The sequence below is a fragment of the Sprattus sprattus genome (assembly GCF_963457725.1).
Source record: "Sprattus sprattus genome assembly, chromosome: 2".
NCBI classification, from domain to species: Eukaryota; Metazoa; Chordata; class Actinopteri; order Clupeiformes; family Clupeidae; genus Sprattus; species Sprattus sprattus.
This window is the reverse complement of record NC_137921.1, coordinates 35,781,812-35,914,824: the sequence shown is the minus strand read 5'-3', so window position 1 is coordinate 35,914,824 and position 133,013 is coordinate 35,781,812. Positions and strand designations below refer to the sequence as shown.

Sequence of the window (133,013 nt, the reverse complement as noted above, 5' to 3'; positions counted from 1 at the left end):
TAACTAAAGCTGGTCCCTGATACAGCTACCCAGATCACTTCTTATTTCAAATTCTGATATGGCAACATAGCAGCATCGCCTGTCTCCGTACACTGGTACATGCTGCACGCGTGTCCCACTCCCAAAACAAAGGATTGCTCAAGGAAAGCAACAGTCTCCCACCAAACCTGCAAACCGCTACTGCTATATGGGATGGATTAAAGATTAAGGACTGAAACAACTGAGAGAGGATGACAGCGATTGCAAACGTAAATAATCTAGAGATATACATTGGAAATTAGTACATAGTTGATAGTTGAAACATGTCATCTTACCAGAAGATTGTGATGCACTTCCTAAATTCCACAGATGTCAGTGAAGGAAGTTATTGCGCACGAGCGTCAATCTTGTCTCTGAGCACATCACATTTGTGAGGGAGAGCGCGCTGTGTGGACGTGTAGCCCTCTTCAGTGCAGCTCGTTCACTCTCTCTCCCTCTCACTGTTTCCAGATTTAAAACGCCAGATGCCGTAGATAGGCGGTGCTGTTTTATTTCCCTCTCTTCCCACCGAAGTCCCTCGCCAGCGAGTCCACTGACGTAGGTAGGGAGCCTGAGCCCTTGCGCTTTCACCGCCCCCGGGTCCGTTGTCTTTCACTGAAGAAAATGTCTCCAGTTGATTGCCAAGGTTACTTCGTGTGCGACAGGCACGTTGATTCCAATTATGGATTATCATTGTTCGGCCCGCAACTGAAACACCTCATCTGGCAATATGACTGACGCACTTCATTCCTAGTTGCCATGACAGTGTCATCCAAATACATTGGCTTTGGTTGGTTGCCTATTTTTATGGACAATTAAGTTTCTGAATTGAATGCAGCTAACAAAACACAGACACTTTTTCATCACATGCTAGACCACCCATGGCATAACATGTAAATCATAAGAAACCTGATCATATAGGTGTCCAAAAGTCTAGACGCTTTTATTGGTGTCGAGAAATGTCTATATCATTGGCAACAACCCCCCATGGGGTAGTATTACCCTAACTGTTGCCCAAAGTAGGGTAGATTCATCTCTCAGTGTATGTGTCCCTCTAGCGGCTGCATGAGTCACTGCACTGTAAGACAACACCCTTGATTCAAGAGCGTGTTCATTGTTGTGTAGGCTAGGCCCACTGTTACCACGTACGTTTACGCCTACCTGCAATAGGTTGTAATTATTTACACATATTTGAGAAAACTATGGGAGAAGGCAAAAATAGACAGTGTTCTGTGTACGTATTCAATCGTTTTGTGTTGGCCTACGTGTAAAATATAACTATTCTGTGCATAATGGACCTATTCTCCCCCTCCGTGACAAACGGCTCATTATGATTGATCTTGCCATGCTGGCGCGTCAGAGCATTAATAAGACAATAATATGCGCGCCAGATTTGCCCTGCATCTAACTGCACTTTTCTTCTGATTATTGAAGTAGCATGTATTGATAGACCTGTTGGCCAATGGGCCAACGGGCAGTGGCATAATTATAATCTAAATTATACAGTTCGACGACCAGTCTATGTTATAGTGTTTTCTGTTTGCACTTTTCAATTTCAATAGGCCTACAATGAAACAATTGCAGTGGTTTCATAATTAGATCATCCTAAGTGATGACACGTGCCGGTGAGGCTCTAATGACTGATTATACGGCTTACAGTTGACATATATTGGTGGCAAACATAAACACAACTTTATTTTAGATAACAAATAAGTGTATTTCTTAAGATTCTGCCTATTATCGCATTTAGGCTACGTGTTGCACGGCCGACGTCAAGGTGATGCGAGGAAGACAGAGAGAGGGAAAGAGAAAGACGGAGAGGGAGGGAGGAAGAGAGAGAGAGACTACACCACAGCTCCAGAGTCACACATCACAGCGCTCAGCTAGGTCCGCCATCCCCATAGCGATAGCCCTGGATCCACGCCCTTATAAAACGACACAGCTTCTACAATGAGGTAAGTTTCCGTTTGCTAACTCTATTACATGGAGATTTCTTCTGCCATCGGTGCTATTCTGCAGGTATGGATAGCTCCACGTCGGTTAAAAGTGAGCTTTGTTTTGCGTTCTGTCATGGAGACGGTAGCGATCGCTGGGAATCTCGAGAGTGGTGCTGATGCGAATACTAATAGGATGAATGGGAGAACACTCGAGGTGGTGGAATATGACGAGCCTCTGCTGCTGTGGCCCTAAATCGGATTATTCCAATTATCTGTTTAATATTTCTATTGATGGTATGAAGGGAAACGTATGTGAAAATAAAATAGCAGGGACAAAAACACGATCTTGACACAGGCAAATGGGCAAGGTCGACAGCCAAACCGTGGGTGGTTATCGGGAGATGATATAATTAGCTTATCGATAGCTTATAATACCTTGGTTCTTCTCTGTGTCATATATGTTATTGTGTTATCGTAACCCTCTCATGTCAATGAAGCCATTAACTCAAACGCACAGAAAAATAGAGACGGTCTCCATTGCTGCCGTGATGCAGTCTCGGTCCCTTAGCATCATCTCGAAGCAGACACAGGCTACATCAAATGGTTTTCGTATTGGTATTCGAGAGCACCAAAATGCGTTGTTCTGTGGTATAAACCACACAGTAAATCATTATTGTTATTACTGTTTGGCGTTATTTTTACTTAGTATTTTTACCAATTGGTTAAGGTGCATCCTTTAAGATGCCTTATGGTTGCCTTACTGCATTTGCAATAAAAGTACCCTTGTATGATTGAATTCCTTAGCACAAATGTACTGTCGATTGTTACAAAATGGTGGCTGTTTGACCCTCTCAAAAACAGCACGAAAATGACTAATTCATTGGAATTGTTCATCTCATTCACACATGTGGCGGTGGCATCGTGGCATAATGCATTTTAAAGAGGTAAATCACTAATTTAAAAATCCATATTTTGCCAAAGAGCCTGCATGTGAAGGAGGCACTCTTAACAAAGCAGAAAATAGGGTCAGTCTTGGCCATCTTAATGCACTTCCTCTGATGCAGTTAACACACACATACACACACACACTCTCGCTCTCTCTTTTCCCTTACAATGATTATTGCATTGTGACATTGAAGAACTTGACATTGAAGTTTACTGTAGCTGTTTTGCCCGATATATTTCCCTGTCAGTGGCTATAGCAAGTCACGCTGCTGCTATACCTGTTTGCCATATTCCCTTATTTTACTGTCACAACATTCAAACTGTGAGGATACCAGGTAGTTCTTTTTCTTCCTGTGATGGTCATAGCATTCGGACATCCCCCCCCCCCCCGTAATAGTTCCATAGCATTCAGGCTGTTACTAAACCAGCTCTTTGTGTTTTTGCCTGTAATGGTCAGGGTTCAAACTGGGGCTATACTAGGCTGTTCTATTTCTGCCTGGAATGGCCATAGCGTTCAGGCTGTGAGTGTGTTGGTCTCAGCATGCAGGTGGTGTAATGTGTTATGTGTAATGTGTTTCTGTAAGTGTTCAGGCTCTGGCTGCAAGGTGTTGGGGTCAACGTTCAGGCTGTCTAGGTTATATCTTGGAAATAGCATTTAAACTTTGTTCAGACTCTGAGACTTTGACTGCATCTGAGTTGGTTCAGGTCGTGTCTGTATTGTGTTGGTGAGAGAGCAGCGGGGTGAATCAGCCAGGTCCCCCCCACCCCCCGAGCAGGGTGAATCAGCCAGCCAGGTCTCCGCATCACCAATCCCCCAAAAGGCCCACAGACGGAGGGGCCTCTTACATAAGCTTATATAATTTGTTTTGAAGGGAGACAAGGGCAACTACAAGTTATTCATTCCTCAGTGTTTTGTGTAGAGAAATATTAGATTAATATTATGAGTTGTAAGGTTGGGGAAATGTGGATATTGTCATTCTCAGAGTGAGAGCTCTTTGAATGAGGGCAGAGGAAGACAGAGAATTAGATTCATAGCAGAAGTCCATTTTCTGGAATCCTTTCAAGATTATCTTGTGTTGGACAGGCACCCAGTCAGCTACTCACAGTGTTGTGGTATGAGGTGGGGGGGGGGGGGGGTTCTAATCCTCTAAGCACTCTCGAATGCTTGGGGAAATAAAACAACACAGTCACATCCTGATTGTTTGATTGACAGTGGCCATCTGTGGTGTTGGTTAAAGATTTAATGCTGATCTCATATTGGAAGCTGATACACAGAAGATTGACTTTATTTGGCAATCAAATCAAATTAGGCTAATGCAATTAAGAGCACAGATTGTTACTGCTCAATGGCACAGATTGGTACTCTTCAATAGAGTTCTGCCCCATAAAACATTCTGACAGTTGTTTGAAAAAATTATTTCTGATATTGTGTTCCCCAAACGTGACGGGGCACAGTAACCAAACATTTTAGATTTTCAAATAAGATTAGCATTGATAGTGATCTGATCATTGTAGTCGCTTTAACTTGCATACAGTAGAATGTATTTATTTTTTTTTATATAAAAATCTGCGTCAGTGTTGTATTAAACATCAATTAAATTACAGCCACCTGATCCTAGAGTCACTTTGGACTAAACTGAACTTCTTTGTTGCTGTTCAAACGAAAATAACAGTGTGTCGCACTGACAAGGTATCGACTCAGGGTATGGACTGTTATTGACCCCAGCCCAGTCCATCAGTCAGTCCCAAGCACAGCGCTGGGCCAGAGAGCTCTTTCCACAGCCCAGTCCAGGCTCTCAGCAGCAGCAATGAGAGGGTGGTGTCCCCTGATGTGTCCCCTGATGTCCTCTGATGTGTCCCTTGATGGTGTCCCCTAATGGTGTCCCTGTCCATGCCATCTCTGTTTAATGAGAGGAGATGTAATGTTGCAGTGCCTTTCTGAATTGATGCGTCCCGCGAGGACCGTTCCCAGGCGGAGGTCATTTGAGAACTTGCATGCCATCAAGCCAACCCCCCCCCTCCCCCAAGACCCGTGGCACCCACCCCTGCTGAGGGTGGATAAGTTGGGTGTTTTTTTCTCCAGTGAATTCCAGCCCAGCCCTGATCATAATACTGTATTGATCTCCCCTTAATGACCTCAGAGAGAAGTGAGTCCGTCCGTTGTCCTCACTGAACCACCCCACCCCTTCCCCCCTCCACGCTCCCCGCCAGACACCCACCCCACCCACATCACACGCTTGGACACACGAGAGGCAGTGGGTCTGTCCAATCACACGCTTGGACACATGAGAGGCAATGGGTGCGTCCAATCACACTCTGGGACACATGAGGCAGTGGGCGTGTGCCCTGGAGGTGAACCCAGAACTCTGATGTCCACCTGATGAGCAACGGAACGGCTCCTTAGGCTACAGGCCCCCGTGTGCCTTGCCCCATATTGACCAATGGGATCAATACGCAGTCATGTGTTTATATTTGGTGGACTGATGTTGGGGGGAGGAGGCTCTCTCCAAAACCTCTCATTTTAGGGAGAGGTTATCTAAAACATCACAGTGAACCTGAACAAGTCCCATTTTAGGCATGGCAACGGAATTCAATGTTAGAGAAGCTACTGTAGATGTGTGAAAAAAGACTGAAAACTCAAATCTATTTTGCATTGTGCTGAGGGAGGCCCTCTGCTACCCTTCAGAAGAGATATGAGGCCATGCAATTTTGATGTCCTTCTGAGACAGCAGCTCAGGGGAAGGGTGTCCGCGCTTCAGGCTGAATAATTGAGCAGCGTCAGAAGGCACCTCTGATCCTGATGGCTCCTCTACGTCTAGGACGCTGTAGTGTGTGCCATTCTCAGGCCCCTCTGGCTCTAACCTCACCACAGCGCTTTTACAGAAGAAAAAGATGAACGAGTTACTGGACATTATGAGAGAGAAGATGTGCAGCCTCAGCATAGATCTCGTGCCTCTTGACTTCTCTTTCAAAAAGCACCAGACCCCCTGTAGCAGGCTGGCCAAGAGCGCACCAGACACACCACCAGACACATTGAAATGAAACCATGCCGTTCAATTACCATCAAACTAGTGGAATAATTGCATTGGAGAAATAGTAATCAACAGCCTGGTAAATGCAATTAATGCAGGCTTCTGTTTCTGATTGCCTTTAGTGATTGTCTGCCATACCCTGTGGGGAGGTCTTTACCATGACCTACATACACTGCAGACGGTCTCCACAGTCAGCCATGCCTGTTTTATCTTAAACAAAGAACCCATAGAACAATAAAGATATGTACTGCTCTCACAGATGATAACTTATTCCATGGTTTTGCATAGTCTTTGGAACATTTACATCCTCTTTTGTTCTTCAGGAGTAAACATCCATGTCTCAATTACAGTGTTCACCCCTAACACTCACTTTGAAATTATAACCATGGTGATTGGGAAACACCAATGGGGCTCTAATTGTGACCTCAATCAGGACCACGACTAGAAACATAAACATAAACATAAACAATAACAGACCGACACTGAACATCATGGCCGCGCCTCGGAGGAAAACCAGAATGCTATGCCGCTTAATGGCAGGTGGCGTTGCCGTGGCAACCAGATGGTCTCGGAGTGCATGGCAGAATGTATGTGTGTGAGGATGTGTGTGTGTGTGTGTGAGTGTGTGTGTGTGTGTGTGTGTGAGAGAGAGAGAGAGAGAGAGAGAGAGAGAGAGGGGAAATCCACTGGCTCTTTGTTCCTCTCTGTCTCCTCGTAGCAGCCGCGTGCTGTAGCACGAACATGCACAGGATGGAGCGCCGCTCTTCAAATAGAAGATAAAGCTGTCCCACAAATATCACTGTTTTTCTTATCATTTACAATTTTGTGTGTACTCTTCAGATTGCAGGTGATACATTCAGTTCAGTCGTAACACTGAACATGTTTCTGCCGGATGTTGTCTGTAAATATGTAACTTTAAAAATCCAGTCAAATTAAAATGCCTGACTTCTATGACAAAATGGCTGACTCTCCTCCCCCTCATAATTTTCTTGTTCTTTTATTCTAAGTCTCCCATGTCCCGCTACAGTGAAGCCTCATCCTGGGCTTCCTGATCTTGATTAGCTTCTTTGAGCGGCTGGGCTGGGCGCAGGCTCAGGCTCATTTCACTCAGCCGATGCGTCCCTGCCCTTCAGGCTCTGCACTGCACACATGAGTGGACATGGAGCTTCATGGGGGGCATGGGGTTATATCACAGCGGGGATCATCCACTAGCCACAGTGCCCAAGCGCCTCTCAATGGGCACAAAGTGGCATCGAGCACGTCTGCCCCACCGGGCACCTGCCACCGTCATGGTTCTGTGTCTGTTGTTTTGTTTAGGTGTTGTGACCTAATAGTGTTCTGTAATTCTATGAGGTGTTCCGCTCTAGAGCACGCGTGTGTGTGTGCCTGTGTTGATCAGGCTCAAATGGCGCCTTGGACCACACTGTAGTAGTAATCAAATAACCAGCAGGGGTGGGGGAAGAGCTGGCGTTGGTGAGAGCCTGCAGGAGACGCAGTGTGGTGTGTGTGTGTTTGTGTGTGTGTGTGTGTGTGTGTGTGTGGGGGGGGGGGGGGGGGATGTATGTTATGCTGCAGAGGAGACGAAGACACACTCGCTACTTGATATGAAAGATGGCGGACAGTTTAAGAGCTTAATTTTTTCTACTTAGACTGATGCATCATATTGACAGGAGACACAGGGTCACTAGGTCAAAAAGGCACAACGGAGACTCAAACACACACACACACACACACACACACACACACACACACACACACACACACACACACACACACATACACACACACATACACACACATACAATTATATAGACACATACAAATACATACACACACACATACACACACAAATAAATACACACATGCAAATACATGCACACACAAAGAGTCTACAGCTCAGGGGTGTGACATTTACTGTAAACTGTCGAACACAGAGAAAGAAATACTGTGTGTATGTGTGTGGAAGTTGGGGGGTGGGGATCATTTTTATTTCAGCACATCAGTGGCTCCCCCCATCCTGTCTGCGGGCTCAGCTGCAGCGTTTTAGCACCTTTTTTTCTGTGAGCGCTGGGAGAGACGGGATTGGCTGTTTCCATAGCGACTGCTGTAGAACCGTGCCCCTTTCATTGGCAGAGCGCTCACACTCTCCTGGCTGCCTTCTCTCATGTACCCCCCTCGGGAGAAGATCTCAGCACAGATTACCCAGCTAGCCCTGCGGTATCTCTGACAGCGCACACATAAATATACAAACACACACACAGACAGTAACACAAATACACACACACATACACAGTAACACACACACACAGTAACACACACACATCACTGACACACAGACTGGCTAGCAGTGAGAGAGAAATGGGAAAGGACAAAAGAGGATTCACTATTACTTCTCCTGACACAAATGAGGTGTCAGCATCAGTAAAATGAAGATTTAGGGACACGCATGGCCACAGTCTAGTTACCCCACCGCCACCCTCACCCTCACAGACGCAAACACACACACACACACACACACACACACACACACCCTCACACACACACACACACAGACACACCCTCACACACACACACACACAAACACCCTCACACACACACACACAGAGACACACCCTCACACACACACACACACCCTCACACACACACACACACACACACACACACACACACACACACACACACACACACACACACACACACACACACACACACACACACACACACACACACACACACACACTCACACACACAGACACACCCTTACACACCCTTACACACACACAGACACGCATGGCCACAGTCCAGTTACCCCACCGCCACTTCACCCTTGCAGACATGCACAAATGTATTCCTTTTGATCAGAGAAGAAACAACAAAACCAGGAGAAATGCAACCACGTGAACTCCCTGTGGAATTGTGCACATGGCATGATAAATCTGCAGAGCGTCCGTGTTCTGCCATGCCTCCTGCCATGTGCATGAGCTCCAGGACCTCCTCCCTCATGTCACAGGGGGATTGGTCCTGAGCATGCCACAGCATCACAGCTATGGAGCTTTATGTAGGGCGCCTATAGACGCATATATGAACACAGCATCACAGCTATGGGGCTTTATGTAGGGGGCTTATAGACGTATATACGATACACATTCATATCTGGACTTATATATGAATATGCATTCTTAATATATGGGATGTACATTTATGTAGGGGGCATCACAACTATGGGGCTTTATGTAGGGGGCCTATAGATGTATATACGAATACTTATGTTATATACATTTATATAGACTTATATATGAATACGCATTCTTAATATATGGGATGTACATTTATGTAGGGGGCCTATAGGTGTATATATGAACACAGCATCACAGCTATGGGGCTTTATGTATGGGGCCTATAGACGTATATATGAATAAGCATTCTTAAATATATGGGTTAACATTTATATGTCTGTATTTCATTGAAGAGACCTTGAGTGCAGAGTTGCTTTCCTCCTTTATGTTTCCATAAGGTACACACAGAGTTGTTGCTATATAACCCAGCAGAGTTAGCTTTGTGCGCTGGGGATCACACAGGATGGAAAATACTCTCAAATGAAGCATGAATGTTCCTCTCTTCCTCTGTCTACTGGCCATTAGTTGAGTCTGTGCATTGATTGTGTTTTGATTGATTAGCCTGGACGCTGGATGGTTTTACATAACCAGCTGACCTCAGATGTGGGGTGTGTTTCGCAGTAGCCAGCTGTCTGTGTGGTTATTGTGTTTTCATCTGGAGGGAGACCACCATTTGTGTGTGTATATGATTCTGGCTGTCAGGCAGCTATCAGACAAATTATGTGTCTGAACGTTCACAGGGATGTTACGGTGTTGATTTAGGACATCCAGTAAACCTGAATGTGAGTACTTACAATTTATTGGAATTTAAATCTTCAATCATATGAATACTGCATGGAAAATAGTCTTAATAGTCCTTAAAAAATAGGCAAAGGAGATTTTTGAGTTTTAGTTTTCTGTTCAAGGATATCTAAGGTTTATATTGTATGTTGCCCAGGTCCTTGTCATTGGATGCCCTTTAAAAAACCTTATGATTGCGTTGGGAGACATCTTTGATGTATGGTAGCTGTAGGAATTCTGCTGAAAGGATATTGCCAAGGTCGGCAGAAACAGCTATAAAGTCCTAGAGCCACCTCCCCCATCGAGATACTCACCTCTGAAGAACAAAGCCTTCAGACACTCACACTCACACACATACACACACACACACACACACACACACACACACACACACACACACACACACACACACACACACACACACACACAAACTCACACACACACACTCACACTCACACTTACACTCACACTCACACTCTCACTCACACTCACACTCACACTCACACTCACACTCACACTCACACTCACACTCACACTCACACTCACACACACTCACACAGGCCTTAACAATGAAGACTAGTGAAATATCATATGTGGGGGTGTGTGTTAATAACGTTAATCAGTCTATTTTATTCTCAGCTTTGACTCTTTTCCACCCGTATATATCAATATGAATCTGAATGTGTCACTGAGTTAGTGTGTGTACAGTGAACACCTTATTTACATCCGTATGACGTTGTTTATTTACTTCCGTATGATGTTGTTTATTTACATCCGTATGACATTGTTTATTTACTTCCGTATAACGTTGTTTATTTACTTCCGTATGACGTGCTTTTGCGGGCAACGGAGAGAAGGTTTGCATGTGTTTTCATGCTGTCAACAGCCACGAGGCGATAGGAGTGTGAATCTGTCCCATTGTGTGTGAGGAGTAGCAGCTCTGACTCCACTGACACACACACACACATGCACACACACACACACACACACACACTAACAGACACACACACACACACACACACACACACACACACACACACACACACACACACACACACACACACACTCACACACACACACACACACACACACACACACACACACACACACACACACACACACACAAACACACTAACAGCCAGACACACACACACACACGCTTACAGACACACACACACACACACACATACACACACTGACACACACACACACACACACACACACTCACACACACACACACACACACACACACACACACACACACACACACACACACACACACACACACACACACACACAAACACACTAACAGCCAGACACACACACACACACGCTTACAGACACACACACACACACACACATACACACACTGACACACACACACACACACACACACACACACACACACACACACACACACACACACACACACACACACACACACACACACACACACACACAAACACACTAACAGACAGACACACACACACACACGCTTACAGACACACACACACACACACACTGACACACCGATGGACTGGCCTTATTATGCAGGAAAAAAGAGTGCTAAGGTTTGAAGCGTGGGAAGGCTGCGCCTGCTTTTATCTGACCAGTTAGGGGGACAATCATTCCCAGGCGACCCAGAAGTAGGTGAACGTGGCTGCCTACCTCGCTCCAGGGTCAGCACCACAACCTGATTAGACAACAACACTGTTTCGTTTCGTTGCAAGTTTGGAGGATTCGAGTCTGATTGACCAATCAGTGACATTCTGAACTGAAAAAGGCTCTCCTGAAAATCACACTTCAATCTGGGGTTTAGATTAGCATTAGGAATTCAACACAAATATTTATATCTAACTTTTTTTTTTTTAAACTGAAATATGTTGCTCCATCAAAATACAGACTATTGACAAATGGAATGGCTGTTTTGTGTTAGTAAAAATGTAAAATGCAGTGATATTATTGTGATATATTGTGTCTTCGTCCCTGTGTGAGGCCATAAGTGTGTATAACACTGCCTTGTTTGCGATGCTTGCAGACTGTGTTTCTTCAGTCGCATAGATAGACTACAGAGAGCGCCAGTCCAGGTCTAGCCAAGCGTAAACATTCATCACAACAGAGATAAAGTGTATTTGACAGACCATTGAGCGGCCTCTATACACCCAGCTCCGGGAGATGGATGAAACCCAGGCATCTTAGTGAACACAAGAACACGATGAACACTCTTCATCAATTATATTTTACAATGAGCACTCTTAATCGCTCTTCATCACTGATATTTTGAGGGATACCTTCTCTGTTATTGAATCTTTCTCATCCCCTACAACAGTGATGTCATAGATTATTTATAGATTAGATTGCTGATAGGACTGCTGATTAGCTGGGCCTGTTCATGAGCCTCTCCATCAATCCACCTGCCTGCTGCCTGTTTCAAGGCTGTTTAGAAACCTAAGTCAGTCATTGTGAGAGAACAATGTCCCGCTGAGAAGTTTTAGACTGTTACACATCATACAGTGTTTGTTATTGAGATTTTTTTTGATGGTGAAATTCTCCCACATCTTTCTGATCTCACCTCATCCAGCCAGTTGACCTCTGTATGTGTGTATGTGATTCAGGGACCCAGTGGTGTGAAGATGGCGAACGCGTCGTACGACCAGCTGGTGAGGCAGGTGGAGGACCTCCGGAAGGAGAACACTCACCTGCGCCGGGAGCTCAAGGACAACTCCCACCACCTGTCCAAACTGGAGAACGAGACCTCCGACATGAAGGTACGGCAGCTCACTAGGGTCAAAAGACACCACTGACACATTAACACCTCTGGGCTCATGTCTGTTGTGAGATACATTTTCTACATGGATGTTTATTTTCATATCAGGTATTAGATGCTTATTGATTATGATTGTTGGTGGAATCTGCAGTAAATATTGGCAAATGAAATCATATAACAAGACTGTCTTGCTACTTTGCAGATGCTTGACCAGGGCATTCCCACCTGGGCCTGCCTTAGGCAGATGCCCCCCCCTTTCTGAGTTAGGTTATGCTCAAGGGTTCTCCCTTGTTCAAAGGGAATTTTTCATGACACACCTGGAGACCGTGCTCTGTTAATGGCCATGCATGATTAATAAAAGGGAAACATTCAGTTGGATATTTTCAATTCCTTGATTTTTCTACACATAGTTTTATCTACGCTAAAGTCTTGGCCTTTGGTTTTATCTATGCTAATGTCTGAGCCTTTGTTCATGGACCGTTCTGTGAGCCTTGGCATGGCAGAGATGGCAGAGAAGGCAGACATGCTTGAGCAAGCGTAGGAAATGTCCTGGGCTCCTTTGCCATCTAACATGGCAGCGTCCCCATCTCTGCCTCTGCGGTGACCCAGATTCCACTAAATGGCCATAGAGATGGTAATGGTTTGTGTCCGCACTGCCCAGAGTGAGTGATGCTTCTGCTCATGTGGCCTCCGTGACTGCTCTATCCTCTTCCTCCTGTTCCTCTTCCTCCTCTCCCTCTTACTCCCTATCTCTCTCTCTCAGCCACGGCTCTGTTCTTTCTCTCACTTCATCTCTCTTTCACTGTCTCTCTCTCTCTCTTTCCCTCTCAGCCATTGCTCTCTGTTCTTTCTCTCTCAGACGTCCCAGTCCCCATGGCTCTCTTACCCTGACCATTCAGGCCCTCGTTAGGGGGAACCATCCCAATGGTCCTCTAAAGATGTCATTGTTATTGATCGATTGTTATTGATTGATTGTTATTGATCTATCACACTGGACTGCAGTGTGTCAGGGGGGGATCAGTTATTACACCATCGCCACGTCACTGAAGAAGAAGTATTCCGCTTTTATCCTCCGTTTCTAAAAACACAAAAATGGTCACTGTATATTTGACAGACAGCCAAGAAATGTGGTATAATTATCAGGGATTCTTTGGCGCTGCTTGCCTGTTCCCTGTGATATGTGCAGAGGCTTTACGTAAAGTGGGAACTGCTGTCTTCCCCGCATTAATCACCCCTCTTCTGCTGATGTGGGTGATTCTCCTCAAAGCCACCTCCTCCTGGGCATTAAACGCAGCTCACAAAACCTGACAGCCCCCTGTGGAGTTAAAACCATCAGAATAAGAAATTAGTCCAGCGGTGCCTTTTCTCTGAGCTGCAGAGTGTTTCAGATACACTATTTATGGAGCCCTCCTTTAATATTTACTCTTTTAGGGAGCCCTCCTTTAATATTACCCTTGGCAGCACTGGTGGAAAAGGCACATTTGTTGGATTGAGACATTTAGATTTTTTTGGTCAGGACATTCCCCTTTCAGTCACACAAGCATGGCCCAGAGAGGAGACTGGATTACTTGAAGATTTAGGATGTATTGTGAAGAGGGTTTTGTTGCTTTTGTGCACAGCTTAGTGTCAGCTTGCGCTGGTTATCTAAATATGGCTCCTCGCCTTCCTTCACTGACTCTAGCTGGCGAATGGTGAAAAAGGCAGAAATAACCATCACCCAATCATACAGCGGCCAAAAGGAAGCTTACAAACACACTTCGTAGGTGAGACCTAGTCATTGATTAATCACCATCACAATGTGATTTCATTCAGAGCAAACAAACAAGGGTACAAAAACACCATCAACAGAAAGGGTCTCCATCTCTTTCCTCGAGCTTTATTAATAATCTCAGGTGTGTGTGTGTGTGTGTGTGTGTGTGTGTGTGTGTGTGTGGGTGTGTGTGAACGTGTCCCATCGTTTATGACACAGTGTGTGACCTTTAAGCTGAGCTGGATTGGTGTTGAGTGTGTGTGTGTGTGTGTGTGTGTGTGTGTGTGTGTGTGTGTGTGTGTGTGTGTGTGTGTTTGTGCACGCTGTCAATCCCAGCATGCCAGCGGGCCACACGTGCTCAGCAGCTGGGAGCACAGCTGGATAATCCCTCGGCTAAAGCCCCTGTTCCCGGGTCAGTCTCCTCCTCTGTTCCCAGGTCAGTCTCCTCCTCTGGTGGCCAGAGCGCTGGAGGGCTGGAGAGGAGGTTATCTGCAGCACACACACAGCGCAGCGTCATTTTGTGTTCCGTCCTTTGGGAGAGTTTGCGTTTGATTCTGATGAATAACACCCTTTTCTCTACATGGAGCCTGCTGAAAAGGCTGGTGTTAAGGATTTTATTCTCATTTAATTCTGCCCAGTAGCAGTAGCCATCTAGAAGCACAGTGACAGCCAGATGTGTGACAGCCAGATGTGTGCTTCTACGTGTGAGCAGCGATAGAGGCTGTGGTTGTTATTGTTGTCTCAGCGAGGGTGTGACTGTTGTCTTTTCAGCAGCAAGGATGTTTGTTATGGTTTGTCTGCGAGGTTGTGCGTTTTTTTGTCATGTCATTCCTGATGTGTCCTGGAGCAGCCTCATTGTAACTGGGAGGTAAGGGGAGGGGAGGGGAGGAGAGGAGGAGGGGGGAGGAGGAGAAGAGAGAAGAGGAGAGGAGAGGAGGGGAGGGGGATTTGGGTACCAGTGATGCTGACTGATCCCTGCTTGTTCCAGGATGTCCTGAGGCAGCTGCAGAGGAAGTTGGAGCAGGAGGCTTGCACACTGGCCTCATCAGGGAGAACCGACGTACTCGACCAGCTCAAAGGTACACACACACAAACACACACACACACACACACATACACACACACACACACACACACACACTCACACACACACACACACACACACACACACACACACACACACACACACACACACACACACACATACACACAGCAAACAGAGCATGCTCTTCCCTGCTTTTCATGCTTTAGGGGTACTTTTCTGTGTCATTTTTACCCATACTACTACAAAGTGACTGCTTTATTCTTGATTTTCTGAGCATAAATACATACATAGTAAACAAACCAGTACATACCAGACACACTAATTCTGAGATTTGAGAGGTACGTGAAATATACTGCTCTAAAAACAGTACACAACAGAAAAGCCTTCATCACAGGACTGCTCAGAGCACAAACTCAGAAATATGACAAACCACGAAACGACCACGACAACAGTAAATGCCTCAGAACGACAGCAGTGAATCCTACATCAGCCATTCTGGCCATTTGTCCTGTTTACTGGATTCTCAAGTTGTTTATTGGAATGTTTGCGTTTATGATGCCTCTCAGTCAAGCGTGTCAGTCTGTCACGGCCTCGTTTATATCCTGAATGAGTTTTTTCTCGTCCAGCCCGAGCTGCGCATTGCCAAATAATCAAAACAGAAACAGACCGATGCGCAGCTCATCATCTCACTAATCCAGTTTCCGTGACGACCTTGAGAGAAACTGAGTGTCGATGCTGAGTTCAGGAACACTGACATCATTTAATGGCGTCTGAAGACAAAGAAGTCTATTTCAGTGGTTTATTTTACAGAGCTACAGAGGCACAGTTCAAGGTCACCTGTGTGAGTTTATTATAAAATCTAAATTCGTCTTCACAATTGAACACAGATTTAACCAGTCACTACAAGACAAAAAGAAACATTTCGAATCATTTTCAGAACTGCACATAGTTTTAACTAACCATTGCAACCCAAACAATCCCTTTGTCTCATTTTTAGAATTGCACATGGATTTGACCAACTACTATGAACTGAAGTACCAGCCTCACAACCTCCACATGCTTCCCGAATCTCTGGGCGGCGCGGCTGGGGACGGGGAAGACTGCCTGGCCATGCACCCCTCCAGCCAGGGCCGAGCCAGGAGCCCCCACCGCCCCTCGTCCCGCCAGAGCCTCTCCGTGGCTGGGGAGGGCACGGCCATACACCCCCACCTCATGGACAGCTCCATCTCCAAAGCAGGCCTGATGGGGGAGGGCCGTGTCACCGCTCAGCACCTGGAGGACCTCTGCAAGGAGAGGTGAGACTGAGAGAGAGAGAGAGGAGAGAGAGCGAGAGAGAGAAGAGAGAGGAGAGAGATGAGACTGAGAGAGAGAGAGGAGAGAGAGAGGAGAGAGCAGACCCAGAGGAGAGGTAAGAGAGAGGAGAAAGGATAGGTGAGAGAGAGGAGAGGTGTGAGAGAGGAGAGGTGAGAGAGATAGAGAGGAGAGAGGAGAGAGAGAGAGAGGAGAGAGGAGAGCCAGAGGCAGAGCCTCAGCCTGATTCCTGAGGGGATTATCTGACTGAAATGTATTGAGGCTTAACAGCCACAGATTGATTTTAGCCACAGAGTTGCGTATTGTATCGTCCTGGAACCAGACCTTATTTGATTTCATTTCCAGGTACTTTGGTTGTGTAAGATGCTAAGAGTGTGATTGGGAATCTGATCGGAGAGAAAATGTTATGATTTATCAGAAGCCCTGAGATGCTTCATCGCCAGCAGAACAGTAATGTGTCAGTGTTTCAGTGTGTGACAGTGTTTCAGTGTTGAACTGGTGATGTGTAGTTTGTTTGTTTGTTTGGTTTGACGGTTGCTGTTGTTTTAATGTGCATTTAGTGTTTGGGTTGGGCAGGGTACCAGTGTTTAGTCCTAACATTGGTAGAACTTTAGTGTTTATGTGTGGTTGTGATGTTGTGGGTTTGATTGGGCTTGGTTTGTGTGTGGTTCTGATGTTCTGGGTTTGAATGGGCTGTGTTTATGTGTGGTTCTGATGCTTGTGCTTGTGTTTCAGAGCCTTGCTTCATAGTGAGATTGAGAAAGAGGAAAGAGAGCGACACTGGTATTACTCTCAGTTGCAAGGCCTCTCTCAGAAGCTGGCAGAGCTGCCCCGCATCGAAACGGTAAGAGCAACCACACACACACTCACAGACACACACACACACACACACACACACACACACACACACACACACACACACACACACACACACACACACACACACACACACACACAGACACTGAGTATACTGTGGGATCAGATTGCTTGTGACTGTATCTGGATAACCTCGGCTCGATTCTTTGACATTAGTTCGAAACATTATCTGCCAGGCAAGATAACAGCAGTGGGCGCTTCTCCAGAGACTGTTCACACTAACAAAGCTGCTTCCCAAGTCCAATCAGCCTGCCCTCTCTTCAAGACAGATAACCACAGCTCACAACAGCCTAGGATTAGATTGGGATGTTGTATGTTGAGCAACCCTCAGGCTGATATATTGATTCTATTGTCTGCACATTGGGATACGTATATGTTGCCAGCAGGTTTTTATATCGGTAGGTGTATTGAATATTATGTTGTATTGGCTCCAGTTTGTGATGGAGGTTGTGTACGTTGCTGGTTGTAATATATAATATATAAGTTATAGGATGTGATGTCTGTAATATATGCTTTACGGGTGTGATGTAGGTTGTGTAGGTTGCTGGTTGTATTATATGTTGTGCAGGCTGCAGATTGTGACATACTCTGTGTTGTGTCTGCAGATTGTGACATACTCTGTGTTGTGTCTGCAGATTGTGACGTACTCTGTGTTGTGTCTGTAGTTCTCCATCCAGATGGATATGATTCGCCAGCAGCTGGAGTTCGAGGCCCAGCAGGTGCGGTCCGTTATGGAGGAGCGATTTGGTACCAGTGATGAGATGGTGCAGAGGACACAGGTGAGGGGTTGGACATACTATTATAGAAGGCTAATGGTATAAATACCATAGGGTTTGGCCATATTATAGAAGGCCAATGGTATAAATATCATAGGGTTTGGCCATATTATAGAAGGCCAATGGTATAACTATCATAGGGTTTGGACATATTATAGAAGGCCAATGGTATAACTATCATAGGGTTTGGACATATTATAGAAGGCCAATGGTATAAATATCATAGGGTTTGGACATATTATAGAAGGCCAATGGTATAAATATCATAGGGTTTGGCACTATTATAGAAGGCCAATGGTATATATTAGGGTTTGGCCATATTATAGAAGGGCAATGGTACAGGGTTTCTTCTGATCAATATCATAATAGAATAATAATAAAGCACGCTAAAGTTGAAGAATGGACAGGAGGCAGAGTCGGTTTCAGTTGGCTTGTATTGCAGCATGGAGACCCCTCTCGCTGTTGGTTCAAGAACGGTCTAACCTGATGCAGTATGCTATCAGGTTTTATACAAAGAGAAGGGGGGGTGGGATACATTTGAGAGGGTCACCTATGGGGGGATGGGGATGCCAGGACACAAGGCCTCTAGCAGGAAGAGGGGGGGGGAGGGTCACATGTCATTTGCATTGGATCTCAGTGAGAGACAGACGTAGTATACGTTCAGAGTGAGTTGTAGATACAGAGAAGTACATCTTTACCTATAATAATAACAATAATTCCAGTTCCATCAGTCCCCCAATTGAGCATATATATGCTCACACAATAATAACCAGGCAACAGCCAATCAGGGCAGGACACATCGAAATATGTTACAGATAGGGATGATACAAATTAACAGTGGTTAACAGTGGAATATCTATTTGCAGTTCCATCAGTAGTTATCTTGTGACCACACAGAGCCCACATGCAGAGTCCTTCTGCCATGTTCTCTGGGTGGATAGTCTCTACCATGGCAAGACGTGCTGAATCAGGTGCTGAAACACCAAGCACGTGGATGGCCAGTTGATGAGTTCAGGTTTCCTTTGTGTCCACAGGGTTGTCAAGAGTCCTTTTGTTTAGGCTGAGTGTGTATCTCTGAGGAGAGCTGGACAGTCCATGACCTCAGCCGGAGCCAAAAACACCCGGGACACAGGGAGGTGTTAGATAGGGTGTGTTGATGGCTGCAGATGGGCAGGGGAGGGGTAGTCTTCTCCTAAAGTGTTGTGTGTGATCTCAGGGTCCGCATGAGAAACCACAACAGTATGAGGGGTTTTAGAGCCATTCAAACATTTGCATTTGACTGTGATATGGGGGAGGGGGAGGGGTGCTTGGTAAAAGGATTCTGCAAGATTACTTAAGGGGTCAAGGCACATGGCTTGGAGTAAATAAAAATAAAGGTTGAAACAAACAAAGACAAATAGCACATGACTTTGACCAAATAAAAATAAAAAGGAATACAGTTGTGACAAACAAAAGACAACATAAAATAGTGCAGATAAGTCACAACAAGCCTTCAAATCCCCTATATGATAGCTTGGAAGCTATCACCTTTGAAAAGTAAATACAAGTTAAAGCAAGGCATTGTCAGACTTAAATCATACCAGACAATAAACAAAAACAGTCAAAAGTCATATACCAGACAATAAACAAAGCAGTCAAAAGCAGTCAAAAGTGGTCAAAAGTATGTCAGTCTATATTCTCACTCAGTCAGTGAGTGGCATTGAAGTCATTCATTGGCTAGGAGTCGTGTAAGTACATTCATTCATCGGCTGGCCAGCCCACACACACACACACACACACACACACACACGCGCGCGCTCTTGCGCAGTTGTTCGCTCAGAACACGCGTTGTCTGACTCGCGGGGAAACACAGACAAGAGAGCGCTTGCGCAGTTGTTCGCTCAGAACACGCGTTGTCTGACTCGTGGGGAAACAAAGACAAGAGAAGTTAATAATCTGGTTACAACATGTAGGCAACACAGAACACAGAGAGTTAGCAGAAGTCTGCCTCCTCAACATTCACTGGCTTTGTGTGACTACCAGACAGATCACTTGAACAGTGAGCTCATTTGATTTTACTTAAAAGGGGCATTCCAACATATTGTGGGCCCCGCTAATGTGTCTATACATTTACGTATGTTTTTCCGTAAAGGCATCTTATTTCCATGTATCTTAAACATATACACCCAGGATGAAGGCTTTGTTAAAAGTCTTCACTCCTCTCCTTCTAACTGGCTAAGTTAGATCAATTTAGACAATGGGATAGATGGTGCTGTTTGAATCACTGATAGTCAAGCCTGGCCACTTTAAGAACAAAGACAACACAGATGGACGCACACAGGCTTACACAACGAACATGAAACACGGAACAGACAAACATATCACGCTGAAACAAACCAACCGAAACCGACCCGTCCTGGTCCTTATAATGAATAGTAAAAGTCAATTATAGCGAACGGGACTTTTTCTTTTATGTGCAAAGGTTTCTTTTGTTTGATGTGAGATCTCCCTACTTCTTCCGATTAAGGTTCTTCAGGGTTAGCACCCGGTTGGAGAGGCTTTACGATAGAGGACGTCTCTGTATGTACAGCGTTACACACAGAGTCCACCGGTACTCTCGGACTCACTGTTGTCCAGACACGTGGCCACAAGTACTACAAATCCGACGCCCGCGTCTGAGACTTTGTTTGAATATATATTGGGATTTAAACCTGAATACGATGCCTTTCACTGTGCTGCAGTGTCGGGTAAATATATATAAACTACTTTACTCAATGTGTGGAAAAGCAAGCGCTTTCCACAACTTTATCTCACTCACTCCAAACAAAAAAAACAATTTTGCACATAGAATGAAGCGTAAGTCGCTTACCGTTCCCGTTCAAAGTTTTTGAAGCGTTGGCTCATATTCTTTTGCTGTTTCAGATAGATGTATATCTACCGGCATCGAAGGACCATCTAATAGAATAATAATAAAGCACGCTAAAGTTGAAGAATGGACAGGAGGCAGAGTCGGTTTCAGTTGGCTTGTATTGCAGCATGGAGACCCCTCTCGCTGTTGGTTCAAGAACGGTCTAACCTGATGCAGTATGCTATCAGGTTTTATACAAAGAGAAGGGGGGGTGGGATACATTTGAGAGGGTCACCTATGGGGGGATGGGGATGCCAGGACACAAGGCCTCTAGCAGGAAGAGGGGGGGGGAGGGTCACATGTCATTTGCATTGGATCTCAGTGAGAGACAGACGTAGTATACGTTCAGAGTGAGTTGTAGATACAGAGAAGTACATCTTTACCTATAATAATAACAATAATTCCAGTTCCATCAATCAGTATCAGTAATCAGTCGTAGTTTTGGGTATTGAGTGTTGAGTATATAACAACAAAATCTAGAATCTTATCTCAATCATCGTCATCCTCATCTTCGTCTCCAATACTGCAGATCCGTGTAGCTCGTCTGGACCAGTTGGAGAAGGAGCTTCAGGAGGCTCATGAGTCTCGTGCCCCTATGGAGAAAACGCCCACTTCAGAGAGTCAGGTACGTTACCATGGATACCGCTCTAACCCCCACCTCAGAGAGTCAGGTACATTACCATGGATACCACTCTAACCCTTACCCCCACCTCAGAAAGTCAGGTACATTACCATGGATACCACTCTAACCCTAACCCCCACCTCAGAGAGTCAGGTACGTTAGCATGGGCTAATGCTGCAACACAGCCCTCCCCGTATTGGGATCAGGTAAGCTAGCACATGGTGACATTTCAACAAAGCAGACCCATAACAGAGATTCAGGTAGCATGGGGTAGGCTAGCATCTCAACAGCACCCAACAGCAGAGTTAAATAGGCTAGTGGAGGCTGCCATGGCATCTGAAAACAAACCCCTAAAAAATGTTTTTTGATTTGAAACAACCCAGCCAAGTAAGAAGGCTAGAAGATACCCATTTGGAAAAAAGTTCTGATATTACTGTAGATATTGTTTACTGTTTATTGTTTACCATAATTTTTTCCTGGTTTCATAGCTGCTTTTACGCTTGTGTCTTCCTCTTTTTATGTGCTGCCAGGAATGTTTTATAAGAGCTCTGAAATATTAGGCTTCATTTGGGGACGTACGTAGGCACAAAGAAACACTCTCTTTTTTCGCTCGATGGTCCAAAAAATTGGATTAGGGGTGTTGCAGGTTTTATCTGTGTAGCGTGTCAGTTCCACTATATCTCTTTGTAATGTCTGGAACAACGCTGGATCCTTCCTGGAACTCTTAATGCGTTCTGCTTTAAGCTGTTGAAAAAAATATGACATCATAAATAACCACATCCCTTGGACATTCAGACATAAATCTTAGAGCCATGAGAGAGGTACATCAGCTGTAATTGGAGAATATCCGATCTATATAAATCTGCTTTAGAGCCAATACATGCAAGCCTCAATAAATAATGAGCTCCATTTCATAAATTAATCATTGTGAGCATTAAGGACATTTCAGGAAGTCACATGTGAATCACTGCGCGTGTGAAGAAAGGGCATAACACTCTAGCTGTCTTGAATGAAACGGTTGTATTTCCTCAAGCTCGACATTTTAAAAACTGAAGCTATCCTGCAGGCCATTCACCTTGAGCTGATTGAGACAAACAGTCCCTTCTGCTGCAGTGCGTAGCCTGCAGACACACGCACACACACACACACACACACACACACACACACACACACACACACACACACACACACACACACACACACACACACACAGGCACAGGCACACACACACACACACACACACACACACACACACACACACACACACACACACACCCACATCACCTTGCTGTCCGATCGTCCAGAGTCACAGACTACCTCCGTGTGTTGCTAAGCAGAAAAGGGGACATGGCCCACTGTAGCTGCGTTGTGATTGGATGCCTCCACAGCAGGTTCAGTGTTTCCCTGGCACATTGAAGCTGGTTCCTGGAGATTTAGAGCGGCCCGGCTCAGCCCGGCCAGCCGCAGCACCAGCCCTCTGGTGTTTCTGACTGAGCACATACTCAGAATAGTAATAAGCCGGAGACGCCGCCACTGCTCTCTGTGGGAACAATAGGAGGGCTACAAAAGCAGAAGGAATGACTTCAGAGACGCTTCACTACTGACAGAAGAAGGAATGATTACTTCTGACTTTGCTGCATTCCATGTTTGTATTAGCCCAGCCAACAGATAAAAGGAGATCTGAGCACATTTTTAAATCACTGCAATCCATCAAGCAAACCATTAGCCAGATGGCAGCCGAAACACTGATCTTTATTCTAATAGATTCATGTTAAATGTGACATGTGACAGCACCTTTGTCCCTTCTTGCCCCCTCATCCCTTCTTGCCCCCTCATCACATTAATCACAATCAGTGAGGGGCAAACGCAGTCTGCTGTTGTTGTTATTAAGTGCGTAGCGCTCGCTTGGCTACATAAAGATATGCGGGGTAGCATATGTTTGCCCCGCCCACTGTCTCAAACCCTGCGTCAGATCTCAGCGAAGGCAGCGGCAGCATCAAAGGTTGCCATAGCGATGGACCACGGGATGGGAGGAGGGGTTAATGACTCTAGGCCTCAGGGGAACGAAGAGACCGAGGTGATTGGTGTGTCAGATGCAAATGTGACATGGCAGGGAGCAAGGATGCCTGATGAAAGGAAAATACTAAAAATTAATAAATAATACATTTTTAATAATAACATTTGCGGAACTCAGTTTGAAAATCTGCAGACAAGAGGCAAGCACCTCCATTGTCAAATGCTGATAAAAAAGGGGAATATTGAAATGTTTTTGTTCTCAGTGATTCAGTGTCATACATACACAATTTGTAACAAATGTTGAGATAACAAATGTTGAAATAACTGCACCTCATCCCTAATGATGCTATTTGACCTATAACCCACCCTATTTGCTCACTGCAAAGCTGACAGGAAATTTCTTTTTTTCTTCCTTTCTAATGACTCAGACCCTCAGCTGCTCATCCAAGCCCCCCATGTCTGAGATGGAGCATGCATCAAGCACCTCAGGACTGGACGGGCCAGGGGAGGGGGGCAGCAAGGTAAGATTACAGCACATACCTCACACACACACACACACACACACACACCTTTTCAAGTTATAAACACACGCACACACACACACAAAGCAGCGGCCAAACAACTAATATCCCCTCACACACCACTATTGAAAGTAAGTGTACACATGCACACATTTTCCAGTCTACACCATTCCTCACATACAGACACACCCTTCATGAAAGGCACTTCCCCTGACAGACCCTGAGTTTGTCAAGTGAAAGCTAGAGCATCAGCACTCTCTTGTATAATCACTCTAAAGCAAATATGCTCTCACACACACACACACACACACACACACACACACCTCACTCCTTTACCAGTTATAAACACACACAAACACACACACCTTTACCAGTTATTAACACAAACACACACACACAGACACACAGACACACAGACAAACACACACACACATACATCCATGGCAGTCAGCATCAATGTCAGTGCGCAGGAAAAAAACTGCAAACCTTTGAGCTTTTTATTCTAATTCCCACGTTCCCCTTGCCTAGTCATCCTGCACGGATCAGGCCAGAGGAGAGATATCTGCTAACCTCTGAGATTTTTCTCCTCCTCATATCTGTACCTGCTTGCGTCGGCTCTTTAGGTGGAGATGGTGTTCTGGCTCCTGTCCATGCTGGCCACGCGGGACCGCGAGGAGATGTCGCGCACGCTGCTCGCCATGTCCAGCTCCCAGGACAGCTGCGTCGCCATGCGCCGGTCCGGCTGCGTGCCGCTGCTGGTGCAGATCCTGCACGACGGCCCTGAGGGGGGGGCCTCGGCAGCGGGGGAGAGCGGCGGGAGCGCCGGTTGCAGCCGGGAGGCTCGGTCGCGGGCGTGCGCTGCGCTGCACAACATCATCTACTCGCAGCCGGACGAGGGGCAGGCACGGCGCGAGATGAGGGTGCTGCACGTGCTCGAGCAGATCCGCTCACACAGCGAGAGCGGCTGGGACTGGATGGAGAACCACGTCGGCACGCCGTCGCCAGGGGGAACCACAACCACAGGTCAGGACTACATGCATGACGGTGTTGGGTCAGACAGCCCCTACGTGAGACATACTGGACATTCTATGGTCAGCCGGCAACACGCCAATGTGAGGTCAGGCAGCTGCCACAGGATTAACTGTCTAATTGTCCCTGCATTGCCTAACTTGAGTATGTGAAAAACAAACTCATGGTTAACTCAATCATTTCACAGGATTTGTGGTTACAGTATAGTAGATACTCATCACAGTGTCATCACTGACTATTTGCGACCTAAAGCACTATTGTTTATCTGACAAAGACATGTTCTTCAATACAGACAGCTTGATAAAACACAGTCCTTATAAGTGACTGTCTAAGTTTCATTTTGAACTCCCTAAGTAGTAAAAAGGACTTTTGCTCACCTCCCTGTTTGACCCACACAGACATCCCTGAGCCTGTGGACCCTCAGATCTGCCAGGCGGTGTGTGCAGTGATGAAGCTGTCCTTCGATGAGGAGTACAGGCGGGCCATGAACGAGCTGGGTGAGTAAACCAGTGCAGCCTCACGCTCTCAAGACCCACACATCGCCCTTCTCTAATCATGCAAAGGAAAGGGTTGTTTCCACATGTCAAGAGACTGGAGACAAAGACAGTTTCTATTTGCTATCTGCTCACATAAGCACAAGACACCCTCGCACGCCAGGTTTTAATGAGTTGGCTGAAGTGGAGTATAAATATATCACTGTGCCACTTCAGCTATTTATATTACCATCCACATCACAGCTTTGAGGAATACAATGCGGATCATCCTGACATGCTGTGAGCACAGTATCAGAAATGTATCAGTACCAGAAATGCTGGCCCATCTTCAGTACAGTGACGTAACACAACATTTAGAGATTAACTGTGGGATTGTGTTTGCTCCAGAAGGGCAAACATGGTACAATGTGATTTGAATGTAATTAAATTACCGTAGGTTAGATGAGATTTTAATTAAAATTTTCATGAAATTCTTTAATTGTCTGTGACTTAACGTCTTTTATTTCTTTTAGCACCCTGAGAAATGTCTGCCTTTGTAAAAAAAAGATCTTCAGATGGTCACTGAAGTCATATGACGATACATCGTTCCTATATAGTCTGAGGATGATATACTCATTCCTATAATCTGATCTATATACTGAGGATGATATATTAATTCCAATATTTCTGATCTATATTCTGCCTAAATTTCACTCAGGATTAATAAAGTATCCATCTATCTATCTATCTATCTATCTATAGACTGATGATGATATATTCATTCTTCCATCTTTATGTCCATAGGGGGTCTTCAGGTGGTGGCAGAACTGATGCACCTGGACCAGGAGCTGTACGGTATGCAGAACGACCCCATCAACATGGCTCTGAGACGCTACGCAGGAATGGCCCTCACCAACCTCACCTTTGGAGACGTGGTCAACAAGGCAAGTCATGGCACAGGCAGACTCAACAGTCGACTTGAAAACTAACTCCTACCGTTACTATTGCTATGCTCTGGTTGTGCTGCTGTGTTCAAAAATCTCTGTGAGAAATGTACAATTATTGCGTGTCCCGTACAACATGGCTGTTAATGTATTCAAGCAGGGATATTTTTAGAAGCGCAGATGAAGTCTCACTGTGTGTTTTGTGGTGTTTCTAGGCCACGCTTTGTACTAAGAAGAGTTGTCTTCGGGCCATTGTGTCTCAGCTTGCATCAGACAGCGAGGAATTACATCAGGTGAAAATTTAAAATAAATAACTTGCATCAGCACTTTATGAGTACACTGCTACAGAGTGTTATTCTAAAATTAGAATGCATTTTTTATGAATGCTAAGAAATCAGTTCTCCCTGCCTTCAGGTTGTGTCGAGCATCCTGAGGAACCTGTCGTGGCGTGCCGACATCAACAGCAAGAGGGCTCTGAGAGACGTGGGCAGTGTGCCAGCGTTGGTCACCTGTGCACTCCAGGCCACAAAGGTAAACAATAACACCAACACGGCCTATTATTCAACACATCAACTATTCACTCTGTGTCTGAAACGCTCTATAACACACAAGAAAAGAAAAGCACAATAGGTCCTCTTTAACACGTCCCATGGTTCTGCTCCGTCCTGCAGGAGTCCACCCTGAAGAGCATCCTCAGCGCACTGTGGAACCTCTCCGCTCACAGTCAGGAGAATAAGGTTGCCATCTGCTCCGTCGACGGGGCTCTGGGGTTCCTGGTCAGCACCCTCACCTACAGATGCCAGACCAACTCTCTGGCCATCATTGAGAGTGGCGGAGGAATCCTGCGCAATGTGTCCAGTCTTATCGCAACCCGAGATGATTACAGGTAATACTTTACTAAAAAGTACTAAAATCCGTGGTACAATGTCACCATTTACTTTTATATCAATGCCTTTAGCCAAGCAATGCTCCACTGCCTTGACATCCTATACTATATACTGAAACACTCTACTGCCTAATATTGATAGGTTTGAGGTTTTCATTCTTTTTTAATTCAGACAGGTATAATACATTTGACATATACAGTATATTGGTGTATTTTGCTGAATGGCACCATTTGCTTTATCAATGGTTTGCGCTAGTATTACTTTGCCTCACTACTCTATACTATAAATACTATTCTATAATATACTATACCAGATTACACCTTTATCAGACATGCCAGAGGTTCATATTTTCTACTCTCCTGCTACAGGCAAATCCTCAGGGACCACAACTGTCTGCAGACCCTTCTCCAGCACCTACGCTCCCACAGCCTGACCATAGTGAGCAACGCCTGCGGAACCCTCTGGAACCTCTCCGCCCGGAGCCCCAAGGACCAGGAGCTGCTGTGGGACCTGGGCGCAGTTAGCATGCTCAGAAATCTCATCCACTCCAAGCACAAGATGATCGCCATGGGAAGCGCGGCGGCGCTGAGGAACCTCCTGGCCAACCGGCCACTGAAGTTCAAGGACACGGCTGTGATATCTCCCGGGTCCTGCATGCCATCCCTCTACATGAGGAAGCAGAAAGCGCTGGAGGCTGAGCTGGATGCCAAACACCTGGCAGAGACGTTTGACTCCATTGAAAAGCAAAGTCCCAAACACCCAAGTATCAACAAACCACTGAGGCACATTGAGAGCCTGGCGAAGGACTATGCCTCGGACTCCGGCTGCTTTGATGATGATGAGGCCCCGAATGTGTCGAGCAGCCTTGACACGGGGACGTTCTCAATGCTATCCATGTTCCTGAATAATTCCAACTTCCTCCAGGGTCCGCCTCGTAAGAAGGACGGTGAGCCTGAGCGCGATATTGGGCTGCCGCTGACGGACGATAACAAGCACCATCCCCCTGACAACGAGGTGTCCTTGGCGGCGGAAAAGCTGGCAAAAAAGATCACCAACACAGTGGCTAAGATCGACAAGCTAGTGGAAGACATCACCATGCACACATCCTCAGAGGACAGCTTCAGTCTCAGCTCAGAGGACCACTGTGTGGACTGGCAGTATGGGTCTGACGAGCTCCACGAGGCCAGAGCGAAGTCCTGCTCCCCCTGCCAACTCTCGGACACCAGCAGCCTCGCACACAGAGAGCGACTGAATAGAGCTCATGCTCTGCTACGCCTCAAAACCAACAACAGCAGCCTGTCCAATGACAGCCTCAACAGTGGCAGCACCAGTGATGGCTACTGCGGCAGCAAGGACCAGGTCCGCACTGCGGCAAAACCACAAATGCAAAGGAGGCCAGACAAGCTTGAACTCAAGGTGGCCCACCAGGACGTCCTCATTCACGGACTGCATGGCACAACAGGGATGAATAAAAATGAAATACCCGTGCGAGATTCTGAAGGGAACAAAGATCATCAGACAGCGGGGCCAAGCAGCACGGAGACAGAGAAAGCCGAAGATCCTTATCTGTCAACGCCAGCGACAACATCAACTAAGGTATCATCTGACGCTAGCATGTCTACGATTAAGCTGTCCCCCTCTTATCAACACGTCCCATTCATACAAAGTGTTGCAAAGTTTGGGGTTGCCAAAAACACCATCAACGTTCAGGCTGCCCAGGCGATGAGAAGGCAAGCCTGGGTGCCGACGGTGATGACTGGTGGCAGTATAACCAAGTTCTCTCCAATAGTAGCAGCCAGAAGCCCAACACTGGGGCAAATGGAAACGGTGCAGAAATACTCAGTGGAGAACACACCCATTTGTTTCTCACGGTGCAGCTCTCTTTCCTCGCTGTCCTCGGGCGACGGCGCCCTGGACGGGCAGAGTCAGAGCGAAAATGAGCTTGAAAGCGACTCATCCCTGGAGATCATTGAAGTGGAGGACGACGAAGAACTGGGGAGGAGAGAGGAAGAGGATGAGACCCTACAGGACCTGAGTGATAGCCAGCTGCTTGTCACTGACCAGAAGACCAGCACAAGTATCAGCAGCCTGATCTCAGACCCCATTGAAATCCCAAAGCATCGTGAAAAGATCTTTCCCAGAGGGATCTCCCCCATGATTCCCGAAGACCAAACTCCGTCAAGTTCCTCCGATAACTACATCCACGAGACACCTCTCGTCATGAGTCGCTGTAGCTCGGTCAGCTCCCTGGGTAGCTTTGAATCTCACTCCATCGTTAGCTCCATCCTGAGTGATCCTTGCAGTGAGATGATCAGTGGGACTGTGAGCCCAAGTGACCTTCCGGACAGTCCTGGGCAGACCATGCCTCCCAGTCGCAGCAAAACCCCATGCTGTGCTGAGACAGGCATCCCAGAGGCTCAGAACCAGATGGGGAACCAGTGGGAGAGCAGCCTGAGGAAGTTCATGGAGATTGCTGACTTCAAAGAAAGGTTCAACCTACCTCCAGACTTGGACATGGATATGATCTACTTTACCGTGGAGAAACCGACTGAGAACTTCTCCTGTGCCTCCAGCCTTAGTGCACTACCTTTTCATGAACATTACATACAGAAAGACGTGGAGCTCAAACTTACACCCCTGCTTCAGCAACAAGACAACAACCCCAATGCCCATCATGGGCATAGACATGAAATCGATGACCAAGGTTGTCTCGACCAAGCCGAGCGGTACAGTGAGGGGAACTCGGACGATGATATAGAGATTCTCAAAGAGTGCATCAATTCCGCAATGCCCTCCAGGTTTAGGAAAGTGAGACCACTGATGTCTACCCTGTCCAACCAGATGCCTAATCCTCAAGCTCGAAGATCTATTCAGCTACCCGTCTATATGGTGTTGCCCAACAGTAATCAAATGTGTGCTATGCGAAAGCATGGAATGACTGAAAGAGACATCTATCATGACGATTCATCCTTCACAGATTCAGCAGAGGGTACAGCAATTAACTTCTCAAGCACCACGTCTATGAGTGATGAGACGCTTCAATACCCCACGAAGGCCAGGGCGGCAAAGGACTGGCGTGCCAGAAACATGGAGAAAAGGGAGCTGATCGATCAAGAGGCAAAGCGAATCGAGGAGCTGCGGATATTTTCACGCTTCCACAAGCCCACTAGGATGCCCAATCAAGCAGATGTGATGGACAATCACAATCAGATGAACCGAATGAGACATGCCATCCCCACCCAGAGGCTCCTCCTTCAGAGCAAGGAAGTAGCAGCTAAACTGACCCAGCCGAGATCCAACAGAGAGCAGTCACCATCACCCAACGCTCACAGCCAAAGGCAGGCGCAGAACCTGTCCAGGAGCATGCCGCAGTTGGATCTGCCCATCAGAATGCAAGGGGCAGAGCTGTATCGAAGCCAGAAGTCTCTCTACGGGGAGAATGCTCAGGAAAACATGGCATTTCAGTCTATGCGACACCCAACGCCAACTGAGGAAGCTATCTACTGTTTCTATGACGATCAACTGGACAAAGAGGAAGCAAGGATGACACGAATGGGACAGAAACAAACAAACGACACAAACAACAGGAACACCATGACTCGTGGGGGGTTAAAAGTCAAACGTGAGGACAGTCCCCAGACACGGCTGAAGGGCTTCCAAAAGATCAAGCAGAATCTGATCATGAATGAGACCCCGCCATGTTACTCTCTCAGTTCATCCCTGAGTTCCTTGAGCGATGCAGACTTCGAAGAGCACAAAGGAAAGAAGCAGCAGGTCTGGATGAAAAACAGGCACAGCATGGCATCTGCTCCAGTCCATTGTAACAATAAGCTTCCCCACATTCAGAGTCAGTATGAGGACAACAGTTCACCCAGCTCTGTCAGTATGGACTCTGAAGACGACCTCCTGCTGAAGTGCATAACGTCCGCCATGCCCAAGCAAAGAAAGAAACAGTCTGGGAGGAAGAGGAAGTCAGACAAGAAGCAGAAACAGAAAAATGGGCAGCAAAAGGCTTCAGTTGAACAGAGAGCTGAGAAAGAGCTGGAGAGCGATGACATGTTGTCTGACAAAGATTCCGACCTCAACAGCATTGAGTGGAGGGCAATACAAGAGGGTGCTAACTCTATCGTCACAAAGCTGCAAGCCTCAAAGTCTCAAGAGCATTCATCCGAGTCTGAGTCTGTGCTGTCATTCATGTCTGGTGTGTCTGTGGGATCGAGCTTTACTACAAAGGCTGACATTAGGAATAACACAGACAACAAGAATGCCAAGAAACTGTCAGAGGGTAGAAACCAAGGCACCCCACTTGATTTCACCCAACGCAAGCCTGTCTCAAACTTGCCAGTTGTTTTTAGAGGCCGAACGGTCATCTATACACCTAAGAAGGAGACAAACCTTTCACAGCGTCCAACTCCCAGGAGGGTGTCACCCAAAACCGACAAACCAGTGAAGAATCCCAACTTTGCCCAGCAGAGGTCTCGCAGTCTGCACAGACTTGGCTGGCCCAATGACTCCACGGAGTTCTCTTTGCCCAAGAGAAGCTCAACCCCGCCTGCGAGGATACCAAAGAGCTCATCGTCTGGATCCTCACAGAGCTCTACCCCATCGAGGCAGACCCAGAGGAGGCTTCCTCCTCCAACACAAACCATTAAGCGCACTCCAAAGAAGGACATAACACCAGCTTCTAGTCCACCAGGCAAGAAGGGAAACACATGCCTTGCAAATCAGCCTGTGAAATCCCCCATCAACAGCAAAACTCAGAAGTCTCCAGTCCGCATACCATTCATGCAGAACCAGTCAAAGACAACTAGGACAATCTCACCACTGGTGACCAATCATCCCAATTCACTTAGCAGGCAGAACAGCCAAATGTCAGCAAAGAGAGAATCGGCAGCGAACCGCTTTGAGTTGGTGCGCATGACTTCGTCCCACTCCAGTGGTTGCGAGACGGACCGCAATGGCTTTCTGCGGCAGCTGACCTTTATCAAGGAGTCACCCAATGTGTCAAGACGGGATGGACCCTGCTCACGCTCCGTACCCACTTCCCAGCATGCATCACCCCACAGAGCTTGTCCTAAAGCTGTTTTCCTTTGCTCATCTCGGTGCCAGGAACTAAAGTCAGCAACACAGGGGCCGAGAAGAGGGCTGAGCCGAGGCCCAGCGCAGAGACCCATACCTGAGCAGGGCCTTCTGAGGCAGAGCAGCGCACTGACCAGGACCACCTCCACCGACAGGGACTTCGAAGTGAAGCGCCCGGCCAGAAGGACCTGCTCGGAGAGCCCTTGCAGGATCCCCAGAAGAAACGTCCCTGCGCCGAAGCCCAGGGAGCGGGAGACCTCCAAACGTGACCGTGACACGTACAAGCGCGACCGTGAGACGTTCAAGCGCCACGCCTCCTCTCCAAGCATCAATGTCCTTAGCCGTGTCACCAGCCGCACCTCGCTGCGCTCCTCTTCCTCTGACTCCAGCGCACGCGCCAAGAGCGACGAGGACACCAGGAAGAAGCCACAGAGGACTGGGACACGTGGCGGAGATAAGACAACCTGGAGGAGGATCCGTGACGAAGACGTGCCACAGATCCTAAAGAACACCCTACCGGCTACTGCGCTGCCTCTGTTGCCTTCACCCGATGGGCAAAGGCCTATGCCGCCTCCACTGCCAAGCAAACTGCCAACCATCGTTCTGAAGTCAAGGAAGACCAGCGACGCAATCGTTCAGACTGAAGACTTGTCCACCAGCAAGACAAACTCGAGCACCTCCCCAACAATCGAAAATGGCCCAGCCATCGCCGAGGACGCCGCTAAGATCATCCTGTTTAGGAAGATCAGCATCGGCCCTGGAAACAACCTGCAGGACGGAGATTCTGATGGATCTGTGAAGAGCACAGTGTCATCTCTGAACTTCCCTGAAGGACACAGCGGTGGTGTCGGCCACTTCCGCCAGAGCTCCCCCAGCAAGGCTGTCCGAGTCACCCCCTTTAACTATACCCCCAGTCCCATGGCCTGCTCACATCAGGACATGCAATGCCAAGCCTCAACACTCAGCGAGAAGCCAACTGAAAAAGTTGAAGCTTGATAGCTGCGGCACATCCATGTTTTGAGAATCAAGTCCATGCTGTGTTTCCGGAGGCTGCAACTCAGGTGGATTCATCATTTAAAACATCAGTATTTTTTACCTCAGATGGTATTTAACTTCTTCTGTTTTGCCTCCCAGCATCAAAGACCATCCATCTGAAAACATCCACCTGCAAGGACACTGGCGCCGGTATCAAAAACTCCTATGCGTGTGTTCACAGTAGCTTCAAAGGACATTCCTTATAGTTATATGCATAAACCCTGAAGAGTTGACCCATGCTGGTACATTTTTCTACTTTTTTTTGTACATGTACATATGCCACCCGTTTTGCTTCGCAAGTCGTATAAACACACACACACATACAATGCTCTGTGGCAGACAGACCGGATGGGTGGGTTGGGAGGTTAGGCTTTCAGCACTCAAACAATATGCAAATTAAGCAAGTTGAATCTCTGAAATGAGACTTGTTTGGAACTCTTCTGGGGCTCCTGTCTTTGACCCTTTGCAACGGAAGAAGACTGTTGAACTTCAACATGAGATAGAAACCGTTGATGTCTGTGTTAATGAACATTATTTCCTTTGTACCCACAAATATTTAATCTTTTGTCACATTACTGACACCTGAGAACCGCCATAATCAGCCTTCACTTTGTAAACACAGCAGGAAAGCCTTTAGCAAGTAGCTCATGTCAAACAATCAGCACAGCTAGAAATGTGTGCCTGCGTCCTACAGCGTCTCTGTGATATAAAGATACCTGCAAACTATTCCATATGCTTCCCAGTAATCTCAGCATCGAAATTGGCAGTCTGCTGTCAATCAACCACAAGGACTCACCTGTTTAACCTGGTCCGTTTAAAAACAGAACTCTCCCTTCCCCCAGTGGAGTTATTCACATAAAAATCATTCTTAAAGGAGAAGTCCAAGGAAGGTTTGATAGGAAAAACGAAATACTTCCTCCAGGCACACATTTTTGGACTAAAGACACGTTTCTCCATCATTGCTGAACAGGCTCGGTAACTTCATGTTCCAGATAAGTAGCTGTGTATATATATATATCTGCTTACTGAATGCTTTGTTTGATAATATAATTGTGTTTGCCTTTAGAGTCAGGTATGCGTAAGTACTTTACCTAAGAGCAAAAAAACATGTGTATTTGACACTGGGAGAAGAGAGCACCACTGAACACTCTGGGGCCCCCACTGAACCCTCTGGGGCCCCCACTGAACCCTCTGGGGCCTCCACTGAACCCTCTGGGGCCCCCACTGAACCCTCTGGGGCCTCCACTGAACCCTCTGGGGCCTCCACTGAAGGTGAGACTCAACCGCCACGGTCCTGAGGAGGGTTGCAAGGCCAGAAAGAAGCTGTACCATATAATTGTGTTTGCTGTAGAAGTGACATGATTAGTCCAAATGCATTTTTTTTAATGATCTTCAGGTACATCTACAATGTTGTCGTTTGATGAAAAGTCCATTCTGAGGGTTATTTATACATACAATGTCTACTGTGTTTTTTTCCTGATACATGTCTTGCATTCTAAGCCTTAGGTTCATTTGTCTTGAGATACCCAATTTGCTCTCTGTCAGTTTCACTCCACAGGTGATGTAAATAACCCTCATGCCTACTTTTATGACTTTGAGATCAGGGGACGTGTTTGGTAAAGATGATTGAAAGAAAGATGACTGCCATGATTATTGAACGTTTGAAGTGTGTGGAAGGGGCTATTGGATGCACTTCTGTGACCATGGAAGAGTCTAGGCAGGATGTCAACATGGATTGTTGTGAGGGGGAGTGGGAGTGGTGTTTCCCTGTGTTGGCCAAGGAGCCTTCGTAATAAATGTTCTCATGTAATAACCAGTGCTGACGTATTCTTTCAATGACCTGAGGTGCGTTCAAATTCTGCAAACACAAAACTGTTTAAAAAAAAAAAAACGTTCGAGAACATTTGCCTTTGTTTGCCAATTTAAAGCAGCAATAATTAGTTCTGCTCCAAAACTAGCAAGCTAAGTACCTAAAAGGCATGCAAAAACCTTGCAAACACCACCAGCAGTCCAGTTGACACTGAATAAGCTTACCACACTAACAGGGTTTTGGCAATATAGCTTGCAATGTCATGCTGTGAAGGCTTTTTTTCCATTTTTGCTGGGTATTCCAACCCGGTACACAGAACTAAATAGGGCATATCCTGAATGGTAAGTGGGAAAGACACAGGTGTATATCGGTCCTTTACATGGCCATATGCTATCAAAATGAATATGAGGATGGTACCAAAACTAGTTGCCTATAAAACCATACCTTAAAAAATTGTTGCAGTGTTACTTAAACCTCTGATTTAAGTGATGACAGATGAGACTGACACTTTCTGATTGCAATTTTTGAGGTTCCCAGTGTAGGTATATGCCAAGAGCCTTTTGTTTCACCGTCATGGTTCATCACTGAAATATATTATTTCCTTTAGGCGCTGTATGGTTCATCAGAACAATTATCAAAAATGTTATTTCAAGGATTTAGCAGATCGGTTGTTTTCGTAACAGCAAAATGCATAAATAAGAGAGCTTACTGCAAATCCACTTCACAAAATTATGGAGTTGGAAAGAACAAATTGATTTCACCATATCTGCACACACACACTGGACCCTTGTGATGGATAGACCCTATTCACACCATCAACATCAGTACTCCTCGACAGCTAAAGTCCTCCAGTGGAACGTGCAAATAGTCCTGAATGAAAACGCAACACAAGTAGTGGAGCACAGCATCAGTGTTCAGAAAATTAGATGATTAAAGTTGGCCTGCTTTACAAACACACGCAGGCACGCATTAAAGTTGGCCTGCTTTACACACACACACACGGATTAAAGTTGGCCTGCTTTAGAAAAAAATTATAATAATCTTCTCAAATGGAAGGTTACATTTTTAGGAAAACTCTGTTTAAGTGTCTGTTCAGTCAGGTCATGTTTATATCCCACTGGTGGAATAGCCTCAATAAGCCTACACACAGAAATGAATTTATATACAAGGAACACTTTCCCCCTGTACTGTACTGCACCCTGCAGTCAGCTCTCATGTAATCCCTACTTTTAAAAGAGAACTCTCATAATAAGGAGTGAAAGGAAATAACAATTCAGGGTCAAAATCATTGATTTCAATACAATGTATAGCTCTTACTCAACAACAGAGAACATATTTTAAAATACACTTTATTATAACATGATCAACAATTTTGCAAGGCTGCAACAAAACGGCCTCACTGTTCCAAAAGTATGTTCAATATTGTTAATTCAAAAGGTGAGGTGACCTTGAATGTTGGTGGTGTAGAATATGACTAAAGCAGATGCCAAAAGCTAAGGGTCTGGAGCATGAAAGCATGGCACACTTCTGGCTTTCTCTTTGACGTCGTCCACACTGTGGCTCAGAGTGTCGCCCACACCCCGCAGCTCCTCGCGGCGTCTCGCTAATTCTCCCCGCGCCTCTTGCAGTCGCTCGTTGAGCTCCAGGAACCGGCGGCTCTGCTGGTACATCATCTCCATCTCACTGGGAGACGAGCCCAGCTTGGCATCTAGCACAGGGGCAAAAGGTGGCACAGTCATTATCACGCAGGTTAATGAGGACTTGGGTAAGAGACGTCATTCCAGGCTGTGAGACAGGGGGCTGCATGTTATCAGGAGAGTGTAGTCCACTCAAGACAAGCTTTTGTGACATTAGACTCCAGGCTGGTGACAGATGTAACAGATATCAGAGATGTGTAGACTCCAATGTGTAGACTCTAAACTAATTTTGCCCAGAATTAGGTACTTCTACTTAAGTAAGGGCTCTCTAAACGTATTCCACCCCTAAGCCTTGTGGATGCAATAAGCTGATGGCAGGTTCGTTTTTGCTCAAAGCAAGGTAGGGCTAACCATACCACTAGAATAGCATAATCTATATATCTATGGGGATACCCCCCTTCCTTTGAACGTTACAGGTTAGATAGACTGGCATTTATCCGTGTCGCCTGCAGTTTAAGGTGGTCTCTGAAGTCTTCAGTTGATTACCTAACAACTACAGATAATATTCAGATGTGAACCCTATTTAACCAACATTTGAAGCAAATATTTGATTAGATTCAACTTTATTGTCATGGCACAGAGTACAAGTACTGAGACAACAAAATGCAGTTTAGCATGTAACCAGAAGGGCAAAAAAGCAGTAAATGTGCAGAGTATATGCATATGTAAAGTGGTAATATGTTAATAAAAAAGATATGTACAGTATAAGATATGGAGCATGAACAGTGTTGATAGAAGACAATAGATGCAATAGACATAGGCTAGGTAATGCAGATATGATAAGTATTGAGTGCATGTGTAAGTGATGGTAGTAAATTAAATGAAAACGAGAAAAATTAAATGGTAGTAGAAATGTTATATACAGAGTAAGTTAAGATGCATGGTATGATATGTTATATACAGAGTAAGTACGATGCATATACTATGAACAAGACATGTATATAAATACATAAATATGAATACACTATAAGTGAGATAAATACACTATTAAAAAAAACTGTGTAGTGCAAATGGCTGGAGGAGGGTGTGTGGAGGGTGTGTGGCAGTCCAGGCCAGGGTGGAGAGGGGGAAGTACAGAAAACCTATTAACACAGAAACAATTAAGGAACTAAGTGTAAAGTCTATACTGTGTGCTCACCTTGACTTTCGTCTTGTAGCACAGCGAAGACTTGATCATTCGGGTAGGCTCGGTTAATGTCTTCTACAATTTGTTCCACAGAAGGAGGTTCTGGTCGACTTGGCAGGATCATTCGCTTTTTACTTTTCGAACCCATGCTTTCCTTTGAGTCACATAAATGTTAATGGTTAACTGAGAAAGCCACCGAAGCACTTATCACCACCCGGGCTAGGATAAGACACGTTTGCAAACAGAAGAATATTCATAGTACATAAAAGCAAGCCTACGTGGCTGACATTGCTGGTGGTATGACGGTAACATATGTGCAACTAAGTGGCTCCACTAATATGACTATCCTATGCAGCTGCATATGTAAAGTCAAATGTACAGGGCCTTCACCTGATAAGTGGGTTAACTATCCATCATCTTCATCCACGATCAACTGCGACAGCTGGCTAGCTTCAGTAATAACTTTCAACTTCTACTCTGCAGAACGACGACAGGCCAACAGTTGTCACTGAGAGTAGCTACACCGTCTAACCTAAATTTCAAATTAGTTTCGAGGAACACCTACAAAAAATATATAGATTTTGTCATAGCATGACAGACAACTAAACACAACAGCTTCAGCTTAGCAGTGTAGCCAGCGACAATAACTGAATTCTCAATATGGCCGTCATTCGTAATATTTTCAAGATAAAAGTCGAAACATGTATTAGTTTTAAAAACGGAAAAATTAAGGAATGAATGCTAGTTTTGCCAACTGTATGTGATGCTATAAAGATACAATACACGTAAAGCTGCGAAAATACACACCAAAATGGAGGAAATAATTCCCAAAAACAAATCCAAAAATCCATCTTCATGAGAAAGGGAGTTTGAACGCACGCATGTGTTTCTGTATGTGTGTGTGTGTGTGTGTGTGTTAACACTACGCATAATCCATATATATTTTAAATAAGTGACATAATAGGGCAAGTTTAACTCACAACTATGTTCAGCCCATTCAATAGATAGATTTAGTCACAGAATAGATTTACCATCTCATACTGTGGCTACTTGTAAGCTGAGTCTGCTTAAATGACAAAATTCACAAATGTAATATAGTGTATTCATCCGAGTAGTTAGCAGCACAACGTGTAAAACGTTAAAACATTTGTAAAACCGGATTTTCAAACTTTGAAACGGACTTTTATTTTGACGCCATCCTGCAGCTTACTGTGGCTAGCTACACGGAACTCTTCAGCTCACACGTCGTCTTCTTCCAAGTCTATTCTTCGTTGAAACTACTGGGCCGGTTGAGTTGCACCACCTGCTGTATCGACATAAAGATTTAAATGCTAGTTTACTTTGCACCACTCAATTTTGATGTATCGTAGGGCTAGTGCAAAATGTATATGGCTGCTGCACACCAGTGAAAGCTGTAAACTTCACACTTTTATTGAAATTAAACCAAAAGGTATTTCAAGAGTTAAATGGCTACATTCCAAAGCAATTGAGAAACTCCAATAAAAAAAAATTACTATACTGTATGTTTGGCTCATGTTACAGCTACGTTTTTTTTTTCATTACAATGCAAGAGATACAATTGAGTTAGTATTGACGAATGGAGGAAAAAAGTAATCGAAAATCTCAAAATTGAATTGGCAAAAGGTTTATCACAAACTGCGCTTTATAGTCAGCTGTCGGTGTTAACCAATAAACTATGACAAATGTGGAGGAGAATTGCAACTGAATAGAAAACTACATAATACTCAGTGAAATCCCCCTGTCAAGTCTATTGAATGGCATGAGTCCATATTTCTGTCCATTATGAATCATGTCTGGTCCCATTGTGTCGTGCTGTTTCTTTTGATGATGATGAAGATGAACCACGAAAAGTAGGTCCCTCTGATTGCTTGACACACTGCTCCTTCCTGCTGGCGCATCACTGAGATTTCAGATGATCATCCTCTTCCTCACGGTCTACTGGGGTGCCTGGGAGGATCAGAAGATTATAAATCAGAGATCAGGTGATGTACTCTCCTCTCACCTGGCTGCAGGTGGAACTGACCTGGTCTGGCCCTGATGTAGCCCTGGTCTGGCACAGATCTAAACCAATCTGTTCCCCAACATGTCCGGTTCTGCTCCAGAATCAATTGATTTTCTTACAGATCCAGACACAATTGGTCTTCTTACATTTAAGATCTGGTCCAGTCTCTGGCTTACACACCGGTGAATAGCTTTGGTCTAACACTGGTAACTAGCCTTGGTCTATAACTGGTGAATAGCCTTGGTCTAACACTGGTGAATAGCCTCATTCTAACACCGGTGAATAGCCTCGTTCTAACACTGGTGAATAGCCTCGGTCTAACACCGGTGAATAGCCTCGGTCTAACACCGTGAATAGCCTCGGTCTAACACTGGTGAATAGCCTTGGTCTATCACTGGTGAATAGCCTTGGTCTATCACTGGTGAATAGCCTTGGTCTAACACTGGTGAATAGCCTCATTCTAACACCGGTGAATAGCCTCGTTCTAACACTGGTGAATAGCCTCGGTCTAACACCGGTGAATAGCCTCGGTCTAACACCGTGAATAACCTCGGTCTAACACTGGTGAATAGCCTCGGTCCAACACTGGTAAATAGCCTCAGTCCAACACTGGTAAATAGCCTCAGTCTAACACTGGTGAATAGCCCCTGGTCTACACTCGTGAATAGCCTCAGTCTTCTGTTTCCATTAGGACTAGGAGTTATAATATTGGGCACATTAGCAAACAGAGAACATCAATGTTAGAAACTTCCAAACAGTTCTTATCAATGGTTGGGTGGATACTAGCCTGGTGACACCAGCCTACGTATTTCCGCCTGAATTGATTTCAAGCTCATACTCAGTCTGGCCCAACCCCATAGACAATCGTCTCCAGAACTCAAAATTTTGCAGGACCAATCAGCGAACAGTTCAGAGCTGTGACGCAAAACTCGCCTTGGAGGAAAAGACACGAAAAGCTATCGGAAAAGTCTCAACTCTCGAGAACATCAGAAAATTAAAAGGAGAACAAGAGTATTTTCTTGTAAGTTTTATGATTGGAAAGGACGTCGTAGCTCTTCTCCCAACTGGCTTTGGGAAGAGTTTAATCTACCGAATGTTAACTAAACGTTGCTGATTGGTTAAGGGAACTCCAATGATTTTAAACCTCAAGATAAGCACCCGCCCATCTCGGAAACCAAAATGCATTGGGTTGGCCCAGACTGAAAGACGGAATGAAATGGAGTCACAGGCTGGTAATGGCCAGGCTAGGTGGATACACCAAAAAGACATTAAAATCATATTTAGACACGTCATTTATTGTTGGAAACAGTGCACTTCATTCATTTGCAAAGTTTTGATTTATTCATAGATAGTTTTTCTCTACAAAAACACCCTAAGGCAACCCATACTACTCATCATCTGTTCTAACATTTCTCCCGTTCCATTGTTGCTTTCCATTCCAATTCAATATCATCCCAAAAGTCGCCACCCCTACCCCAGGACACAGACAGAAACAGAAAGAGTCTGAGGCTTTCTCCTAACCACTGGGGTTTTACCCCACGGAGGACATGCCAAATGTGATATAATGTCTCCCATAAAAAGCACTGACCGATCATGAGACAGGGAAACAAGAGGAGAGTGAGACAGCACTAGGGATGAAGGGATAAAGGGAAACAAGAGGAGAGTGAGACAGCACTAGGGATGAAGGGAAACAAGAGGAGAGTGAGACAGCACTAGGGATGAAGGGAAACAAGAGGAGCGTGAGACAGCACTGGGGATGAAGGGAAACAAGAGGAGAGTGATACAGCACTAGGGATGAAGGGATGAAGGGAAACAAGAGGAGAGTGAGACAGCACTAGGGATGAAGGGATAAAGGGAAACAAGAGGAGAGTGATACAGCACTAGGGATGAAGGGATGAAGGGAAACAAGAGGAGAGTGAGACAGCACTAGGGATGAAGGGATGAAGGGAAACAAGAGGAGAGTGAGACAGCACTAGGGATGAGGGGAAACAAGAGGAGAGTGATACAGCACTAGGGATGAAGGGATAAAGGGAAACAAGAGGAGAGTGAGACAGCACTAGGGATGAAGGGATGAAGGGAAACAAGAGGAGAGTGACACAGCACTAGGGATGAAGGGATAAAGGGAAACAAGAGGAGAGTGAGACAGCACTAGGGATGAAGGGAAACAAGAGGAGAGTGAGACAGCACTAGGGATGAAGGGAAACAAGAGGAGAGTGAGACAGCACTAGGGATGAAGGGAAACAAGAGGAGAGTGAGACAGCACTAGGGATAAAGGGAAACAAGAGGAGAGTGAGACAGCACTAGGGATGAAGGGAAACAAGAGGAGAGTGAGACAGCACTAGGGATGAAGGGAAACAAGAGGAGAGTGAGACAGCACTAGGGATGAAGGGATAAAGGGAAACAAGAGGAGAGTGAGACAGCACTAGGGATGAAGGGAAACAAGAGGAGAGTGAGACAGCACTAGGGATGAAGGGAAACAAGAGGAGAGTGAGACAGCACTAGGGATGAAGGGAAACAAGAGGAGAGTGAGACAGCACTAGGGATGAGGGGAAACAAGAGGAGAGTGAGACAGCACTAGGGATGAGGGGAAACAAGAGGAGAGTGAGACAGCACTAGGGATGAAGGGAAACAAGAGGAGAGTGAGACAGCACTAGGGATGAAGGGAAACAAGAGGAGAGTGAGACAGCACTAGGGATGAGGGGAAACAAGAGGAGAGTGAGACAGCACTGGGGATGAAGGGATAAAGGGAAACAAGAGGAGAGTGAGACAGCACTGGGGATGAAGGGATAAAGGGAAACAAGAGGAGAGTGATACAGCACTAGGGATGAAGGGATAAAGGGAAACAAGAGGAGAGTAAGACAGCACTAGGGATGAAGGGAAACAAGAGGAGAGTGAGACAGCACTAGGGATAAAGGGAAACAAGAGGAGAGTGAGACAGCATTAGGGATAAAGGGAAACAAGAGGAGAGTGAGACAGCACTAGGGATGAAGAGGAGAGTGAGACAGCACTAGGGATGAAGGAGAGTGAGACAGCACTAGGGATGAAGGGAAACAAGAGGAGAGTGAGACAGCACTAGGGATGAAGGGATAAAGGGAAACAAGAGGAGAGTGAGACAGCACTAGGGATGAAGGAGAGTGAGACAGCACTAGGGATGAAGGGATGAAGGGAAACAAGAGGAGAGTGAGACAGCACTAGGGATGAAGGGATAAAGGGAAACAAGAGGAGAGTGAGACAGCACTAGGGATGAAGGGAAACAAGAGGAGAGTGAGACAGCACTAGGGATGAAGGGAAACAAGAGGAGAGTGAGACAGCACTAGGGATGAAGGGATGAAGGGAAACAAGAGGAGAGTGAGACAGCACTAGGGATGAAGGGATAAAGGGAAACAAGAGGAGAGTGAGACAGCACTAGGGATAAAGGGAAACAAGAGGAGAGTGAGACAGCATTAGGGATAAAGGGAAACAAGAGGAGAGTAAGACAGCACTAGGGATGAAGAGGAGAGTGAGACAGCACTAGGGATGAAGGAGAGTGAGACAGCACTAGGGATGAAGGGAAACAAGAGGAGAGTGAGACAGCACTAGGGATGAGGGGAAACAAGAGGAGAGTGAGACAGCACTAGGGATGAAGGGATGAAGGGAAACAAGAGGAGAGTAAGACAGCACTAGGGATAAAGGGAAACAAGAGGAGAGTGAGACAGCATTAGGGATAAAGGGAAACAAGAGGAGAGTAAGACAGCACTAGGGATGAAGAGGAGAGTGAGACAGCACTAGGGATGAAGGAGAGTGAGACAGCACTAGGGATGAAGGGAAACAAGAGGAGAGTGAGACAGCACTAGGGATGAGGGGAAACAAGAGGAGAGTGAGACAGCACTAGGGATGAAGGGATGAAGGGAAACAAGAGGAGAGTAAGACAGCACTAGGGATAAAGGGAAACAAGAGGAGAGTGAGACAGCATTAGGGATAAAGGGAAACAAGAGGAGAGTAAGACAGCACTAGGGATGAAGAGGAGAGTGAGACAGCACTAGGGATGAAGGAGAGTGAGACAGCACTAGGGATGAAGGGAAACAAGAGGAGAGTGAGACAGCACTAGGGATGAGGGGAAACAAGAGGAGATTGAGACAGCACTAGGGATGAGGGGAAACAAGAGGAGAGTGAGACAGCACTAGGGATGAAGGGAAACAAGAGGAGAGTGAGACAGCACTAGGGATGAAGGGATGAAGGGAAACAAGAGGAGAGTGAGACAGGACTAGGGATAAAGGGAAACAAGAGGAGAGTAAGACAGCACTAGGGATGAAGAGGAGAGTGAGACAGCACTAGGGATGAAGGGAAACAAGAGGAGAGTGAGACAGCACTAGGGATGAAGGGTAACAAGAGGAGAGTGAGACAGCACTAGGGATGAAGGGAAACAAGAGGAGAGTGAGACAGCACTAGGGATGAGGGGAAACAAGAGGAGAGTGATACAGCACTAGGGATGAAGGGATGAAGGGAAACAAGAGGAGAGTGATACAGCACTAGGGATGAAGGGATGAAGGGAAACAAGAGGAGAGTGAGATGAGTGGGTGAACAGGAGATACTTACCAGTTAGTCAGTGCTGGACTCAGGCTCAGGCTACAGCAGAGCCGGCGTGAAAGGGTGAAGAGGAATACATGAATGAGGGGAGGAGGGTTAGATGAAGGCAGACAGGTCACACAGAGTAAGACACAGAAGGACACAAGCAAGACAGAACAACACTGATACTTAAAATAAGAGTTTGAAGAGAGAAAATCAAAAGGGTCTGCAGTAATTGTCTTTTTAGCTAAATTACTAGTGTCACTCTGACACATTTGACTATAAACTTTAATTTTGACAAGCATCACATTCACGGTGGGCATAAGAACCTAAAAGGAGGTTGTAGCAAAAAGTTGCATGCTTCTGTTTCCCCAGCTGCTGTGAAAGGGTTAACTAAGGTAACAGGGTACAGACCAGGTGAGGTGAGGGTTAGATCAGTGCAGAAGCACCTGGTGAGGGGGCATGGCCCGGGGAATCTGTTATGGGGCTCTGCTATCTGCTATCTGATTTAACTGGCTGCATTGCTCTGGGGCACTGCTACCTGATTTAGCTAGCTGCATTGATACGTCTGAAGGTCTTGATGCTGGTCAAACTATAAAGCACCCTAAAGAAACAAAGATTGTAGAGCACGGAGCCCTTTGATCTTTGACAAAACTGGTCCTAGATTGGTGATCACTCTCGAACAGATATGGCGCACAGCGTCTACGTAGATTAAGGCCCAATCATATTTCATTTTATATATATACTAATATATAACTTTATACAAATCCACCAACCAACAACAAAAGACAACAGACATTTACCATCTAGTAATAACATCACGTCTATGGGTTAAACTCTTACATCACGTCTATGGGTTAAACTCTAACATCATGTCTATGGGATAAACTCTTACAGCATGGTTATGGGTTAAACTCTTTCATCACGTCTATGGGTTAAACTCCATCATCACGTCTATGGGTTAAACTCTTACATCACGCCTATGGGTTAAACTCTAACATTACGTCTATGGGTTAAACTCTAACATTACGTCTATGGGTTAAACTCTAACATTACGTCTATGGGTTAAACTCTTACATCACGTCTATGGGTTAAACTCTAACATAACGTCTATTGGTGAAACTCTTACATCACGTCTATGGGTTAAACTCTTACATCACTTCTATGGGTTAAACTCTAACATCACGTCTATGGGTTAAACTCTAACATCACGTCTATGGGTTAAACTCTTACATCACTTCTATGGGTTAAACTCTAACATCACGTCTATGGGTTAAACTCTAACATCACGTCTATGGGTTAAACACAAAGCAACAACCTGCTACTGATTCCGACCTCTATAACTTCAGCTTACATACAGACTTAATTCACTATGGCATAAGAGGCACGTGGGCGGCCTATCAGGGAGATGGAAGGCTAAAGGGAAGGCACAGGGGCAACAGATGGTTGGGCGCTTTAGCAAAGGATTGTATCACGATGGTTACTGCTGGCAGTGCCAGGATTGTAGCGTGATGGTTACTGACGGTTTAGACGTACAGGTTCAGCCAATTGTCCTTGAGTGGCACTCTCCATTCTCCGTCTTACTGTGTCCATCGTGTGGGCTTTGTTCTTGGCTAACATGTGAAGCGCTGCAGCAGAGCAGGAAGAGAAGGAGAAGAACAAGCACATGGAGATAAACACACACAACGTGCAGCAGAGGCTAGCTTTGACACACACACACACACACACACACACACACACACACACACACACACACAAACAAAAACAAACACAAACACACACACTCTCTCTCACACACGCACACACAAACACACATTCTCACACACACACACACACACACATTCTCACACACACACACACACACACACATTCTCACACACACACACACACATACATACACACGCACACAAACACACACACACACACACACACACACACTCAACGTTTGACCGAGCAGGAGGAGGAAGCAAAGGGAGAACAATCAAGAGAGACCATTGAGGATCACGAGAAGAGAGAACAGTAGGAAAGCATGCCAAGTTCTACACTACTTTTGATAATAACACAAATCCAGTGACTAAAGGAAGATATAAATTCACATTTATATCCACAGTTTCTCCAAACTGCCCTAGTGACCAGGGGGGCAGCACATGACTCTGAAGCAGACTCTGAGAGATCAGTCACAGATCTAGCGGACTGGACTGGACCGGAACCGGGGCCAAATCTGTTCCGAGTCTGCTTTTCGAAATTCCTCTGCGTCTACTCTCTATCTTCCTCTCACTTCCTAAATGAGTCGCTAAAAAACGGAGATCTAATTGTGGGCCTGCTTCCTGGCTACTGTCTCTAAGCCGTCTCTGACCTCGGACTTGGCCGTGGAGTATAATCCAGATTCACAGTGTGATGTAATCCAGAGGCCATGTGCCAGCAAAACACACACACAGAAACCCTGACCTTTCACAGCAACAACAGTCCCCAGTTTAGGTGTTGATTTCAGCGCTACAAGTAGCTACAGTGGACTGCAGGGTGCATAACTAGAGACTCTCTTTCTCTCTCTATCGTGAACTATACTGCCACTCTCTCTCCCTTTCTCTCTCTCTCTCTCTCTCTCGTGAACTTAACTGCCACTCCTTCTCCTGTTCTACCTTTCTCTCTCTCTCTCACTAACTCTCTCTCTTTGTTAAGTGACATTTTGGTGAGGAGGGTAGTGGAGAGAGATGGATCCTACCTTCCCCCAGATGACTGGATACAGTACATGAGGTCTGCTGGCTTACATGTGTGCTTCCAGGAGATATTTATTAGGAAACATTTTACCAGCTCATGATGAATTATATTTAGTTAAATCAGTACAGCAGCAAGTAATGGCATTATTAATCAAATTGATGACACATACGGGTTCATTGAAAGATAAGAATGGCACAAAATGAAACTGTGTGTGTGTGTGTGTGTGTGTGAGAGAGAGAGACAGAGAATGAGAGACTGAGTTGGAGAGAACAAGAGAGAGAGAGAGAGTGCACAAGCGAAAGAAAAAGTGAGAGACAAAGAAAGAAAGAGCTCACTAAATCAAAGTAGTGTTACAAATCTAATTCGTTAGAATTAGTTAAACTTAGTTTAGTAACAAGTCCCTGTCTAGTGTAAAACCAAAATAATGTGCCAGAGTTACTCATTTTTCAATGGAGAGATGAGGGCTGTGTGCTTGGGTTCTGGCTCTCAGTAATTAAGGCCTTGGGCTGTATAAAGTGCCTAAAGAAAATGTCCGTTCTTAAGAGTGCTATAGATCTAGAACTCTGTCACTGAAGATGCCATCATACAGTATATGTTGGACCAATTCAAATTTCTATTATGCTCATATTTGGCTTTACGCAGGGAGTGATTTGATTTAACTTAAAATATGATGCAGGACCATTTAGTGTCGTTTGCTGAACAACGTTTATTAAGTTCATTAGTGGTACATTTGGCTTTTGAGCTAAATGAATGGGCTTGGGAACAGAACATAAAAAACACATTTACCGAGTTAAGAAAAAACAAAGAAAATAAAGGCAAATTGACCAGTTACTGCTTCTTCTTCAACTGGAAGAGCCCCACCTTTCTTACGTTGTACTTTACACTACTAGTAACGGATTTGAACTGAAGTGTGATGGATCCTGCATCATTCGATTGTGAATTAACATCTGGTTTAGTCCACCGCAGCGAAGCCAGCTCCGCCTCTTTCCCATACGAAAGATTTATTTCGGTGAGTTCTGTGACGTCGTCATACTCTGACATGATCTTAGTACCTTCTCTGGTGACGTTCTCGGCGGCAGACATGGCCTTGCCGCTCAGGTCGTTGACCATGTTGTCCACGGTGGCCTCGTGACGGAGGAAGAGGGGACGCACCACACGCCTATACAACACCTGGGAACCGTTCCAGGCCACTGGAGCCATACACCACAGCAGGAACAGGCACTGGAGTGAGACAGGAGAGAGAGAGAGACAGAAAGGGACATAGAGAGACAGAAATAGAGGGGGGGGGGGGGGGGGGTTGAAAAAGACAAAACAGATTAAAAGATGGCAGGAAATGTCTGTTGAGTATTTACTGCCATTAGCCTGCATAACAGAACTAATGTGATCTCTGACTGCTCTCTATGGTGGAACATATAACTGCATAACAGAACTAATGTGATCTCTGACTGCTCTCTATGGTGGAACATATAACTGCATAACAGAACTAATGTGATCTCTGACTGCTCTCTATGGTGGAACATGTACTATAATGTGATCTCTGACTGCTCTCTTAGGTGGAACATGTACCTGCATAACATAACTAATGTGATCTCTGACTGCTCTCTATGGTGGAACATATAACTGCATAACAGAACTAATGTGATCTCTGACTGCTCTCTATGGTGGAACATGTACTATAATGTGATCTCTGACTGCTCTCTTAGGTGGAACATGTACCTGCATAACATAACTAATGTGATCTCTGACTGCTCTCTATGGTGGAACATATAACTGCATAACAGAACTAATGTGATCTCTGACTGCTCTTTATGGTGGAACATGTACTATAATGTGATCTCTGACTGCACTCTTAGGTGGAACATGTACCTGCATAACAGATCTCATGTGATCTCTGACTGCTCTCTATGGTGGAGCATGAACTAATGTGATCTTTGACTGCTCTCTTAGTAATACTGCCATTAGCCTGCATAACAGAACATGTGTGATCTCTGACTGCTCTCTATAGTGGAACTAATGTGCTAATGTGATTTCTGACTGCTCTCTTCGGTGGAACATGTACTAATGTGATCTCTGACTGCTCTCTATAGTGGAACATGTACTAATGTGATCTCTGACTGCTCTCTTCGGTGGAATATGTACCTTGCAAACATAGTAGAAGGGGAACCAATAGAGGAAGATGTCAGAGAAGAACTCTCCGAGACTGAAGACGCCATACACCACCCAGTATGTTAGCCATTTGGTGTCGTCGTCCTTCTCTGGGCTCTCAATGGCCTTAATGCTGGGGGGGGGGCAGACAGGTTATGGAGGGTTAAAGGTGTTACCAATACTATAATAATAATTAATTTAATTCATAGCACACTCTACATTCAGCCGAATCTCAGAGTGCCATTACTGTTACTGTATGTTCAATCAGGCGACATCGGAGCACACTGCTGTCAAATAGGTCTATTAGGACTCCATTGCAAATTGAATGAAATCTAGTTTCCAGTTGTTCATTCAAATACTGGATCCAGTTCACACTCGCTCACACTCGCTCGCACGCACGCACGCACGCACGCACGCACGCACGCACGCACGCACGCACGCACGCACGCACGCACACACACACACACACACACACACACACACACACACACACACACACACACACACACACACACACACACACACACACAAACATCGCTGGTGTTGATGAAATCTGAGGAAAGCTGCCACTTACGAGTAATATGCAGGATACACAAAGCCAATGAGGTTGCACATCAGCGACGCTCCATATCCGTACACGAGATACAGGCCAGTTAGGGAGGTGGCACCTGGACAGGACAGGAGGAGGAGACCACAGGATAGCCAAATGAACCACACTGTCTATGAGGTTCAGCGGGCAGCAGCCAGAACTCACACAGATAAGAACCGAATATGCAAATCATGGCCAAACAGTCACCGTGAACTGGACTATAGATTATGGTAGATTATAGATAAAGCAAGCAGGTGAATTTATGCCCCTGGTATTCAAACCACACCTAGTGCACAGAGCACTGTTAGGAGACACACAATTTAGACTCCGCTGTCAGTGATGTTACAAAGTTAGGCTACATCTTCATACATACCAGTGTACCTATTCATTGAGTAAGATGTTATTCTTTCTTAAATTGTCCATCAGTTTATTTGTCCTTGTGTATATGTGCCTATTTAAGTTCAGATGCATATTGACCAGTACAGCAGCCAGGAGCAGCAGCGCGCCAGGCACCACTGACAGATTCGTCTGAGGCTGCCCCTCGCGGCTGTAGTAGGCTCCGTCTCTCTCAGCCGCTAATCATGCATTGTGTGTGTGCAGCACAGGCCGATATGAAATATGAATGCGCCACTGTAAAGCGGGTGACTCACTCAACAATTCATGTCACGACTGATTAGTTTGCTGCCTCAGGGATTAGCATTTCATGTTCGTTTGGTGGCCTTCCACCCAACAATTTAAAATGTAGGCCTGTGTCTTTGGTTGACGATCAAATGTGTTCCCTTGTTTGACGATGAATTGATTAATGAACTAGAATTAATGAGGCCTAATGAGCTTTTGGATATTAGCCTTTAGCTATCGTAAGACTAATCCATTTTTTGAAAATGAAATTATACTTTGTTGTAAAGAAGCAATCGATTCATTATTAACTCGCAACAACACCAGAGAAATATCACGACAAATATTGTCGCTGTTGTTAGACTAAATTAATCTGCAGCACACGTGTGAAAGTGTGGAAACAGAAACGCATCCGAACGCCCAGCTTCCGACATAACCGCATTACAGTCTTTACCTGTTGCCCGTAAATTACTCTGGGATTATGGAGGCCAATTTTGCTCATATATTTTCAGTAGATCAATGCTATGAAATAAAATTGTTCTTGGGTCACAAATATTCTAATACACTGTTGAACAAAGGCTAAATCAACCTCAACTCTTCGTGCCAAAGAAAATACATACCTATTGCAAGATACTTTTTGTTTATTCCTGTCCATTCTTCCACTTTGGACAGGCAGTCTGTCACAAAGTTTTTTTCGTTCAGGAACTTCTCGGCACGCTCTTTTAACTTGTTAAATAGCGCGAACATGCCTGAAAAGTATGGTGGCAGCATAAAATGAACAGGTTCTTTATTTCGCTGACAGTACGCGCTGGTGCCTGCCAGCTGGTCAATCCGCTTTAGAGAGAAGCACCGGTGCGTCACTTTGTGCTTGGGGGGGGGGGGGGGGGGAAGGATCATCCGTCGTGACTGGCAGATAAGAAGCCAATAATAGAGGCACTAGTATACTCAGGGGGAAATACCCAAGTAGGGGAGAACAGGTAAAGTTCTTACACCTTTTGCTTTGCCCTGTTGCAAAAAAAAATGCCATGAGTGACTGCTTTCATTTTCACACATATGCAACATACACCTGTGCTCTCTATGAGTTAAGATGAAAATTAGAGGGAAAGTAAGCTACGTGAATTTAAATAAGTATTAATATTAGTATTAGTATTAGTATATATACCTCACTAATTTAAATTCACGTAGCTTACTTTTCCTCTAATTTTCATCTTAACGCAGTGAGGGCCACTGTACAGTTGTACATGTCAGAGACATTTGGCAGCCGAGCCGAGTAGGCAACAATTAGTTTACATGCCAGTTTGAAGTATAGTACAAAGTACAATGTACTATTTAATCAACCTGCCCAGGGACTACAGGTGGAAAATAGCAATCTGCTAGAACCTGGCACAATGCATATTATGTTGTTGTACAAGAATAATGTTTTATTGTGCACTGTCCCTGTCTTGAAAAACAAATTACAATTACAATATTACAAAAGGGGTAAAGTTAATTGAACGGCAACAGCCAGTCATTCTTTAAAACCAGCATAGTGGTGGATAAGGCTTTTTCAGTACGTTGTAGGCTTTACAGCGTTTGTTTGGACATGGCCTAAGGCTTCGCCTACGCCAATGGCAAAACCTATAAATACATTCGAATACATTCATGCAAGGTCTTGAAGTAGACAGGAGGTGGCGGTATTTAGTCTGTACCTGATTGCAGATGTTGACAGCGGTGTGGTATTTCTGCCGTGTGTCACAAATACTATGCGCGATCAATCCCCTGGAATTTCCTCCATAAACTTAACCTGCACCGACAAGTTCTCACACGCTCTGGCGCACGCGCCTTCTGCCACAGCGGTATGGAAGTCTCTCGATCATGTACTATGGTTGTGCTTGGATGTCTGCGTTCAACTTTCCTTCACGTCCCATAGGAAGGCCAGAAGATGAGAGGTTACCGGGCCATTAAGTACACGCTCTTTTTCTGCTGCTACATTTTCTGGGTATGTTATTGCTACGTCAGCACAGCCGCGTTGTTTGTGCCTGTGGGACCCACCTCTCCTAACTATCTGGGACGCTATTCTAATGGGATAGGCATACAAAATACACTGCACTGGGAATTATATTGTTGAAAATGTTGAAAATGTATTTTAGAGACTTTTCCCTGTGCAATGTAGGCTAAATTATACTGTGTATGTATATTAATCACCATAGCCCTATTAGAAAGGCTCATACGGAGTTGTGTATGTTTGGTTGGGTGGGTATTACAGTATTGGCAGCTTGACACACATTCTTTTTATAGTAGCGAGGGGTGTAATTTTGAATGTAATGACTTTTATAAATGGCATTGACTGACACAAATAGCCTCTTTTTTTCCTCTTTTGGCTCAGGTTGCCAGTGCTGTCTTGATTGCTGTTGGCATCTATGCAAAGATTGCCAAAGAGAAAGGTGCGTCAAACACACACACACACACACACACACACACACACACACACACACACACACACACACACACACACACACACACACACACAAACACACACACACACACACACGCACACACGCACACACACTCACACTATACTATCTGTCCTGCTCTCTATTCTTTCATCAGCATTTCAATGCGAAGTTACTACTGTCACTACAGGAAGTTACTACTGTCACTAAATGAAGATCAGCAGGCTTAGGAAGTTACCTGGCAACACCCAGCCTTAGTAGTTTAAAACTTATTCCAATTCAAATCAGTGAGTTAAGTTAGTGATTGGCTGTTTCTCCTTAATTAATACATGCGTATTTCTGTGTAGAACCATGTCGGGGCTATACACTTATTACAGGGTTCGTGTTTAATACCTCAGTAGAGCTCTGCCATAACCAGTAAACCACAGCAAAGCCTCTGCTTCAACAAGTCTCCCTAGTTGCTACATACACACTTCAACTCCTTGGCAAAGCGTCCAAACAGACAAAGTCAAATTCGGCCTGACAGATAGATGCAGTCACCCTCTTAGAGGGGGGTGTAGGACTTCAGATATGAGAAAATGGGTAAGTGTTAAGCTACCATGACGATTACATCAATCTAAAGTAGAAGCTGAAATGGATTAAGTTTTGGAACCGAGACTGATAGAGTGTGATTACGAGAAGATTGACAGAGTGTGATTACGAGGAGATTGATAGCGTGTGATTATGAGGAGATTGATAGAGTGTGATAACGTGGAAGTAGAATTGCGAAAGGAGGCATTGCTATTGCAATAGCTGTGGGATGGTGCAAAGTTATTTGTCACCAGTCATACTCATCACAAAACTATTGGATGAGGACAGAGTGTTTCATGAGGCATATGTAAAACTACACAACAGTAATCTGATGTATCTGATAATATCTGACTGTACTATGGCTACTGAGAGAGACGTTATAAAATACCTACTGTTTAAGTTGATGTCTCCGAAGGGTGATCAGCTCCTCCCTCTTCCCCAGATGCTATGGACACTTTGACAGCGGACCCGGCCCTCCTGCTGATCGTGATCGGGTCTCTGATGTTCACCATCACCTTCTTCGGCTGCTTTGGCGCGCTACGGAATGGTGCTGCACTGCTAAAGCTGGTGAGGAGGAGTGTGTAGTGGGAGAGACAGTGTGGGAGAGACAGTGGGTCACATGGTGTGTGAGAGACAGTGTGGGACAGACAGTGTGAGAGAGACAGTGTGGGAGAGAGACAGTGTGAGAGAGACAGTGTGAGAGAGAGACAGTGTGTGGGAGAGACAGTGTGGGAGAGACATTAGGTCATAGCAAAGCTAATGACTTATGATAGGTGCTAACAGGCTATCGGACAGCCATTTTGAATACATCATATTTACTAGACAATATGAGATGGTGGTCGTCTGAGTCCAGAATCCTCTCCTTCTCACAGAAATTAATGTATGGATGCACTGGACTGCAAATACTACAGATAGTTTTACATAGACTAGATACTCATGTGGAGTACACAACATAACACACAGAGAGGTGATGTGTCAAACAGAGTTACCTCAGGACTCCGGAGCTGCATGAAAGTATATTTATTAGACAAACAAACATTGCGGGCACATGATGGCAGCACTCCGATCCCATCCAATTCTCTCCATGGGGTCTCCATGGGGGGTTAACTGCTCTATCTCAAAGCACATGGCAGTGACCAATCTAGTTCTTGGCCGCGACAGTTCAAATCAAATGCGGAATGTTTACATCTGCTACCGTTGATTATACAGTAAATACGTTGTGAAATGAAACAAAAACACACCACAGTTAAAGTTGTATTAGTATTGATTGATTCACATCGATATGAATGGATTACATGACTAACAACTGGTGGAAAGTAATATGAAAATATTTGTTCACTGAATTAGCGTTCTGTCCCAAACAGTTGCGTTCCAGTTTCACTTTCGCTTTCAGTATTTCAACATGAATGAGAGGGAGCACAAGAACTGAGCGTCTAGCAGCGTTTATCATATCATATACATTATATATGATGCATTTATATGTCTGTGGGAACGATCTCAAGCACGTGCAAAAGTTGTTGTTGTCCAATTTGAATCAGATACGAGAGACACATGCGCACCCAGTCCAATTACCAGCGGAATCGAATCGTGTGTCCAGGGGTTTACATCGGAGTCCAGTGGGACTCAAGTCGGACACAATGAATCTAGTTCTGGGGAGACACATGTGTCCAATATCCAATTTAAATCGGACTGAAATCGGAAATTGGACACATGTGACATTTGCAATTTGCAAAGACATTTGCAATTGGGCTCCCCTACCAGCACAAGGCTGACAGTGAAGGCCATGATAAACCCTTCGCACAAGGTTTATATAGTCAGAGGTTTAGCTTTCAGCAGGGATGATCACGTGGTGGATTTCTCACGTCCGAGGCTCCCTGTCTTGCAAGGATGGCAGTTTTGCCAAGGTCGGAAGAAGCACAGTTCCTTTCTTATCTCCTCTGGTCTAAACATGCTCTTGTTCATATGCAGACTTAGTGGCACCTAATATTCTAGTTACACACACACAGAGAAAAGTCATGCTCCTGCTTTCATAAGCACATGATTCATACAAGGAATATATTAATACAAGGCACTTGATTATTATATTCTTAAGTCATTAACAGTGTTTGGAATAATCTCTATCACAGAGTGTATGTTTCACACAGAGAGTAGGCACTGAGTGTATGTTTTACATACGGACTATGTCCTGAGTGTATGTTTTACACATGGAGTAGGTCATGAGGAAAACACTAAGCCATTGCTTCTCTCTGCTCAGTTTTCAGGGATTTTGTTGGCCATTTTCCTCCTTCAGATTGCTGCTGGTGTGCTAGGATTTCTCTACTCTGACATGGTAAACACATCACACACACACACACACACACAAACACAAACACACACACACACACACACACACACACAAACACACAAACACACACACTTTCCACAATCACTCTCCATTTTCTGTAATATGTAATATATACATTTAATAGTGCATGCGCCTCTTTAAAGACCAGTTTGTGCTGACAGGTGTTACAGAGGACAGAACTGCTGATGCGGAAGGCTATTGTGCGTTACCGTGAAGATCTGGACTTAGAAAACGTCATTGACTTCATACAGAAAAAGGTCAAATATAACCTCCAGTATAACCACTCTTGATGTTATTTCAGCATATACACTCAAACATATTGCTTATTCATATTTTTGGTGAAAACATACTCTGCAATATCCAATAGAAAACATTCACTTGCAATCACATCAGCAAGATCACTTATCTATGGGGTATGCATTACAACATTTGAAGAATGCTAATTTTTTAATATCCGTGTGTAGCTAGATAACTCTGTGTCACTGATGTGTGTCTGTGCTGTGTGTGACTGATGTGTGTCTGTGTGTGTGTGTGCTGTGTGTGTGACTGATGTGTGTCTGTGCTGTGTCTGTCTGATGTGTGTCTGTGCTGTGTGTGTCTGATGTGTGTCTGTGCAGTGTGTGTCTGATGTGTGTCTGTGCTGTGTGTGACTGATGTGTGTGTGCTGTGTGTGTCTGTGCTGTGTGTGTGACTGATGTGTGTCTGTGCTGTGTGTGTCTGTGCTGTGTATGACTGATGTGTGTCTGTGCTGTGTGTGTCTGCTGTCTGTGCTGTGTGTGACTGATGTGTGTCTTTGTGTGTCTGCGCTGTGTGTGACTGATACGTGTCTGTGTGTCTGTGCTGTGTGTGTGTCTGTGTGTGTCTGTGCTGTGTGTGTCTGTGCTCTGTTTGACTGATGTGTGTCTTTGATGTGTGTGACTGACGCGTGTCTGTCTGTGCTCTGTGGGCTGTCCACTAGTTCCAGTGCTGTGGTGTCCACACCTACACGGACTGGGGTCACAACCTGTACTTCCAGTGTGAGGAGAGCAACCCGGGTCTGGAGGCGTGCGGAGTGCCCTTCTCCTGCTGCAGGAGAAACAAGAACGAGGTGGGACAGAGCGCCCCCCTCTGCTCAGGCTTACTGGAGAATCTGTCTGTGCAGAAAACCCATCACCCTGGGGACACTCTTCCAACATATGCAGCTTTAGCTAGCCTGAAGAATATTGATCACCTGGTATGCAGCTTTAGCTAGCCTGGGGAATAGTGATTACCTTATCACCTGGTCATATGGAGCTTTAGCTAGCCTGGGGAATATTGATCACCTGGTCATATGCAGCTTTAGCTAGCCTGGGGAATAGTGATTACCTGATCACCTGGTCATATGCAGCTTTAGCTAGCCTGGGGAATAGTGATCACCTGTAGTAATTAGTAGATAATTCATATTAAATCATTAACGTGGGAAAAGTGTGTGCTATCTCTTTAGCGTGCACATACAAATGATGTAATTAAGCATAGCACAACACAAAAGGGTTATTAGTATGTTGTTAATGAGCAAATAGTGAGAACACGATAATAAGCTCTACTGATAATAAGTCACAGGTGTAACTACAGTCTGATTCCTGTGTGTCTCTCAGACGGTGTTCAACACCATGTGTGGCTATGAGACTCAAAGTATGGAGGAGACGGATGCTGCGCAGGACGTCTTCATCATCGGCTGCCTGGATAAGATTGCCCGCTGGGGGAAGAAGAACCTGCTGCTGGTGGGGGGGATCACATTGGGGCTGCTCTGTCTGGAGGTGATACTGCTGAAGGGGGGGGCTCTAGTCACTGGTGAAGGGGGGGTTGGAGGGGTGGGGGGTTCTAGTCACTGGTGAAGGGGGGGGGGGGGGGTTGTAGTCACTGGTGAAGGGGGGGTTCTAGTCAGACCTGAGTTTTGTGTAGTACAAGATGGGCAAGTTAAGAGATTGTCAAGGTTACGGTCATACTCAACCATACCCCCTGCCAAATAGAAATGCTTAGTTTAGAAAGAAGAAAACCATTGTTGCTATAGTTTCTTTCAAACTTTTGAACTTTAATTTTACTGAATGAAACAGTACAGTAATAAACTGGGAATAATGCATCTGTGATCAATTGTAGGCCTATATATTCTGTAATGTTCTTGGGAGAAAGTGGGAGAAGGCTGTTTGAAGGCCGTTTTAATGCTGTGTGTCTGCTCCTACAGCTCTGCATGGTGTGCCTGGCGTCAGTGCAGCTGTATCGCATCAGAAGATCACTACAGAAGAAGAAGCTCCTCAGCCTGAGAAACTCATGGAGGCAACAAAGATGATAAAGTTTTCTGAGACACACACCTGTAAAAATCTCCCTCTCTACAATCATGGAGGCAACAAAGATGATGAAGCTTTCCGTGACACACACCTGTAAACATCTCCCTCTCTACAATCATGGAGGCAGCAAAGAGGACCAAGCTCTCAGGGTCACACATCTCTGGGTATCTAACCCTCTTTACCCAGGTGGATCCCTGCCAGATCCAGTTCCAGTTCAGCAAAAGAAGGATCTTCACTGGGAATCTGTGTGTTTCTTATGTACATTTCTAATGCATAGACACACTGCCGGAACTACTACTGTGATTTAGCTGTTGTTGTTGTTGTTGTTTTTATACAAGCTGGTGAATGTCTGGTGAATTGGATAACTTTTGTTTGCATTCAAAATTTTAATGCAAATTATTTCCCTTTTTTGGCGCTTTGGACAAAAGCATCTCCTAAATTACTAAATGCAATGTAAAATGTTTTTGTACAAGCTGGTGAATGTCTGAACGTCTGGTGAATGTCTGGTGTTTAATTTAAATGACATTGACGTTTTTGAACGTATTGAACACAGTGATTTTTGCTCGGCTAAAGGCCATTTTACACACACTATATGAAAGCTGCATAGCTGTCAGATCCGTCTGTCATTGCTGTTTACAAACCAAAGCGCTAATCTATCTCGAACACAGCACTCTCTCTGTAATATGTATTTAAATGCCCGCCATATTTGTTGCTACAAAAAGCACTTGTACTAAGCTTAGCAAGTGTGTGTGAGTAAGAGTGTGAATGTTAATGGCAATAAATATTACTGAGCAATATGTGAAAACACATTCCACAAGTCTGTGTCGGAATCTGTTTCAACTTTTCTGATTAGTTGTGGTAGACAGATATTCCTCTCATTTGACTGATTTGTGTTTTCCTGGAGCCAACTGTGTGAGCACTGCTACAGCAGGACACAGGAGATCTGCTACAGCAAGACACAGGAGCTCTGCTACAGCAAGACACAGGAGCTCTGCTACAGCAGGACACAGGAGCTCTGCTACAGCAAGACACAGGAGCTCTGCTACAGCAGGACACAGGAGCTCTGCTACAGCAAGACACAGGAGATCTGCTACAGCAAGACACAGGAGCTCTGCTACAGCAGGACACAGGAGATCTGCTACAGCAAGACACAGGAGCTCTGCTACAGCAGGACACAGGAGCTCTGCTACAGCAAGACACAGGAGCTCTGCTACAGCAGGACACAGGAGCTCTGCTACAGCAAGACACAGGAGATCTGCTACAGCAAGACACAGGAGCTCTGCTACAGCAAGACACAGGAGCTCTGCTACAGCAGCACACAGGTGTTGGAGGGCTTGGCTTTGAACATGGACATAAAGTTGACGTTTGTTGGGTTGTAGACCTGGGGGTCTTTGGGGACGGCGTGATGAGGGTCTAGTTGCTTCTCTCGCGACGTGACCCGGAACTTGGCCTGTAAGTTCTGCAGCGGGTTGAACCCGGGACGGAGCTCGGCAGGACAGCGGAACCCTTCCTTGATGAAATGGCCGAGCTGAGAGACAGCCACCAGTCCGTCCTTGTGAGCCACCATCTTGATGATGGGGGAGTAGACATACTGCACATAGAGCAGCTTCCCTGCGTCACACAACACGCCAATGATCATCAGTCAAACCGGATCACAGTCACAGACACGCAAGACAGAGCTGTTGGTTACACAGTGATAATCAGTTATACTGGTTTACAGTGATCAGTTATACTGCTTTACAGTGATCAGTTGAACTGGTTCACAGCGATCAGTTATACTTGTTTACAGTGATAATCAGTTATACTGGTTTATAATGATCAGTTAAACTGGTTTACAGTGATCAGTTTAACTGGTTCACAGTGATAATCACAGTGATATTCAGTTATACTGGTTAACAGTGATACGGCAGACAGAGCTGTTCATTACACAATGATAATCAGTTATACTTATGACGTAATATAATTTACAGAGGAACAACCTGTCTTATGATGATGATTAATTACACAAGTCCAACCACACAGCAACCAGTTCAATGGGCACAGCTAATGGAGACATATGGTAAAGCAAAGAAATAAATGTGGTATTAAACCTGTTCTCCTAGTTGAGTCTGAATGTATGGAGACAACCTTACTGATGTACTCTACGTAAATAGGCAGCTGCAGCAGGTGGAGGTTGAGCTGGTGTTGAGAAGGACAAGGCCAAACAAAGCACCAGGGCCAGACCAGATCTGTGGCCGCCTCCTGAAGGCCTGCAGCAACCAGCTTGCTGGTGTCTACTGCCACCTCTTTAACCGCTCATTGGCTGAACACTCTATCCCCTCAGTCTGGAAATCTTCCATCATATGCCCTGTGCCTAAAAAGAGTGAACCCACTACCGACCTGTGGCCCTAACATCCCTGGTCATGAAAGGCTTTGAGAGGTTAATGATCACACAGCTACAGGCGGAGGTCAGTAAGCACGTTGACCCGATTCAGTTTGCGTACAAACGTCACAGAGGGGTAGATGACGCCACACTGACGCTACTGCATGGAGCCTATGCCCACCTTGACAAGCCCAAGTCACTTGTACGCCTGGTGTTCATAGACTTCTCGAGTGCCTTTAACACTGTGCAACCCCATCTAATGGGACAACATCTTCTCCAGATGGAGGTCAATCCCCACCTCATACTCTGGGTGCTCTCATTCCTGACAGACAGACACCAGAGAGTGAGAGTTAATGGCCACCTCAGCTCATCCAGAAGGATCTCTACAGGTGCTCCACAGGGCTCTGTCATCTCACCAGTTCTTTACACTCTCTACACCAACGACTGCAGAAGCACAAACCCAGACATTACATACATAAAGTACTCTGACGACACTGTCATCATGGACTCCACCAACTCATCCGATCAGTTACAGTCTGAGCTGGCCACTTTTTCAGACTGGTGTGGCCGGAACTGCCTTGATCTCAATACCACCAAAACAAAAGAACTAATAATAGACTTCAGAAAGTCCCCCTCCACCTTTCCCACTCTGACTGTCAATAACCAGCCGATAGAAAGGGTTGACACATACAAATATCTTGGAACAATAATTGACCACAAACTCAACTTCAAAACAAATACCGATACCATCTACTCCAAGTGTCAGCAGCGTCTCTTTTTCCTTCGCAAACTCCTCAAACTCCAGGTCCACCAATCCGTTCTGACTGCATTCTACAGATGTTTCATTGAATCCATAATCACCTTCAACATCACTTCCTGGTTTGGAGCGCTGTCCAACGTCCATAGGAACCCACTAAACAGAATCATCAAACTGAGCAGCAAAATAATTGGACAACAGCAGGAATCACTCATCAGCATATACAACAAAAGGACTAAGCAAAAAGCAAAACAAATCACCTTGGACATCACACACACTCTACACACTCAGTATTGCCTCCTACTCTCAGGCCACAGATACAGAGCACCTACACTAAGGACAAATAGAGCCCTGTCAAGCTTTGTCCCAGCATCTATTAGACTGTTAAATGGCTGAACCCCCTGCTTGAACGGTGTTCTCTCTCTTTTGAACACCTGGACTCTCTTTTAATCATTATTTATTGTCCCTCCACTGTGGAGGTATTAACTTATTTATTCACCAGGCTCAGCAAGGTTTATTATTATAATCTGCCATTATTATCTGCCTTATGTCTAGTGTGGGCTGATGGTGTGCGTGTGTGTGAGTGTGTGTGTGTGTGTGTGTGTGTGTGTGCTTGTGTGTTTCTGTGTGTGCGTGTGTGTTTGTTTTATGTATTGTCGGGTATGGACACACCCTGCTGCTCCTCCACATCCGAAGTTCCTAACGGAAAAATAAAGTACTTTGAATTTGAATTGATGACCTGTCCCACCACACCACACATAGGGATAGCATCCAGCAGGTGGGGACAGAGAGCAGAGAGCACGATCAGAAGAGAGCTTACCGCTGGCCACGTCCCACACTTTAATGGTTTTGTCCTGGGATCCTGTGAACACGTACTGGTCGTTCACAGAGAATGCAGCGCACAGCACCCCTTCAAAGAAAAAACCCTGTGTGGACAAAAGTCGGCGGCATTAATATATTATACCTTAAATATGAACATATTTATGTTAAGTAAACATAAGTGGCTAACAGGACAGTCCCAGTATACATACTCACAACAGATGAACATTTGAGCTGCAACATTAACAGAAAGCCTCGTATTTCACCAGCATCTCAGAAACATCCTTATTCTTATCACCTCTGCTCTAACAGCAGTTGGCACTGAACTGTGGCTATGTGGCACTTAAAAACATTCTTAAATATCCCTCCATCTTGCAAAATACTCTTGTGCACGTGTGTGAAAGCATCTGCCAAATGAGCCGATGTAAGTCCAAGAGTCTGACCTCGCACTCCATGGTGTGGTCCAGCAGCGGAGGCGAGAGGCTCCAGAGTCTCTGCACGCAGTCCTGGGAGCCAACAAGGGCCTGGCCGCTCCAGTGGCTGAGGGCCACACAGGTGACGCGGGCCCCATGGGGCTCCAGAGGCGTGGCCGAGGCGCTCTTAAAGTCGTAGAGCGTCACCTCGCCCCCGTCCCCCCCGCACAGCAGCCTGCAGTCGGGCAGAAGCGCCATGCAGGAGAGCGGCGACCCCAGCAGCGTCAGAGGGAAGCGCTCAAACGGCCCCTCAACGCACGGGAAGCTGTCCCGCGCCGTGATCTCAAACAGACACACAGCGTCGTCATAGGCCACCGCCATGCGCTCCTCACGAGGACTGATAGTCAGGAACTGAACCTGAGGCAAGGGGACATCACTTTAGACATTTACACTTAAAAGAGCACACTTCCTAGTTTACTAAACACATACTAATTAACTAGAACACACACTACGTAGTTTACTAGAACACATGCTAGAACACATACTAGTTTACCAAAACACATACTAGAACACACACTAGTTAACTAAAACACATACTAGAACACACACTAGTTAACTAAAACACACACAAGTTAACTGAAACACACACTAGTTAACTAAAACACACACTAGAACAAGTGAAGCACAAAGAGGAGAGTAGAGATGAACCCAGTTGCTGAAGCTAATTTCAGGAAAATGTAAAAGTTCTGAAGGGGGGGTTGTTTACCTGGGGCATGTCCTTCAGCGGAGGGATACACAGGGTTTCCTGAGGGAAGTCTAAGGGGTAGATCATGACTGTGCCAGTCCTCAGGCCACAGAAGAGCAGCTGCTTGGTCTGGGCCAGCTCCACACAGCACACTTCCGCAGATGCGTCCATGGCGTCCGCAGATGTGCCTGAGGAAAATCAGAGCTCACTGTTAAAGCAGGCTGTGGTTTATATAAAGACAGATATAAGGAGTTGTACCAAAGAGAGAGAGAGAGAGAGTTTGTCTGTATGTCCTTTCAAAATAACTTCCAATGCTGATTAAAGGTTGACTGAGTTGCGCTTGGTTGAGTTAGTGTTTAACAACAGAGGCGCTGCTAACTACCCAAGTGGCTAAACTGAATGAGGCAGTGAGGCAGAGAGACAGAGAGGCAGTTAGACAGAGAGGAGGAGAGACAGAGAGGCAGTGAGACAGTTAGACAGTTAGACAGAGAGGCAGAGAGACAGTAAGACAGAGAGGTAGTGAGACAGAGATATAGAGAGACAGAGAGACAGAGAGGTAGTGAGACAGAGATATAGAGAGTCAGAGAGACAGAGAGACAGAGAGGTAGTGAGACAGAGAGACAGAGAGGCAGAGAGACAGAGAGGCAGTAAGACAGAGAGGCAGAGAGACAGAGAGGCAGAGAGGCAGAGAGGCAGAGAGGCAGAGAGATAGAGAATCAGAGAGACAGAGAGGTAGTGAGACAGAGAGACAGAGAGGCAGAGACAGAGAGGCAGTTAGACAGAGAGACAGAGAGGCAGAGACAGAGAGGCAGTTAGACAGAGAGACAGAGAGACAGAGAGGCAGAGAGACAGTTAGACAGAGAGGCAGAGAGGCAGAGAGGCAGAGAGGTATGGTTCAGACACTGGGTGCTGTGGAGCTCTTACCTGTGGTACAGTCCCAAGTGAAGATCTCCTTCCTGCCGCCGTGCTTGACGAAGAAGGCCGTCTGTCCATCTTTGGAGAGGGTGACCAGAGCGCAGTTACCAGGAACGGAGGTCTCGGTTCTGTTCTTGGGGTCAGAGTTCAACTGCCAGACTTTCAGGTGGCCTGAGCAGGTGGAGGCGGAGACGACCATCTGCTGAAAGACAGCCAGTGATGTCACACTGGAGCCCAGGCCATGGAAGGTGTCCAGGAGTTTACCGGAGGACAAACACCACACCTGCAGAACCAGAACAGCCTCATGTCATTACCAGACACCTGGTGACAATGCATTCTGACCAAGGTAACCAGGGGAAACAAGGTAACCAGGGGAAATTAGAGTTGATTTCAAAAAGCAACTATTCTATTGTACAGTTGTACCTGAATGTGGGAGAAAGAAACAATTGAACCTTCAGATCTTTCTGGATTTATTGATGTTTGGTCATACAGGTCGTTTTCTTTTCTTTTTCCATCAACACATTACAAAAGTGGCAACCAATCAGAAACATCAGAAACACAGGAACATTTGTGCTGGGTGCCCCCTGCGTTCAGCAAATGAGACTGGCCCCTTTCGTGTGTCTCCTTAAGACACTGTCCCACTCGTCTGTCTCTTTAAGACACTGTCCCACTCGTGTGTCCCTTTAAGACACTGTCCCACTCGTGTGTCTCCATGAGTCCTCACCCTGATGAGCTGGTCCTCTGCTCCACTGATGGCCACACCAGCCTGGCTGGAGGCTGCTGCAGTCAGTACCACGACATCATGAGGGAGATCCAGCTGCCTGTGCAGGAGGCTTGGCTGCACCTGGACCTGCAGCACCACCAACACCCTCTCACAGCCTGCAACCACAGAGCACAACAGTGTGAGGGTTAATGAACACAACAGTGTGAGGGTTAATGAACACAACAGTGTGAGGGTTAATGAACACAACAGTGTGAGGGTTAATGAACACAACAGTGTGAGGGTTAATGAACACAACAGTGTGAGGGTTAATGAACACAACAGTGTGAGGGTTAATGAACACAACAGTGTGAGGGTTAATAAACACAACAGTGTGAGGGTTAATGAACACAACAGTGTGAGGGTTAATGAACACAACAGTGTGAGGGTTAATAATGAGTGTGTGTGTGTGTGTGTGTGTGTGTGTGTGTGTGTGTGTGTCTGTGTGTGTGTGTGTGTGTGTGTGTGTTTGTGTGTGAGGGTTAATAATGAAGGTATGTTGGAGTTTGAGCACAACAGTGTTAGGGTCAATAATGATGGTGTGTTGAGGTTCGAGCACAACAGTGTGAGGGTTAATACTAATAATGGTGTGTGTGTGTGTGTGTGTGTGTGTTTGTGTGTGAGGGTTAATAATGAAGGTATGTTGGAGTTTGAGCACAACAGTGTTAGGGTCAATAATGATGGTGTGTTGAGGTTCGAGCACAACAGTGTGAGGGTTAATACTAATAATGGTGTGTGTGTGTGTGTGTGTGTGTGTGTGTGTGTGTGTGTGTTAGGTGTGTGAGGGTTAATAATAATGGTGTGTTGGGATATTAAAGTATGGATGACGGTGAACCTGCTAAGAGAGTCTTCTCATCTTCAGACGCAGAGAGGAACGACACAGGGCCAGGGAGCTCAGTGAATAGCAGCGGCTCCCTCCCGGTGTTAGAAACCTTACAAAGAGGAAGATTAACTGGCAAACTTAAAACTACACAATGCAGCATTCATCATGAGAAAAAGGCCACAAAGAGTTACATTTTTATTTCAAAAATAAATGTGGTCAGATTTTGAATTAGTGGTTTGTGAAAGTGTATTGAAGTGACAGACATTCCCCTTTTGGCTGGAAAACGAAACAATGATTCCCTTTACCGTTAGCATAGTCTGCTCACCTGGAAGAGGATACCCTCTCTGGAGGCCAGGAGCAGCTTGTCCTGCCTAGGCAGGTGAAGGGCACAGGTGAGGCTGAGGCTGTGTGTGTGTGGGGGACTGAGGGTGTGTGTGTGGCTGCTCAGGTGCATCTGCATTTTCTCCAGCCCTGTAGACGCCTTATAGAAGGTGAGCAGGTCTCCGTCAGACAGGACACACACGGAGCCACCGAGCGTCCCCAACATGGCCGCCTGTCCTGGGGGGCCCACGTCATAGAGGGCCTCGCCCGTCTCCAGGTGCCAGGCTTTCACACACTGCAGAGCAGGGAGAAGGGCACTAGTTTATACACAGCTAATTTTCTGTCATATAAGTAGAGGCCCCTGCATCCAAACATCACCCCTTTTCTCAGCAGTGTTAAACTATTTCCCATGGATTATTTCTCAAAGCTAAAGGTCGTACAGAGAAAAGAATGCTTGCCAAGAAGTTCTTGGTTTGTGTTCCATAAATATGTTTGCCAAGAGAATGACCATGGTAACCGTAAGGGTTCTGCACAGAAGGACTATGGTAACCGTAAGGGTTCTGCACAGAAGGACTATGGTCACCATAAGGGTTCTGCACAGCAAATACAAGGTGAGCTCCTTAACACCCAGCATAGACTGTGAGCTGAAGAGTAGCATTGTGGGTAAGTGTCATACTTGTCCCGGTGCCTGTGTGAAGACCGCAGCACTCTCCTTCACCACACAGCAGAGGGCAGTGTGCTGTGACCCTGTGACCTCGTGCCCCAGCGACCCTGTGACCTCTGGGCTGAGGCTGACGGCCTCCTGGATGCAGTAGAGCTGCCTGCCCGTCCTCAGGCTCCAGCACCTCAGAGTCCCATCACCCCCACAGGACAGACAACGACTGGCTCCACACACCACTCGCAGTGCCAGGACTGAGCCTGTAGACACACACACGCACACACACACACACACACACACACACACACACACACACACACACACACACACACACACACACACACACACACACACACACACACACACACACACACACACACACACACACACACACACACTCTTCAGTAACACTTAAGGCCTCAAGTGAGAGGAATTTGGTCCATTTCATGACTTGGTTGCTTGAGTCTTAAGCCACATGATATTCCCGTTCAGGACTTCACTCATACTCACATGTGTGTGCGACGATTGTGGGAACGACTTCACTCAAACTCACCTGTGTGAACAACGATTGTGCGAACGACTTCACTCACACTCACCTGTGTGTGCGACGATTGTGAGAACGACTTCACTCAAACTCACCTGTGTGTGTGACGATTGTGAGAACGACTTCACTCACACTCACCTGTGTGTGCGACGATTGTGCAAACGACTTCAAGATCTCTCATGTTCCAGGCGATTAGCAGCCCATCCTCCGAGCCCGCCACCAACAGATCCTTAGCGGAGCACACGTCCAGTGCTGTGACCCCTACACACACAGGGCCATCAGCCTCAACACACTCCTTCAGCCTCAACACACTCCATCAGACCTCACTCAACACACTCAATCAGACCTCGCTCAACACACTCATACAGACCTCACTCAACACACTCCATCAGACCTCACTCAACACACTCCATCAGACCTCACTCAACACACTCACTTAACACACTCCATCAGACCTCACTCAACACACTCACTTAACACACTCCATCAGACCTCACTCAACACACTCCATCAGACCTCACTCAACACACTCACTTAACACACTCCATCAGACCTCACTCAACACACTCACTTAACACACTCCATCAGACCTCACTCAACACACTCCATCAGACCTCACTCAACACACTCACTTAACACACTCCATCAGACCTCACTCAACACACTCACTTAACACACTCCATCAGACCTCACTCAACACACTCCATCAGACCTCACTCAACACACTCACTTAACACACTCCATCAGACCTCACTCAACACACTCACTTAACACACTCCATCAGACCTCACTCAACACACTCACTTAACACACTCCATCAGACCTCACTCAACACACTCCATCAGACCTCACTCAACACACTCACTTAACACACTCCATCAGACCTCACTCAACACACTCACTTAACACACTCCATCAGACCTCACTCAACACACTCCATCAGACCTCACTCAACACACTCACTTAACACACTCCATCAGACCTCACTCAACACACTCACTTAACACACTCCATCAGACCTCACTCAACACACTCCATCAGACCTCACTCAACACACTCACTTAACACACTCCATCAGACCTCACTCAACACACTCACTTAACACACTCCATCAGACCTCACTCAACACACCCACTTAACACACTCCATCAGACCTCACTCAACACACTCCATCAGACCTCACTCAACACACTCCATCAGACCTCACTCAACACACCCACTCAACACACTCCATCAGACCTCACTCAACACACTCACTTAACACACTCCATCAGATATAACTCAACACACCCACTCAAAACACTCCATCAGACCTCACTTAACACACTCCATCAGACCTCACTCAACACACTCCATCAAACCTCACTCAACACACTCACTTAACACACTCCATCAGACCTCACTCAAAACACTCCATCAGACCTCACTTAACACACTCCATCAGACCTCACTCAACACACTCCATCAGACCTCACTTAACACACTCCATCAGACCTCACTCAACACACTCCATCAGACCTCAGTCAACACACTCACTTAACACTAGGGATGGGTATCGTTCGGGTTTTTTCCGATACCGGTACTTAACCGATACTTTTAAAACGATACCGGTGCCTGAACCGATACTTAAAAAAAAAAAAAACACACAGCCCAACGAGGATTGACAACATTAAAGAAAGGCTTTTTGTATTGCCAAGGCCAATTTTTTTCTTCAAATTGAACAATATATTAACTGTTTAAAGTATACTATGAATATAAATACATACAAAATACTTGGCTTCAAACTACAGCTTCAAACTATGAATATTATATTAACTGTTAACAACAGTTTATAGTATGCTTAAATAAATATAAATTAATACAAAACACACACACACACACTCTTTACAGACTACAGCTTCAAACTTATGAGCATATTAGCCTTTGGAGTCAAAACATGTATTATTTAGTTTGCATTTATTTCATGAAATTTCACAACTTTCTGATTTGTTTATACCTAGCTATCTTTTCTATCTTGTTTATAGTTAATCTTGCATGAATTATATTTTATTTTGTTGCAAGGCATATTTTGTGGTTCACATTTAAAAGTGCCCCATCTCCCAATGTTAATTTTGTCCTGTGGCTCTCACGCTCATTGGTGGTTTCATAGCAACAGTCTTATGACAGTGAAGCAGGCAGAATTTAACACTTCCAACACAAAGGCCTTTTTTGACTCTGTTAAGTATTCTGCCATGCCTGATATTTTTGAATATTTCACCTAACTAAAAACCATGATGCCAAAGTGGCATTTATGATTATATTCGAGAACACCTCAGCAAAAAAAAGAAAGTAAAAGGAATGTAGTAAAACAAGTTTTTTATTAAAATGAAATCTAAAGACACTAAAATGAAATCTAGTTTTAGAGGTGCTCAGACTTTTTACAAAAACAGATTGTTAATATTTTGGAAGTTTTCTTTTTTACTCTGAACCTTGTAAACATAGGTGTTTGCTCCACACAGGTCAGTTTAGCATTCAGAAAGTGTGTGTGGTTTCAATAGTAATTATAAGTTATATAGAAAGTGACACTTTTCTTCACCTAGACCACTATGCATATTGATGAGAAAGGTGTGAACATTCTGGGACATCTTGGTCAAAAGACAATGGCCATGACTTAATGGCCCTGGAATGTCTTTGTGGCCCTCTACCCCCTACAGGTTTTCTTGACACATCATGAACCAATGGTGATCACTGAATTACCATCCCCTTATCCAGGGACGGACTGGCCATCGGGCATACCGGGCGTTTGCCCGCTGGGCCGGGGTGCAATATGGGCCGATGGTCCCGAATTTTAATTTTTTATTTTTTTCCCCATATAATGGTCTGACCGGCTGGCCCACGAAAGTAGTTCATCAGCGGCCCTACTGACACTGGGCTGGCCCAATCACATCCCCTGGGCTGACCCAACACAAACCCCTTTCGATTTGGACCTGCCTACATAATGCATTAGGACGGTAAACAGCGTGGCCCATGGCCTTGACTTGCTTGACACGCGCACGCTAGTCTGCGGCCCATTGGCCGTCTTCTTGAGTGACTAGGGTCTCGTCCAATCATATCAGCTAACACCTTCTACCTTTAGCCAAAATTTTGCCATCAGCTCCCGTGGATGACAGTGCTGGTGGCTACAGCCAGGGAGATACGATACAACGACCTACGGTAAGCTTACTGATCATGAATTAAAACGTCTCTAAAATATGTTTGACTTAGAAACTATGTTCTATGGCCAAGTTCGTTTGCATTGTAAATACAAGACAAGTCTGTAGCTGTTGCTAGCCCTCAGCCTACTGTACTCTGAAACAGCCAGCCGTTAGCCTACACTCTATGTTGTGTGTTTGAGTGGTGCGCGGTGCCATGTCAATTGTTCCGAAAGCCCAGTATTCCCAAACCCTGGTATTCCGAAAATATGCCAATTTGTCCAGATACCGAATTATGATAGCCCGTTATACGCTCCAGTTTTCCCGTCCCCCCCCGAAGTTCAGGGGCGTAGTTCAAACGTTAATGCCACCTCATCAAGCGCGTTTCCTACAGGAGGAAATAGACTCCCTTCTAGAAAAGGGAGCAATACAGCCTGTCCTCTCGGAGACGAGAACAGGGGGTTCTTCAGTCGCTATTTTCATGGAAAATATCGACCGATCTTATACCTCCGTATTCTGAACAAAGTTTTAAAGTGTATGATGTGTATTGCATTTAGATTAATTAAGACCACCACCTTAACACACAAACTCTTGTTGAACTCATACAGTAGTAGGTTCAGTGACGTGCGGTGAGACAGCTGTCTTCTGGAGCTTCTGCGAGCCCGTGAATCAATGTTTCGTTGGAATCATGATGTAACGTTGTTGTAGCGGAAATACAGCAATGCTATTTGTATTTTCTAATTGGCAGGTCATATGTATGATTCTAGACTTCGTTAAGCACTGAAGCGACTGAAACGGTGAATTTTGATCACATTCAGCGAAGTTAACAGGTAAAACGGGAGAAAAATATGGCGTCTTTAGGCCGTCCTGCCTAAAAGTAGGGCGTCCCGTTTCTTCTTATTTTTTAGTAGACTATAGGGCAGACGCCCTGCTAGCTATAAGCCTGGTTGGTGTAGACATTCGAGATTAAAAAGGTGTGTTATCGAATTTAGTGGGCCGGTCTGGTTCAAAATGCCCGGGCCGATTTTTTGTCCCAGTCCGCCCCTGCCCTTATCATATGAATGGTTGTCCTTTGCTAATGGGAGGGTCAAAACCTCACTCAGAGGCTGAAATGTGCAAAGGATAAGTTATACTCTCCTTACAAAGTGATTATTTACACTTTAGTTTCAAACTGTATATATTTAAAAAGTGAAGGGTTCAAGGTTGCTGTGGGTGTTAGTTTTATGTTTGTAGGACAAAAACTCGCAGAGATTTTTAATTGTATTAATAAAAATACCACCAAGTGCCCCACGGGGCACCTTAGTGTTGGAAGGGTTAAAAGCGCAAGCACAAACAAAGCTCGCCATCAACCTTGTAACAGAGAAAATAGCGAACGGTCAATTGTTTACACGCAATTGTTTTGTTGCATTTGCTGCACGTCGCAGTGTTTGAATCTTTTTGTGCAAAATACAGCCACACTTTTGCCCGTTTACATTTCGCTATTTTCTCTGTTAAAAGTTTGATGGCGAGCTCTGTTTGTGCTTGCGCTGTTAAATGCTGCCTGCTTCACTGTCATAAGACTGTTGCTATGAAAACACCAATGAGCGTGAGCGCCAAAGAACAAAGTTAACATTGGGAGATGGAGCAGTTTTAAATGTGACCCACGAAATATGCCTGGCAACAAAATAAAATATAATCCATACAGATCATACTCATACATACATACGCCACTCACGTTACTGCTAGTTAGCTATCGCTAGTTTTCTACTGTTTTGGAAGCAGCCTCCGTGTTTCATGTTGCAGCCTGAAATAATTCCTGTTTATAAGACAACATTTTACGTAAGTTTTGTTCATTTAGCTGCATGATTTGTTGCTGTTATTCATTTCAATCGGCTCAGGCACCGAAAGGAAGCACCGAAATCTGCGTGACATTTCGGTCCGGGTAGGTACCGGACCGGTTGTATAGTCCCTGTGCCATATTGGTAACGGTTCTCGGTACCCAACCCTACTTAACACACTCTATCAGACCTCACTCAACACACTCCATCAGACCTCACTTAACACACTCCATCAGACCTCACTTAACACACTCCATCAGACCTCACTCAACACACTCCATCAGACCTCACTCAACACACTCCATCAGACCTCACTTAACACACTCCATCAGACCTCACTCAACACACTCCATCAGACCTCACTCAACACACTCCATCAGACCTCACTCAAAACACTCCATCAGACCGCACTCAACACTCTCCATCAGACCGCACTCAACACATACAATCACTCAACACACTCCAGACTCACTCAACACACTCCATTAGATCTCACTCATGGGTAAAACATTCACGTTAATGAAACTACCTACACACCAACTTACTACTGCTACACTTGAGTTGCCCTCTGAGAAGCTGCTCCAATATGCGCTGATCCATCAAAAGCAGTCAGTTTATTTTCATTTAAATCTCATGAATATCTGCACTGAATATTGGATATCTGAGATCCGTACAGACTAAGAAACTAAGGTCATGAGTAAAACATCTCGTGAGATGAAGGACTTTTTGATCAATTATACATGTAGGCATGAATTCTCCTGAGTAAAACTACTCTGAAACATCAGCAGGGAAGTGACTCTTGCCTTCCTTAAAGCCTGTGAGGGTCGCCTTCAGCGCTCCCCCAGGAGAGGGCAGGAAGGAGCTCTTGGGGACGAGGACAGGGTCAGGACAGGAGGCGAACCAATCATGACACTGAGAGCACAGGTGGCCAATCAGAGAAGGGAACGTCTCGGCGAAGGGGTGGAGCCTGGCAAAGAGCTCTGTGTACAGCAGGGAAGGCTCTGTGGAAACAGAACAAACAGAGAGTGTGTGAGCGAGTGAGTGAGTGTGTGTGTGTGTGTGTGTGTGTGTGTGTGTGTGTGAGTGAGTGGGTGTGTGTGTGTGTGTGTGAGTGTGTGAGTGCGTGAGTGAGTGAGTGAGTGAGTGTATGTGTGTGTGTTTGGGGGGGGGTCTTTAGCAGACTGAAGAGTGACTACAGCCAGAAGTAGTAGATACTGGGGGGGTGCATCAAGTGTTATCTATATAGCGCCAATAACACTTAAATTGTCTCTACGTGCTTTACAGAGCCCAGAGCCTGAACCGCTGTGAACTGACCGACGCGTCCGTCTATGAAGTCCAGGGTGGGTTTGATGAGGATGAAGGCGTCCTGGATCAGCTGTATCTCTGGGCACTCATAAAGGGTAGTGCACAGGGCCAGGTCCTGGATTACACTGGACACGCCACAGCTCAGGGTCTTACAAAACAGCCACTCCTTACTGCCTGCAGAGGGTCAACACACACCACACACACACACACACACACACACACACACACGTGCACATACACAACACAAACACCTCTCAGTCAGAGCTATACATTCATATCTACCGTATATCACAGCACAGACTAGGCCTGGCCTTTATAGCCACATTGACGGTGACTGTACTGCACTGTAAGCCACACGGACGATGACTGCACATGGACGATGACTGCACTGCACTGTACAGTAGTGGTCCCTGAACAAAAATGTTCCACTATTTCAAACATTCCACAGTAGACATTTAAGAAGGAGGCAGTTTTTTTCCTATAAAACCTGAGATCAATGAAAAAGTGAAAATGAAGCAGTCGTCATGTTCTTCACGTACCAATGGTAACCTGACAGAGTTCGTCCCACTGGTCAGCATGAAGGAGATGATAGGGCAGCTCGCTCAACTTCCTGAGGTTAGCCACGCCCTCAACGAACCAGAGAGGCTGAGAGGGAACCTAGGGGTCACACAGAGGTCAGAGGTTACCAGGGTCAGCACAGAGTTAGATTTCGAGGACAGGGGTTGTTTGCTCATTACTCACCTTCCTGTCTGCATCCAGTTTGGTGTGGAGGGGAGGTAACTGGAGGGGCTTCAGCTTGCCGTCGCTCCAGAGGCCCTGGAAGTACTCAGCCAGGACCCCGTGCCTCTGAGCCCTCTGCTCCCCGCACAGGTACCGCTCCTTCACCCGCTCACCCAGCTGCCTGAGGAGGGGACACAGAGGGGAGGTGAGGTGACGGGAGGTGAGGGGAGGGGAGGTGAGGGGACACAGAGGGGAGGTGAGGGGACACAGAGGTGAGGGGAGGTGAGGGGACACAGAGGGGAGGTGAGGGGACACAGAGGGGAGGTGAGGGGAGGGGACACAGAGGGGAGGTGAGGGGAGGGGACACAGAGGGGAGGTGAGGGGACACAGAGGTGAGGGGAGGGGACACAGAGGTGAGGGGACACAGAGGGTAGGGGAGGGGAGGTGAGGGGGGGTGAGGGGAGGAGAGGGGAGGTGAGGTGAGGGGAGGTGAGGGGACACAGAGGGGAGGTGAGGGGACACAGAGGGGAGGTGAGGTGAGGGGACACAGAGGGGTGGTGAGGGGAGGTGAGGGGAGGAGAGGGGAGGAGAGGGGTGGTGAGGGGATGGGAGGGGAGGGGGGGGTGAGGGGACACAGAGGGGAGGTGAGGGAGGGTGAGGGGGGGGGTGAGGGGATGGGAGGGGAGGTGAGGTAACGCAAACCTGTCCATCAACAGCAGAGTACAGATACCACCAGACCAGACAGTCATAGAAAGCTACCAGTCTAACAGCTACCAGTCTGAACATCAGTCACAGAAGAGGACAAACAGGTTTACAATAAATTCAAATGCTGTCATCAACAAATAGCCAAGAGAAAAGCTGGTTGAGTGTAATGTGTACATAAACAGATGTAGTCAAAGATGGGAGACTAATGTGTATATAAACAGCTGGTTGAGTGTAATGTGTACATAAACAGCTGGGTGAGTGTAATGTGTACATAAACAGCTGGTTGAGTGTAATGTGTACATAAACAGCTGGGTGAGTGTAATGTGTACATAAACAGCTGGGTGAGTGTTATGTGTACATAAACAGCTGGGTGAGTGTTATGTGTACATAAACAGCTGGGTGAGTGTTATGTGTACATAAACAGCTGGGTGAGTGTAATGTGTACATAAACAGCTGGGTGAGTGTAATGTGTACATAAACAGCTGGGTGAGTGTAATGTGTACATAAACAGCTGGGTGAGTGTAGTACATAAACAGCTGGGTGAGTGTAGTACATAAACAGCTGGGTGAGTGTAGTACATAAACAGCTGGGTGAGTGTAATGTGTACATAAACAGCTGGGTGAGTGTAGTACATAAACAGCTGGGTGAGTGTAGTACATAAACAGCTGGGTGAGTGTAATGTGTACATAAACAGCTGGGTGAGTGTAATGTGTACATAAACAGCTGGGTGAGTGTAGTACATAAACAGATGAAGCCAAAGCATCACCCCTACAGTCTAAGTGACTTAGACAGTCCCTAAGCTCTTCCTGTTAATCCGTCACCAAATCCTCACCTGTGCCGGAAGCTGAGCAGGTGCACCCCTCCAGCCTGGACCTCCACTAGGAGGTCCCCCAGGTCGTGTCTCAGGCGGGTCCACAGGAGGGGGGGCAGGCGGACCAGGGAGGTGCTGGAGGGGAGCCAGTGCCGGTAGACCTCAGCCAACACCTCGTCATCCAGAGAGAGGACATCCCTCAGCTCAGACTCCGTCAACCCATCTCTGGAGGTCAAAAAGAAGGGGGGGGCGGGTTGTACGGTGGTGCTTGGAAATTTGTGAAACCTTTGATTTGGCATAAATACGATCTAGAACATCATCAGATTATCATGGATAGATAGATAACATAGATAAAACATAAAGTATTGTACTTGGTCATTTATTGACTGATTCGAATGATCCAAGATTCCCTCTCTGTGAATGGCAACAGTGTGTGAACATCTAGGATTTGCACTTGACTAGATGAAATTACAGTGAGGTGTTTTCAGTCAATATTGTGACAATCAGGTGTGAGTGGGCGCCCTGCTTTATTTAAAGAGTAGGGATCCGTCACAGTCTGATTCGAGAGGACACTGATAGCGGTCATCTGTCCCTCAACTGAGTCTCAGGAGAGCGTGGGTCATACAGCCTCACAGCAACCCTAATTCAGTTCTTACAATCTACTTTAGGACTTCGGAAAAATCTAATGATGTTTTAGGTCATATTCTTTAAGAAATATAGAACATTCTAAAAGGCTCGCAAACTTTCAAACACCATTGTATAAATATAAATGAACATTTAGTCGTTTAACAGTCAGGGAGGGAGTGTAATCCTGGAGTTTAGAGTGCAGCAGTCTAGTAGCTCGTAAACTAGTTCCTAAATTTTCCCCGGGATTAATAAAGTATCCATCAATCTGTCTGTCTGTCTGTCTGTCTGTCTGTCTGTCTGTCTGTCTGTCTGTCTGTCTGTCTGTCTGTCAATCAATCAATCAATCTATTTATCTATCTATCTATCTATCTATGAGCTCGTAAGGTCCAGTGCTCCTACCTGGACGAGGCGATGTATCCTAAAGCTCTGGCCACCAGAAGGCCGCCATGCTTCTTCTCGAGCTGCAGCAGGATCAGGTCCACAGCCTCCTGCGTGGTGCTCCCCACCTGGACGTCAGACGCATACGTGTAGGACGTCCACTGGAGGGCGCTGTGGAGCGTGGCCCTTAGGAGCAGCAGGCTGCCGCTCGTCTGGAAGCTTCTGAGCACCAACTCCGTCTGCTCCGGCTGCAGGCAGTGCCCCGCGGCGCTGAGGTACGCCCCCATGACGGCTCTGCCCTGCTCACAAGTCAGTGGCTCCACCTCAAAGAAGTGTCCGGGCTCCTCGACCGAACCCCGCAAGCTGGCCAGCAGAGTCCTTGTCACGCAGCTCTTTGCACTCTGCCACAGCTTCGTCATAGTGGAGGAAGTGGGTGGTGATTGGCTGAAGGACGTAGGATGGCGGGATAGTGTTGTCATCCTTCCAAAACCATTTGTTGAGAAACTTGATGTCGTCCAGGTCACATAGCTTGGACCTGTGTCGAGAACCGACACCACGATGTGGACGTTTGGCGGGAGGTCTTTGGGCAGCCAGTGCAGCTTGAGGGCGTGGTGGGCGGATGAGAGCTGCTCTAGGGAGTCAAGGACCAGCAGGAGCATCTCCCCGCGGCCCGACACCTCCTCCAGGGTCCGCTGGAAGAAGCGCACCAGCTCCTCATGGGTGTTTGCGGCAGACGAGGTGGGCAGCGGCAGACCAAACGCCCCGCAGATCTGCAGACAGACCCCCCTGAGCAGCACGTCGATGTCTGAGCTCAGCGGAGACGTTCCGAGCAGCCTAAGCACCACCACGGCCTGTGAGTCCAGCAAGCTGCGAATCTCCTGGGCCAGCTTACACATAAGTGCCGTCTTCCCGACCCCCGCCGGCCCGAAAAGTACCAACGGGGCGTGTCTGCTGTTCGTCGACTCCCACATGGTCAGACAGATCTTCCCAAGAAGGCCCTCCCGCCCACAGAACACGGCGCACTCACACATACACACACGAGCATGGTGGCAGATCTCCTGGTGTAACCAGCTCCAGCCCTCCCCCTCCCCAGCACCACAACTGTCTGACCCCCCCAGAGAGGCCCCCTCAGTTTGCTGTCTGATCTTCTCCTTCATCTGGCAGACAAACTGCTGGCACAGGCTGTCCAGGTACTGGGCATGCTCCTTGCGGCTGGGCTCGAAACCGGCCTTGCTGAGCTCCACGCAGTGCTGGTGGAGAGAGGAGGTGCAGGAGGTGCAGGAGGAGCAAGAGGTGCAGGAGGCGCAGGCAGAGAAGAGCCGCGTCTTCAGGCCGGAGAGGAGCTCCTGGGCCTCCGAGTCCACCAGACCATCAACGGTGACGTCAGTGAAGGGGGCCAGGTTCTTGGGCATCTCCTTCTTGCGCAGTTTGGGGATGTCACGGACAAACAGCACTGCTGTGCTGTCGGAGGTCTGGGTTGCTAGCAGGCCTTGCTCGATCTCCCACTCCGTCACTGAAGAGGAAGAGACAAAGGCCTCCTTACTTACATGGCACCAATGGAAACATACTGACTATGTAGAAACTTAAAAGAAACTCATGGAGACCTTTAGGACCACAGTCTGTTTCCACTTATTGCCTCCTTAATATTCTATGTGTCTTTCATTCGCATTTAATTTAATATTTTAAGTTTTATAATTACTATGAATATTACTATGCCATAACTACGCTATCATTAGTGCCTGGTCCAGAGGAGACTATTACAGCATGTTCACATGTGCTGGAAAAGTAACTCAAATGAAGAGAAGTTGGACTGGAATAGTCCAATATTTTTTGTACCAGACTTGAAGTATCTGTGTTTCTGCTCTGAGGTTATCTGCCCTGCTTTCTCAGCCAGCAGGGCGGCGCCGCGGAGAAGCCTCAGGATGCGCGTCTCTGTGTACTGCCAGGAGAGGGCGTCCTTTTCACGCAGGTCTTTGCACTCGGCCACAGCTTCGTCATAGTGAGGGAAGTGTGTGGTGATTGGCTGAAGGACGTAGGATGGCGGGATAGTGTTGTCATCCTTCCAGTACCATTTGTTGAGAAACTTGATGTCGTCCAGGTCAGACAGCTTGCCAACCAGCAGCTCAAACTCTCGCTCAGAGATGAGACGAGGGGTTGGACGAAGGCCGTAACGGTTCCCCAATAAGGCCTAGGGAGAACATCAATGCACACAAGATCAATGCAAGATCTGCGGTTGGGTTACTTCAGCTGCAAGACCACTCTCAGTGATGTTCTGCTCAAGGTTTCTTTCTGTTCTAATATCAGTTTCCCCAACCATTGCCTTTGGCATATCCTAGTCCTCACAATAGCTTTAAAAAAGGAACTTAATGAAATCACCAGAAATGCAAGATTTGTTGAAAACCCTTAACCGGTGCCAGACCTATTTCAGAGAGACTCATCTCTGGGCCTGAATCTACATACAGTTACAATCTTAATGCCCACAGCATTAGAGCAGTCAGACAGACTCACTCAACCAGAAGAACCATGAACAGAACACAGAATGATCACAGGAGTTCTAGAAGTTTCTGTAGACCAGACTCACAATGAAGGTGGGGCCTACAGAGGTCCTCTTGCAGGACTGAATCTCCTCCAGGCACAGTTCAGCAGCCATGTGATCCACAACCACCATGTCACGCACACCCCATCGCAAGTCCACCACCTGAGGGAAACACACACAAAGCCTTGACAGGAGACATACACACACACCCTCACACACACACACACAGACCCTTGACAGGAGACATACACACACACACACACACTGACAATTCACACACACACACACACACACTCCACAGGAGACATAAACACACACACACACACACACACACACACACTGACCCTTCACAGGAGACACGCAGACACACAAGCACACACTGACCCTTCACAGGATACATACACACACACCCTCACACACACAAACACACACTGACACTTCACAGGAGACATACACACACCCTCACACACACACTGACCCTTCACAGTAGACATACACACACACCCTCACAGACACACATACACTGACACTTCACAGGAAACATACACACACACCCTCACACACACACACACACACACACACACAGACCCTTGGCAGGAGACATCCACACACACACACACACACACACACACTGACACGTCACAGGAGACATACACACACACTCACACACACACTGACCTTTCACAGGACACAAGTTCTGCTGACCAGATTAAAATCACAGCTCCCCAGAAGTAAAAAATATTTTTTAACCATGTCAAAAATTGTATTCATCTCTTAGTGTTTGGTTACTTTCACCCAGCCTTAAAGACCATTTAGACTGATACAGAATGGGGATCTAAAAGGTCCATGTAAGAACACGTAGATAGGAGTGACTTCACACTAAGACCCACCTTCCACTGAAATACATTCTCACACAGAGACATTTCTGTCAGCAAACCAGCCCTGCACAGGAAGGCATCAAAGGCACACGCCACACAGAGGACCAGATACACCTGCACAGCTACACAGAGGACCAGATACACCTGCACAGGTACATAGAGGACCAGATACACCTGCACAGGTACACAGAGGACCAGATACACCTGCACAGGTACACAGAGGACCTGAGACAGTAAAATCCACTCACCTCAAAGGTCAAGCCCAGGCTCTGGCAGAAGCTCCGAACCTCAGGATAAGCCCTCTCCAGCAGAACACCTCTCTCTGCACTCATATCTGCCAACCAGGAAAACTCAGCTCATCACAAATGAAACCGAATATAAGAGTCACATGATACCTACCTACAATAACATCAGGGATGTTTTACACATAATGAGATATGTATGGGATTAAATATAGGTTTCATATTCATAAGGGTTCATATTGCTGCTCAAACAAACAGACTCTCTCTGCATTCTCTCATCTGTCAAACATGACACCGTAATGAATCACAGACGAGAACAAAAACGATTGTGTGACATGCTACTAAAACAGTAATGTTTTGAGATATAATACTGAATGTCACTTACAAAGCTGAAATCTAATTTTGTGAATAAGAGTTTTATATTACTGCTGTGGATGTCGCAAGGTGGGCCTGGGTGGAGTCAGACTTTGTGGCTAAAGGTGTGGTGTCTTACCTGAGCAGGTGGAGCTGACGAAGACTCGCACCACGCTGGAGTGGGGCTGGGGACCCGTCTGGGACTGGCCCCTCAGCACCTCCTGCCCCAGCGCCTCTCTCAGAGCTTCCACACTCATGATCCAAGCTCCGCTCAACACAACACAGCCCTCTCTCAGATTCACCGGAGTGCTTCACCTTTCTGTTAGCTCCACTGCAGGCACACACACACACAAACACACAACACAGATAACTGTACACCTGAGCCCCTTACCACCAAGTGTTCTTCTCATAGGCAATCTACTACAGGCACTACCCTATGGTTCTAATGTCCTTTAAACAAACTTTCGCATACGTCTTACAAGTAATTTTAAAATTCATATTCGGCATGACATGATAGCCTTATTTAACAAAGATAACCCTACCTCAGTGGTTCGGCTGTGGATCTCGTTCTGCCATCACGTTGCATGGACTATGTCTCCGAGTGTCACCGTCAATAACTTAAGTGGCATATTAAAACTGTTTTGCCGAGCACTGACGATTACATCACTCTATCCGTCGAGGGAAAGCACCAAGACAACGTGTTTGCCAGCTCCTCGCCTCTTGGAGCGCCGCGTCCCTTGGGCGAGCTCACAGCTGGGCATTCACTAATTAAGCGCGCGATTGAGAGCAAATGTGCGTTTAATTACAAGTTTCTGAAAGGATGCAACAGCATGTCAGACAGACGCAGAGCTCCTGTACTAACAGCGAGGATCTCATAAGGTAACATCTTCTGCAAACAGGACGGAAATGTCATGGCACAGGATTGCATATGTACACAAAGTCAGAATCGTATCTTGTGAACTCAACCAAAGCGCACCACCTGTGTATTCAAGTTATATCGCGCAATCGGGATAAATACATCGGGATATTTATGTGCAAACGCAAACAACGTATAACCGTCCGTCTTTACAGGAGACTAGAGGCACAGTAAAACAGCAGAGAGACGCCCTCGAATGCATCTGCAGCACAGTACAGCAGTGTGCCTAAGGGCCTTCACAGGTCATACCATTACAGTGATTCTGCAGATTACACTATTTCACAATTTTTTTCACCATACTTGCAAAAGTACACAACGCATTAAAGTTGCAACAACTTGACACTTTTTGAGGATGGTCCTGTGAAGGACAGATTAACACCTGTGTCTTTCCCAACTAGCCAGAATATGCCCTAGTTCTGTGTTCCGACTGGAACACCCTGCAAAAATCGAAGAAAAGCTTTTACAGCATGACATTGCCAGCTATACTGCCAAAAGACACCATGTGTTGGCAAGCTTCTATCAGTGTCAACAGGGCTGTTGCTGGTGTTTTACCAGGTTTTCACATGCCTTTTAGGTAGTAGTTTTGGAAAATAAATCCTTATTGCTGCTTTAAGCCAATCTTGCATATGTGTACCTGTTCCTTTGTATCACCCTTGGACTGTTTTGTCATAATATTCCCGGAGCTCTTTCTCCTGGGCCTGTGGCAGCCGGTTCACCCAGCAGCTTAATGAAGAGCAGGCTGAGGCACAGCCTCGGGCAGAGATAGGCAACACTGCAGAAAAACATCAGATAGATGTTTGTGCCAGGATGAGAGAAATATCGATTTTGATTTATACATTTGTAATGAAGTTCTTGTTTCACTTATTTTATATTAATTGCCACTTAATCGTTCCTTATGTGTGTTCAATGTTGCACTGACTGTAGTTGTCAAAAAACTAAATTTTATTAAAAACTTAACTTAATTAAGACAACATATTAGAACTAGAAAATGCATTTCCTGAAGGAAATACCAGTGCATGAAATGCAAAGGTTAAGAAAGAACGAATAAAAGAAAAGTGAAAGAAGGAAAGAAGAAAAGAAAGAAGAGTGAAAGAAGAAAGGAAAGAAGAGTGGAAGAAGGAAAGAAGAAAAGAAAGGAGATTGAAGAAAGGAAAGAAGAAAGGAAAGAAGAGTGGAAGAAGGAAAGAAGAGTGGAAGAAGGAAACAAGAAAAGAAAGGAAAGAGTGGGAGAAGAAAAGAAGAAAAGAAAGAAGAGTGAAAGAAGGAAAGAAGACTGGAAGAAAGGAAAGAAGGCTGAAAGAAGGTAAGAAGAAAGGAAAGAAGAGTGGAAGAAGGAAAGAAGAAAAGAAAGAAGAGTGAAGAAAGGAAAGAAGAGTGGAAGAAGGAAAGAAGAAAAAAAAGGAAAGAGTGAAAGAAGGAAAGAAGACTGAAAGAAGGAAAGAAGAAAGGAAAGAAGAGTGGAAGAAGGAAAGAAGAAAAGAAAGAAGAGTGAAGAAAGGAAAGAATAAAAGAAAGAAGAGTGAAAGAAGGGTGGAAGAAGGAAAGAAGGGTGAAAGAAGGAAAGAAGAGTGGAAGAAGGAAAGAAGAGGGAAGAAGAGTGGAAGAAAGAAAGAAGAAAAGAAAGGAAAAAAGAAAGGTAGGAAGAGTGGAATTAAGAAAGAAGAGAGGAGAGAAGAGAGAACAAGTGTGTGAGTGGAAGAAGGAAAGAAGAGTGGAAGAAGGAAAGAAGAAAGGAAAGAAGAGTAAAAGAAGGAAAGAGTGGAAGAAGGGAAAAAGAAAGGAAAGAAGAGTGGAAGAAGGAAAGAAGAGTCGTAAGGAAAAAAGAAAGGTAGGAAGAGTGGAATTAAGAAAGAAGAGAGGAGAGAAGAGAGAACAAGTGTGTGAGTGGAAGAAGGAAAGAAGAGTGGAAGAAGGAAAGAAAAGTGGAAGAAGGGAAGAAGAACCAAAGAAGATAAGAAGAAAAGAAAGAAGAGTGAAAGAAGGAAAGAAGAAAAGAAAAAGGTAAGAAGAGTGGAAGAAGGGAAGAAGAAGGAAAGAAGAGTGGAAGAAGGAAAGAAGAAAGTAAAGAAGAGTAGAAAGAAGGAAAGAAGAAAGGAAAGAAGAGAGGAAGAAACAAAGTAAGGAAAGAAGAGTGAACAAGAGTGGCTCTGGATAAAGACTGTAAAGAGAGAGTGAAAATATTGAAAGAAGGAGAAAAAAAGAGTGAAGCAGAGAGATGGAGTGTGAGAGAAAGTAGAGTGAGAGTGATAGAGGGAAAAAAAAGTAGAGTATGGAAGGTGTCTATTAATATTCCTAGTTATACAGTTGAATGGAGAGGTAGAGAGAAGAGGACCCTTTGAGGCTTGCCGCAGGTGTCAGTGAAGCACAGGTGCAAGCCAGTTTAATTACCCTATTGTGATGTCATAATGGCCCAATGTAAGTCAATGGGAAAATTTAGATTCGTTTTTCTTTAATAACTTAAAAAGTATAAAGTTTAGAAACGTGAAAAATACATAGCATAAGTGTCCTTTACAAGACCTACGCGACAAAGTTTGAATGAAGTTTCTACGTTAAGCGGTTCGGGCTGAATTAATCGCAGAAAAAGGTAACAAGAACTAGAAAATGCATTTCCTGAAGGAAATACCAGTGCATGAAATGCAAAAGTTAGGAAAGGAAGAAGAAAAGAAAGAAGAGTGAAAGAAGGAAAGAAGAAAGGAAAGAAGAGTGGAAGAAGGAAAGAAGAAAGAATAGAAGAGTGAAGAAAGGAGAGAAGAGAGGATGAAGGAAAGAAGAGTGAAAGAAGAAAAGAAAGAAGAGTGAAGAAAGGAAAGAAGAGTGGAAGAAGAAAAGAAAGAAGAGTGAAGAAAGGAAAGAAGAGTGAAAGAAGGAAATAATAGTTGAAGAAGGAAAGAAGAGTGAAAGAAGGAAAGAAGAAAGGAGAGTGAAGAAAGGAAAGAAAAGTGAAAGAAGGAAAGAAGAGTGGAAGAAGGAACGATGAGTGGAAGAAGGAAAGAAAAGTGAAAGAGAAAAAGAGAGTGAAAATATTGAAAAAAGGAGATAAAAATGGAGTGAAGAAGAGAGATTGAGTGTGAGAGAAAGTAGACTGAGAGAGAAAGATGGAGAGATGGAGAGAAAAAAAATAGAGAATGGATGGTGTCTTAATGTTCCTAGTTACAGTTAAATTGAGAGGGACAGAGAGAGAAGAGGTTCCTTTGATTTGGCGCAGCTGTCAGTAAAGCACAGGTGCAAGCCAGTTTAAAGTCCCTATTATGATGTCATAATGGCCCAATGTAAGTCAATGGGAGAAATTTATATTCGTTTTTCTTTAATATCTTAAAAAGTATAAAGTTTAGAAAAGTGAAAAATACATAGCACAAGTGTCGTTTACAAGACCTACGCGACAAAGTTTGAATGAAGTTTCTACGTTAAGCGGTTCGGGCTGAATTAATCGCAGAAAAAGGTAACAAGAATAAGAAGAAGAAGAAGAAGAAGCCTAGGAATAACAATACAGGGCATTTCATGCACTGTAATAATAATAAGAAGAAGAAGCCTAGGAATAACAATACAGGGCATTTCATGCACTGTAATTAATGATGAATGGTGTAGAGTATGGAGTAACTTTAATGCAAGTATTTTTTCAATAAATAAATCAAGGAGCCATGAAAATAATTTTTTTTTTTTTTACTTTTAACCTGCATTGTATACAACCACACATTTTTTAAAACAACTCTCCAAACTCCCTGAAAAAACTTAGGAGGAGAAAAAAAAGAGGAAGATTAACAGTAGTAACCGTACAATAGTGTGATACAGAGAGCTGTGCTAGAGTTTGACTCGCTCGCCGATTCGTTTATTTAGAAAACAAGGTAAAAAGTCTGTGGTGGCTGAGCTCTCCAGGCTCCGTGGGCTGGTCTGTCCCTGATCGCTGACCGCTGAGGTGTGGAGCTGGGCATGGGGGCGTTGGGGGAGCGCGGTCAACAGGCGCAGGGCGTGCCCGCCTCCAGATCCACCGTTAGTCCTTTGCTCAGGAGGAAGGCCTCCTGTTTAGGCTCCCGCCCCAGGAACTTCTTTAGCATCTCCGTGGCATCCACGGAACCGCCCGGCTGCAGGATGCACTTCCTGTAGTCCTGACCCACCTGGGGCACAAACACACACACACACACACACACACACACACACACACACACACACACACGGACACACCACACACACACGGACAGCACACCAACTATGATAACAGATGTGCAGAAGGGAGGAGAGGAGCGAGAGAGGCGTGGACAGGAAGAGAGAGGAGAGGAGAGGAGAGGAGAGAGCATTCATGAAGAATGGCGTGGACAGGATGAGAGAGGAGAGGAGAGAGCATTCATGAAGAATGACGTGGACAGGATGAGAGAGGAGAGGAGAGAGCATTCATGAAGAATGGTGTGGACAGGATGAGAGAGGAGGAGAGAGGAGAGAGCATTCATGAAGAATGGTGTGGACAGGATGAGAGAGGAGAGGAGAGAGCATTCATGAAGAATGACGTGGACAGGATGAGAGAGGAGAGGAGAGAGCATTCATGAAGAATGGTGTGGACAGGATGAGAGAGGAGGAGAGAGGAGAGAGCATTCATGAAGAATGGTGTGGACAGGATGAGAGAGGAGGAGAGAGGAGAGAGCATTCATGAAGAATGACGTGGACAGGATGAGAGAGGAGAGGAGAGAGCATTCATGAAGAATGGTGTGGACAGGATGAGAGAGGAGGAGAGAGGAGAGAGCATTCATGAAGAATGGTGTGGACAGGATGAGAGAGGAGGAGAGAGGAGAGAGCATTCATGAAGAATGGTGTGGACAGGATGTGAGAGATGAGGAAAGGAAATAAACAGAGTGAGCAGAGAAGAGAGGAGCAGGAGTAGGGAGAAGAGGAGCAGAGAAGAGAGGAGCACAGAATAGAGGAGCAGGAGTAGAGAGGAGGAGAGGACCAGGGGTAAGGGGATCAGGAGTAGAGAGGAGCAGGAGTAAGGGGATCAGGAGTAGAGAGGAGCAGGAGTAGAGAGGACAGGACCAGGGGTAAGGGGATCAGGAGTAGAAAGGAGCAGGAGTAGAGAGGAGCAGGAGCAGAGAGAAGCAGGAGCAGAGAGGAGGAGAGGAGCAGGAGCAGAAGTAGAGAGGAGCAGGAGTAGAGAGGAGCAGGAGCAGAGAGGAGCAGGAGTAGAGAGGAGCAGGAGCAGAGAGGAGCAAGAGTAGAGAGGAGCAGGAGCAGAGAGAAGCAGGAGCAGAGAGGAGGAGAGGAGCAGGAGCAGAGAGGAGGAAAGGAGCAGGAGTAGAGAGGAGCAAAGAGGAGCAGGAGTAGAGAGGAGCAGGAGCAGAGAGGAGCAGGAGTAGAGAGGAGCAGGAGCAAGAGGAGCAGGAGCAGAGAGGAGCAGGAGTAGAGAGGAGCAGGAGCAGGAGTAAGGGGATCAGGAGCAGAGAGGAGCAGGAGTAGAGAGGAGCAGGAGTAAGGGGATCAGGAGTAGAGAGGAGCAGGAGTAGTGCTGCCTACCTTTGGGTTCATGATGCCCTCCTGCTTGAAGCGGGCGTAGAACATGTCCATCGAGAACACCTCACTCCACAGGTAGCCGTAGTACTGAGCATCGTACCCTCCAGCCAGGTGGCCAAAGGTAGCAGGCATGTTGGTACCTGAGGAATGGTTCATCTTTTATCAGAATTATCTAAAAGGATATTCTAACCTTCTTCCCTACGAGGATTAAAACCCCCAAAACAGAAATCTACTTCAACAGGAGCTTGGTCATTTCATCAACCAAAACAACTTCCTCACAAGACTGGCATTATACACGTGGCGTCATGCCAGGGTCTCACCAGCGGAGGCGGGAACTCCCAGGATCTCCTGGCACAGCCTGGCGTACTCCTCTGCCGGGTCCACACGGAGCTTGGTGTGCAGGCACTGGTCCACCTTTGCCAAGACAATCTGCCTCAGGTTAAACAGACCTGCAGAAGGAACCCAGGTGAGAGGATGGTCTCATAGTCAGGTCACACACTCGGACCAGGGAGGGTCACAACACTGCAAACTCACACTCGGACCAGGCGAGAGGATGACCTCATAGTCAGGTCACACACACGGACCAGGGAGGGTCACAACACTGCAAACTCACACTAGGACCAGGTGAGAGGATGACCTCAGTCAGGTCACACACACACAGAACAGGTGAGAGGATGGTCTCAGGTCACACACTCGGACCATGGGGGGGAGACAACACTACAAACTCCATAGTCAGGTCACACACTCGGACCAGGTGAGAGGATGACCTCAGTCAGGTCACACACTCGGACCAGGTGAGAGGATGACCTCAAAGTGAGGTCACACACTCGGACCAAGAAGGGGTCACAACACTGCAAACACCATAGAAACATGGAAAACCCCTCATACAGTGGCCAGTAGTATGTTTGGCACCCTGGCTAAAGATGATTGAAAGGGCTTGAGAAATGTCTCACTTTGTCAGTTATTAATCTTATGTTGAAGAAAAAACACAAAATCAAATCACACTTATTGGCATCCCAACAAATTTGAATTAAGGAAATATAAATGAAGTATGATCCCACGCATAGGTAACTCATTTTAAGCTGTCCTAAATGTTAAAGAACACCATGAACCAGCTGGGAAGAGGACTCAAGGCTATTGTCAGCAGGCAGGAGATGAGAGGTCAGAGAAGACCACAGTTTCAGAATTACAGTTTTGTAGAGTTTCTTGGGCATGTCTCCAAATCTAAGCGTAGAAATAGAGATGGCTACAGAGAGCAGCACCATACCAAACATTAAATACAGAGCTGTGTCTGTGTCTGTGTCTGTGCCTGTGCCTGTGCCTGTGCCTGTGCCTGTGCCTGTGCCTGGGCCTGGGCCTGGGCCTGGGCCTGGGCCTGGGCCTGGGCCTGGGCCTGTGCCTGTGCCTGTGCCTGTGCCTGGGCCTGTGCCTGGGCCTGTCATCAGTGATGCCGTAGGGCTGTTCCTCCAACAAAGGTGCGGGCTGTACTGTTCCCCTGGCAGTATGGGCATCAAAATCGGGCAATTCTGCCAAGAACCTAAAATTTGTCCGTGGTTGGATCATCCAGCAGGACAACAATCCAAAGCTGGATCCATCGATCCAAAGCAAAAATGGTTAAATTAACACAAAATCAAGCTTTTGCCATGACCATTCCAGCCCTCTGACCTAAATCAAACTGGACTGAGCTCAAGAAGAGAACACCCAGGACTATGAAAGATCTTGAGACACTGTATTGAGGAATGGTTGAAAATCCCTCCCTCCGTGTTCTAGTCTTTCAGGATTTTACAAGAAAAGACTCAGTGTGGTTCTGTTGGAAAAGGGGGGGTGCACACAATACTAAACCAAGGGGTGCCAATAATTACCACACATTTTTCAGAGTAACAATTATTTTCTGATCACCTGTGACCTTTTTTGGGATCATGTGGAGTTAATGTATTTTCTTTACCTGCTGAGTAAAGACAACATTTGATAAAGAGTAAGAAGAAAGTTCACTGATACGGGTGCCAAACATTCTAGAGGGCACTGTATACAGTATATGGCCTTTTTCATTTACTAAGTCATACGAAGTCAAAATGGGTCATGGGTTTCTGGTCCATCTATTGCATACATTCATGGATTTGTATTTCATTTTTTAACCCATGGATTATATTTCTATTTTTGACTTTCCAATTGCAAATGCATACATAAACTGAGGAAACATTTGGGAAGCACATTCAACAGTAAACTATTTTTAAATGATTTAAAATAAATTAGTGTAAAACGACCTTGCATCCCCTCACCATGAGGGCGGAGTGGAGTGTATGAGCTTTACCAGTGTTAGCGAGGCGAGACTTGATGAGTTTGTCGAGCAGATCGTCGGGGATGGCGGTTCCGGTCTTGTAGTGTTTGGACATGCGCTGAAGCGGCTCCTTCTCCCACACCCAGTTCTCCAGCATCTGAGACGGCGCCTCCACAAAGTCCCGCTCCACGTGCGTCCCGCTGAACATGGCGAAGTCAGCCTGAAGGGCGGTGAGACAAGAGACATTATAATCTCATTATGAGCCTAATTTATTATGATTCACCACCTTAAAGCGACTAGCCTTTTTACGACAACAATTTTGCAACCGACATACCATATATATGTGATGAATGCCGTCAAGCTGTTTAAATCTCCTCAATTCACATCATCACATGCATGTGTATACATACACATACTTTACTGTGTTGTCAATCAGCTAGAAATTTCTAAAGTGTGTAAATGAGTGTGTGGTATCCAGTGTTGGGCAAGTTACTGAAAATTAGTACTTAGGGTGGCTTTACACGACAACGCTCCCGGGTGAAACCGACAAAATATTATATCAGATGTGCCTTTTGTTTAGACGGTGACAGCGTTTTTGGGGCTTAAAAACGCAAAAAAATGAACCCACCCTCCAGAGTGGAAATCTTAAAAACGCTCCACCGTCGCGTTCTCGTCTAAAGGGTTGAAAACGCAAAAGTGTGCTCTGAGCTGCTCACGCTGGCTATCCTCGCATACGCGTTGACATCATATCCATGTGCATACAGCCAAACAACAACAAACATGTCGGATTATTTCCATCAGTCGGAGATTCAAGCTGCTTTGATATCTATCCAGGAGTCATTTCAGCAAATAAGCCGAGTAATCACAGATAAAACAGAACAGAGAAGGCGCATTAATTACACTAGGTCTCGAAGCTTGTCTGTTCTATCCCTTGTAGCCTACGTCGCTTTGGCCAAAGGCGTCTGCTAAATGACTAAATGTAAATGTACACGAACACTGCAAATGTAAGTGAATGAATAAATAAATAAGCACCCAATCGCGTTAAAATAGCCATAGTGGAATAGAATGGACACATATACATCCTGCAGTAGGTAGGCCTACCTCCACGTCTGCACCGTTAAGTTCAATTTCACACACTTTTGCGTCACCGTCTGCATGCAGATTTCCACCCAAAGACTCTCGTCTAAACGCGAAATAAAAAGTGGGAACGCAACGCCACTTTTGCGGTTTGCGTTCAGATCGTTGTCGTGTAAAGCTAGCCTTAGTTACAGTTACTAGTTACTTATTTTAAAAGTAATTGAATAACTTTCCCAGTTACTGTAGATCAAAGTAATTAGTTACTTGGGAAAGTAACTTTTACGTTACTTTTATATCTGCGTTTAATGTAATGAATATGAACACTACTGAACAGTCAAACACATTTTTTTTGTACCTATTTATTTTAAACAACAGGGCAATATGCCTTCAAATCAAGCAGTAGTACAAAAGTCCCTTTTAACACTTAACTTAATACAAAATAACTGTTTAACAGTGTTTTTTTAATACATTAGGCCCAATGAAGTTAAAGTGATTGGCTTACAGTATTAACACCATATAAAAAGTAGGGGGATACAAACTAATCAATTAGTGGTTCAGTTTACCAAATACCCTGAAACACCCACACAGTATTCACAATATGCTAAATAATATCTTTCTAATAAGTCCTACTCGCTGGCATGGAAAATACGACATTGTACTCAAATGCGGTTGGCCAAACCATTTATCTTGTCCCCATAGCCACAACAGGGATTAAGGTTAAGGACACCCTGATTAAGGTAGGAACTGTATATAAGTTCCCACTGGTCCCGGTGGCGCTTCTTTCCCCGTTGCACCGACAGACAAGATAAGGACACGAACACCGGAAACAGTTGGTAATTTATTCCACGCGTTTTCTGGTTAAACAATAAATGTTGGAAACCACGATTGGTGTCCTAGCCTTCTTTCCATATGTATGCGCGATTGTATACAAGAGCAATTGACATGTGTTAGCGGCCGTGGAGAATAGGAGATATTTGCAGTTGTATATCCTTGTGTGCGTGCGTGCGTGATTGTATGCAAGTGCAATTTGTGTGTGTGTGTGTGTGTGTGTGTGTTAGCGGTCCTTGAAAATGGGAGAAACTGTGTATGTACAGCCTTGTGCATAGTAACGTGGGTAACAAACTCATTTAAATTTCAGTAACTGTAACTGCATTACTTGATTTAAAAGAATACTTAGTTACCGGCTCGTTACCGCTAAAAGTAGTGGAATTACAGTAACGCGTTACTTAGTAGCGCGTTACTCCCAACACTCGTGGTATCTGGGCACACAGCTGGTGTAAATGAGTGTGTGTGGTAACAGCGGGTGTAAATGAGTGTGTGTGGTAACAGCTGGTGTACATGAGTGTGTGTGGTACCTGGGCACACAGCTGGTGCATCACGTGGCCAAACTCATGGAAGTAGGTCTCCACCTCATCGTGCTGGAGGAGAGAGGGGGCGTCGGCCGTGGGCTTGCTGAAGTTGGCCACCATGGCGGCTACGGCCATCTGACGCGAGCCGTCTGGCAGCAAACACCCCGGCTGCAGGCCGAAACAGGCCGCGTGGCCGTACTTACCCTCCCTATGGGAACACACACGCGAACGCGCACACGCACACTCACACGCACACGCACACGCACACGCACACGCACACGCACACATTCACACACACAGGAAGCAAAAACCCACACCGTTACTACAGTGTGAAATAACATTAAGCCTCATAAATGAATAAGGTTTTACGGTCAAATTCAAAAATGAACAAAGTAGGTCTAAGAAATCTAGAAAACCAGCCCTGTGTTCACTCTGTTCCTCTGCTGTTTAGCAGAGCACTACATTTGGGGCAGGACTAATGAGGAGAAACACACACATCTGTCCTCACCTGGGGAAGAGGTCCAGGTAGAACTGTCCCACCACCTGTCCGCTGGTGCGGTCCTTGACGCAGTAGAGTGTGACGTCGTCGTGCCACACGGGGGCGCCCTCCACCTTGTCGAAGGTGAGGTCCAGCAGCTCCTGGTAGATGTCCAGCAGGCCGTGGGTCACCACCTCCATGGGGAAGTACTCCTTGAGCGTGTTCTGGTCCACGGCGTACTGGGTCTCCTCCACCTGGGTCATGTAGTAGCGTGTGTCCCAGGCGTGCAGCTCGCCCTTGAAGGGCAGGCCACGCTTCTGACACTCCTGTTCCTTCAGCTTCAGGATCACGGCACGCTCCTCCTCGCCCAGAGGCTTCAGCTTAGTAGCCAGCTCCTCTGAACACACACACACACACACACACACACACACACACACACACAGACACACAGACACACAGACACACAGACACAGACAAATATATATATATATTAGGGCTGGGCAAGTTAACGCGTTAATCTTGCATTAATTCATCAATTAATTAACGCCGACAATTATTTTATCGCGCGTTAACGCAGGTTTTATTATTTATTTTATTATTGTAAAAGTCTGTTGCCAATTGGCTTTTATTTTGACTGCTACGCAACTGGAAAAGAAAAGAATGGGCGGATAAACAAACCTGGGCACAGACATATATACTTGAAAAGTTGACCACACGCAAGTTAACACAGATACACGAAAGCTAAACTTGTCGAAATAATGTGGCGATTCATTGCCTGTGCATCACCTCCAGCAAAGGTTAACGTCAGTGGGCGTTAACCGGTCAGCTGTTTAGCTAGAATCTATAAGTTCGTTGTCTCTGAATGATGCTAACAGCAGCTAAGCAGCTGGCTATCCTAGCCTGTCACCCTACTGGATCCATCATTAAGATCACATCAGGATGACGAGAAAATCAACTATCGAAAAAATGATTTTGAGCTTGTTGTGCAATGATGTCCCCTGTCCTCCTGGCTCCCAATAAGTTAAGCTAACTCATTTTAACCTAGGGCTGGGCGGTATATCGATATTTGAGGTATATCGATATTTTTAAAAACGAGATATGGAATGAGACGCTATCGTCAACATCGATATAATTTCATTTCCGTTTAAAGTACAGCACATTTGTTCCGAATAACAGCCATTTCGAGCCGCGGCTGCCGTCTACCTACTCTGCCTCTGTCTCCCGCTCTGCCAGTGCCTCCGGCTCACACACACACCCAGCCCCGCCCCCACTCACGTCACTTTTTTAAAATCCCCTACAGCGCGAAAATAATTTTCTGTTATGTTTGAGATTCCTGTTATGTTTTAAGTAACATTTAATTCAATTAAATAACATCACACAACGTGTGGCTTTGACTGAAACGTTGCAGATGCGTCTTTCTGTCATGGGCCAAATAAAGACTGGCAGGCAACTCATGCGCGACTGCGCTTTCACTGGCTACATCGAATCTAAACGACACGTAGGCCCGATTACCTCCAATATCAAATGAACGGACGGTAAAGATCCCTATGGCGAGGCTACGTGCAGTTTCGGTAGGTCGGGACGATTTATGAATTTGCCTATTTTAATGCAGCTGCCGTCACGTAAGTTAATGGTTATGCTGCGACTCATTAGGCCCTAATACATGTGCCAATGTGATCAGAACAGTTTATCGTATCGTATTCGCGTGTAGGTGTGAAAATTTTCAAGGGAAACGGCTCTTGTCGTTACATGTTTACATGTGCAAAATGTAAAGCGTTTACATTGCCTCGGGCATGCGCAAAGACCACGGAGATGTGCTCCCACCTGGTTTGTTTACTAACAACATCAACGTGGATCCGCATCGTGCACAGGCAGTGTAGTGGCTTAAAGTTCCCTTCTTTCTATCAGCATATAGTTCTTAATATTTTCTTTGAATAACCACTCTCAGATGGAAAGAAAACGAGTCTACGCGTGGATGTGTTTCAACAACGGTAGAAAACTGTGTTTCATGTGAACTCATAATTATATGACAGTGGTAGGCTTAAGTTACAGTTGAGACACCCGAAATAACTTGCATGCGCAGCAATCCTGAGACGTGATTTTTAGTTTGCACATGAATACTAACGTCTTCTTTGATCCCAGGAAATTTGAGCACACAACCCATCTCCCTTACGGAGATATTGGCGAAAGTTGTTTTACCTACTTCATTGCAAACGTCTAGTTTCGCAAACGTGTCTAGTTTTTGTGCAGTAGCGAATAGAGTCTCAGTCTACTACACCATACATAGCATATCGTGTTTGTAGAAAATGATTAAGGTGCAACAAATGGCAATAAGCATATTTAAATTAAATGATTCACATTGCAAGTAAAATGGTGCGGCTGGAGCAGATACAGGGAGAGACAACGGTGACGCAGTTTGGATGTAGCGACAAACGTTTATGTGCTGTAACAAACACTAGTGTTAACCAGTAGGCCTATGTGAGTAACGTGGGTTTTATTAAAACATAGCGTGTGTAATGTGTAGCTATTTCATTCCGTTTATTAACCTTTCCGGCTGTCTGTATGTATTTACTAGACAGCAGTAGACGTAAAGGAAAGGGAATTAACCCCGGCAGCGGAGCATTTTGCGGAGCATTTTACTCCCCCGCATTCTCTCTACAAACTTCCATATAGACGCGGGATCAGCAGAGGAAAATCTTTGTTTCGTTAGGCTATTAGTTATATTTGAAAACAGCCAGTCATTGTAGCCTACCACTCGTGGAATAAGGAATTTCAAAGAGATGATGGAGTGATTTGACTCAGAAGTGACATTGGGCATTGGCAGCGCGATATGTTCAGAACAACTTAAACTTCTAGCTCAGTAACATCAACAGCTAAGAAAGAAGGTAAGAAAAATAGTCGGAAAACTTTGATTTGCAAGGGAAGCAGGCAAGTGTTGGGGTTGTTACAGTATATAGCCTACAATGTGGTGAAATTTCGGAATTAATAGGCTCGTGGCGTTTCCTAAATATGCTTTCTTTCATTTTGCAAAAAACAGTAGGCTATATTACCATATTAAAATGGTGTACCAAATTGCGTTTTATTACTGATAAAAAATTGTAGGCCTCCTAGCCTATTGGATCAGTCTCCTTTCAAGAACAGGCAAGAACTTTCTAGCCTCGAACTTTCTAGCCTCCTGTCACCGTCTCCCCCCAGTCACGCACCAACTCCCCCATGACACATCGGCCTGATTTGACACGCCCTTTTCTGAGCCGAACGATCGTGGTAAACCACCTCTCTCGAAAGGCTCAGACGATCGGCGGAAAAACGAACAGTTCACATCTAGACCCCTTATACATGAGGCAATTGTAACAGGTTCGCGAGTTTCTATCGGTGCAGACGCGATGTAACAGCTTTACATTGACGCATGTATAAGGGGCTATTGAAAATCTTGGTTACACTCTGCACCGCCCGTTGTCTCACCAGGATTGCGAACTTTGCAACTTGCTGCAGCTGCTTGGTCGGTCTCTTCCTCACTAACTTGATCAGGCATAGTACGGTTTAAGTAGCATCACTGCTAATGTTAGTTAGTTAGCAAGTAGGCTATCTGTGGCTGACACCTGACTGACAGATACATTGTTGACGCACACTTTGTTGCGAATTGTACATACATGTGATTTAAATAGGCTAAAAGGTTACATAGTGTATGACATAGATGATAAATATTGACACTTAGCAGGAACACAGTTCGTCAGCCGTCAGTTTTAATACAAGTTGACCAGACTACTTGCTATGAAAGATGTGAAGCACAAAAACCGTTGCAAATGACAGCAGTCAATTAACTTTACGCGGGTGTTAATCAAATAATCAACGGAACTTTTTGGAACATTCTGAAGAGCTGTATAATTTGATGAGATACGTTAATGACATCACAAAAATAAAACAGGCACATCGGCAACTTGCGTGATTCTTTTCATGTAGGTAGACTGATTCATTTAACAAATTTAGGATTGAGAACAAGCACAGCGACGTCACTGAAAAAGAGAGCACAGAATGCGGAGTTGGAGCGTGCCAACGGCAAGTATGTTATTATTGCATCAAAAAATATCGATATTTATCTTATATCGTCATTTTGCTTGAAAATATCGGGATATGACTTTTGGTCCATATCGCCCAGCCCTATTTTAACGTGCTAGCTGACGCTAGCTAGCATGGGGAGTTGTCATTAACTAGCGAGCTACAAACGTCAGAGGGCTATGGCAGAAACAACGTCATAACCAGGCTGGTTAGTTACATTACAGGGAAACCAGCCATCAAGTACATGGAATTGAGTTGTAATATTGTCAACACAACTTTCTGGTGCTTCACCACACTCTAAACATCAATACCCTGGCAGTTGCAATAAGCTTCAGTTTTGTATTTTTTTTGATAACATTGTTTAAATTGAGAATTACACAAAGTATTGATTTTATTAAACTGCTACTATATAAAAATGCTGATGTTAAGTGTTTGCACAACAAATGTTGTGGCACTTTTGTTCATATGGCAGAACATTTAAAATAAAAGTGCGCTATACACTACTTTTGAATTGATTATTGGATTTTGTGTATAGAAATGCGATTAATCGCGATTAATCAGGGAAATCATGCAATTAAAATGTTTAATCGTTGCCCAGCCCTAATTTATATATATAATATATATCAAATGTACAGGTCCACTGAAAGCTAAATTAAGGAAGTAACTACCATTTGCAGAGATCCATCCCTTTCCCTCACACACACACACACACACACACACACACACGCATCAAATTAAATAAAACATCAGCTGGGTCTATCCGAACCATAACTGGATCAGATGCAGGCAAGCCAGCTGCTGTCAGGATGTAAACAAAACACACACACACACCCTTACGTTCTTCACTAAGCCACAGATCAGCCATTAGGTTTTTCCCTAGCAACCATAAGTTGTATTGTTTAAAAAAAATATTCATTATATAATCTAAATCGTAGTTATTCTACATACAAGACATATATACTGTATATATATATATATATCACAAAGTTATTTGAAATGATTTTGAGTGAACTGACCAAGGAATGTGGAGACCTTCTTGGCAGACTTGGCCATGTTCATCTCCAGCACAAAGTCAGCATGGGTGCTGAAGCCCAGCAGAGTGCTCTTCTGCGCACGCAACTGGACCAGCTCCTTCAGGATGCCAGAGTTCTCCTGGCCAGCGAGAAAGAGAGGGGGGGGGGGGAGAGGCAGAGAGAGAAAGAGATAAGGGCAGATAGAGAGAGATAAGGGCAGAGAGAGAAGGAAAGGTAGAGAGAAAGAGGGGCAGATAGAGAAAGAGAAGAAAGGGCAGATAGAGAGAGAGAGAGAAAAGGGCAGATAGAGAGAGAGAAAAGGGCAGATAGAGAGAGAGAAAGAGAGAGAAAAGGGCAGAGAGAGAGAGAGAGAGAGATGGGGCAGAGATATACAGACAGACAGACAGAAAGGCAAACAGCAGTTATTCAGGAAATTCTGGGAATACTTCAAACACAGGAAGCAAACCAAATCATCACAGGATATCACATGACCTCACACATGACATCACACTGGCGCCCAGTGTGGCATCTGGTACAGACTTCTAATTAGTGAGATAAGCTGCATTTGGATGAGAAGGCTTTATGATCTCAGGCTGTTATGTGTTTATTAGTCTGGGTCTGTGTTTGTGTGTGTGTGTGTGTGTGTGTGTGTGTGTGTGTGTGTGTGTGTGTGGGGGGCATCTCCTTGCCTCCTTGCAGCGGGAGTTGAAGGCCTCCTCCAGTCTCTTGCGGGTCTCGGGCACGTGGCACTTCTTAATGGTGGGGAAGTAGTGTGGGTACTTGAGTGTGATCTTCAGCTTGCCCTCTGCATCCTTCTCCAGCGAAGTCAGGAAGTCCTCCGGCAGACCACCTGGGAGGCAACACACTTCCTCCATCACACACTGACCCCCAAACACACTTAAAGCTCTAGAGGCCACACACTTTCTGCATCACATACTGACCCCCCCCCCCCCCCCCAAACACACTTAAAGCTTTAATGAGAACACATGCCTTCTGATTCAGACTTCATTTGGCAACCAGTCACAGAATGAACCAGGTTTAATATTCAGATACTAACCACATTAACCACAAGGCATGGAGAGCAGCAGCAGGAGAAACAGATCCTTAGTCATTTTCTTTGGTAATCAATACTTTCTAAACCTACTCTGTAATACTTGCATAATGCATTATTATACCCGTAGTCATCATGTATTGCCTTCTAAAGTGTTTGACCTGCATAATGGTGCTAATCAACCTCATTACAGGGATTACCAATGATAATTAAAGAGGTTTAATAACACACAAGTACACACAAAAGAAATACTTCCTAAATTAAATCAGCTTTCAGCTCTGTGTGTGTTAAATGGTAGCAGCAAGCCACAGAGATTGGCAGTATGATTGGGCAGAGCAGCAGCCCAGGCTTACCGAGCTCGTCACGGGTAAAGGCCAGGCTGGTAGTGTCCTCATTCAGGTGCTTGTTGAAGTCAATGCACAGGTTACTCAGCTTCTTCTTGATGGTTTTGATCTCCTGTTTAGAGTTTGGATGAGAGATGATTTAGTCATTCACTAATGGAGCTGCTGTTTATTTGTTTGTTTGTTTTCTCGCATGTTTTGTTTGTTTTATTTTTATTTTCCGCTCACATCCTGGGTCTCTTTGGGAAGGTGGAGGCCGTTCCTCTTCCCTAGCTTGGTCAGCCTCTCCATGTACCTCTTCCCCTCTGAAGTGAGAGTGTCTCCTTCCTCCAGTTTACCCTGATGGGGGACGAGAAGTAAGGAAAGATCAGATAGGGATTAAATACAGTTACATTAATCTGACTAATTCGATTTAGATTCAGAAACCTGGAATGCTGCTAAGTCAAGCAAGGAATTCGATTTTGTAGAGCAACTTCCTGAGAAATAACAGGCCATTTCACAACACGGAAGATGGAAAAGTAAAGCTAGTCCATGTGTGTGGGTGCAGTTCCTATAGAACACATATTCTGAGGACATGCATACCTTTGCTGTGCAGTAAATCAACTGCTATTTAAAACCATGGAAACCAATGCACACTTGTTCCTACTAGACTTGCTCTGGCAGATTCATGAGGAAGGCACAGTGGATTAAGTCTGGCTCCTGGGCCTGTGGTGGCGTCTGGGCGTGTGGTGGCTCATGCTACAGGTAAACTGGCCATGTGCCAAAGCTGCCGATGTTCCAGAGCAATGAAGGGTTTTGTAAATCTCCCAAGCAGGTTTTTCCCCAATAAAGTGGGCCATTTTTGAATATATAAAGTACCAGTCAAAGGTTTGAACACACCTTCTTATTCAAGGTTATTTCTTTATTTGTATTATTTCCGACTTTAAACATTAATACTGAAGACATCAAAGCTATGAAAGAAGACAAATGGTACAATGTAGTATCCAGAACAAACCAGAATATGTTTTATATTTTAGAGTCTTCAAAGTAGCCACCTTTTGCCTTGATGTCAGCTTTGCACACTCTCTGCCTGGGTCACCTGTAACATGAGCCACCACAGGCTCTGTGCCCAGTGGCATTTAGAGTGGGCTCAGATGCCAGCAAGAGGAGACAGCGGTAGAAACGGGGGTGTAAATGAAGGTGGAAACGAGGGTGTAAACAAGGGAGTAAACGAAAGAGTAAACAAGGGAGTAAACAAGGGAGTAAACAAGGGTGTGAACGAGGGTGTAAACGGTGGCGTGAGTGTGTGTTCTGACCTCCAGGGCGACGATGCGTTGGTACACGTCCTCCCTCATGCTCATCTCCACATCGAACTCCGACAGCTTCTTGTCAGCCTCCGTGCTGGCAGTGCGCACCTCCTTGGAGGAGGAGACATGCTGGGGGAAATCCAGCATGTTGCGCTGGACTGGGGGGGGGGGGGGGGGGGGGGTGCACAAGTCACACCTTTTCAGCACCATTCACATCAATCAAACCAATATTTTTTTCCCCTGCTACATCTCTCAGGAATGCAAACTGGTCAGGGGTGAAAAAGGTGAGAAGGTTGCGTGAGAGGAAAAATTGCCGCTTCTTCACGCAGGGGTTAAAGCAAAAAAAAATCCTGAGCATGAACTTTTTTTTCTAGGCCTATGTGGGTGAGTGCGAGGGGGGGGGGTCGTCCTGTGGCGAGGACACATTTACAGGGTCAAAAAAACAAACAAAAAAACATTTTGAAATGAATGATGACAGATTATGGTGGGACTTTTGAAACTGCAATCCCAAGAGGGTCAGCAATACTCCACCTCACTACAATATGGTACTAACACATGTCGCATTTACGATTTCTTTTTGATATCAAGTTTTGCTGCTAAGCTTTGTCCTTGGAAGATTTCAAGATGACCTACAACCACAAGGTGACATGTTATAAGGGTATGTGAAATTCAGTCAGTGAAAGAAGATTTGATTTGCAACCATTTCATTGAGGATATATGAAAAAGGACAGTGATTCACTTTTTAAACCGTTAAAGAGCAACAGTGAGCTGTAGAATGTAGTTTTATATTGCAACATTTCCATAATTACTTCGTTCAGAAGAAATAATCGTATAATAAAATATACATCTTTTATTCTAGCATACAGTAGCCTAATTGCTGAGGCATTGGCTATATTCATGTTCCTGCCTGGCAGTGTTGCGTTTTTACTGCGTTGTATCTTCTTTTAAACGAGTGGGACGAGTTTTCAATATAAAAAAAAAATATATTAGACTTTTTTCCCACAGCCAAACGCTGCACGCCGGAAATCCGGCACGGTGCCGGAATACTTTGATCCCTGTTCACGAGAACCGAGACTCACCTCAAAAGTAATGCAGCTGTTCTTCATCTTCCTCTGAATTGCCCCCCTCCCCCCCCAAAAAAAACAACTCCTCGGATCTACACGATTCACGTAAATGGCATATTTCGGTGGGAAAACGGCGAATTTCGCCGAAAAGCGACAAGTTTGCATGCCTGATCTCTACAGTACAAATGTTTTTGTCACAGAGCCCTGTGTACTGCATTCTCTCTTTTAGGTATTTTTGGAGATGAAAGTGAGAGGTCAAAGCTTATGTGATGGGTGGGATAGTGGCAGGCACCCAACCCCCCCCCCCCCACCCCCGCCAGTGTGCACAATTTTCTTCCCTCAGATGGGGCAAAAGTGTGTTTTCTGCGAGACTGGGGGGGGACAGAACATGGCCGCATGAGCACAAGTACCTGACTCTGGCTCTGCTTTACCTTCAAACAATACAGAACAATGTAATTGTCACGCGCGTGTTGGTAAGCTAGTCTTTATGTCAAAACTGCTGAATAGTCTATACCATTGCATACGGCATTTCAGCTGACTCCGATTTTCTGTGCGGCTGACAATAGCCGCGGAGTACATGCTATGTTTGGTTGTAGTGGGCTGAACTGATTATGCAACAACGGTTTTGTTTTTGCCATCTGTGCCTGCCTGCATCTGCACACCAAATAAACATACAACTGTTTGTGTGTGCGTTCTGGGTGATGTGGTGAAAAATGTACCTAAAATAATACATGCATGTTTCTTATGACAAATATATTTGGCTTCAGATTTGTGATATTTATGATGCCATGTGCCGAGTGGCAATGCAAACAATTAGGTTCATCTGAATTTTTACTCAGAAGGTTATTGAACAGAACAACTTTCTGCTCACCCGTGTAGTCCACTTCAACATCTGCCAGCGCCTTCAGGGTGTTCTCATAGGTCACCTTACCCAGGTCCAGAGCGCCAACGGTGTCATACACCTGCTTGGTCTTAGCAATGAGCTCGTCAGACAGCTCGTGAATCTGCTCTGGGGTCAGGTCCCAGCGCAGGCGGTTCTCTGCACAGACTCGAGTCTGCGTGCCAAACACCACTTCTCCTGGAAGCACAGGTGAGGATGGTGAGAGAGGGACAACAACATGCTTGGTTACAGGAGGACGAATTTATTTCAGAGGCAAACTAGAGAGATTAATACCAATTTGTCAAGAAAAATACATGAACCAAGCCCGCATTGCAGGCCACAATATAATGGGGGGTCAGGAAGAGAACAAAACAACATCTTTGAGGGGTTCACTCGAATATTTATGCTACTCATTCAATTTTCCATTTACAAAGAAGCATTTCTGTATGAGAGACTAATTTTGTCCATGGTGGTTTATAAAAGGGTTTGCTTTGCACACGTTATCAATTACTCACGCGTTATTTTTACGATAGGGTTTACATTATTAATGCAGAAGCTTAGATGGCGATGTTGGGGACACTGTCACGCACAGATGTAATACATTTGCCAACACCGGTCATGAACTCTCTGACCAACGACAGAATATCCTATTATGAACACCAGCCACAAAACTAGCTGTGACAATGCATTTCAGTTAGCGCTGACGATAGCCCATCAACACAATTATCCGGTGAATTAATGAATGAATGGGTTAAGGAAACGCTACCGTTAGCTGACAGTACAACCTACATTTTTCGGAATTATAGGACCTAGACACAAGCAAAACGAGGGATACATCTAAAGTCGATATAAGATACCTCAATTGGGGTTGTAGAGACCCCAACGAAGTGATGGCACATCGATACCCCAAGATAACATAAGCCAACTGTTAGCTAACCGTTGAACCTTAGCAAGGCTAACCCGCTAGCCTGGACCCATCACCGGCATTCGCCTGAAAGTTGTCTAACCACTGTTACACGGACTGGTATATTAGCCACAGATTACGGTGTTCATCGTTTATGGTTTAAACTACATGTAGCAGAATTATCAGAAAAAATATCTATAAATCTCCTGTTACTCACCTGTGGGTGCCATAATTCAAACAACTGAGTATCAGCGTGTGTTCCACTGTCCGGTTCCTCAACATTGATACCTCCCCTCGTTCCCAACGCTCCCAACGCAATAGGCCTGGGTATGTGTCAATCACACCAAGGTCCTCCATCTCAGATCAGCACAACTTGCCAGTCATCTTCAGAAAAATTGGCCATCATTTTTCAATACATTATTAAATAGAGATGACGATTTCTTTTTCTTCAAGAGATTGTGTTAAGTGTTCAATCTATCCTAAAATGGCATGCTTACTGCTAAGCCTCTGGTCTGTCAGTGTTTGCTTTTAGTTTCATCACAAATATGAAACTTTCAGGGAAATTTCAGTTTAATGCAAGTCCCAGCAACATACAAACAATACTGCATAATGTCAAATAATCAGTTACAATATTACGAGTTATGCTGCAATTAATCATCTGGAAGTTCTGGACTAAAACGGCTTATATGATTTTCAAAACAACGACTGAAACGCTGATGAACCCCTTTTGTCCTCAAGTATATGGTCCTTTTGATAAAGTATAGTGTATAGTATAGTGTACATTGAATCTTTCCACTACTATGGGGAATCTGCCCTACAGTTATCACTGAACAGCATTCATTTGCAGCGGTTGCACACTCAAGTCCTGCCCGGGATGTGACGTTCTCCACATGCCGTATCTCTCATATTACACCTTTGGTTTACACCATACTGCAAGGAATCTTTGAAGTGAAACAACAAGACGACTGGTAAGGCAAAAATAGTTGTCTAGCTAACAGATCGCTCTAGATCACCATTACATTTGCAACTTAACTCAATTATGTTATCTCATTTGTTTTTAGCTGGAGTATGGCTATTTTTAATCAATGACTCATTTTAACTAGCCATTGTTAGCTAACTGGCGAGCTGGATAGCAACTGCTACATTACAGCTGGTGTGGCTTTGACAAGTTGGCTAGCTTCTTAACATGATCAAAATGAGATAAAGATCTTGTTTTGTTTCCGAGGCAGTGTGCTAGCTAAGAGTAATGCCTGTCAATCTGAGTAGTTTCTTATTAACTCTGTTATAACTACGATAGACAGCCTTGGTAGCAGTGCTTTGATGGAGACATAACATGCTAGCTAGCTATCTGTGTTAGCTAACCTAGAAGTTATGCCCTCACCGGCGTGTGATAGCTAGTGCTAGAAATTTCTCTGATTCATCTACCCAGCTATTTAGCATACTTGGCTAGCTATTTAGCTCAAGCAGCCATCGCTAGCACATCATACATTAATGTACTTGCACAGTTATCTAGTTGGGTAAGTTAACCATAGCCATGAATTAGTTTTCTTGTGTGAGGATATCGTTAACTGTTTAACCTAAGGACAACATATGTAACACCGCGATTGTGTAGGGATAAGCCAAGTTGGCCTTCTTGAACTTCCATGCCAGATTGCAAATATTAGCCAGCTAGGATAGCTAGTTAGCGTTTTCTCATACCATGACAAGTTGTGATATACTAAATGCATTGATGTTGACAATATCTGAAACGACCTTAACGATGTACTACCCAAGCTAGCTACCTATTGTTGCTTGCACTTAAAGGCTGACATTAAACAACATTGATGAAAAGAAGTCACTATAGTTGAGGCTAGCAAGACAGCATGTTGGCAAATCTTAAACAAATGTCAATAAGGTCAATAAGCGAACGGCTGATTAGAGAAGAGGGTATGATTATATGAACCTTGTTTGCAAACTGAAGAGCTTAATCTGAACTGTTTATAGATTTGTGCTGATTGTCACCATTCCCTTTTCAGGTGTACTCACAACTCTGATATTGTGTGAGGTTTCATCCTCCAAGAATCATGACGGACACCAAACGTCTCGCGTTTTCCATCATTCAGTTCCTCCATGACCAATTGAATTCTGGGGGGCTGTCGTCGGATACACAAGAAAGTTTAGAAGGTAGCTCAATGTGGTTTGTGTTTTTGGTCATATTTCCCAAGTTGGAGGTCATGTGCCAATGTTAACACTTGACACAATTTTTTTTCCAGTTGCAATCCAGTGTCTTGAGACAGCCTTTGGCGTCTCTATGGATGAGCAGAGTCTAGCTGTTACCGAGACCTTACCAGAGATCTTTGCCTCAGCCACACTTAAGGTAACAATCATACACGGTGTCTATGAATCAATTTGGATCATTTTAACAACAACTACTCTAATTCTTTGGTCACATGTCTCGCCTGACTTTACTTGTAGCATCCTTATACGCCTGAAGTGAAAATCAACTCAAACGGACAGTCTCCCCCAGAGGAGCAGATTGCAGAAGCTGAACAACTCAAAACTGAAGGTATGGTCACAGCTCTGAGATCACCTACTGAGTGAGTCACGTTCCTGCCTCTGTCACTGATACCTGGGCTGGGTGCCTGCACTGTACGACAAATCATGATGTCACAGATGTATTGCATTGTGTGTTCCTACAGGAAATGACCAAATGAAAGTAGACAACTTCAGTGCTGCTGTGGAGTTCTACTCAAAGGCTATTGCACTTAACCCTCAGAATGCTGTTTACTATTGTAACAGGTATAGACTGACCACATTTACCCACATAACTTTGGTTGAAGTAATGATGGTTCGCCTTTTTTAAACATTGCTCAAAAGTATGTTTGGTTTGTAACATTGTGCATAACCGAAATATTTCACAGGGCTGCTGCATATAGTAAATTGGGAAACTATGCCGGAGCTGTCCAAGACTGTGAACTAGCCATTGGGATAGATCCAAACTACAGTAAAGCACACGGAAGAATGGGGTACGCAATGCACTACTGGTTTTTTTTTTTCTCCCTCTTATAATGATACTGTTACTTGTGCTAGGATACACAAGAAACTGTACTTTACAAGCTGTAACACAAGATGGTGGCCTTATTTTGTTGTTTTATTGAAAGGTTGGCACTGGCGAGCTTAAACAAACACACAGAAGCTGTTAGCTACTACAAGAAAGCCCTGGAGCTGGATCCGGACAATGAAACGTACAAATCCAACTTAAAAATAGCAGAACAAAAGATGGAGACGCCAAGCCCAGTAGGTTCATGTGCGGAAGTCGGGAGTTTCCATTAACCCCAATACTTATCAGAGCATTCAAATCTGCGTCGTCACAGCCATTCACTGTCTACACTTATCTTGTTCAGACAGGGGGAATGGGTGGAGTGGATCTAGCAGGCCTTCTCAGTAATCCTGGATTCATGAACATGGTGAGGGTCATCTTGGAGTTTTTCTGTCTGACAATCAGTTCTGATCATTAAGAGCCTTGCCAATGAGCTGAAATGTTAAATGAAGTAAACCATCTTTTTTCCATAGGCGTCAAATCTTATGAATAATCCTCAAGTTCAACAACTGTGAGTAATGCTATTGCTATCATAATTTCAAGTCTCTTGTGGTTGATTTGATATTTATAAGTAAGTTGGACTCAGGATGTCCTTGATGTCCTCCATATTACTGTCAGAGTGTAGTTATGCTATTTTTTTAGCTCATCCTTTGTAATGGCTTACTGTTATGCTGTGGCTTACATCTGACTTGTGGTGTGTCTTTCATAATGGCTTGCCATGGTGCTGTGGCCAGCTTTCAGCTAGCCTTTGCTGCTTCTGGAATGTCTTTCATAATAGCTTGCTGTAATGTTGCCATGTGATGAGCAGGGTGTCTGGGATGATGTCTGGAGCCTATGCCGGGCCCGGAGGACCTGGAGCTGGACCAGGAGCTGGACCTGGACCTGTAGATGGACCTGTACCTGTACCAGGAGCAGGAGCCCCTGGAGCCCCTGGAGCCGGAGCAGGAGCCCCTGGAGCAGGAGGTGGAGTCGGAGGAGGAATCGGAGGAGGACTAGGAGGATTAGGAGGATTAGGAGGACTAGGAGGACTAGGGGGAGGGCTAGGAGGAGGGCTAGGAGGAGGAGGAGCGACAGCAGCGGGAGGACCCGCTCCCAACGACCTCTCCGGCCTCATCCAGGCGTAAGTGCAACAGCGTCAGTCCTCCTGTGATTTGAGTTCTACTGCAGCAATGGCATTGGAGGCTGGGCATCATAGTATAGCGCCCTCTGTAGTTGAAAGGGGGAAAAGCTGTACGTTTTCTGAGCAGGGAAATGTGTGATCTGTTCACCATTTAATGTTTACATCTTCTTTCAGTTAACCAGGCTTAAGGTACTTCATTAATTAAGACATTTGTGCTGTGGCTGTTGGTTGGTGTGTGAAATGTAATGAGGAAGTGGTAGCAGAGGATACCAGTAGTACTCAGACAATAGGACAATGACTCATTGTTTGAATGTTGCTATTTGACTGGATAGCTTTTGAAGTTTTTCACTGGTGACTAAGGGCCATCTTTAAGGCACGGGCATAGATACTAGGCTTGGGTGGTATTACGGTATACCAGGGTGTTTTAGATATCCTGAAGGTATGATTTTCAATACTGTCAAAATTAGATTCTATTAAACTGATGTGGAGTCAACTTGGCTGGCCAACAGAAGAATTATTTGGAGGTACAAAATAAATTAGTTGTCTTGTGGTGACTACAGTCACGCTACTGTAAGTAGATTGGTTAACTACGGTTCCCATACACCCTGGGGTGATTACATTGTGTGTTCTGCGCAGGAGGAAGTGGAGCGGTGTTGAATTTTTTTTTTCCTACTGTCTATGAAACTCTTCAACAAGGAGTTGTCTCTGTACTTCTCTAGTGCTTAGCTCCCACACTGGTGACCCTGTTTACACTCAGACAATTCTGGAGTTTATAGTGCATGATGGCACAGTTTAGCTCAAATAAGGTGATTTCTGTTAGGTCTCCTAGCTAATCAATTAAAAAGGACTAGAAATTAAATCATGAGTATTATTACAAGTATTGCCACATATAACTTTATCTTAAGATGACTTCCAACTATGTTTTAACTGTTGATTTTTTTGTTATTTAAAATTGTATTGTTACACACATACCATCACTTACCATATACCCTGGTACAATGTCAGGATGGTATAACCGTATGAGAAAAATAGATACCGCCGTGGTATGATTCTATGGATACAGCACCCAACTACTTTTAATGTCATCTTGCTGTCTGAAGGGTTTCTGAAGACATCGACTGACTTGGGATCCTGGTAAGCTTGTCTCACTGTAGTCTAATTCTTCCTCTGTCCTGTGTGTGTGTGTGTGTGTCCGTGTGTCTGTGTCCCCGTGTCCCTCCCTCCAGAGGCCAGCAGTTTGCCCAGCAGATGCAGCAGCAGAACCCAGAGTTAATTGAGATGCTGAGGACTCAGATGCGCAGTCGGCCGCCCAGCGCCAGCAACGACGAGCAGCCCTGACAACCCCAGAGGTGAGAGCCTCATCACCACAGCACACGACTGAGGGAAACTCTCAGCTCTCCGCAGTAAATCCCTAAACTTGTCAAGCAGGCCACCACTGCATTTTAAAATATCTGAGCAAGCATTGTTTTAATTTATTTTATTTTATTCAAGAGCAGTTGACCGTTAAAACATTTAAGCTGAACTTCCGTATGGTTGTTTTTGTGTCTCCATTTTGGCCGTTGCCTGTATTGTAGCTTTATCTCTTCTTGCCTTAATGTCGCTACAGCTGCGGTGAAAGCAATCAAGCTACAGTATTTTTGCTATTTTTCCAAGTCCCAGTACATTATTGTTTGTGTCTTTGATGTTTGTGCTACTGACCTGGTTCTGTTCTTTTATTTAAAGGTGAAGAGATACTGCGAGGTCACCAGAAGACAGACTGTCCGGGTTTTTTTTTTATTTGTATTATTCTTGCTACCCCAGGGTCAACCATGGTTTTTATGACGGGAGTAGTGAAGAGCACGCCCAGTCGCCATCTTTGAATTCTTCTTGTTTTGTCCACGTCACACGTAAGAATGACATATCTAGTTTCAGGTGTCTGGACTCACACAGGATTCAAGCACCTCCCCCAGGCACCATCACTGTAGCACATGGTGTGTGTATGTATATATCGTGGGCTACTAACGTTTGCCATTGAACCCTGTCATATCTGAAACGCCTGCAAGTGAGTGATTTGTAGATTGCTAAGGAGCACCACCTTAAACCTCTCTGTGGAGCTGTGGAACAGAGACTGCTCTGTACTAACGGGGAGTAACATGGCATGGGACCTGGAAGCCATTTTAACATGGAATGCCTCATAGGATTAAAGTATTGTCATCTGTAAAGTTTCTTGTCTTCTTCTTTAAAGCAGTATGTTAATGTTGCACAGTTGCTGTGGCCCAGAGTCCAATTGTGACAAATCTATGAAAGTATATCAACATGTGACAACTGCCCCTTTTTCATTGTCCCACAATACTGTCATTTTGATTTAAATAAATTGGAAATTTTACATCGTAAACTGAACTGTCATCCTGTTTGATTCAAACAACACTGTAAATCTCTTCTTTGACTGGTATATGGCATTATTGTAATCTGTATAAATGGTTCCTATAAACTAATTTAGTGTGTAAATACAGTATATGACTGAATCAGAGATATAGTTGGATACCACTTTCACACTCAGCAGGATTATATACATTAATACACTGGTTTTATTCATTTCAAGATTTGATGTAGGAAAAACAATTAGATGTTCTCATCGGGTTAAAACCACTTAAGATGTCCATATTTCAGAGACAGACTAAAACGAATAGAGTAGAATCAGAAAAAGTCTCTCTCAGTGGTGGATGCCGGGAAAGAAACACGTTCTCATGATGCTAAAATATATATATATATAAAAAGATCTGTGCTAATGTTTTTTTTTTTTTTTTTACATATAAATTAAACATACTTTAAAAGCTGGGCACGGAAGCAGATCTGATTATGCACACTGACATGTTGTAGCTACGAGAGGCGGGCAACGCTGACATCTTATTTTGGAGTACTGCGTCACATCCTCCATCATTGACTACACAGACAGACAGGTGCAACGGCAGTTCCAAGCAGCAGGAAGTACCAGAGGGGGAGGAACAGGTAGACAAACCATGTTTCGATGTTTATAAACCATTTCTAAATATACACGTAAATCTAAGGAGTCCGTTACAGCATGTTATGCTAACATTAGATGTTAAAAGAGTAATGTTGTTTGTTTGCCTAATAAAAAAGGAGCTGCACTGTTAGCGGCTAAACACCTACAACCGCTTTCTAGCATACTGTTCCAGGTGAACACCCACTGTTTAAATAATTTTGCATTAGCAACTATAGCTGGGATTACTTGCTGCCTGTTAACGTATAGTCATCGTTTTTATTTTTATTTATGGTACCACCAGACTCACTGTAGGTCGCTCGTAAACAGATGTTTCGCTTGCTAGCTTTGTTGTCAGATTAAGTTTATCGTTTCCTTGTGTGCATTCCCTGTGTGGTATTCTACCATATCGTTGGTTGAGTCTTTATTCATCTCAACGAATCTAGCTAATGTCCATAATGTTTCTATGCTGGTTAGCTTTGGCTTTCAGTCAGAGCTTTCAAAGTAAATAAACCCATAGTGATGGCCAAAGTGGTTCGGGTTGCTGACACGTTATATTTCCCTCCATCTCCTTAATGGTTAACCTATTCATTAACCCCGTTAGAGAACCATGACAATACCCTGCACTGAAAGCTAAACCCGCTGTTGCATTCATCAGGTGTGAGGGAGTGCATACCATTTTTTTTTTTTTACTTTGGTGAACCGTAGATTCTTACTAATATTTGTCAAATGATATACATTTACAAATGTTTTTTGGTTAAAAGGACATATTTACATGAAAATATTGTAATTACATGAAAATATTGTAATTCTATGAAAATATCGGTGTAGACAGGTTTATATTGATAACTTGGCAGCAACACATGACGTTAGAGCATTTACTTTATTAACTGTCCTTTAAACTGTGCTTTAGAGGTTGAAGCTGGGATGCCGTCGGTGGACAACAGAGGAGGTGACTGGAGATGACAGTCCTGACCAGCGGTTGTGAATTAAGCATCCTGCAGAGCAGAAGAGTCTCCTGACCGTGGTCGCTGCCGGCGTGTCACCATGGAGATGGTGGTTGCTAAGATCCTGTGCCTGCTGGGCGTGTTTGCGCTCATGCTAGGGGGCATTCTGGTGCCTGTGAGAGTGATGAGAGTGGACAGTGAGAAAGCCCAGAGGTACAGGAAGGCCGTGGCCCTCAGCAACTCGTTTGGCGGGGGAGTGTTCCTGGCCACCTGCTTCAACGCTCTTCTGCCCACAGTCAGAGAGAAGGTACAGATCATCTCCCATGCTGGAGTTTGCGAAAAGTTAGCAAAGTTTTATTTAGTTAAAAATTCACTCAAGTTACTTCAGGACTCCGGAGTTGCATTTGAGTATTCATTCAACAACAACAAGAAGCTTGACGGGCTCATCCTCATCCTGGCAGGCAAGAGAGAGGCACAGGCCCACTCTGAGAGAAAGAGCCTGGGCTCACTCCCAGACAGCAGACGAGAGATAAGCAAAATAATCACACAAGGTTTATGTAGAAAGAAGTTAGCTCCTCTGACGCCAAAACACTTTGTCAGGAGGGATAACAGGGATAATTGGTGGGTCTCTCACGTCCAAGGTCATCTTACTATGCTTTTTGCAATGTAATCAGTTTTAGGTCCTTGTGAACTTTCTAAAACTTTAGACTATGCCCTCGCTCTCTCTTTCTCTCCCTCTCTCTCTCTCTCTCTCTGCTCTTACCTAATTTGTAGTATTTATACCCTATACCATATTAAGTGTATGTGACGGTGTCATAACAGTGTATACGGAGTAAAACAATGGCATACTGTGTGTTACAGTGAAATACTCCAGTGATGATGTAATGAATCTCCTTTGTCCCTGTGCGTCCCCTAAGGTGGAGGAAGTGCTCAAGACGTTGAAGATCAGCACAGACTACCCGCTGGCCGAGACCATGATGATGCTGGGCTTCTTCCTGACCGTGTTTGTGGAGCAGGCCGTTCTGACCTTCCGGAAGGAGCGTCCGTCCTTCATCGACCTGGAGACGTTCAACGCGGGCGGCTCAGAGGCGGGCAGCGACTCGGAGTACGACACTCCCTTCATCGCCCCTCCCCGGGGGTCAGCCGCAGGTCACGGGCATCACCACGGCCACTTCAATCCGGCTGAGCTGGCGCGGGCCGGTCCGCTGCGCCTCGCCAGCCTGGTGCTGGCGCTCTCGGCCCATTCCGTGTTCGAGGGGCTCGCCCTGGGCCTTCAGGAGGACGGCGCCAAGCTGGGCAGCCTGTTCGTGGGCGTGGCCATCCATGAGACTCTGGCGGCCGTGGCCCTGGGGGTCAGCGTGGCCAAAGCCGGGCTGCCTATGCGGGACGCCACCAAACTGGCGATGACGGTGAGCCTCATGATCCCGGTGGGCATCGGGCTGGGCATGGGCATCGAGACGGCGCAGAACCTGGCAAGCAGCATTGTGTCGGTGGTGCTGCAGGGCATGGCGGCAGGCACCTTCCTCTTCATCACCTTCTTCGAGATCCTGTCACGAGAGCTGGAGGACAAACACGACCGGCTGCTCAAGGTGCTCTTCCTCATCGTGGGCTACGGCATCCTGGCAGGCCTGGTCTTCGTCAAGTGGTGATGAGGAAGCAGATTGCTGCTCACAGTCAGGGGTGCTCGCCACTCACACACACACACACACACACACACACACACACACACACACACACACACACACACACACACACACACACACACACACACACACACACACTCACACAGAACCAGCTGTTAACCGCCTCCACCAGCACAACCAAAGGAAACACTCATTGGTGTTATTGCAGGCCAGCTGGCTTTTAAATCAGCCAAGGACAGAGTAAAGACAGTAAAGAAGCAAGACTGGAGTTCTGACCCAGATGACCCAGCCTGGTTAGTCTGCTATGAAGTCAGCCTAATGATTTCTTATGAAGGAAGCCACGTCGCATATTATCCTCTTTCTCTAATATATATATATATATATATAAATATATTATATTATTTATAATATATGATAATAATAATACTTATTCCTCTATAATTGTTTACAAAAGTCAAACACTCGATCCTAGCAGAAGAGGGCATATCTTAGAACACCTCTGCAGGTTTGAGGCGTAAATATCGTGTGCATTCACGTGTTGGCCTGTAAATAAGTATTTATAAGGGATTTGATGGTGAACTGTTTCAGTCGCATACTCTGCTGTTGAATGCCATCTTTTAGCATTCCGTGTGCTGTTGCTGATGTGTATAAATACATTCTTTAGGTGTTTTGTATGGAAAGGTGGACTATATACTGCTCTGTTCTGACGTATGGCTCCAGTTAGAGCAGAAAGTTAAGTTCACAAACAGTACTTCAGATATGATGGCTATATCCTATCTACAGAAAAGCACTAAATTACAGTAACATATAAACTTATTATTCATCTGCTGAGAATCTACTGGCAATTCAACCTGAACTATAAGAATCAACAGGTAACTTTGTCATGCAATCTGTTATTGCGCTCCCATTTCTTTAAATGGAACATGTACTATAATCATCTATAATACGTTTGTAATACAAGTCAAACTCACTGTAAAAGTTCCATATTGTGTACATGGGGAATATTTTGGTTGATTTGAAGTGTATTGTGTCAGCCTTTGTGCCATACGCTTCCTACAGTTTATATAAGGACATATGAGCGCTTGCAAAATGCCAGTGACCGAAGAGACAGAGTGTCTGCAGAGGTCTCCTTACACTCACTCAAGTGTCAGCCTCCAGTTTTATTAGTTGACATTTGGGTTCAAATGCAAAAAAAGAGGCCATTCTTTTCGAGAAAGCGATGAAACACTCTAGAGGATATTTTCATATCCTGTATCAGAGATATAACATCGTTGTGGAGATTTGTTATTTTTAAGCACTGTCTGGCATACTGCTTTTTCATTACATGGATTTCTATGTTGTGTTTGTTCAGCTTTTATTTAGTCTTCGCTGTATCTTTAGTTGATATTAATATACATCCATGACTTTCATGAAAATGGGAAACTTTAGTTACCTCTGTAATTTTTATTAATAATGTTGTTGCTTTACTAACTTACTTCTTATGTTATTATTAATAATAGTGTTGCTTTAATAAGTTACTTCTTATGTTATTATTAATAATATTGTTGCTTTAATAAGTTACTTCTGTTATTATTAATAATATTGTTGCAAAAATGTCAGTTTTGTCATGCTGTATGCCTCTTTATCAGCTGATTAAAGTTGTGTCACGCAGTTCTACTCGGCCCCACAGCCTGTGCACAACTTTTAAGAGGTCCGATATGTGATTCACTCCATTTTTGATTTTTCTTTTTACAGATTAATTAGCTACTTATTTTGAACTGCTATTAGGTGAAAATCAACCAAACATTTTGATGTTTCAAGAATATTATTTTAAGGATGTCTTGGTTTTGTTATATTTAAAATATCCTCTTTTCTATTCAACAGGGTTCATAAATAAAATGTGAAATATTGTAATTATTTTCTGTATACATAAATAAAATATCAAATATACCCCAGCAGTTGTTAATGTACACATTTATGAGTGTGAAAGAAAAGTATCGGAAGAGAAAAAAAGTGCAGTTTACAAATTGACCCGTAACACATAAAATTCAAAGGAACAGGAAAGGAACACTTTCTAACAATCCAACGAGCAGTTCTCTCAAAAGTGTCTCAGGCCTGAACTTGACCTCCACCGTTCCTGCTAACTGCCATTTCTACATTACATTATGAACTGAGGAAACAGCTACCTGAAGACACTTTGCCATCTGCTTGGGGTTCAGGAGGTAGAGGAGTGGTTTAGAAATCGGAAGGTTGCTAGTTCGATCCCGACTCCTCACCGTGTGTCGAAGTGTTTTTGAGCAAGATACTGCACCCCCAAATGCTCCCAATGCGCACGTTGGCAACTTACAGTCCAGAGTGCTCTGCCATCGGTGTGTGAATGGGAAGATGTCTGAGTCATTAATGTAAAGTGCTTTGAGTGCTCTATGAGTAGAAAAGCACTATATAAATGGAGTCCATTTACCATCTTCCTATGGCCTTCTATGGCTTTGTGGGCATCCATTATTGTTTTAATGATCAGAGGGCTAGGCAGGAGCTGAGAGGAGACTAGGCTACTGGGACAGGGTTTCAGGAGTCAGGGCATTTAGAAGGCTTTTAAATCACCTGACCTTTCCTAACGATGACTGAACAAGCCAGAGCGCTTACAAGCTAATACATGTCTGAGGCCTTGGTAAAAGTTATCTGAGCGCTATAATCGCTTGGTAAAAGTTCAAATTGTTTGCATCGTGCCCCTTTCTTTTTCCACTCTGAAATTGTAGAAAACAAAAATAATATAAAATTTGTAAAGATGTTTCATCTTTAACGTCATGGCCTTTGGTCATTGGTCCATCTTCCACTCACATTAACAGACATGTTGACCGGCGTACCCAAACTACCATTCCACTGTATGTGTATAGGCATCACCAATGGATAACTATGTGTATAGACATCACCAATGGATAACTGTATGTGTATAGACATCACCAGTGGATAAACAGACATCACCAATGGATAACGGACTCCGTACTGGAAGGAGATCTAGTCTAGTGCTGACAGACAGCTCAGGCTTCACTGGGATTACAGTCTGGAAATGGTCCGGTGAGAAGAGCTCATTAGGGCACAGTGGTGTTTCATGTCAGCTGTTGTAAATGAAGGACATTAGGGCACATTGACCTTTCATTCCAAAGTAAATAAAAGTGCCATTCATTGAGCTGTGGGGAATGGTCCATGACAACCTCACGAAGGCATAGGAGCGGTTTTGTTAAAAATGAATGTTTGATAATATTGCTGCTTTTGAGGGGGGTTGAAAAGATGACTCAGCTGGTGTCTAGACGTGATCAGATGTAGATACAGTTGGGGAAAATGGTAGAAAATGGAAAAGGCCTCACTTCAGGTAAAGGGTGCTTGTTCTGTTCTCCTCCATCTGATAGGTTTGACTTAACGTCTCACTGTTTTCCCACATGAGTGTCTGAGACATAAGCCATGAGCTCAGCTCAGTGTTTGTGACATGGACCACCATATGATCCAATCACTTTCCATCTCATTTGGCTTGAAGCTCATAATCCAGCAGCCACAATAAACATAGTGAACACAGACTAGCTGCCACGATAAGCATAGTGTTAGGTGAAAATTCACCCTAGTTACCTCAGGATCCGGAGCTCCACAAGTATATTTATTAGACAAACAACAACAATTGCAATCGGGCTTATCCCCAGCACAAGGCTGAAAGTGATGCAATATTAAACACATCGCTTTATATAGACATCGCTATAAGGTTTATATAGACAGAAGTTTAGCGTTCAGCAGAGAGATATCCACATGGTGGATTTCTGACGTCCGGGGCAAGGATGGGAGTTTTGCACAAGGTCGGAAGAAGCACAGTTCGACCCTTCTTATCACCTCCGGTCTAAACACGCTCTTGTACAAATGCAGACTAAGTGGCACCTTATAATCTAAGTTACACACACACACACACACACACACACACACACAGAAACACAGAAAAGCCATGTTCCTGCTTTCATAAGCACATGATTCACATAACAATCATTAACAGTGCTTGGAAATTATCTCCATCACATAGTGAGGACGGACTACCAGCCACGATAAAAATAGTGAGGTCAGATTGCAGCAACCGGCTAATAATAATAAGCTAATTTTAATAAGTGATATGTACAAGAAGCATAATATACACTTGATATGTGTAAACAGACTGAACCCAGAAGCAGCACTGATATCATAATCTCATTTTGGCGTTTAGGACTCTTACAGGATGCTAGCTAGATTAAGGGCACTGACACGGCAGTCGAACGGTGAGTCTGATGGCCTGTGTCCCAGTTACAGTGCAGCACCAGCACCCAAGGACTCCGAGGGTCCCAAGGGCAGCTGGAGGTGAACTGGAGGTCAATAGGCCTGTGTTCCTGTCAAAGGTCAGTTAACGTCACTGATGATGACGCTTTTGATGGTTAGATCTCATTGCAGCTATTGTCCTGGTGCAGTGGAATGATTCCAGCAGGGATTTTATATGTCCTAAGCTCTGTGCTCTCATTATCATTATAGAGCTTGACTGAGTACAACCTCCTGCCACCACGCCTGAGCACAGGTAGACTAATGTGTTTTCCCCACAACGTCTTTATTATGTGGCTTCATAAGAAGAGGGGTCTATCCTTACACATGTACAGTACTGTGCAAAAGTTTTAGGCAGGTGTGAAAAAATGCTGAAAACTAAGAATGCTTTCAAAAATGGAAGTGTTAACAGTTTATTTTCATCAATTCTTCATAAATTAACAAAATGCAGTGAAGGAACAGAAGAAAATTCTAAATTAAATCAATATTTGGTGTGACCACCCTTTGCCTTCAAAATAGCATCAATTCTTCCAGATACACTTGCGCAGTTTTTGAAGGAACTCGGCTGGTAAATTGTTCCAAACATCTTGGAGAACTAACCACAGATCTTCTGTGGATGTAGGCTTCCTAAAATTCTTCTGTCTCTTCATGTAAACCCAGACAGACTCGATGATGTAGATATCAGGGCTCTGTGGGGGTCAAACCATCTCTTGCAGGACTTTCTGTTCTTCTTTAAGCTGAAGATAGTTGTTAATGACATTGGCTGTATGTTTGGGGTTATGTTCCTGCTGCAGAATACATTTGGTGCCAATCAGTGGTGGTCCGTCAGGGCCTTCAAGGCCTTCTCTGCTGGCCTAAACATCATCAGAAAATAAATGTAATAAAATACATTTCATTTTAATATTTTCTTTTCATAAATATGTATTCAATGTCCATTATTTTCATTTAATAACTTCCAGCGTTGTTAATTTATGTTACAGCTTTCATCCAATCATATTTCAGCTATCATGTGTTGCCACGCTCCGCGAAATCTTCCCCGAGAACAGAAATCTTCCCTGAGGCCTTCAGAATTCACCTTTTCACCTTTTACATTTCGCAACCAATTTCATGGAGTATTCAAGGGTTTATGCTCTACGTGAAGTGTGTGAAAAAGATTTGCCTCTACATTACTTTGAATCTCGCTAGTTAAATCGCCAGTCATTCATGTGCATGGGTCTATGATAAACGCGCACCTGTCTTGCACAGCTCGTGCACTTTGAAAATACTGAGAAGCTCTATAAACTATCGAAATAGTGCTTCTTTAGTTACTACGTATTGACCATCATTAAGAGAAAGAGCATACATCAAATAGTGAAATACTGGCAGTCAGTGTGTTTTTCATAGTTTAATAGTTCCTTTTCAAGTATGTGCATTAAGAAATGAATGACTGTGCATTAAGAAATGTGCAATGGAATAACATATATATGATATATATAATATGTGATACAATATAATATAATATATTTTAAGTATAGGTATATATTCATATTCCACAAAATCAGGCTGCACCACATTGCAAAACTGAGCACGCTGCAATTACAGACTGGCAACAGTCGAAAAAATACGATACTTTTTAAAGGGTTCTAGCCTAGATTAAATTATTATATTATATCATATATTGTGTGAAATTCTATATTGTGTCAATTGCACTGCATAGATCTGAAAATGTTATGAGCATGATTGTATATGTCAAATTGTACAATTGTACAAATATATATATATATATATATATTATATAATATGAATATATACCTATACTTAAAATATATTACATTATATTATATTGTATCACATATTATATATATCATATGTTATTCCATTGCACATTATACTGAGTCATTATATTATATTGTATTATATATATGCTATGTTATTTATATTACAGTTCAACTATTGAGATGTGTATGTATATATTGAGATGTGTATATTTTTACTGCTATAGAAATATATAGCTTTTTTTGTAATGTTGATTTGTGAAATAACTGTGTATTGCCAATTGCACTGTTCAAGGTTTCTTAATGCACATACTTGAAAAGGAACTATTAAACTATGAAAAACACACTGACTGCCAGTTTCTCACTATTTGATGTATGCTCTTTCTCTTAATGATGGTCAATACCTAGTAACTAAAGAAGCACTATTTCGATAGTTTATAGATCTTCTCAGTATTTTCAAAGTGCACGAGCTGTGCAAGACAGGTGCGCGTTTATCATACATGCACATGAATGACTGGCGATTTAACTAGCGAGATTCAAAGTAATGTAGAGGCAAATCTTTTTCACATACTTCACGTAGAGCATAAACCCTTGAATACTCCATGAAATTGGTTGCGAAATGTAAAAGGTTATCGTGATTTGTATCCAGACAAACCGCAGCTCCTGGCAACTTGCGGTTGTTTGACACGTTTGACAGACCTCTGACGTCAGAGAGCTCCTGTAACAATATGGCGGCGACGCGTTTCGCCGAGAAGCAGTGAAGGCGGCGTCTACGTATACATGTCTATGTTCTAGAAGGCCCGGAAGATTTCTTTCCTCGCGTTGAACGTGACACGTAAACGTCCTTTGATTGGATACTGAGGCAGACCGGTGCAGTGCTTCAGTGCTCAGTTTAGCTGGCTAATGCGAAAACGACGTACATAGGTTTCAATGCTTATTATGCTAGTTGTTTCAATTGGTAAGGCTAAATATATATTACATTAACCAACTCAAATAAACTAGTTTACACCAACTTGATAATTCCAGTTTTTAATACAATTACAACGCCATTTCAAGACGGAACTTTCAAGAAAAACTGGATATCGTGAGGATGGGAAGTTTAATGAAACTGCTTTGCAGGTGGGACAATGCGATGTTTAGTGGACAAACTTGTTAAAGCTTTCGGTGGACTTAATACAACTTTGTAGACTAATCCCTGAAAATCGCCTTTTATTTTTAAGTTGTGACAGTAATATCCAAGCGATCATATAACTGAGAGTGTACTACTCTTAATGTATTGTTAATACGGGTGTATTGATTTTAAATGCTCCGGAAATATTAATAAAGTCTGTTGTACTCGACTATGTTAAGGTGATGCAATGCTCACTTATACTGCCTTTCTGTATAAATATAATGGTTCGAGAGCCATGGCGTCATAATGATGGTATTAGGAGGTGGATTCACTCAGTTTAACATCGTGTAGGACATCGCTGAAGGCCCAGTCGTGAAATGCACGGACCGCCACTGGATACGCCTCCCTGATGGTATTTCATGATGGATTAGTATCTGCCTGTATTTCTCAGCATTGAGGACACCATTCATCCTGACCAAATTTCCAACTCCACTTGCAGAAATGCAGCCCCAAACTGGAAAGGAACCTCCACCATGCTTCACTGTTGCCTGCAGACTCTCATTATTGTACCTCTCTCCAGCCCTTCGGCGAACAAACTGCCTTCTTCTACAGCCAAATATTTCTAATTTTGACTCATCAGTCCAGAGCACCTTCTGCCATGTTTCTGCACCCTAGTTTCTATGTTTACGTGCTTAGTTCAGTCACTTGGCCTTGTTTCCTTGTCGGGGTAGAGCTTTTTGGCTGCAACTCTTCCATGAAGACCACTTCTGGCCAGACTTCCCCGGACAGTAAATGTCTGTACCTGGGTACCACTGGTTTCTGCCAGTTCTGAGCTGATGCCACTGCTTGAAATCTTCCGATTTCGAAGGTAAATAAGCTTGATGTGTTTTTCATCAGCTGCATTAAGTTTCCTTGGCTGAACACTGCGTCTACGATCCTCAACGTCTTCTTCAAAAGAGCTGGAACTGCACATTTTGAAACCCCTGTCTGCTTTGAAATCTTTGTCTGGGAGAGACCCTGCTGATGCAGTATAACTACGTTGTGTCTTGTTGCTGTGCTCAGTCTTACCATGTAAATGGATAAAAAATAAACATTTATTGTTTACATTTTTCAAAGCATTCTTAGTTCATAGCATTTTGTTCACACCTGCCTAAAACTTTTGCACAGTACTGTATGTGCTCTGAGAGAGTCTCCAAAGTTCTGACTCTATAGTTCCAGTGGTGTAAAACTGCTATTAGGCAATTGTGCCTGTTGTTGTGATATTGTGTATTTGTTTGTTCTGAAAGCAGGCCATGCGTTTTACGTCTTAGAAAAGTGTGCTTGTGTGAGTTTTTGCTGTAATCGTTGTCTTAATACCAATTCTGTTGTGAAAAAAAAACAAAGAATGGAAGATTGAACCACTCTCACACAGTGCAGTGCACTAACATAACGCGGTCTACAGCTGCAGTCTATAATATGCTGTGATGGACTGTGATTAAGTAATGGTCACCCAACCCAGAAATACCATTCTGGCTACACCACTGATGCCCATTATCCCAGACACTGAACATACTTACAGGAAATAACAATCGGATCTTTTCTCTGAAAATTGAAATCCAGTTAACACTTCAAACTAAAGAGCATCTTAGTGATGGTTTAGCTTCTGCCCTATGATCCGTCTCTGGAGTGGAAAGTTCAATACCCATTAACCTCTAGTGACGGACTAGTGTATAATTATATTATATAGTGTGTATAGAGTCTATTATATATAAATTATATATATATATATATATACGTATATATATATATATAATTTATACATATATATATATACAGCGGGTAAAATAAGTATTGAACACGTCACCATTTTTTTCAGTAAATATATTACCAAAGGTGCTATTGACATGACATTTTCACCAGATGTCGGTAACAACCCAGGTAATCCAAACATAGAAAGAAACCAGAACAAATAAATTCAGAAAATATATAACGGTAGTAATTTGATGGATTATATTTACTCTCAATTTTTTACTTTTAATAAATGACATCACAAAAACTGGTCACTGCAGGGCACTGGATTCCAAACCAATGATCTATTCTAAATCAATAACTCTAGAATCCAGCACTATTCACATTCCAACTAATTATCTAAATCAATAACTCTAGAATCCAGCATGGTTCACATTCCAACCAATGATCTAAATCAATAACTCTAGAATCCAGCATGGTTCACATTCTAAACCAATGATCTAAATCAATAACTCTAGAATCCAGCATGGTTCACATTCCAACCAATGATCTAAATCAATAACTCTAGAATCAGGCACGGTTCACATTCTAAACCAATGATCTAAATCAATAACTCTAGAATCCAGCACGGTTCACATTCTAAACCAATGATCTAAATCAATAACTCAAGAATCCAGCAAGGTTCACATTCTAAACCAATGATCTGAATCAATAACTATAGAATCCAGCACGGCTCACATTCTAAATCAATAACTCTAGAATCAAGCACGGTTCACATTCTAAATCAATGACTTAAATCAATAACTCTTGAATCCACAGATCCGGGCCCAGATGTGTGGCATGTCGTCTCTTTCTCTCTCTCTCTGTCTGCCTCTGTCTGTCTCCCCCCCCCCCCGCCTCCTTGTCCTCGTGTCTAGTCTTCATGACACTCCCAGAGTCACATGACACCCCTTTCTGAAATCAAGCTGCTCGTCACCTGCATGAGATTAGGATTGGGCAGGATTACAGCCATGCAGGCCACTTTGATAGTGAAACACTAGGAACCGATGCTGGAACCACAGGACAACAATCGTCACCACCGTTTAGGTTCCCCATCGGCAGCTGCCACAGGAGCCTGTGAGTGAACATGTCCTTATCTTATTTAAAGAGGATTTTAGGCATAATTTCTTTTCCCAATGCTCAACATGGCGGTAATTAATACTATGGGTAGGATTTGCTGAACCACACAGTCAAGCTCTGACAGACAAGAGAGGACCTGAAGTGGCACAGTTGAACAATGTACAAATATACAGCCAACCTAAATTATTAAGAATGATTTTCAGGGGCTAATTCAAGGGTGAAGTACAGCCAAAATCTTACCATTCTAATTATCCCCATGCCCTAAAATAGTACTTTTATTATAAGAAATGTGTTAATCCTGTGGGATAAATTCTATAAAGAGCAGAAGATTTCATTCATTGCAGGACCAAGCAGTCAGACAAAACATGACCAAGGATAACACAGCTTCCTGTGTGTGTGCGTTTGTGTCACATTACCCAAGATTCCTTTTGGCTGCATGAGCCCCCCCCCCCCCCCCCGTAAAATACAGACCTGTCAGGTTCCTACCCCCCCGGTGAGACATAGACCCGTCAGGTTCCCCTTACCACCCCCAAACAGAGGGGGGTGAGCTGGGGGCTGTAGTGCTTGGGGTTAGTAGGTTATGGTCCAAGTCAAGATGACATCTTATAAATAGACAGCTGTAAACTTGGGGGGACAACTGTTAGCCGGGTGCCCCTGACACACACCACCTCCCAAAAACAAAACTTACCTCAATGCCCCCGGGCTGGGGTTCCAACACAACTGTTATGGAAAGAAACTGTACCTGTTTGAAAATACATATTTGAAGGATCTTATTTGTTAGCGCCCTCTACTAATATAACTCCTAATTGACAAGAACCATAGCCACATAGCCACACCTATGCTCCAAGAACATAACCCAATACAACAAGATGGCATGATGCCATCCACAACAAAGAACTGTTAGATTTTATTACATGGTTTTAAGCTTCTTAACCTCACTAAATCCCTCTGACCACGGTCTCGAGTAGCCTCTGAGCTAACGAAGCCGCGATGCCTTAATCCCTTGTTAAGGAAAAGGTTATCACCACTTGGCCTCACAATCACTTCCTGCCTGCTTACTGCCTGGGCATGGAGGAGCTGCTCATACCGTCCGAGGGCGAGGAGACCAACTCGGAGCCCACCGCCTTCACGCCGGCGGCCAGGTCTCCCAAGGACCGCCTCAGTGGCTGCTTCACGAGTATGCTCTCCCCCGGAGTCAAGCGTTACCTGAGGAACTACCTGAAGCGCAACGGCTTGCTGACGCTGTCGGTGATGGCGGTGATTACGGGCTGCGTGCTGGGCTTCATGCTGAGAGGACAAGCAGTCTCCTCACAGGTATGTCTGCTCGCTCCGCGGCCCCCTGTAGCAGGTGTTTGGGCTCTTTTAAAGCAGCAATAAGGAGTTCAGTCTCCTCACAGGTATGTTTGGGCTCTTTTAAAGCAGCAATAAGGATTTATTTTTCAAAAATATCAAACTAACTACCTAAAAGGCATGCAAAAAACCTTTGAAACAGCCCCAACAGCCCAGTTGACACTGGTGTCTTCTGAACTGGTGTCTTTTGGCAGCATAGCTGGCAATGTCATGCTGTGATAGCGAAGGAAAGACATAACTACATAGTGCATATCCTGGATGGCTAGATGGAAAGACACAGGTGTTTATCTGTCGTTGACCATATGCTATCAAAATTAATTTGAGGATGGTACCAAAACTAGTTGCCTATAAAACCATACCCCTAAAAGTGTCAAATTGTTGCATAGTGTTACTTTAAGGCATGCATTTTACCACATTGCTTCGCACTGAAGATTGAAATCCTTTAAAAGAGAGTTTTGGAAGTGCAAGGCAGAGAAAGAGCACTCAACCAAATAGGTGATAATTGAGACAAATCTCAGGAACAAAACAAGGTCCTATAAACTTGACAGTGTTAAGAAATGCAACTATGGGCTCAGTGTAGTAAATGTTCCGAAAACGTATCCTCTGTAGCGACCCTGATGGACACATCAGCTCAGTCTGCTTTTTTTAAGATCAGGTCCTCGTCCTTAGTAAAAAATGTATTGGGGTGGGAATAAAGAACATATTAAATAACAATCATCATATTTTTTCTTGTATATCTATGTAAATATTCCCATGTGTAAACCCAGAAATGAGATCTAGATTTACGGACTTTGATGTTGTATCACAAGGGGCGGATGCAGGCCAACCTGCAGTTTGCATTTCAGTATTGCGTTTACTGCCCAGGACTCTGAGTAGGGAAATGGTCATCCAGGAAGCACTCGAGGGTCAAGCTGTGCTCAGGTAGTTTAATCCCAGACAGAGACCGATGGAAGAGAGCACACACCTGTTAGTGTGAGCCTGAATGTAGTCACGAGCGACGCGTGACCCAGACCTGACGAGGGAGATGGGCAGGGCGGGCGGGCGAGAGCAACTCCTCTCTCTCCTTAATGGTCTTGCCCCAGTAACGACGGATGGCTAAATTCATCTCACCAGTTCACCGCTCACATCCCCACCCCCACAACATCTCACTCCCAAAGGATCGCACTTTAGAGAGCCGATAGGTTTCAGGAATCGAGAACGCAGATCCATGGTCTAAGAGTAAATAGAAAATTAGAAAATGAGAAGTGCAAGCAAGTTTTTCACAATACAAAGGACATTCCCTGGGTGAAAGGAAACTGATAAAATGTAGTCTTTTGCTTTGGATAAAACATTCACAACTAGACTATTAAGTAGCACTTGTCAACACATGACATAGGTGTCTTTCTGCGAAAGGGATAACCATGCCAATTCTGTTCTCTATTCGACTGTTTTACAGCTTGTGACTGCACGAGTGACTAGTGTTCTTGCACGAGTAAATGATTTATCAGTACTGATGTCAATTGTGCCATTCACATGGGCTCACATCTTTACCAAAGTTTGGACAGTGGGTCGTAAGTAACTGAGTCTTCTGGTTTTCCCTTCAGGCAAAAATCTACTTCTCTTTTCCTGGAGAGCTTCTGATGCGGTTGCTAAAGATGCTCATTCTCCCTTTGATCACATCAAGGTAAAAATGTTGCTGAGGTAGCGGTCATATACAATATACAGTGGGGAAAATAAGTATTTGAACCCCTGCCGACTTCGCAAGTTTGGCCACTTGCAAAGAAATGTGTGATCTAGAATTGTAATGGTAGGTGTATTTTAACAGTGAGAAACTGAATATCAACAAAAAAATCCAGAAAACTGCATTTTATAAGATTTATGACTTTATTTGCATTTGATGCAAAAAATAAGTATTTGAACCCCCAAGCAAACAGCAATAATTCTGGCTCCCAATGGCCAGTTATGTGCCCAAAAAGCACACAGATTAGTCCTCATTAGGTCTAACAAGGTATACCTGATCTCAACTGATGACCTGTATAAAAGAAACCTGTCCAAAGAATCATACTTCACACCTTCAACCTCACCACCATGGGCAAGACCAAAGAGCTGTCCAAGGACGTCAGAGATAAGATTGTAGACCTGCACAAGGCTGGAATGGGCTAAAAAAACACCGGCAAGCAGCTTGGTGAGAAGCAGATAACTATTGGTGCGATAATTCATAAATGGAAGCAACACAAAACAACTGTCACCCGCTCTAGGTCTGGGGCTCCATGCAAGATATCCCCTCGTGCGGAATCAGTGATCATTCGGAAGGTGCAGAATAACCCCAGAACTACACAGGGGGAGCTTGTGAATGATCTCAAGGCAGCTGGGACCAGAGTCACCAAGAAAACCATTGGCAACACACCACGCCATCATTTTTTGAAGTACTGCAGCACTCGCAAGGTCCCCCTGCTCAAGGAAGCGCATGTACAGGGCCATCTGAAGTTTACCATTGCACACTTGAATGATTCTAGGGAGGATTGGGAGACAGAATGTGGTCAGATGATACCAAAATCAAGCTCTTTGGCATCAACTCGACTTGCCGTGTTTGACAGGGGGGGGAATGCTGAATATGACCCCAAGAGTACATCATACCCACCATCAAGCATGGCGGTGGAAACATTATGCTTTGGGGCTGTTTCTCTGCCAAGGGTACAGGACGACTCCACCGCATCAAGGGGACTATGGATGGGGCCATGTAACGTGGAATATTCGGCTTGAACCTCATTCCCTCATTCCCTCCCATTGAAAACACAACCTTAAAGATTTGGAGAGGATCTGGAAAGAGGAGTGGACCAAAATCCCTCCTGAGATGTTTGTAAACCTGGTGACCAACTACAAGAAACGTCTGACGTCTGTGCTTGCCAATAAGGGTTATTCCACCAAGTACTAAGTCATTTTTGTCTGTCAGTTTTGGGGGTTCAAATACTTATTTTTTGCATCAATAAGTCATAAATGTTATAAAATGCATTTTTCTGGATTTTTTTGTTGATATTCTGTTTCTCACTGTTAATATACACCTACCATTACAATTATAGATCACACATTTCTTTGCAAATGGCCAAACTTGTAAAATCGCAAGGGGTTCAAATACTTATTTTCCCCACTGTATATATATATATATATATATATATATATATATATATATACACCAGTCAATGTTTTTTGTCCCTCTCAGACACCACTATTGGATAATAGCTGATGTTTTAATCATGGTTTTAGTCAGAGTTTATGACACTACTATTATTGACATTATCTGATACAGAAAGGCTTCACATCTGCATAGTTAATTTGTTTTGGGGGGGGGGGGGGGGGGGGGGGGTCTTCCATCTGGGGTGGGGGGGTCATCCATCAGATGTCCTGGCTATCTCTACTCCAGATTCCTGATCAGATCCTGGGAAAAACCGTTGACCATTTTACCATTTTAAATAATGTCTTTCATCTGATATGGACTCTTCATTCTGATCAGATCTTCACATCAACTTACTTCTGCATGACAGTGCCTTGAGTTATGACTGCCCTGATACTGACACCACCTCCATCAATGTGTAGTTTAACGCCCTGATACTGACACCACCTCCATCCATCCATGTGTAGTTTAATGTCTGGGCTGTCCTCCATGGAGACCAAGTCCTGCTGTCGTATGGGAGTCCTCACGGTGACGTACTACCTGTGGACCACCTTCATCGCGGTGGTGGTGGGCATCGTCCTGGTTTGTATCATCAAGCCTGGCGCTGGTACGGAGATGGAGAGCAACCGGTTGGGAGGAGGACCCGTCATGACCTCTGCAGACGCCCTACTGGACCTCGTCAGGTACTCATATTAACCTCCAAGACTTCCACTGCCATACAGCTCGTCAGCTATTCATATTAGCCTCCCAGAGTATCACTGCGATACACCATTTCACTGCCATACAGCTCGTCAGGTACTCATATCAACCTCCCACAGTTTCACTGCCATACAGCATTTCATTGTTGTGCAGTTGGTCAGGAGTCGTCCATCCAGCTACGCTGTACAGAAAACCAACTATCTCTTTCTATCTCCGTCACTGCTCCTCAATGATATCAGTGATTACAGTTTTAAAAATTGATGTGTGTTAAATTTGGGGTGTTCCTCTGATCAGGAGTGCCACATATGCAGAGCAGGGAAGGGAAGGGAAGGTTGGAAGAGATGAAGAGCGCCCTGCAGCATAGTGTTCTGGGTTGTTGAATGACATAATGACTGCTTTTAGTTCATAGTGACATTTAGTAGACCTCCTATGTTGCTTTGCGTTTACGGGGCGTATTGTTGGCTCTTTGTTGGCCCAAATGTGGAGATTAGGGTCTTCCTCTGTGTTTTTTTCTCTCTGTTTCTTTCTCTTCGTTTCTTCCTCTGCGTTTCTTCCTCTGTGTTTCTTCCTCTGTGGTTATTTGAGGATTTACTTGAAGGCTCAGGTACACACTGGAAATATGACCTCTCTCTCTGTAGCCATTTGGATTATTCTGGCCGAATAATGTTTTTTGTGATTGATCATTCGGAGAGAGTGATGGCTTTTTTGCTGGTGGTTTAAAGACTAAATCTAATGTTAGCTTATAGGTCAGTAGGAGAGTTTGAGCCTGGCAGATTATCTGGGAGGCAGTCTTAGTCAAAACTAGGGCATTCTCTGCTGATGTTTGAGGAAACGAGGCACCTACAGCTAAAGGGTCCTCCTAGGCCTTACCTCAGGTTGTTGTAGTCTGCATGATCAGTTAGTGTTGTGATCCTGAACATCTGGGCCTTTTAAATCCCTAACAAACTCAAGGCTGTACCTCAGGGGGCACTCTTAGGCCAAGCTATGCAAGCTACAGCTAATCGCCGTCTCCAGGTAACTTGTCCCCAACTAAATCCAGAAAGTTAAAAACAAAGCCATCTGGCTTTGCATCTCCTCTTTCCAAAACAATAGACTGTGGCTGTTGTTGTTGTTGTCGTTTTTCTGCCCAAAGCCCGGCATCTGAGCCCAGGATGCCTCAGCGCCTGCCACGTATCAGTCTGATGAGTGCCGGCGTCCCCCCCACACAATCCTATTAAAGCGCAGGGGTGATTAGAGTATTTTTAGTAATCCGCACCAATGGCTGACTTGTGAGCTAACGACATAAGTGGCGCAGCGGAGGCGTTGATGATTGAGGATTCCTCGGCAGAGGGCATGACGTTGGTCTCGTGACGTTTGCTCGTGCAGAAGCTGAGCTGGGGGTCAGATGTGATCTACTCTCCAGGTCAGCACGCCACTGACGCGCCCGGGGCCTGCGCTCCAATCACCAGGGACCATGTGCCCGTAACCAGGGGGATGCCCTCGTACCCAGGGGGAATGCTCCTGTACCCAGGGGCAACGTGCCCGTAACCAGGGGGGATATGCCCGTAACCAGGGGGGATATGCCCGTAACCAGGGGGGATGCTCCCGTAAGCAGAGGGGATGCTCCCGTACCCAGGGGCGGAACTGAAACGCCACGTAAAACAGCATCTCTCCTACACCAATTATTACTACTATTATTACTTTACTACTTGATTATTGAAAATAAATTCTTCTCCACCCAGTGTATCAAGAATCGTGAGCTCATGTCTGTATTGAAACAAGCAGGGTCAAGGGTCAATCTCCTGCACAATTACAAATAAGTGAGATTCTCCTAATGTGTAAACGGACGTTATAATTACGGGGCCTTACCTTGTTCACATCATAAGCTTACATAAAACTATTTATGTTTAGGTGAGCTGTCATGAAGGCAGAAACAACAGGACTACACATTCTTACTTAAATCACATACTACCAACATAACCAGAAAATGACCTTAGCCAGTTGCCTTAACAAGAATGATGCAGTGATGCCGTGATATGTGAATAACCATGTTTGCCTATAATGGGGTTGGCAAGTGTGACGTCACGGATCCAAATCCTCAGCTGCCAATGTAAACTGTAATGTTAAAGCCAATATTTACGGTTGGATTGTAAAACGCCTGCTAAGGTTACGAAGGCAAGGAACACCTCGTTGAAAAGACGAGACCACGAGGATTCATCTACATTTTAAAGTAAGTCAATCAGACCTTTATATCTCATTCAATGAACTCCATGAAAGTGCGACTAACAAAAAGGACCCAGTGCTGTTTGTGCTAACGTTAGCCACGCTACAATTTCAAACTGAGTTGTGAGTGTGAATGTTATGACAGGTGGCAGCTTGAAAGGGAAAGTTCAGGCTTCCATGAAGAAAAAAGAATATGAGGTGGAGGTGAGGAGAAACATTAGCTAAAATATGTGGGTGTCGACTAGAAAACTGATGTAACTGTTCGATGTTGACGTTTACTATGTTAAAATTGCTAGCGATGGATCTGGAAGTGACGATTATGGCCTTGGTGACGCACCGACTTGCCAACCCCATAGGTTCTGTTTGCTGAGGTGGTTATGTAGCTGGTATGTGGTCAATAATTGGCTATGCAACCTCATTAAGATTTAGCTGACACCAGTTTCTCTTATTTCCAGGAACATGATTCCCTCCAACCTTATAGAGGCAACTTTTCAACAGGTAAGAAATGCAAAATGACCCAACAAAATCCAAGGTAATCTTTCTCTCTCCACTAAACTGAGAAAAGGTTTTCATCAGTACATTCAACAAATAGCTTCTGATTTAAGCCAATCACTAGAACTAATGCTTATGAACACTCATGTCCATTTGCAAAAATCAACTCAACAAATATCCTCCTCACATTTTCTAATTCCTATCTCTACCGCTAGGAACACACTCTTTCCTGTCCTTCTAAACCATCACTCTGTGCACGGGTGTTATTCTAGCTTACCACTGACACCTTACATCTAATCTTTTCCAGTATAAAACCGATCTGATCCCGGTGCCACACACGCCTGCCAAGACAGTAAAGCCGAACTTTGTGTACATCATGCCGGACGAGAGCAACCCGAAGGGCCAGAGCGTGCTGCTGGAGCTCACGCCACCGCCGGAGGTCCACTACAAGCCCAAGCCCGGCAGCAGCCAGCAGATGAACGTCCTGGGCATCGTCATCTTCTCTGCCACCATGGGTGAGCCTGGACACACATTAAAGACAGCCACCTCCTGCCCCTGTGTGGCTTCAGCTGTAGGCAGACCCCATATACGTACACCAGAGGATGGTCATGTGTCTGAAACAGACTCTAGTCATGCTGAGGTTAGGGATGTGTGCCGCTCTCGGCTGGGTACATGTGGTTAACATGTCAGCTTATGTCCTATTACATGTGGAAAAAAAACACTCTGTAGACCTAACTTAAGCTTGTGAAACAGCTGTAGTTTGCGTGTACCTTATTATGTGGAACACTCAGTTTTGGATCATAGTGTCAGCTAAATGACAGGATGTCTGTTGGCCCTGACAGGTTTTCTGGTTCTCTCTCAGGTTTGCTCTTGGGCAAGATGGGCGAGAGAGGACTACCGCTGGTAAATGTTTGCCAGTGTGTTAACGAATGTGTCATGAAGATAATCAATGCAGCTGTTTGGTAAGTGGCTACTGGAAAGATATCATTCAACTTCACAGTGAAGGTTTTCTAGAGGTTTTGTATGTCAAAGCAACCTCCAGCAATAATTTGACAGTGTATCTGAACATTCTAGTCGTAACATTCTAACTGCAGACATAGATTTAATCACAGGTGTTTTGTTTTGCGTTTGTTGCCATTCAAAACGCATGTTTCATGAATCAGTAAAATACATACTGTATAAAGAAGTGCACAAGTGAATAAGAGACGACTGTTTCAGACCTGCCATCCTACAAAAGCAGCGCATTTTTTAGCATACTGATAATAACATTGAGCCCTCCACTGTAGTGCTGCACTCTAATACACACACACACACACACACACTCTAATGTGCACTCTAATACACACACACACACACACACACACACACACACACACACACACACACACACACACACACACACACACACACACACACACACACATACTGCACTCTTATATTCCTCCCACAGTCTCTGCCACATGGGATGTCCCTACTGTTGGCACCCTGCTTAGATTCACCTCAGTATTTACCTCACTTAACAAGACCTGCACATTTTGGTTTCCCTGCTGAAGTAATGTCTGGCTGGTAACTGAGACATTGAGAATGTAAACAGTGATTTGCCTCATCTAACCCCTATGGGGGGTGAGTCATTGAAGACTTCCCCTCCTGTTGCGTGGCTAAGGCTACAACCTGCCCTCCAACCATACCTGCGTAGGATAAGAGATACGCTGTTGCCAGGTTACAGG

General features: G+C 44.8%; 9 protein-coding genes across 9 annotated transcripts in view; 5 read left to right on the top strand and 4 right to left on the bottom strand.

Annotated features, from left to right (window-relative positions):
- Nucleotides 1–12,461: 12,461 nt before the first annotated feature.
- apc2 (APC regulator of WNT signaling pathway 2) lies at nucleotides 12,462–33,807 on the top strand (the record flags this gene model as incomplete). Its single annotated transcript, XM_080833149.1, has 14 exons — nucleotides 12,462–12,596; nucleotides 15,334–15,424; nucleotides 16,388–16,685; nucleotides 17,437–17,545; nucleotides 18,243–18,356; nucleotides 21,770–21,865; nucleotides 24,307–24,399; nucleotides 25,023–25,422; nucleotides 25,827–25,925; nucleotides 26,706–26,845; nucleotides 27,061–27,138; nucleotides 27,260–27,376; nucleotides 27,517–27,731; nucleotides 28,101–33,807. The coding sequence occupies 14 exons, from the start codon at nucleotides 12,462–12,464 to the stop codon at nucleotides 33,805–33,807; spliced, it is 7,692 nt and encodes a 2,563-aa protein (XP_080689275.1).
- Nucleotides 33,808–36,989: 3,182 nt separating this feature from the next.
- cUnh19orf25 (chromosome Un C19orf25 homolog) lies at nucleotides 36,990–39,105 on the bottom strand. Its single transcript, XM_080860708.1, has 3 exons — nucleotides 38,870–39,105; nucleotides 38,492–38,633; nucleotides 36,990–37,364 (listed from the first exon to the last, which is right to left on the bottom strand). Exons 2-3 carry the CDS (start codon nucleotides 38,625–38,627, stop codon nucleotides 37,150–37,152), a joined length of 351 nt encoding a protein of 116 aa, XP_080716834.1. The 5' UTR covers nucleotides 38,628–38,633; nucleotides 38,870–39,105; the 3' UTR covers nucleotides 36,990–37,149.
- Nucleotides 39,106–46,562: 7,457 nt separating this feature from the next.
- On the bottom strand, nucleotides 46,563–51,870 carry reep6 (receptor accessory protein 6; the record flags this gene model as incomplete). The annotated part of the gene is made up of 5 exons (XM_080859909.1): nucleotides 51,735–51,870; nucleotides 50,485–50,578; nucleotides 49,905–50,043; nucleotides 48,818–48,986; nucleotides 46,563–46,675 (listed from the first exon to the last, which is right to left on the bottom strand). Exons 1-5 carry the CDS (start codon nucleotides 51,859–51,861, stop codon nucleotides 46,563–46,565), a joined length of 642 nt encoding a protein of 213 aa, XP_080716035.1. The 5' UTR covers nucleotides 51,862–51,870.
- Nucleotides 51,871–53,035: 1,165 nt separating this feature from the next.
- On the top strand, nucleotides 53,036–58,765 carry LOC308382205 (tetraspanin-33; the record flags this gene model as incomplete). The annotated part of the gene is made up of 8 exons (XM_080859897.1): nucleotides 53,036–53,092; nucleotides 53,480–53,537; nucleotides 54,559–54,683; nucleotides 56,371–56,445; nucleotides 56,622–56,717; nucleotides 57,419–57,547; nucleotides 58,074–58,235; nucleotides 58,661–58,765. 8 exons carry the CDS (start codon nucleotides 53,036–53,038, stop codon nucleotides 58,763–58,765), a joined length of 807 nt encoding a protein of 268 aa, XP_080716023.1.
- A 1,418-nt stretch (nucleotides 58,766–60,183) lies between these two features.
- On the bottom strand, nucleotides 60,184–81,680 carry nwd1 (NACHT and WD repeat domain containing 1; the record flags this gene model as incomplete). Its single annotated transcript, XM_080859886.1, has 19 exons — nucleotides 60,184–60,374; nucleotides 62,703–62,808; nucleotides 63,145–63,531; nucleotides 63,881–64,047; nucleotides 64,784–65,057; nucleotides 65,499–65,653; nucleotides 66,781–66,973; nucleotides 67,355–67,596; nucleotides 68,019–68,141; nucleotides 73,671–73,868; nucleotides 74,182–74,342; nucleotides 74,708–74,829; nucleotides 74,914–75,073; nucleotides 76,430–76,633; nucleotides 77,435–78,926; nucleotides 79,250–79,601; nucleotides 79,995–80,111; nucleotides 81,076–81,161; nucleotides 81,563–81,680. Coding segments are annotated over 19 exons (4,848 nt in total), but the record flags the coding sequence as incomplete, so codon positions are not given.
- A 4,327-nt stretch (nucleotides 81,681–86,007) lies between these two features.
- On the bottom strand, nucleotides 86,008–103,884 carry thop1 (thimet oligopeptidase 1). Its single transcript, XM_080833181.1, has 13 exons — nucleotides 103,827–103,884; nucleotides 102,697–102,903; nucleotides 100,771–100,919; nucleotides 99,704–99,814; nucleotides 99,488–99,590; nucleotides 98,773–98,933; nucleotides 98,087–98,222; nucleotides 93,045–93,411; nucleotides 92,543–92,744; nucleotides 90,144–90,330; nucleotides 88,153–88,281; nucleotides 87,836–87,972; nucleotides 86,008–86,451 (listed from the first exon to the last, which is right to left on the bottom strand). Exons 1-13 carry the CDS (start codon nucleotides 103,837–103,839, stop codon nucleotides 86,290–86,292), a joined length of 2,064 nt encoding a protein of 687 aa, XP_080689307.1. The 5' UTR covers nucleotides 103,840–103,884; the 3' UTR covers nucleotides 86,008–86,289.
- Nucleotides 103,885–104,501: 617 nt separating this feature from the next.
- On the top strand, nucleotides 104,502–110,168 carry sgta (small glutamine rich tetratricopeptide repeat co-chaperone alpha). Its single transcript, XM_080833184.1, has 12 exons — nucleotides 104,502–104,577; nucleotides 105,625–105,772; nucleotides 105,862–105,965; nucleotides 106,064–106,154; nucleotides 106,288–106,387; nucleotides 106,510–106,614; nucleotides 106,750–106,885; nucleotides 106,993–107,055; nucleotides 107,162–107,199; nucleotides 107,497–107,808; nucleotides 109,035–109,157; nucleotides 109,531–110,168. The coding sequence occupies exons 2-11, from the start codon at nucleotides 105,673–105,675 to the stop codon at nucleotides 109,144–109,146; spliced, it is 1,161 nt and encodes a 386-aa protein (XP_080689310.1). The 5' UTR covers nucleotides 104,502–104,577; nucleotides 105,625–105,672; the 3' UTR covers nucleotides 109,147–109,157; nucleotides 109,531–110,168.
- Nucleotides 110,169–110,771: 603 nt separating this feature from the next.
- LOC308360985 (zinc transporter ZIP3-like) lies at nucleotides 110,772–113,424 on the top strand. Its single transcript, XM_080833195.1, has 3 exons — nucleotides 110,772–110,796; nucleotides 111,702–112,042; nucleotides 112,653–113,424. The coding sequence occupies exons 2-3, from the start codon at nucleotides 111,836–111,838 to the stop codon at nucleotides 113,382–113,384; spliced, it is 939 nt and encodes a 312-aa protein (XP_080689321.1). The 5' UTR covers nucleotides 110,772–110,796; nucleotides 111,702–111,835; the 3' UTR covers nucleotides 113,385–113,424.
- Nucleotides 113,425–124,460: 11,036 nt separating this feature from the next.
- Nucleotides 124,461–133,013, top strand: part of slc1a8a (solute carrier family 1 member 8a) — a gene marked incomplete at both ends in the record, with an annotated part of 11,413 nt that continues 2,860 nt past the window's right edge. The window contains 6 exons of the mRNA XM_080833182.1: nucleotides 124,461–124,706; nucleotides 126,326–126,405; nucleotides 128,361–128,576; nucleotides 131,250–131,292; nucleotides 131,594–131,801; nucleotides 132,149–132,248. Coding sequence (XP_080689308.1) covers nucleotides 124,461–124,706; nucleotides 126,326–126,405; nucleotides 128,361–128,576; nucleotides 131,250–131,292; nucleotides 131,594–131,801; nucleotides 132,149–132,248 — 893 coding nt within the window. The remainder of the gene's footprint in view (nucleotides 124,707–126,325; nucleotides 126,406–128,360; nucleotides 128,577–131,249; nucleotides 131,293–131,593; nucleotides 131,802–132,148; nucleotides 132,249–133,013) is intronic.

Bases quoted from the DNA above. Each gene is read 5' to 3' on its own strand.
- thop1 (XM_080833181.1), bottom strand. The intron at 98,223-98,772 runs GCAAGGAGATGC...CTCGCTGGCCAG, and splicing joins TCAACTCCCGCTGCAAGGAG to GAGAACTCTGGCATCCTGAA. The intron at 86,452-87,835 runs GTAGGCAGCACT...TTTGTGCCCCAG, and splicing joins AGGGCATCATGAACCCAAAG to GTGGGTCAGGACTACAGGAA.
- LOC308360985 (XM_080833195.1), top strand. From the start codon at position 111,836: ATGGAGATGGTGGTTGCTAAGATCCTGTGCCTGCTGGGCGTGTTTGCG. The intron at 112,043-112,652 runs GTACAGATCATC...GCGTCCCCTAAG, and splicing joins TGCCCACAGTCAGAGAGAAG to GTGGAGGAAGTGCTCAAGAC.
- sgta (XM_080833184.1), top strand. From the start codon at position 105,673: ATGACGGACACCAAACGTCTCGCGTTTTCCATCATTCAGTTCCTCCAT. The intron at 106,886-106,992 runs GTAGGTTCATGT...TATCTTGTTCAG, and splicing joins AGATGGAGACGCCAAGCCCA to ACAGGGGGAATGGGTGGAGT. The intron at 107,200-107,496 runs GTGAGTAATGCT...TGTGATGAGCAG, and splicing joins AATCCTCAAGTTCAACAACT to GGTGTCTGGGATGATGTCTG.
- cUnh19orf25 (XM_080860708.1), bottom strand. From the start codon at position 38,627: ATGGGTTCGAAAAGTAAAAAGCGAATGATCCTGCCAAGTCGACCAGAA. The intron at 37,365-38,491 runs GTGAGCACACAG...CCCCTGTGCTAG, and splicing joins GCTACAAGACGAAAGTCAAG to ATGCCAAGCTGGGCTCGTCT.